The sequence below is a fragment of the Bos javanicus genome, chromosome 20, assembly GCF_032452875.1.
Source record: "Bos javanicus breed banteng chromosome 20, ARS-OSU_banteng_1.0, whole genome shotgun sequence".
NCBI lineage: Eukaryota > Metazoa > Chordata > Mammalia > Artiodactyla > Bovidae > Bos > Bos javanicus.
This window is the reverse complement of record NC_083887.1, coordinates 35,742,146-35,856,657: the sequence shown is the minus strand read 5'-3', so window position 1 is coordinate 35,856,657 and position 114,512 is coordinate 35,742,146. Positions and strand designations below refer to the sequence as shown.

General features: G+C 40.8%; 1 protein-coding gene across 2 annotated transcripts; it reads right to left on the bottom strand.

Annotated features, from left to right (window-relative positions):
• Window positions 1–3,993: 3,993 nt before the first annotated feature.
• Window positions 3,994–83,382, bottom strand: LIFR (LIF receptor subunit alpha). 2 transcript variants are annotated; one of them, XM_061393683.1, is made up of 20 exons: window positions 83,293–83,382; window positions 59,710–59,870; window positions 57,652–57,766; window positions 55,089–55,225; window positions 47,817–47,980; window positions 41,469–41,643; window positions 39,159–39,413; window positions 35,108–35,237; window positions 34,502–34,671; window positions 32,495–32,640; window positions 31,117–31,279; window positions 28,110–28,180; window positions 25,607–25,820; window positions 21,654–21,833; window positions 19,645–19,746; window positions 18,882–19,049; window positions 14,519–14,680; window positions 13,513–13,606; window positions 11,742–11,820; window positions 3,994–11,357 (listed from the first exon to the last, which is right to left on the bottom strand). In XM_061393683.1, exons 2-20 carry the CDS (start codon window positions 59,849–59,851, stop codon window positions 10,737–10,739), a joined length of 3,288 nt encoding a protein of 1,095 aa, XP_061249667.1. In that variant the 5' UTR covers window positions 59,852–59,870; window positions 83,293–83,382; the 3' UTR covers window positions 3,994–10,736. The 2 variants fall into 2 exon arrangements, with proteins under 2 accessions (XP_061249667.1, XP_061249668.1); XM_061393684.1 differs by lacking the exon at window positions 83,293–83,382 and adding an exon at window positions 81,391–83,025.
• Between the last annotated feature and the right edge of the window lie 31,130 nt (window positions 83,383–114,512).

Genomic DNA, 114,512 nt, shown 5'->3' with positions numbered 1-114,512 from the left:
CAAGAACTTGACTGAGAGAGTGAAATACGTTTCCAAACAGGAGGAGGTGGGCGATGGGCATTAGGTGGGAGGACTGTAATGGTGGTCACTTCACATAAAGCCCATTTACCTGCTTTTGTCAGATAACAGCACAAGGGCAAACTTCCTTTGAGGGAGACTAAACGGTAACTGCATGTCACAAATACAGGAGAATCTACCACAAACAACAGAGCTTCCCCCAGCTGACCTGGGGAGCCTCTTCCTCTTCTAAGGGATTCCCAGCTCCAGAAGGACTGCCCTGGCTTCTCCTCCTCCCCTTAGCCCCAGAGACTCTCCCACAGGTGGTCACCTCTCTGTAAGATAATACCTAATATCTAGGAAAACACATTAAACTGCTTTCGCTTTCAAGGCACAATTATTTCAAGAATATTCATCAAGCATTTGTGATGCGGCAGACACTATGCTAATCTCTGTGGACACAGCTGTTCAATTCCTGTTATCAAATGAAGCCTTAGGATTGTGCTAGAACCTGAGAGGTGGGGGTGCTGGGAAGGCAGATGATGGGTTTCCCAGGGTGCTAAAAGACTTCTCTGAGCAGCACCATGTAAACTGAGACCTGGAAGAAGTTACCCAAGTGGAGAAAGGTGAAGACTACAGCATCGACCCCTGAGAAGAGGCTTTACTTAGCAGGACTCTGGCTGGTTAGCCCCCTCTGGGAGATGTCACTAACCTGGGTGCACCTTAAGCCAGCTTTAAGGCACTGACGTCTTTAAGCGCTGGTCAGAAAGTCTTGAGTTGTATCCCAGGTTTCTCAAAGGACAGAGACATGAGTCACATAGTGAAATGTTCTCTTGGGGGCACTGTGGACATTACCTGGAATCCTCACAACCGGTCAAAGGTAGGTAAGACCCACAGCTCAGAGCTGAGAAGAGTGATATGAGAGGTGGAGAAAATTCTCCAGGGTCACCATGGGAGTCAGAGGTGAAACTGGCGGGGAGCCAGGACAGCTGCTGCCTGGGGTGTGACACCTGCATCGATCACAGGAAAAAATGGAGCCTAAGATGGTGATTGAGAAAATCAGACCCCCGGTACATCTCTGAAGAAGGTGCATCGTCTGCTCTGTCCTTGGGCAATCTGGGACCAGGAAAGGCCATGTGTCCTTAAAATTCGGCTCCTCAAGTCTTCCTGCCTCTCCATCGACTCAAGGAAAATGTGGGTGGGGATGTGTGCAAGGCCTTTAATGCCCGGAAGACACCCAGACTCGCTCTGCTTCTGAAGGCTGAGTCCAAGTGAAGAACCAGCTCTGCAGCCAAGATTCAGTTAGCTGAGGAAGGGAGGGGAAAAAGGTTTAAAGTAATGCTCAAAATTCTCCAAGTCAGGCTTCAGCAATACGTGAACCGCGAACTTCCTGATGTTCAAGCTGGATTTAGAAAAGGCAGAGGAACCAGAGATCAAATTGCCAACATCTGCTGGATCATGGAAAAAGCAAGAGAGTTCCAGAAAAACATCTACTTCTGCTTTATTGACTATGGCAAAGTCTTTGACTGTGTGGACCATAACAAACTGTGGAAAACTCTTCAAGAGATGGGAATACCAGACCACCTGACCTGCCTCCTGAGAAATCTGTATGCAGGTCAGGAAGCAACCGTTAGAACTGGACATGGAACAACAGACTGGTTCCAAATTGGGAAAGGAGTACATCAAGGCTGTATATTGTCACCCTGCTTATTTAACTTCTATGCAGAGTACACCATGAGAAACGCTGGGCTGGAAGAAGCACAAGCTGGAATCAAGATTTCCGGGAGAAATATCAATAACTTCAGATATGCAGATGACACCAACCTTGTGGCAGAAAGTAAAAAAGAACTAAAGAGTCTCTTGATCAAAGTGAAAGAGGAGAGTTAAAAAGTTGGCTTAAATCTCAACATTCACAAAACTAAGATCATGGCATCTGGCCCCATCAGTTCATGGCAAATAGATGGGGAAACAGTGGAAACAGTGACAGACTATTTTTTTGGGCTGCAAGATCACTGCAGATGGTGACTGCATCCATGAAGTTAAAAGACATTTGCTCCTTGGAAGAAAAGTTATGACAAACCTAGACAGCATATTAAAAAGCAGAGACATTTTGCCAATAAAGGTCCATCTAGTCAAAACTATGGTTTTTCCAGTAGCCATGTATGGATGTGAGAGTTGGACTATAAAGAAAGCTGAGTGCCAAAGAATTGATGCTTTTGAACTGTGGTGTTGGAGAAGATTCTTGAGAGTCCCTTGGACTGCAAGGAGATCCAACCAATTCATCCTAAAGGAAATCAGTCCTGAATATTCATTAAAAGGACTGATGCTGAAGCTGAAACTCCAATACTTTCGCCATCTAACGCGAAGAACTGACTCATTTGAAAAGACCCTGATGCTGGGAAAGATAGAAGGTGGGAGAAGGGGACGACAGAAGACGAGATGGTTGGATGGCATCACTGACTCAATGGACAGGAGTTTGAGTAAACTCCAGGAGTTGGTGATGGACAGGGAGGCCTGGTGTGCTGTGGTCCGTGGGGTCGCAGCGAGTCAGACATGACAGAGCGACTGAATTGAGACTTGAAATTCTTTCTCATCTTTCAAACATTTAGGGACATAATTTTGAGCTCCATTCAGGGCATGTGTGTGTGTTCAGTTGTGTTTGACTCTTCGCAATCCCATGGACTGTGTCTGCCCGGCTCCTCTGTCCATGGGATTCTCCAGGCAAAAATACGGGAGCGGATTGCTATTTCCTCCTCCAGGGGACCTTTCAGACCCAGGAATCGAATCTGCAGCTCTTGCATCTCCTGCATTGGCAGGCGAATTCTTTACCACTGTGCCCCCTGGGAAGCCCCCCATACTTGGCAATTGTACTCATTTTAACATAATTCCCACTTAACAGTTTCTATCACAATCATCCTTAACAACTTTTGTTTCTTTAACCTGAAAGTAATCACTCTGGGATAAAAATCATCGAGTTTAATCCCAGATCAGTGCAAGATATCTCTTGTTCCTTCAGCATCACTGGTTCTTACAGACTGAATAATACTTTTAATTCAATTTTACTGTTAGTCATTCCAGGGGAAGGGTAATAGATCAAATTTACAGGCCGTTGAAAACTTAATTCTTACACAGGCCCTTTGTAATGAATGTGAGTTTGTAAGCTAACATTTTAGTATGATGCTGAATGCTATGTATTAAAATAATGATTATTCATACATCTGTATTTTGTTTTCCCCTAATAATGACATCATTCCACTCTTTTTGACCCTTTTAAAAGTTCCCGGGGTTGATTGCACTATACATTTTGGCTCAAGAACTCACCATCTGGGAAACCAGATATGCAGCGAGGTCTCCCTAAAGGACAGACCACATGTACGAGCTCTTCTAGTACTTAAACACTAACATGTGTTTCACAGTTAATTTAAAATTGGTCAACAGTTTCTTCGGGTTAAATACAGACCCATTCATAATACATCAGTTGTTACTCTGGGTGAGCAGAGGCGGCATAATGCTAAAGACTTCATATCACCCCCTTTTGAAATTCCATTTAAGATCACTTCATACTTCAAAATTATTGGGGTTTTGCTGAATCAATGACTATATTTCCAAATTCAAAAACTTGACAATAAAATTTTGATATATTTTTACAATCTCTAGAAATGTTTAGGTTATCCTCAGAGGAAATAAATGAAAAGCCATACTTTAAGGACCAGTATTTATTATTTGTTTTAAAATGCTGGTTCCCCACTACTTGTTTTTATAGTTAACTTCTTTGGTAAATAGAATGTAGATGTAGTGGAATATATGGAAGGTTTTATCAATGACATAGCAATATATTAAAATACTAAAAATTTAGTCATAGCCCTGTGTGATTACTTCACAGCCACTGTAATTTTTGAGACAGAACCAAAAGTGTTAACAAAGCAGAAACCGCTTCTCCCAAGTGCTTAAAATAGGAGGAAACCATCCCCCCATCCTAAATAATGCCCAAATCTGTCAGTGTAAGAAAATATATTTATTTTTTCCATGACAATACTATGATAAAATTGTTAAATACATGCATGTTTTAAAAACAGACATAAGTAACATCTTTAGAGTTAACAGCCAAGCATACTAGTTTTATATTTAAGTGTCTTAGTAATAGGTTACTTATAATTCTATGTTCTTGCTATGACCATGTTTCCCAAAAGATACGGACACTACATTCTGAAATTATACAATGATATAAAATGTCCAAATTTTTCCTTTTAACAGCAACATAATTTCCAAATTTTCATTAAGGCAGAAAATACTTCAGTTGTTATCTCTGTACGTGGAGTTATTTTATTCCCTGTTAAACCTGAAATTCTGTGAACCAGACTGCAACACGCAAATATACTGCGATCTATACAGTTTGCTTCCCGCATGTGTGTATTTAACTGCTTCCGGACATGATTAAGCGCAATTTTTAGGTGCCGAACATCACAACTGATCATTCAGGATTAAAAAAAAAAGTCTGTAGTGGTAACATTTCAAGAAATTAAAGAGTTTTGGATTTGCAGTTTCTCCCTATCTTTCAGCTACATTGGCACACACCTGACCAAACAAAAATTAGTAAACAGTTAACTAGTATTTATAAAAAAACTGAAAATATTTAACATATAACATCCCCTTTAAAAAAACACTCATTCTACAAACAACCTTATAAAAGACAAAAACTTATATCTGTTCACAGTATGTGTATTTTGTAAACAGTAATTCACTGTAATGCAATTTTGAAAGTAAAAAATGGTGACTGTCTAGCATTTGTAAGGACCTCTGACTTGTAGCTGGCTGACAAAAGAGAAGGAAAGGGAACACACTTCTATGAGCAAAGCTGAGTGCTTTAAAACGACTCTACCTTTGGACATACTTTAGGGTGGCACCATCTCAAGCCTGGTGGCTCAGAAGTTATAGCGTCTGCCTGCAATGTGGGAGACCTTGGTTCGATCCCTGGGTCGGGAAGATCCCCTGGAGAAGGAGATGGCAACCCACTCCAGTATTCTTGCCTGGAGAATCCCATGGATGGAGGAGCCTGGGAGCCTGGTAGACTACCTGGTAGACTCCCTGGTAACCCATGGGGTCGCAAAGAGTCGGACACGACTGTGCGACTTCACTTTCTATCTCAAACTGAGGATGTCTCTCTATCCAGGCCAAATTTTTTTCAAGCAATTTCTTAATTGAAATGTAAAAAAAAAGCCTTTTCCCTTTTGGAGGAAATAATTGGATAAATCCCAATCCCAGGAATATCTACCCTTCCACAACTATGAGTGGAAGAGAGTTTCTTTTTTGTGTGTTTTATTCATAACAGTCATTTTTCTGAAACATTATGCTGGAGGGAATAATCGGAATTGAAGGATATATCATAAATAATAGGGAAAATTACTGAAAATCAAACTGTGGAGATTTGAAAAAAAATTTTATGAGAATTATTCAGTATTGTTTTCCATAATCAACTACAAAAATACTAATGCTAAGGTTAAACCTAACAGTTAACTTGTCCATGTTTCGTAAATAAAATTGCTTTACCACCTAGAAATCTTTTGATCTTTTATAATATACCACTAGAATGCTTAGGAAAAAATAGTAAGTTCAGAAACTGAAAGCTACCTATTTAAAATGGGATAATTCTAAAGGGAAGTACATTTTAAATGTATAAAGAAATTCAATACACTTAAGTGAAATTCAATCAGGTTTACAAATTATTTTGGGATTCTGTGCAGTGTAAGGTCTATATTGTTAGAAAATTTTTTGTTTTAAAGTTCTGATTGGCTACTGCAAAGGCAATTTTAGATGATATATGCATTAATAAATGTAATAAAAATTAATTCCTTATCACTTAAGCATTCATTTTTTCCCCAATGCATCTTTTAGGTTTTTGGGTATTCAGTTATAGCAACCAAAAAGTAATATTTATTACTTTTTGTATTTGGTTAATATTCAATCAGTTACAGTTTACTTATTTAAAAGCTTTTGAATTTATTGTTTCTGTATTTCTTCAACTAGGCACTTGCACATTAAAAAAACATTCAGAGGGTTTCTCTCTAAAAACACTACTTTTAATTTTCATAAAAATGTCCCACAGTTAGAATTTGTCTCACACGTGTAAGTTCTCTTGATAACATGATTTATAATCCAAAATATTAACATTCTTAATGTAGGGAGAAAGAAATGCTATTCATGATTAAAAATAATAGAATTCCATCATAATCCAGGATCATAATTATAAGGATTTGGATATATTCAAATCACATCCCATGAAACTTTACCATATACAACAAAGTCTGACATCTCAATTAACAGAATGTTGTTCTTTAATCTATTACCAGCATTAAAGATAGTTCATCTGTGTTAAAATCAGCATGAGTATGATCATGTAATAGTTAAAAGACAAAAAGTACTAACTGAAAAGGAATAAAAATCTCACCACCTAATTGAAGTAAGAGGTTTAAATATTAATAGCCTTGGCACATAATCCACGGAGGTATAAATAGACCAAATTCAAAACAAGTCATTTCCAATGATATTCTAAGGTCATGTCTAAAAGCTACACTGCCAGTAAGTTTAGCCACAGATCGTTTTCTTTTGTCAAAGATTTTCTTCTGGATATAAAAAATAAAATGGCCATGGTATCACGAAACTTTGTTTTAGCAGGAAGTATCAGTTTAAAATAAAAGCTTTTAAGAGTTTATCAGGAGAATGAATGTTCATTCTAATCAGTAAAACTCACACATCAATGTGTTGATTTGCTAGAACAAACTTAATTGGTTGGTACAAACATGTCCCACATTGTAAACCCATCATATAAAAGTTACTGTGAATATTTAAAATTAGATTAGAATAAGATATCTGTGTAAGACCCAAGTTTCCACTCAACCTGTGGAGTCACTTCTACAGTAGATCTGAGTCTGTGAGCCAGTGGTCTCAGATCTATACAAGCTAGATCTTGGCATGCACCATCCTGCAGGAGAACTCTATTGAATCAACACATTCTGGGATGGGACTCAGTCAATAAAAAACCTGACTGAATTTCCATTATGTGCCTAGTCTTAGTGATTAACTAATGATCCCACATTTGACTTTTGAGATGCCCAATTTTATACTTTCAAAATAAGGGGGGAAATCTATGTTATAAAAGATATACAAATTTTAACATGGTTCAGAACAGAAAACAGTAAAAACTACCTTAAACAGAAAAAAAAAAAAAGTTTTATCAGATTATGTGCCTCAGCAGTAGAAAAATTTGAGATAATATTTTCTGCATATTAACAGGTTAGGGAGCACTTTTATTTCAAACTCGTTAAAACTGATTCCAAATTCCTTTTGGAAGAAAACATTCACATGTCTCCTTCACTAAACTACATCTAATTATTCAAGTACAAAAAAGGACTGTGATGTTCTTTAAATATGGCCAGTATGAAGACAACTAAGAAATCACAGGACTAATTTCCAACAAGAATACAAGTTGCATGAAGGTTTAAGAATATGACTTTTCCCACAGTTTCTGAGAGTGCAATAGGACTAGATGTTCTCAATGCAATCCTTCAGATCCATGAGCCGTGAAAGCAATGCTGGTATGGAAAATGAGGCTGAAACTCCTGCCTGTAAATTTTTCTGGGAATCGCTGCCACTCTGTGTAAACTGCAGGGATGGAGCACCTCTATCACTGAAGCACATAAACACCCAACTATTCAGATATTTGGGCCACAGTGTCAAACCCAGGCTCCTACAGGTTTAGCACACTGAAGACTTCAATTGTATACGGATGCTAGTCCATGCAATACGCAGTTAATAAGGTCTATCTAGTGTCAAAAGCCTGGCTAAGTCTTCCAAGAATATTTTTATGTTAAGTATTATTTCAGATGGCCACTCATAAGAGAAAGGTAGTCACAATGACCATCAGAATCTCCATTCCTCACAAGGAAGTTTGGTTTGCTGGCTTGGAAGAGATGTGAAAATGTATCCTTTAATGGCACTAATCAAGACATACTGGGATATATTTCAGACATTTAGAATTTTCTAACCAATGACTGGGCTTTAACTGGAAACTTTGGCAGGAAAGGTGGGTTTCCCAATAATTCTTCCAATCAGGAAGGGCTGGAGGGAGGCCCTCCCTCAGAAGAGAAGCTAATCTGACTGCACAGAGCAAGGCCCTATTAGACCAGCTCTCACCCATATATGCAGGGTCCTGGCACTGAGTATTTACCAGGGTCTGCAGTGACACAGACAACTGGATATGGGTCAGAGGGTGTCTTCTTCCCCTCTCCCTGTCCCCAGGTGCCCAGGGGCTGGGTGGTAATCACTTTCCACCTGCAGCTGAGGTCTGGCAGTCTTCAACAGGGGAAATATAGAGAAATCTGTTCTGACCTCAGACCTAAGCCACACTCTTCTAAGCCTGTCACAAGTAATAAGGAGCCTGCCCAGACTTAGAGAGACATTCTGCTGCTCATTAACCCAGCAATCCTGTGTGTAGATCCCCAGGGGCAGGGGAGAGGTGAGCTGCACTCTGAATCTTCATACAGAACAAGCTATGAAGCCTTGGACGGAGTGAGAGGACTTGAGAGCCCCGGTGAAATGCACCATGAGCCGAACAAAGGAGTCGCTATGTAGGTAGATGGTAGGAGCTACGACACATATAATGGAAATCAAAACAATCTCTTCCGGCCTTTTTCCATTATCTCAGGTTAGTGGAGTGAAGATCAATAAACTTCTACCTTGGCCTAAAGGGACACTTTAGAGGACTAAACACTTATCCTAAAGAGATGAGGTATAGGACTGGTGAGTTTTGACGGGAAAAGAGGCATGAATTGGGGGAAAGAAGGGTGTGGTAAAAACAAGCTTCTGCAGGGAAAGAAGGCAGCCCCAGGGCTCAGTGTCTGGGGTGAAAGCTAAGGGAAGGAGCCCAACAGGAGAAATAACAGGACAGAGCAAACTGTTTAGAGGTGGCTCTGGTTTGATACAACTTTCATTGTTGAAAATATCTATGAGCTATTATGTGGTTTTACTGTATACTATGTGCATACATAATTAACTGTATTTCACTCCACATGTTCATCTACCAGGAAGCTCTGGGATTTAATTGAATCCTAGCAATTAAAATCAGGATTCATAAAATAGAGTACTACCTAAGTAGATTTTTGTCCCTTGTTGAACCTTTTTTCTACAACATGTTTTTTATAATGATACATCATGGGCTAGAAAAGAAAAAAAACCTGATCCATTATGTGCACATACACTACAGAATCTCGAATGATAAATAAAAAGGGGCTTATCGTGACTTCTTCAGATCTTCCAAATTTTCAAGTACTCTGGCCTTAACTCTCAAAAGATAAAATACACAGACAACCTGAGGGCAGGGAAAATATAAGATACAGTTTTTAGCTCTTCAATATGCTTCTCCAAGAACAACACTCATTTCAGACATCATGTGTGAAGATCAGGGGTGGACAGAGAATGCTGTGAGGACCCCCCTCTGGACATCTCCCAGAGCACCTTTAATACAGGTACGCCCATGGATTCAAATCCGCTGTAGTAACATTCTCTATGAAAGAGCCCTTGAGCAACTGTCCCTGTTAGGAAGCATTATCTTTTTTAGTTTTATATTGAAAAGTTTGAGGACTGAAACAACTAGCTTGGACTGATGAAGAGGAAGAAACTGCTAAGATGTGCGATGAGAAAGAACACCCGTTAGCAGGTGTCAAGAGATGCTCACGCTGCCCGGGCAACCAGGGCTCAAAGCGTGGTCTTCTCAGGAGGAACTGAGGCCAATCCCACCTATACAGACAGCTGATGCTGCCAGATATTGCTTAGTAGTCGTCTCAAATAGTAAGTCACTGGAATCCTGTGTTTATGAATAATATTGAATTTGCTCATATATTTATAAAACTGACACTGTCATAAAAAAACACAATTAAAAAAAAAAACTTAAAATCTACAGTCTTAGAAATTTACTTTTAAATATTAGGGCAACCTAATAAGGGAAGCTAGCACAAACACTAAAAAATAATGGAACAACATAAAACGCCTACCAAAGCAAGGAGACATGATTCTGATTTGGGCTGGTCAGTTTCACGCTCGTTTTCCAAGTTTGTACCCCTGAGAAAACTGTTTGATAACCATTATACAGTAGGCACAGAAATCAGCATACTTTATCAAACAAAACACTAAATAGCTGCTGCTACATTAAAAATTATATTAATTTTCTTAAATGCTGTGGATAAAGAATAATGTCAAAAGTTTCCAAATCTGTGCTTGGTTTTCATCTGGAATGGAGCAAATGTCAGGCAAGTAACGTCACCTGTTACTTTGACATTTTACCCCCCTGCCTGCAAATCTGTGTGCAATTCCATAAATTATAAGTGTGAGAAAACCCAATGAACAACAGAACAGAATATAGCTGCTGCAGGGTTTGTTTTGCACGAATGGGCCTGGCACTGCTTGTTCTTGAAAAGCTTCTTGAAGGCAGAGTAATGTGAGAATTCTTTGGCTCGAATCCCAAATAGCTCCAAATTGTGAGTTGTGTGGATCCAATTTCTGAGTTACTGTACTTTGGCTTTGAGACTGCATGAAAAGCACATTAACACTTCTTAGTGTAACTTGTGAGAGTGAAGTCCACCCCACTAGCAACACTTCACAGGATCCCTCCAAGGTGCCTTGTGTTGATGTGGCAGCTCTAGCAATGGGGGCTTATTGAGATGGTGGACTGAAGTGACGGGGGACACTTAATCATTCGGTTTGTTCTGAAAAAAGTTTGTAAAGGACCATCCGCCTCCACTTGATTTAGGAGAATCTTCATCTTTAGGCGGAATCAAAAATTGTCGGGAGTTAATGGAGCACGGACTTCCAAAAGACACAATCTCACTATTGCTGTCTGTGGACCGAGGTGAGTCTGGAGATACCAAGTTCCAAGTGTTTACATTTGCCTGAGGTCTGTAACCTGCAGTTTTATCTAAGTCATCATCTGCATCCAGATCGTCTACAGTGGAAGTAACGGGGAGGTGCATCTGCGGCTTATAGCCTGCTCCCCCTACAGGGTCACTGTCCAGCTCCCCCTCTGGTTTCGCCTGAGGCTGGTACATGGACTGGACGTCAATGTAGATGACTTGTGAGGCCCCGCCGCCTTCTGCTCCCGGGTTCGCTAGCTCTTCCTCGATGACGGGTGGGCAATAGGACACAACCACATGGTTCTCCGGTTCTGCGTCAGAGCGATCTTCTGGACGCTCAGCCACCGGAGAAATTATCTCTGTATCTTCTATTTTGAGAGCCACTGACCGAGTTTCCAGAACCTCGACATTATTTGGGGTACAAGGATTCATTTCCAATGTTTTAAGAGCACTGTTTCCCTAGAAATAAATTTTAAAACAGGGATTAGGGATACCATGAAAAGCTGCTGCGATGCTCCACCTACAAAAAGAAGCATTATTTTATATATTTTTCGCAGATGCTTATAAAATTGCATCTCTACTATTCTTTAGCTCATACTAGAGCAAAGCTACTTTTTTCTACATATCAGTATTCTCCTTGCTCTTAATAGCAGTGAAAAGAAAAAAGAGCATGCACCAACAATTTAAAATTAATAATTTTACAAGTTCAGCAGATGCTCAAGCACTGCTATTTTCTTAGTACATTTTACTGCGCATGACACTGGCATGTTAAAAACTTTTCACAAAAGACTAAAAAAAGGAAGTCAGTACTTCAAAGGTAAATGTAAGAAAATAAAGGATTACCTCACAGACACTCTTTTGAAACTGTAAAGCTTTACAATTTTCTGGATTTGGAATATCAGGATAGAAGGTTTCTTTAATCCTTTAAATAAAGATGATTAAATACATTTAATAACTATAGGATTATCAGTTAGACAACGAGTTAGTAAGTTACCAGGTTTATTTTGACGTTTCATATGAATATGCTAATGAACACCTGAGATAAAAAGGGAAAATCATTTTCAGTGTGATCGGTCGCTAGAGCTTTCAGACAATGCATTCAGAGGTTCCTATCTGAAAACTACAAACAGTGCTTCTATTTCTAGAACTATAATATCTTACGTATCTTATGAAAACGGAAAGAAAAGAGTTAAGATGCTGACTGTGCTATCCAGTCAAAAGATACAGGCATTACTCATATAACCAAAATGTTCATGCTGCAGACTGGATTCAGTACCATTAACTACTTGGGAACATATTTGCATTTTCAGTTCTCTACTACTCAAAACAGACTTTTCCTGCACTATCAGAAAAAGGAAGGCTATCAATCTTAAGCAAAAACTAAACACAAAAACGAGATTTGCTCAGTGCCCTATCATAGTTACAGCTGTTAATTTTTTTTATCGTTTGAAATTCCTATAGGAAAAAAAAAAAAAAACGTTGTCAATGTATGTCCAAAATGCTCTTCCACTCTATCTCCTTATTTTATATTTTTTCTGAATGGAAATTGCCTTAAAAATGTGGTTTTTGGCAATGAGAATGTGGTTACCAAACAGGGTATTCTATCGTTTTAAACTGTTACTATACTGATTTATAAGCCAGGATTGCTAGAACATATTCTCTTCTTTACCATGAATGACGGCATTTTGAAGGCCAGTAAGGACCAAATGAAGACAGCCATTTGCCTGAAGCCCAGCCCAGGACAGCTCCTGTTGGCTGAGCACGAGGCGCGATTTCCTCAGCCCGCTCACCTCAGCTCACGCCACTCACGTGGTCACTGCACCCAAACACACGCTGCTTTCTCCAGAAGATCAAGCTCTTTCCAATTTGCAGGCCCTCAGAGAAGTCTTTCCCTCTGCCTGGCACATGCTCTCCTCTTCCCCTGTTCCAGGGACCTCCACGGGGGAACCTGACCGCCCACAGAGACATGTTTCCCCACTGTTCTCTCTCGCGCCTGCGCTCTTTCCAGCACCCACTCACACGTCTCCGCGTGTATTTATTAAATGATTATGGGTTCAAGTCCATCCTCCCCACTATTCTACATGTCTAAGGATCATACTTATTTAGTCTACCACTGTACCTCCCTTCACATGGGAGGGCCATTCACATTTGTTAAATAAATGACCAGACTCTCTAAATAGATCACCAGGACAAGTGAGAGCTCAATCATTAAACTACATTCAACCCTGCATATAGCTACTGACGTATGTATGCCTTTAAATATTTTTTTTAGTACAATGGCTACTACTTTAATTAGTAAATATGCTTTTGTGCATGCTCAGTCATGTCTTACTTTCTGTGACCTCATGGACTGCAGCCTGCCAGACCTCCCTGTCCATAGTAGGGAAAATTTACACTTTTCCTTTGTTAAGTTTTAAAACCTGTAAATAATATGCCATGTTCTTGTCTAATATTATCTCCAACATTAATTCTGACCAGTATAAATATTTATTACCTAGTTTCCACCAAAAAGGTGGACTTGTTATTTTGTTCAGTCGCAAGTTGTGTCAGACTCTCAACACATGAACTAATCAATCATGCCCTTAAGAACAAAACAGTGAGAGTAAATCATTACCATTCTCGTTTCCGATAGCAAAGGATACTTGTTACCACTCCAATGATGACAGCCACTGCCACTGGGATGAGAATGGCAATAATCAAACCCTCAGCTGAAGAGAGAACATTGCAGATGTTAAAGTCATCATTTTAATATATGACCTCAATAAATTCATATCATAAGACATTTAAGTCAGTAGATTATTTGAAGAAAAAACCCTAACTGCTCCAGAGAAACTGAAAAATTATTAAAACATAACCTTAAAAAGTACTGTAATGATTTTTATACTAACACATAACTTCTTTAGGGCAGGGTTTCCCTACTTTGGCACTCCTAACATTTTAGGGTAGATATTTCTTTGACATGTGCTGGTGGGGAAGAGGCTGTTCCATGTACTGGAAGAAGATTAACAGCATCCTTCAGCCTCTAACCACCAGATACCAGTAGCACAATCAAAACGGCACCATACAATGCCAAGTGTCCCCAGGAGGCAAAATCACCCCCAGGTGAGAGCTATCTCCACATGGCCCTCCTTTATTTAAAGGCATGTATGACCTTCAAGCCAGGGCTAGGGAACAAGCCTGTGACCAATGAAAGTTCTTTGCTGTTGACCAACTAATCAAGTCCATCTCCTCTACTTTCCATCTCAAATTTATAAGTGTTATGCTTTACACTCTTTTAAGGCTGTTTCTTACATTCTTCCCTGGATATGTTAAAAATCTCAGAATATTTCAGGCAAAAAATTTTAAACCACTTGACCATAAGTTCAACATGAATTTAGAACTCTGAACTTCAGATATCCTCAAGCCCTTAACTTCTCAAGTATGCATTAGACAGTAGGTTCAGATAACTGGTAAGAATAAATATGAAGTCATTCAGGCCTTTCAACACTGCCCTCCACCTACTTTAAAAGTATAACAAAATGTGAAATTTAAAGAAGGGGGGTTTTCTATATAAACAAAAATCACTAGAAACCCAATGCATTTGAGTATGGAAAGCAACTCAATCACAACATTTAACTCACAGTTTTCCTTTGTCACCACAAACATGCTCCTCTCTGGGCCCATTCCTCCACCTGTGTAGGCTCGCAAGACCAGGTGGTAACTTGTTTTACCTTGAAGATCAGCAATCCTCAGTGTCTTCTGGGATATGTCAGTAATATTCTTAACCTTTGTGTCAAAACGACCTGTTTTTCAAGTGAAGAAGATTATTACTGATCTCTATACTATTTTTAAACACCTGGTTACTCAAACCTGTCACATATCATTTTTAAGTGAGTCTGAATGCTAGTCGCCTCCAGGGCCAAGGCCTGTAGTGCCAGTCAGCACCATGTTCACTTCCGCCTCTACCAATTAGTAGCTGGGTTATCTGGATCTATTATTTGAACCACTCTGAACCTGAGTTTCTCTAACTGTGAAATCCCATATCATGACTCAGCTCTCAGAGCTGTTTCGAAGCTCTCAGAAATTTCCATGCACATTCTCTAGAATAATGCCTGGCATATGGCAGGCAATCAATAAAAGTCTCTTTTCTTTCTGTTACTAAGAGCATGAAAACCCACTGCAACCCAAACCCATGGGGGCAGGGATGCTGTCACTTGAGCTGACCATCTGTCTGTGAGTCAAGTGAGAAACTCAAGGGAGTACAAGCAAGAATCAATGGAGATCACTCCAAATTACTCAGGAAACCAAGGTCTCAAGTAAGACACCAGTGAGGATGCCTTGGAACTGTTTTAAAAGGAAATGAGAAGAATTGTTTAAACTATTGTTTTTTAAAATTTTAACCAAAATAGTGCAGTTCAATAGCTTAAAAACTAAATTACACTATACGGCTAATAAAAAGCAGCAGTTGCCTGCCTGCATCTCCCTCCCCCCAACCAATCACTTCAAAAGCAAGTTATCAGTTTCTGTGGGTATTCACTTCCATTTTTGAAATAAACTTAGATTGGTGGTGGTTTAGTCACTACATCATGTCTGACTCTTGCAATCCCATGGACTACAGCCCATGAAACTCTTCTATGGGATTTCCCAGGCAAGAACACTGGAGTGGGTTGCCATTTCCTTCTCAGGGAATCTTTCTGACCCAGGGATTGAACCTGGGTCTACTGTACTGCAAGGCAGTCTCCTGCATTGCAGGCATCTTCTTTACTGACTGAGCCACCAGGGAAACCTAAACTGGTAGTGCTTGACTTTAAATTTTAGATGTTAGCTCTAACACACAAGCACTACCCCTTCTCCCCTCAACCCCACATTACTGGCAGAAAAACAAAAAAATTTGGTAAATTCAGTGTTTATATTATCATGATTATATAAACATGAAGTATTGCTAAGACAAACTGCTAGATATGATGTTTCCTTTCTTATTTTTCTGTTGTTTTAACTGCCTTTCTTCCTTATTTGTTTGATGTACCAGTTACTAATTCTTCCCACATCCTTCAATGAATATTCAACACAATTTTCCATGTGATCCAACACAACTAAGTCCCAGTGCTGTGGCTTCCCCAGCCCCTGTCCGGTTTTCGTCAGGTTGCTTCCCAGGGCGTCTTCTATGGACTGAAAGCCTTCCACGGGCCCTTGTCCCGGGACTCCCCACCCCACTTATTTCCTTGTGTTGAGGCCCACTCTTCTAGTAGCTTTTGGAGAAGGGATAGCTGGGGGAAGTAATATGTGCAGCCTCACCTGTCTAAAAATGTCTTCTTCTATTCTCACAGAAGTAGTACAGATACTACCGTATCTGTAGATAAATTGGCTTGACTACAGTATTATTTTAGGTTGAAAACAATTTTTCACTCAGTATTTTAGCTGTAATATCTTCTAGTATCCGGTATGTTGTTGAGAACTGCCATTCTTATTCCTGATCCGGGCACCATAACTGCTTTTCTTTTGTTTCTAGGACTTTTTCTTTATGTATTAGGTGCTCTGAAAATTCACCATGACGTATTCAGCATAGATCTATTTCTCCATTTTACTGGTGTATTTAATGGCACCTTTTACTGCATACACTGAGGTCTTTTGATTTTGGGAAATTTTCTCGGGCTATTTCTTTGGAAATTTCCTTCCCTCCATTCCACTCTTCTAACAGAACTCTTATAAAGGAGAACAGGGCAGGTCTTGACTCAAGCTGCAACTTTCTTTTACCTCCAAGGCTCTTTTGCCTCTGTCTCATTTTCAGAAGAATTTCCCCATTTTCCCTTTAATATTTCTACTTCTATTTAATTCCTTAAAAATTTCCTCGATCACAGTTTTAATTCTGAGGAATTCATAACTGTCTTCTGTTTGTTCCTTTTTATAACATCATGTCTTTTCAACAGTACCTCAATTATCCAAGAATAGTTTTGTTTTTTTTACTTCTGTTTCCCACATAACATTTGTTTCCTCTGATTTCTCCTGGTGTCTGTCTTGCAGGTTAGAAGCTTTCTCAATCATCTGGTTAACCCTGGATACTCCTCATGTTTCAGAGTGAGCTACTAAATGGCTCACTGGAAGCCTGGTGAGCACAGGTGGGGTTTATTGGTGGGTGGGCTTCATGTCTGTTACTGATAGGAAATGACCAGCTGGGTTCCTGGCTTTTCATTGGGGTAACCCCCTGAATCTCACCATGTTTTATGTTTTTTCTCAGGAACCATTTAATCCTCTCACCTCTTGTCTGGGAAACATGCCTAGCTGAAGATATATTAACCTTGTGGAAAGGAGGAAGAAGGAAAGTCACACTGTCTGTTGTGGTCTCCCCTGCCTGGAGGCTCTCTGGTTCGGAATAAATCTGTTCTCATTCAGGGGAGAGGGCACTCATGTGAGCTACATGACACTCTGTAGGACTTGGGGGTTCTAACTGATGCTTACACACCTTCAGTCAACTCCCGATGTTCAGCCCAGATTCATCCTTACCATTGGCCTCCACTGCTGGCCCTTCAGGATAAACCAAACTACTTCTAACTGATGCCCGCCCGACTGTCCACCTAGACTATCCCACCATCTACTCCTCTAGTTCACTCAGCCCACTTCCATGTTCTAAAGTTTCAATATCCTCTTTTTTTGCCTCTCTGGTTCTGTCTTTATTGGCTTTATGGTTTTTTCTTTTTTTCCCTTCTGTTTTACTCTAATTTTAGGGACCAATCCACTCTAGAAGTCTACATGCTATAGTTTTAACTGATTCAAGTGCAAAATTTCTGAGAACCTTTGGTTCAAGTGCAAAATTTCTGAGCTCCTGAGGGAAATTACACCAGACTCTGGTGTAATGTCTGGGCTTCCCTGGTGGCTCAGATGGTAAAGAATCATCTGCAACGCAGGAGACGTGGGTTCAATCCCTGGGTTGGGAAGATCCCCTGGAGAAGGGAATGGAAACCCACTCCAGTACTCTTGCCTGGAGAATCCCATGGACAGGGGGGTCTGGTGGGCTACAGTCCATGGGGTCGCAAAGAGTTGGACATGACTGAGCACTTTTTTTTTCTGGATATTTGCAGCATCTGATAGTTAGGGTTTGCCTCAACTCTGAAAGTTTAGGCAATGCAGAACTCTGTGATTTGGGGAGGCACATGTTTATGCTGCTGTTCTCCAGAGGTGACTAAACTAATGCCCAGGTGGGCAGCGTGTCCCTGTGGCATTGCTTGTTCTCTACTTGTCAGACAGTCATTAAATAGTTACAACAGTTTCTTTCCAAGAAAAGGTCATTAAGGAAAACAAAAGCTCTCAAATTGAAGAGATGATACATGCTTGTGTTATTCAGTCATAAATAAGAAGCATCTGACTTTGAACAGAAATGTCATTGAGGATTTAAAGCAAAAGTCTGCATAAACATTTCTGTATTTGTAAATTTCAGGATTCTCAACGGTCTCCTCCGTGCATACACTTACTAATTGTCACGACTGACTCTAAGTTTTGAAGATATAAGGGACACACACATGCTCTATCAAGCCAATTAAGTTTCCCAGCTCATTAAGGCCTTGCCTAACTGTGGGGATAGCTCTTTGTCAAGTAAAAGGAGGCTCTGAAGCCATTCTTTCGGTTCCTGAGTTTTCGCCTCCATCCGCATAAATGCAGGAAGACTTCTTTTTCTTAAGGTAACCTTCATAAGATGCTTTGTTATGAGTCATGCAAGATTAGTAAGAGGTGTTCTCAGTCCCGTGGGGATCATAATCAAAGGCCTCAGAATAAATGATTTAAATGATTTCTTAAAGACCACATGCCATTTATCACATACTAAAATCTGGAAAAATCTCATATGCATCAAATGACTTCATTTTCACTTCCTTATTGTTCAGTTTTGGGAGACCAGTTGAAACTATTCAGTAGCATTTTGTTTTACCTTTTCTTTCTTCTTTCTCTCCATTTTTTGTAATTAATATAGAACTTCTAAGAAACAGTATATACTTATTCTAGTAATTTACTCACCTGGTTCCAAACCCATTATCTTAGATGTGTCTCTCTCTCCTTTTTCAAAGTAAAATAAATATCCTCTTAAAAATCCTCTAAGCTCTTCCACAGGAATTTCTTCCCATTTCACTAATATAGAATCTGCAGATGTATCCTCAACAGTAAAATTTGGAGCAACAGCTGGAGCTGTAAAAGAAAAGAAGCCCACACTTAAAGGCGAGTTTACTAATACAGAGCAAGACATTAAGGTTTAATGAGATTTCTAGCCTCAAAAACAGCTGAGCCTGGAATTAGAACATTATTCTTTATTTAATCATAAACTTTCACATATATTATCATATCACTTTTACTATGAATATACAAAGGTAGAATTTACAACTTTCAGGTATAAAACATATGGGGGGGGTGGGGTTTGCAAAACCTATGCAAAATCTTTAAGTGGCTATTCCAATAGACTATTTCTATTTCCCCTTTTAGTGATAGTCTTAAATAAACAGTTTTTAAAATTTGTAAAAGCACATGGTAAGTCTTTTTGACATCCAAAATAAGACTTAGTTTTCTCTATGACAAGAGTAAAACTGTCAAATGTAAACATTAAACAAATGAAGTAAGGATAAGTAATTATCAATAATTTTACAGTTATCATCTAACTTATTTTTCTTCCTTGAACTAATACACATCTCAATTCAATCTATTTTTAGAATTCAATCTTAAAATTGATGTCTACTTATAATTTCTCATGTTATCTTCAACTCTAAGAAAACTTACCCATTTAACTTACCCAATTCTTCTACATATCCAATTACAGAACGTAATAATTGATATCCTTGATTTCTGCACCCATACACCGAAAAATTATATCTTACACCTGGTCGAAACTGATCTACAGGATGAACACAATCAGTAAGCTTTCCTAAGTACATATGACTATGAATATCTATTTTAGAAATCTCAAACTGAAAATAACTCACTTTGAAATTTCCAAAGCTAATTTTACAAAGGTTACAGAAAATATATTTGCGTTTCCAAAACTAGTAAACATTCAGAGTGAAAACTGACTTGACAAAAATTAAATTCACATCTGTTGCAATGAAAAATTTAGTATTATAACATGACATCATCTTGAAGGGAAAAAAAATAGTAATCAAGGTTTTCATTTTGTTCCTTCAAACTAAGCAATGACAGCTTCTTCCTAGATTTGGTCCTGGGTCAGTTTCTGAAATGGTCCCAGGTCTGTAGCACACCTCTGAAAAGCCCTTCCCTAACTAGGGTTATTTGTGGGTTGGAAGAACCCATTGCTCTCCCCTTGTTCCAAGAAGCAGATACTAAAATTTCCACTCTACACGACACCTCGGGGTTAAAGGAAATGGGACTTAAGAGTCTATTCCTCTTTATAGCATCAGCATTTAGTGCTATTAACTCCACAAGACATACAAGAAAAGCATTTTAACTTTGATCCAAGTTAATCACTTTCAAATGTCTCCTCAATACAATGCAAAGCAGGATGGATGTAACAGGACCCCTGGCCTGGAGCAGCTGGCAGGACAGATGTGAAGAGCTAACAATAAGATGCTATGCGGGGCCTCTGCATCGAAGGTCCTCCTTCTCACCCTACAGGTTTCAACTTCATCTTATATCCCAGATATTCCAGCTAAAGATACATTTCTCACCTCTCCGCATCATTCCACCCTGCCCCAGTCCATTCTGATCATTCTCAAGGCCAAAGTGAGAAAGGAGGGAAGAGGGGTCATAATTTGTACAGAGCACACTATGGCTGTGTAAGATTGGGCTGTACTTCGCTGGTAAGGGATGACATACTCGGCAAGGAAAAAGAAAGGCAACCATCGAGGCCTTGGCCAATTATGCACATGAAAGAATCTGGCTGTATTCCAAGTAGAACTGGAAAAAAAACCTGAAGCTCCATGTAGGAATCCAACGCATGGGGCTCACCCTGACCATCTGACAGTGAACAAAGTAAACAAGCAGAGCGTGATTCCTGGGAGAGAAGGCTCAGCAGCTGCTCGCGCTCCTGAACTTCACTCACACGTGAGGGAGAACGGGCCCGGGCTGGGGGGTGGTGACGTCAGAAGCTTCACTGCCAAGAGGTTCCACAGTTCCCACAGGCAGAGGCACACTCACTCATGCCAGGGACTCAGAAGAACAGTGACAGTGCAGAGGGGGCTAGAGTTCCCAAGGACAAGGCTGGCTCGGCCTGCAGGTAACCACACACCCCTCTTGGCTGCATCATCTTAGGCTTGCAGCTCCTGAGCTGCCCCCCGCCCCTCACTGCACCCCTGACCTGCATCAGGGGAAGTGGTATTGGGTGCAAGTCCTTTGTGCTCAGTAACCTGGCTTGTGGGCAAACATGGGCAAAAAGATGGCAAATGAGGTCATTATAATTATAAACAATGCTGTGCTGAACATTCTTAGATGTACATCTGTGCTGCTCTTGGATTTTCTTCCTTAGAATACATTCCTAGGCAAGTAACAACGAGATCAAAGTCTATGAACTGTTTCACACACATACTGCCACAAACTGCTTTCCAAAAAAGTTAAACCAATCCATGTCCAGCCCAGTGGTGAGGGGGAACAGTCACTGCACTGCAACCAGTCACTCCATGTGCTGCTCTTAAAATAAAGGTTTTTTTGGTGGTTAGCCGCTGCAGTGTAACCGAAATAGAAACATAATGGTGTACACATGAAACCTGCATGATGTTATTATAAACCAATGTCACCCCAATAAAAAGTAAATTTAAAAAATATCTTTAAAGAACTCTGAGAGACACTTACCAGATTCTATTACAGTTTCAGTACTGTTTGGAGGGACTTTTTTCCAGTCCATGAGGCAGGGTCCAGACTGAGATGAGTTACACCACTTAATTACATAGTCGCAGGTCATGTTGGGGTCGTAATTCCAAGTGAGGAGGATCCTATTTCCCATTCCAAGAGCCTGCTCTATTTTGAGATCATCTTCAAGAAAGAAGGATTTTTACTAGTGTTAAAAATAATGTTTTAAGGTAAACCTCATGAAAATGAGCCAGAGTTATACAAATCATTTCATTGTACATACAATGCAAAATGGTGCTAACCTAGATAAACCTTCAGCCAAGTTTAGAAATGCTGCTCTACGGCAGTTACCTGGTCATACAGATCAACTCTGCAGCTGGGAAAAAAACAAAACAAAAAAGAACCAAGGATCAGGTAGTGCCATAGCTGGGCAGGGACATGAAGCTCAAGAGCCATGATGAATGGGGCAGAAGGAATGAGCAATGGAGGGTCACGGCACAGCAGCACAGGGACGGGAGGCCGGAGAAGAGCAGGCACGGGTGGCCAGGACCTCCTTTCATCATCCACTATGGATGTGAGCGCCACGAGTGCAGGCAGGGCCTGTGCCTGCAGCTCCACTCTGCACACAGACCACGCCAAGCAGGAGCATAACCTCACGCAGTCAGTGAATGAATGGGTGTGCCAGCCCCTTGCTTCCCTTCAAGGGAGACTGCTGTCCCATGGGTGGGTGGAAGGGATTCTGGAGACAGGACAGGGATGGGATGGCCAGTGTGGGCAGAGAGCAGTACGGATGAGTGAGGTGCAGAAGCTGACAGAGGGCGCGGGGGGCCATGGTGAGGTTTGATTTTACCACCTGCCAGATCTCAGCCTCAGTGATAGGGGAGGCCCAAGGTTGGGACTAAGTAATTAGTGTGGGTTAGGACAGCGTGGCCAAGAGGGACATTTTCCAGAGAAACAGGGCAAAAAAGTAATTTCTCTAACTGATGCATATTTAAGGGCTCAGTAAAAAGCCATGGAAACGTTTTTTTGAACAAAATTTGCATTCATAAGCAACTACTACTGGATACAAGACAACAATTCGGCTTGGAATATAGAAGACTCTGGATACAACAGCTTCTTGGCTCAATGTGACTAAAAACTCCACACTGTCAGCCTGTGTTGAGGCAGTAAGGCCTCCAACTGGGGAAATCCTCAAGGAACCATGATTTGTTCTGAGTTGCAGTAACTGTCTGAAAGCTGATAGCCAGACCATTGTTAGTTCGGTAAATTACTACCTCCTTAGAGCTATACCTCATGCGAAGAGTTGACTCATTGGAAAAGACTCTGATGCTGGGAGGGATTGGAGGCAGGAGGAGAAGGGGACGACAGAGGATGAGATGGCTGGATGGCATCATCGACTCGATGGACGTGAGTTTGGGTGAACTCTGGGAGTTGGTGATGGACAGGGAGGCCTGGCGTGCTGCGATTCATGGGGTCGCAAAGAGTTGGACACGACTGAGCGACTGAACTGAACTGAACTGAGAGACACACAGAAAAGGCAGGAATATAGCTTCTGAATTAAAAGATAACATAGGTATTGCCTATTATTCTGAGAGCCATGAAATACCTAACCTAAATCGGCAGCTTATCTTGCCACGGGTGTTCATACGTCTTTCCCTTGTCTTGTTTTTGCCCCCACGGCACTGCCTGCAGACCTCTCCTCTCTAGCATGCACTGCTCTCTGGGCTCTGGCTGCTGCTGTGTGTCTTGAAACATACTGTGTGTCCCTATTTCTTCCTCCTAATGTGTCCACAACTGAGTGGAACAAAGAAACAGTTATGTAACAAGAAGTCAGATGCTGCCCAGTGCCCTCAAACAAGAACTGAAAAGGTACTGAGGACCCAAACTGGACTAGTTTTTCTTCCTTCAGGAGTGGGTGATCATAGAAAGGTGACCCCATACTAGGGTGGGATAGCAAGTCGGGGGGATCACAGAATGACTCAGAAGAGGAGCTAACTGGGCAAGGGGGCAGGAGTGACCACTGAGAACTTGTGACTCAAAGAGTTGTCAAGGCAGCTGAGGAAGAATGGACAGTCGCTGTTCAGTTCAGTCACTCAGTCATGTCCAACTCTCTTGACCCCATGGACTGCAGCACACCAGGCTTCCAGGTCCATCACCAACTCCGAGTTTACTCAAACTCATGTCCATTGAGTCAGTGTGTGATGCCATCCAATCATCTCATCTTCTGTCATCCCCTTCTCCCGCCTTCAATCATTCCCAGCATCAGGGTCTTTTCAAATGAGTCAGTTCTTCACAACAGGTAGCCAAAGTATTGGAGTTTCAGCTTCAGCATCAGTCCTTCTAATGAATATTCAGGACTGATTTCCTTTAGGATGGACTGGTTGGATCTCCTTGCTGTCCAAGGGACTCTCAAGAGTCTTCTCCAACACCACAGTTCAAAAGCATCAATTCTTTGGTGCTCAGCTTTCTTTATAGTCCAACTCTCACATCCATACATGATTACTGGAAAAACCATAGCCTTGACTAGACAGACCTTTGTTGGCAAAGTAATGTCTTTGTTTTTTAATATGCTGTCTAGGTTGGTCATAGTTTTTCTTCCAAGGAGCAAGCATCTTTTAATTTCATGGCTGCAGTCACCATCTGCAGTGATTGTGGAGCCCCCAAAAATAAAGTCTGCCACTGTTTCCACTGTTTCCCCATCTGCCATGAAGTGATGGAACCAGAAGCCATTATCTTAGTTTTCTGAATGTTGAGTTTTAAGCCAGCTTTTAAACTCTCCTCTTTCACTTTCATCAAGAGGCTCTTTAGTTCTTTTTTGCTTTCTGTCATAAGGGTGGTGTTATCTGCATATCTGAAGTTATTGATATTTCTCCTGGCAATCTTGATTCCAACTTGTGCTTCCTCCAGCCCAGCGTTTCTCATGATGTACTCTGCATATAAGTTAAATAAGCAGGGTGACAATATATAGCCTTGATGTACTCCTTTCCCAATCTGGAACCAGTCTGTTATTCCATGTCCAGTTCCAACTGTTGCTTCTTGACCTGCATACAGATTTCTCAGGAGGCAGGTCAGGTGGTCTGGTGTTCCTATCTCTTGAATAATTCTCCAGTTTGTTGTGATCCACACAGTCAAAGGCTTTGGCATAGTCAATAAAGCAGAAGTAGATGTTTTTCTGGAACTCTCTTGCTTTTTCGATGACCCAGGGCATGTTGGCAATTTGATCTCTGGTTCCTCTGCCTTTTCTAAATCCAGCTTGAACATCTGGAAATTCATGGTTCACATACTGTTGAAGCCTGGCTTGGAGAAGTTTGAGCATTACTTTGCTAGTGTGTGAGATGAATGCAATTGTGCAGTAGTTTGAGCATTCTTTGGCATTGCCTTTCTCTGGGATTGGAATGAAAACTGACAGTCACTGTAACTCATCAAATTTAAAGGGGGCAATGAGGAATTTTAAAATTACATCAAAATTCTTTTCTAAAGCTTATACTGAAGATGAAATTTAGACTTTAAGAAGAATTTCTTATCAGTAAAGGATTCCTATTAATAAAGAATTATCTTATCAATGAAGCTCTCATTTAAAATGAGTATTTCTTCCTAACTGTTTAAAAATAGCCTAGCTGATGTGTCAACTGTCATGGTCTCGGGAAGATGTGTGAAAGCAGTTCTGAGTAAACTGTTAAAATATTTCTTCCTAAGAGTAGTATCTACCGCCATAACTCTACAACATTATGTGTTAAAGTAATTGGGTTTTATTCATCAGTGTAGATGCTTCCAGTCATACTGAAGGCTACTGCCTCTCCACGAATATTTGACAGTAAACTGCCTGTTCCTCCTTACTCATTAGCAGCAGCGGAGGGTATGAGAAGAAAGCTGACATTATGAGAGCAAGCAACACCACCAAAATGTTTCACCTCGGTTCCCTGTCCTTATATATTACTTCTACCTTAAGTACTCACCATTGGGAATTTCCATACTAGCTATTTTAGAAGGTGGTGATGAGCCGGCAGAATTTTTTGCCACCACACTGATGATGTAGTCATTTTTATCAAGTTGTAATTCTGCCCTGTGTTGAGTATCAGGAATCTCAGAAAGGGATTTTGTTTCCTCATCTGATGAATATGATACATTATAAGAAAGTATTTTTCCATAAGCTTCATTAATGGGTAAAGGCTATTAAAAAAAGAAAAATAAATTCTGTTATAAAAATTGGCAAAGGTGATGTGACAAGGCAAGGCCACTGAGTCTAAACCGGATACTTCACTAATCCTGACAAAGTAACATTAGGAAACATGAGTCGTTAACAGTACACAGCACAGACTTTAAATCCACTGAGATCTGGATACATCAGGGAAGCAGTGCTGAACAAAAACTACGCTTGCTGTAAGCAGTCGAGTACATAAAAATATAAAAATTAAGTAACAAATCAATATCTAGCTTCATATTTTTCAGAAGGAAACCAAAAGAAGATGAGAAGCAGTGCTCTACTTAAATAAAATATTAAAAGTATGGCATCATGTTTTTAAAACAGTTATTGTTTTTTCATTTTAAAGTAGTACTTGCTCATTACAGAAAATGTGGAAAATATTAAAAAGTTGGAAGAAAAATCTCCCATATTCCCATTTCTTAAATATTCTTACATTCTGGTATTTCCTTCAAGCTGTTTTTCTTGATGGAGACTTTTATTAAAATTGTTTCAATCATATTATACAATTGTCTTTTTTTTTTTCACTTTTCTACAATACACTCTTTTTTTGGATAATACAGTTATATATATTTCTAACAGCTTCATATTTCATATAGCATTTTTATTAGTTTACCTGAATATTTCTTTAAAAAGTAGAATTTAAGTTGTTGCCATTTTTTTTCACAATAAAATAAACCTTTTGGTGCCACAGTTTTTTCCCCAGTTAGGATTAATTCCTTAATGTGGGGTCCCAAATCTGGACTTACAGGAAAGGAAATAAACATTCAAATGTCTTTATTTATATATCTAAACTGCTTTTCCAAACAATCCCTCCAATTTATGTAGCAGTGCATAGGACCCTCTGATCCAGCCACTAATACTCTGCTGAAGACACAGAGGTCCCGGACAGCTCTCTGATGGCCTGGTCCAGTGAACACGCTACCATCCCAAGAATTGTGGATTTCATTTGATACTGTCCATTCCTTCACCTATCACCCCCATTCCCTTGGTTTCTGCACACTATTTTCTTCTGGTCTTCCTGCCCTTCTAACCTTCCCAACCTCCTCTGCTGGATCCTCCTCCTCTGCTGGTTCTTCAGATGCCGCCACCACCCACAATTCTACACCTGGCCTCCTTCTACACTGTGTGCTGAGTGATCAATTTACATGCTACTTAAAGCTATGTCTTTAGCTCAGACCTCTCTGGAGCTCCAGAGCCTTACACCAAACTACTGCCTACTGAACTATACTCGATCATCCTATGGTCATGTTGTGTATAATCAACATGTCCAAAACAACTGAATTTTCCACCCAAATATGGCAGAACCATAAACTAGTCACTGAAGTTAGAATCTGAATTGCTTCAATATTTTTAATCCTTGGTTAAACATTCATCTAGTCTGAAAAATATCCTAAACTCTCTACATTGAAGTCATCTGTACAATCATTCCTATATTACTGCACAATCTGACAGACAAGTGAGAGTAGCTAAGGGATTTTTCCAATTAAGAATAAGAGGGGATGCACAGTCATATACAGACGACCTCCAAGTGATGGAATGTGTACACGACATCCTCACAGACTTCAAAGACTCACTTTAATCAAAGCCATACTGATGTCAAGTATTTGTAAAAGTTTACTTTAAATAACAAAATGCACTATTTAAAAGAATCTGGTTATAACTATTCCTATGAAATCTGATGTAGAAAACAACTGTTTGTGGTTTTGATTTTCATAAATCAGCAATGAAAACATTTGCTCCAGTAAGGTTTATGCTTTAGCAAAACATAATGCAATTCATACTTTAGCTGAAATTTTAGAAAACTTTGTAAAACTTTATAATTGCTATACTGTAACACAATTTATTTAGGGGACAACAAATTATGCTGACTGATAAGATATAAAAAATTGGTTTCCTATTCACTGAATAGAAAATACAACATAAATACTTAGGATTCTAACTTGTGGTTTCTGGCTGCATTTCTGACTAAAGTGAGATAGATGGAATTCATGAAATCCTCGGTCCTTTATAAGTCTCATAAAATCAAACTGAAGAATGCTTAGACCTGAGACAGACATCCTCACTACAAAGACTGTGGTACGTCTGCAGTGATGAGGAATCTGCGAGTTTTAGAAGCCAGGCTACATTCTCAGCAATACTGTAACTAAGCCAGTCTGGGAAATCCTGGCTCCCTAATAACCCAAGAACCATATGTAATTTAAGTAGTTTAGCATACTAAAGTTATTTAAATATTCAAGGAAAAATAAGACATTTACCTTCCAATATATTATTAGATTTCTTCCATCAGAACTCCACTCCCTCCAAATATCTGGTCCCTTTGAAGGAACTAGAAAAGAGATTTAAAAGTCAATATTTGAAGATGCATACTATGTCAGTTGATAAGATCAGTAATTGGGATGGCAGGGTTTAAAATTGAAATTCTCAATAAAAATGTGAAGCAGTTAGTGCTTCTAAGTCATTTTCCACTTAGAAAATGGAGCAATGGAAAAGCTGAGCTCTGAACATCTGCAAAGCACAAGGTCCCTTACAATGGGTTAAAATCACCCTCACATCCCTCAGACGGATTGGGGCGGCCTCTCCATCTCACATCCTCCTGCTGCTGCTGCTGCTAAGTCATTTTAGTCGTGTCTGACTCTGTGCGACCCAATAGACGGCAGCCCACCAGGCTTCCCATCCCTGGGATTCTCCAGGCAAGAACACTGGAGTGGGTTGCCATGTCCTTCTCCAATGCATGAAAGTGAAAGTGAAGTCGCTCAGTCGTGCCCGACTCTTGGTGACCCCATGGACTGTAGCCTACCAGGCCCCTCCATCCATGGGATTTTTCAGGCAAGAGTACTGGAGTGGGGTGCCATTGCCTTCTCTGTCACATCCTCCAACCTCCCTTTATTCAAGCCTGCTCTGGCTACAGGTCAGCTTCCTGACTGTTCCTACAACATGCAGAGGACACCTACTCTAGTCTTTCTGCACTTTCTGTGTTCTCTCTTCCTCTGACTACAACTTTCCTCCTCTGAATTAACTATGTAGCTTCCTTCCCCACCTCCTTTGTATCTCAGATCAAGTGTTACCTTATTAGTGAAGTCTTTCCCAGCTACCTTATTTAAAATTGCACCCCCTCTCCCCAACCACTTGGCCTTCATTCCCTAGCCCTCTCTCTAGTTTTTATTTTTTTCCATGGCACTCATTGCCACCCAAAATACACTATTATATATGTAGTTTAAAAACTCATTTCTAATACTCTATCCTCTACACTCCATGGGCAGAGTGCTGTTTTATTCACTGCTATATTCCTAGTAACCAGATGATTCCTGACACATGGTGGATAATTATAAGTATTTCTTAAGTGAATTAAATGCCTTTATTCAATGAGGTATAAATAAAGTGTTTCCTCTTGGCAAGAACAGGTCATCAACTAAGGCAAAAGCTCCTGTGGTAACTAGTTTCCAAAAGGACCAATGATGCTGGTCACGGCCCCTGACATTCAGTGTGGTGGTCCCTCCTCCAGTGTATCAGGGTTGGCCTGTGCGGCCAGTAGGGTAGAGTAGACGTGATGTATGTTCCTTCTGAGACTAGGACATAAAGACATTGTGGAAACTGCCTTGTTTTCTCTTTGATCACCAAATCTGGGTGCTGCTGGCTGCCATGTGAGGACACCCCAGCAGCCCTATGGAGAGGCCCGCACGGTGAGGAATGCAGACCTCATGCCAACAGCCATGTGAGTGAATCATCCTGAAAGCCAATCCTCCAGACCCAGTCAAGCCCGCAGCCCCCACTCACACCCTGATTGTAGCCTCCTAACAAACTCTAAGTCGGAGCCACTCAGCTAAGCTGCTCCTGAATTTCCGAACCAAAGACACTGTGAGATAACAAATGCCTGCAGTTTTAAGCCACTGAGCTCTGGGTAATTTGTCACAGCAACAGATAACTAGTATATCCTCTCTCGGGACTCAAGCAGGATCCAAGTAATTCTTGAATGTGTTGTAAAGATCCTCTCATCTCGCTCGTCTTCATGTGAAGAGACAAAATCTGGGTTAATACCTATCAGTTTTTGTCTCACTGTTTCTCTGCTTATCGCTTCCCCCATGGTTCAAACAATAAAGAATCTGCCTGCCATGCCAGGGACCTGGGTTCAACCCTGGGTCAGGAAGATCCCCTGGGGAAGGGAATGACAACCCACTCCAGTACTCCTGCCTGGGAATATGGACAGAGGAGCCTGGCCAGCTATAGTCCATGGGGCTGCAAAGACTTGGACACGACTGAGCGACTAACACACATTACATTTTTTGGAAGAAGTTTGATATTCCCTATATTATACAGTGCAAATAAATCTTTTGCTATCTTTTATTGAATAATTTCTGAAAATTACACCTATTTCTAAATTTTTGCTGTTTGTTTGAAAGTTGATATCTGGATTAATCAAGAATAGAATCTCATTCTGTCTTTAGAAATTATCATACTCGGAAAACCAGTTACCTGATTTTATTGATATTTTGATCTGGGTGTACCACAGAAACTAAAGTTCAAGAACTTGTAGTCCCGACCATCCTTAGGCCTAAGTCACAATATTTTACCAAATTAGCTTTATTAATAATTGCTTTCAATAAAGAAACACTATAAATAGATTATTATAATTAAAATACCAGGAATAGGAGGAAAAAGTGTGAGAAAAACCACCCCATAATCTTACTAAATTTCAAGTTTGGTTTCCTATGTATCATCCTAATATCGTTATAATCATATTGTGGATAAGGTAGCTTAGCCGTTTCACATAACATAAGCCAAATATTTTTTCGTATTATCATGAAACTAAAACTCATCATTTAAAATCTTTGTATGGTATTTTACTGCTGCTGCTACTGCTGCTGCTAAGTCACTTCAGTCGTGTCCGACTCTGTGCGACCCCATAGACGGCAGCCCACCAGGCTCTCCCGTCCCTGGGATTCTCCAGGCAAGAACACTGGAGTGGGTTGCCATTTCCTTCTCCAATGCATGAAAGTGAAAAGTGAAAGCGAAGTTGCTCAGTCCTGTCTGACCCTCAGCGACCCCACGGACTGCAGCCCACCAGGCTCCTCTGTCCATGGGATTTTCTAGGCAGGAGTACTGGAGTGGGGTGCCATTGCCTTGGTATTAAATAATTACACCATTTATCTAAACATTCTCCTACTTTTAGCCACTCTGGTGACATTTTTGTTAAAAAAAAAAAAAAAAGTACAAAATTTCAGGATCTATAGTAATAATTAGTCATAAATCATTCAGTTAACTTACTGGCTTCTGTGGTTAAACACTGTTTTTCATTGCTCCATTTGCTCCATTTCCAGAAAGGGTCAGTAGAACAACGAATCCGAAAAGTATATATGGTATATGGATTTAACTTGTCCACAGTAGTAAGATAATTTGAACTTTCTACCCCCTTCATTGTGACATTCCGCTATCAGAAAACAAACATATATATTACATATGTAATATCATGTGTATATGAATAAATATACATATACATATATTTTTTAAAAGAAAGCCTCCCAAATTTGCAACATAAATTGACTGAATGTCCTAAGACTTTACTTCTATAAAACCAAAGACAGTTCATCTACTATATTTTAATTCTTACATAAAATTCAAAATCAGTGAAATTATGTTCTGCAATAGCAAAAAAATTAAAGTATATTTTTAATCCAAATGTTGAATCTAAGTAATAATGGTCAATTAAATTATGCAGAGATGATGATATTCTGTCTATGTTAATGGTGATGCAATACACCTTAATATAATTTAGTAATCTAAGATGACCTTGAGTATTAAATACATTATTCAGACATTTGGAAGCTTATTGGAGTCCAGCATCATTTATGCATTATTTTTTACATGGCATTTACAACCTCTAGTGCAGTGTTAAACATGTAGAATATCCAACAAATATTTAAACCAAATAAAATTAAGATGAAGCAATCTGAAACAAATTTGAGGATTTGCATGCCTCTGGAAAGTCTCTGAGTTCCCAATTACTTATTGCAAAGGAACTTTCTGTGTTACATTTTGCAGTCTGACTGATTTTTTAGAAATTATCAGTACATTTCCAAATAACTATTTAAGTAGAATGTCATTTATTTTAGATCTACCCCAAATTACAAGATGGTGCAGCATAAAAGTCAACTTAAGTATTTAAAATGTATTAAAAAGTCATGTTTTGACTTATAATGACCAATTATAACTTGCTCCCATTGCTGCACTTAGCAGTTTTAAATACCACATCATCTCTCTGCTGCTGATTAGTCCATTAACTAACACAAAGGCTACAGCAAAATCTACTCATTCATTCACAAATTTTTTGAGTGCCAGTTACATGCCAGGGACTATACTAGATCTGGACACATTCTGAGTAGCCGAAGTCATACTTATATTCTATAACACCTAGTACTACAATTGTTTTTAAGTGCTAAATGCAATACTGTTATGACACGTGTATGTATACACACACACATACACACACACACACACACACATATATATTTATAATGGCTCTTAGGAAACCTCTATAATAAGTAATCTGAGAGCTTATACATGTGAATTTACTTAATTCTTTCTGAAAACTACGTATTTTATCCAAAATAATGTCAAAGGAAGTTTAGAGGAGAATCTTACTCACCAATTCATGCTCTGAGTTAGTTTTATTAATTTCAATTTGACATAACAGTTTAACTTTTGTAAAGTTGCCCGGTAAATGCCAGGAAAGTATCACAGCTGTTGAATTAATATCCTTCGCTTTGAGTGAAGTAGGAATACGGGGATGAACTGTAAATATAATTTTCAAAAATTACTTTAAAAGTTCTTTTCTAATATGACAAATGAGAGCCAAAGAAAACAAAAAACAGGAGGTGTGTTATTAGTGCTGATCAACAATGTTCCACCCAGTGTTTGTGGAAGACAAACCTCACATTTATGGCCTGACACCAGGCCAGCATTGCTTAAGAACCATTCATGCTCAAGGTTGCTCAGTTAGCCCCAGAAATACTAAAAGGTAGTCTCTACCTTTAAGGAACCCCTCCTTTACTTGAGGAATGACAAACAGAAAGAAAGAAAATCAACAAGAGTATATACAGTAAGTCCAACGTGTGGTACAGATATTAACAGATACTGGAATTTGGCTGTAAGTAAGTGCAGATGTACAGTGAAGATGGGACTTAAGATGAGCCTTAGAGGATAAACCAAAGGAAACTGGCTAAACTACTGCAGAAAAGCATTTCAGGCTGGAGTCCTGGCAAGAACAAAGGCACAGTGAAGCAAACACACGCTATATTGGTTATACTGCATACACCAATTTGAGTGATAGGAAAGAACCATGGGAAAGACAGGGCTGAAATGGCAGAGGGCAGATAAATACATACAAAACGGCCACTCAAATATAAAATGTAGCCTTTCTGATCTTAGGGGAAAAAATCAAGAAACAATGAAGTAAGGCAACAGGACCATCTACTAATCACTTGTACTCTGTCTTCTAAGAGAAGTCTTGTATGCTACTGCTCCATATATTGCAGAGCTGGTCTCAGTTGATACACGTGGAAAGACCATAGGAATGAATGCCAAAAAGACTGACCTCTTTTACTTCTATTTTGATCTATATATTACTAGGGTTGGTAAAAATTCAGAAATCATCAGTAGTAAAATGGAACAAACTATTTACTGATACATAAAACTATGTGGATGGATATCAAAGACATCATCCTTAGTAAAAATGCCAACTTCCTGTGGGCAGTAGTAAAGAATATATCTGCCAATGCAGGGGATGCAAAAGACACAGTTTGATCCCTGGGTGAGGAAGATCCCCTGGAGGAGGAAATGGCAACCCACTCCAGTATTCTTGCTTGGAGAATCCCATGGACAGAGGAGCCTGGCAGGCTAGAGTTCATGGGGTTGCAAACAGTCAGAAACAAGCACAAAGGAACCCACAGTGTATGACTCCATTTACACACATTCCCCTATGACAAAACAATAGACATGAAGAACTGATTAGCTGTTTTCCAGGGACAGAGATTCATGTGTGTGTGTGTGTGTTGGTGGGGCTGCTAAAGTGACAGCAAGAGGCAGTTCCTTTGGGGTGATAGAACAGTTCTGTCTCTTAACTGTACTGGTGGGTTACACGAATCTATACACGGATCTGACTGCACAAAGCTACACACATACCACACACAATCAAACGCACAACAACTGGTGAAAACGGAGCAAGGTCAGTAGTCAGGCTCAGTATTGAACCAGGAGGGTCAACTGCCTAACTGAAGTACAGTTCCAGAAGATGATACTACTGAGAAAGTTGGAAGGGGGGACTCCATTATTTTTGCAACCACCCCTGAGTCTACAATTATTTCAAAATAAAAAGTTTTTAAAAAATATTTTCAGAAATCAAAAATTATTAGATAAAGCCACTTACAATTTCTATGAAACTAATTCAAATTTTTATTTGAATTCAATAAAATAGTGAAACTTGAAATTTAAATTTTAAAGATTTTTAAATGAAATTTAAAAAATGAATACTAAGTAACTATAAAGGAAATAATCAGTTAAAAAAACAAATCCCTAGAAGCACTTTTCATTAACCTCGAGACATTTTACCACTTCTAAAGTTATTTTTAAGACACTGGTTTATGTAGCGACTTACCTTTTTCAGTTATGTTAACTAAAAGTGTTGATTCTGTCTGACCCAGAATATTTTGAGCATTCAATGTAAAATTGTGTATTTCTTGATTTGAAAGTATTTGAAAGAATAACTGGTAGTTTTCATTTGCGGACACTTCATCTCCGTTAAATCTAACATATTTTCCTGAAAAACTGAAAAAGAGAATATTAAGGAATATTAAAACAATTTCAAAATGGCAAGAGATATATTACAGAAAAAAATGGATGAGTAAATTTCAAGTAGTTTTTCCAAAAAGGCTTATATTTCCAAGTGTAGATATATTACCTACTCAGGGAAGAAAATACATACAATGCAAAAAACAGAAGAAAATAATCAGCCATATTCCCACTACTCAGATAGTCTCTGTTCATATTTGAGGGTTCTTCTTTCTAGGCTTTTTAAAAAAAGACGACAAGAATATTGAGTCTGCAATATGCTTAAATTACAGTGTTTATAATATACCCAATTTTCTACAGCACATTTTGTTTTATATCTTTTGTATAAATGAAATAGAACATCTCCTTATGTCATTTAACATCCTTCCAGTGTGCTCCTTGCTGTCTGACAACCTCTCCCAAAGACCTTCACCTTTCAAATAAAGTGTAACTTGTACTGCGTGGGCCCTCCAAGGACGTTGGTCTTCCTGGATTCCACGTGCAAATGATTTCTTTTAAATCATATGTCTCACAGTTCAGTTTTTGAGGAATGTCTGGTGGATCTAATTAAAAAATGAGAAAAAAAATAAAGCAGTTACTTTCGTTACATATACCTTCCCTAAAAAATGTTGCATTTTATAAATGTTAATTACATTTTGGGCAATTTTCTTAAAAAATAAAATAATTTGCTTATTACATTTTGAATGATGCAGCAATTACCATTCTTTGTATAGCATGTTGTGTCAGAGTTCATATTACATTAGGAATGATGGATTAAAATATATCTAAGAGTGACTATTAGCTCATTCGGAAACTTCCTCCTAGCAACCTTAAGAGATCAACTATCATGTTTTTCCCTTAATCCCATTTCAGAGTCCATCAAATCTCTCAAAGGAACCTGTGTGCAACTAGTTCAATCAGAAAAATCTACAGGTTAAAAGTATTATCATCTATCATCTTTATATTGTGACTTGAAAAGAAGTACCAAATCATAAGTCAATGTAAGTCATGTTACAAATTTCAGAGTTCTTAAATAAATTACAAGAACTATTATTTACAAAGTAATTCTTGGTAAAATTCTGCATCTCCCTATATTCAAAGTGACTACTGCTCTTTTGTTTTTTAATGAAACTATTCTGTTTTTGTAGGGGTAAGACAAAAAAAAGAAAAACAGTTGTCTTTGTTTTGACAGACCTTAGCGTGATAAATTAAAATTCTACAGTGTGACAATGATTACAGAAAGTGATATTTCTATCTTACCTAACCAAGCATACACAGAAACTGGTATTTCCTACTGTCATTTTTTTTTAAGAATTAAAAAAAATTTATTTATTTTTGGCTGCACTGGGTCTTTGTTGCTGCGTGGGCTTCCTCTACCTGCGGCTGTCTTCACTTGCAGTACACAGGCTTCTCGCGTCAACGGCCTCTCCCACTGGGGAGCAGAGGCTCTAGGCCCATGGGCTTCAGTAGTCACAGCACATGGGCTCAGGGGCTGTGGCGCAGGGGGCCTAGCTGCTCCTTGGCATGTGGAATCTTCCCAGACCAGGGATCAAACCCGCGTCCCCTGAACTGGCAGACTGATTCTTATTCTCTTCTCTTATCCACCAGAGAAGTCCCTTACTGTCATATTTATCTAAACTATCTTCCAAGGAGCTTAACTTTTTGTTAAACAATTATCTACTTGTTGAAAAACTCTAAAAGGTAAATTTATTTTTAAAAACTTGTAATTTTAAAGATTTAGAAAATTTCACATACTTTCCCCAGAGATAAGCATTACATCCTTCAAAGTACTTGGGGTAACATTAAGAGAAGTAATGAGTATTTATATGAAAGTTTAACAACTGGTAAATAAAACTAACATTGACTTATTTATTTTGAAAACCATTTTAAACTTAAGGCCAAACTTTCAGTCATTTTATTTAACTCAAATACCCACAATTTTGAGGATATTTAAAATGCTGATTATTTTAGGATTTGGCAGATTTTTTTAAGTTGAAATACTTAAAATCCAAAATAACAGGAGTAAACTAGACAGAAGTGGAAGGAAAAATTGAAGGAGAAAAATATGAAAGGGCAGTATTTAAAATGTAATGCTTTTCAAAAAAACCAACTGAAGCTAGGTAAAAGCTTGGTATAAATCAACTTTTTCTATATAGCAGCATATAGAAAATGCAATTTAAAAATCAATTTTTAATAGCACCAGAAAACATCAAACACCTAGAAATAAATTTGCAAAAAGATATGAAAGACCTCATCTCACTAAAATAAATGAGACAAAATCTAAATAAATGGAAGGCTATACCATGTTCATGGATTGGAAGACTCAATATTGTAACAATAAAAATCTTCCTAAATTGACAGATTTAATATCAATCAAAATCCTGGCAGGTTTGAATCTGTATGTGTGTGTAAGGGAAAATTAACAAGCTGATTCTAAAATTCTTTCCAGCTTTTTCAGTAAATAATGGGTTAGCAGGATACCCATATGGGATAGAAAAGTGAATCTTGATCCCTAACTCACACCATAGCCCTTGTTACAGGTTTCTAAAGACTCTCTCTGAAGTGAAGGTTACTGCTGCTCCTGAACTAACAAGTATTGATCAATATTTCAACCTCCAAATGTTAAAAATGAAAGCTAAATTATGAATTAAGTAGGTTTTCCCTAGCACTGTAATAAAAATTAGAAAATTGTCAGAAATAATAGTGAATATTACCATCTTTTAAGTTTTAATTTTTATCTCATTCTTTTACATGAATATTTCACTGTTTGGTATCACTTATCAAGTAGTTTCCCTTCACTGGTTCTTAACTTTAGACTTCATGATCATTTATGAGGAATGTTGCAAATCATTTCCTAAAATTCCATTTAGGAAAGAAAATTTAATTTTTTAAATTTGTAAAATTTAAATTTGAATGTATCCTCACTCTCATTTGAATTCCAAAATGTTTACTGCGAAAGCAAGAAGTAATTAAGGTTACAGCCATCAATCTGAGAAGGGCACCTAATGCTGGTTATTCCCTTGGAAATCTATCAGCGCCTGAATGTAATTCATCGTAAGTTTCTATGGAACTGTAAAAAATGGCTGAAAGCACCACTGAGAATCATTAAAAAAAAAAAGGCATAAGAAAAACCATTCTGTGCCGCCAGGGAAGCCCAAGTGATCAAAAGAAAATCACAAAATCTATTCACTACATTTTATACACTTTACTCACGAGATCCTTGGACCACTCAGAACTTTTAAGTTCAGAATGTGAGGTGGAAGAGAAGCACTGCTGGAGGCAAAACCATCAGTGCTCCTAACATTACAGTTACCACAAGGGAGGGGAGAGAAAAACTCTACACACAAAATTATCTGTGGATGGGTAACACAAGCCATCTAGGTAGGGCAGTCCACCGACAACTTTTGGAAGCGTCATGGGACAGAGGTATAATCGTGTTAAAAGATGCTCCTGCATTCCAGAGAGTCCACTGTACATAGAGCACTGTGAGGGGGGACTCTTCCTCCCACATGTCCTCCAGCCACACTTCTCTCATCAGAGAAGTGCAGGTTATGCTTTTGAAAGATTTTGTGCAAAATCCTTACAATTTCTTTAATTTAGGTACCTTAAATAAAAAGGCATACTAGGTGGGAAATTAATTTATATGAAAAAATTCCTAAACAATGGAAGATTAAGAAATATTACATACTAACTGCCCCTGACTCAACAAAGCTGTTAACTAAGAATTTATTTTTAAACTAAGAATTTAAATTAAGAATTAGCAGTTGAATGTCTCAAATCTTATTATAAAATCTACAAATAATATATATATATATTCTTATGGGGCTTCCTTTGTAGTTCAGTCAGTAAAGAATCTGCCTACAATGCAGGAGATCCAGGTTCGATCCCTAGGTCAGGAAGATCCACAGGAGAAGGAAATGGCAACCCATTCCAGTATTCTTGCCTGGAGAACCCCAAGGACAGAGGATCCTGGAAGGCTATAGTCCATGGGGTCACAAGAATCGGACATGACTTAGCGACTAAACCACTACCACATATATTCTTATATGGGGTTTCCCTGGTGGCTCAGATGGTAAAGAATCTTCCTGCAATGTGGGAGACCTGGGTTCAGTCCCTGGGTTGGGCAGATCCCCTGGAGAAGGGTACTGCTACCTACTCCAGTATTCTGGCCTGTAGAATTCTATGGACAGAGAGGCCTAGCAGGCTATAGTCCATGGGGTTGCAAAGAGTTGGACACAACTGAGCAATTTTCACTTTCACAAATTATACAGATACAATTATGTAAAAAACAAGCTTAGAACTCACCTGAACTTGCTTGAAAACAAGCAAAAATGCTGGTACCTTCTTATGTTATTTATCAAAGAATTAAAAAAAAAACAAGAAAGAAAGAAAATCATCCCCCAGAAAAAACATTAAGGCTTTCCAAGAAGACCCAAAAAACATTAATAGGAACTCTTAAAAAAAAAAAAAAGTAATATACTTACATCCCGCAAAAACAACTGTTCCAAATATGTTATCTTCTACTGAGAAAACCACATTTGTTCCACTACTTGCAGAAGCAGAAATATTGCGAATCCTGATTGCAACATTTTCCCCATCAAGATGGATAAGGGGACAATGTGTACTGCCAATCTGTGCTGATAACACTTTTTCTTGAGTCACACAACATACTGTTATATCTGAGCCTGCAAGTATCACTTTGTCTTGAGGAAAAACCTTAGTCTGAGAATCAGGAGGCACTAGAAAGAGCAAAAGGAATTATAAATACTTTAGAAGTCTTTTACATAAATTAGCCCAGTGTACATAAACCACAGTTAGGTACTTTGAAATAATGGTGACTCAAAGAAAAAGAACACCCTCCAGGTTTCAAAGGAGCAAGACATACACAAGAAATAAAAATGTGTGTGGTTTTATTTATTTATGATGGGGTGATAGTGGGGGAGTGGAAGGGATTGCAGATCAATGTATATGGTTACAGGTTAATATTAATATCTAAGAAGTCCAAAGGTTGATATTAAGCAGGTTTATATCCACCATGTGAAAAATCCACACCAAAAAAAGCTGTATGTTAAATAATTCCACTTCTTTGAAATTACTCTATGTGTTTAGATCAGATGTCTTACTTTCCACTAGCCTACATATATGGTTAAGTATTCCACATCCTAAAAAGCACTTAAAAAAAAAAAAAGCCCAACTCACTATATGTTAATGGAAGCACCCCTTTGTTTTTATTTTCCTAAGTAGCCAATTTAAAAAAAGTATCTCTAGTCTTCTTTCTACCTACTCACTCTTTAATCTCCTGCAATCTGGCTTGTACTCTGACACTTAATAAAATGGTTCCGTGGCCCAACTGCTCAATCATATGGCCACTTCTTAGTAATCCTTCCTTCAACTTCCAGAGCATCTGGTATGTCACCTAAAGTCTTCCTTTTCAAAATTCCCCTCTCTCTTGGGGTGTAGACTACTGACTTTTGCTACTCTTAACCCTCTGGCTGCTATTCGTTTTGCTGGCCTCTTTTTTCCATCATCCCTCCTCATACCAGCTTCTAAGGGATCTGTCCTTGGTCTTCATGGCTCTTTCCTTGAGTTATGTTAGCTTCCAAGATTTAAACAATTTCACATCACGTATGTTAATGATCCTCAAATACACAGTTGACCCTTGAACAATACAAGTTTGAACTGCCTGGGTTCACTTATACATGGATTTTTTTCAATAGTAAATATGACAGGATTTGTGGTTGGTTGAATCTTTGGGTGTGAAACCACAGATATGGGGGTTCCACGGGTGCAGAGGCCAACTGTAAATTATATATGGACTTTCCATTACACGGAGGGTCAGAGCCCCTAACCCCCAGTTGTTCAGGGATTAACTAGATAACTCCAGTGTCAACTAATCACCTGGAAGCTGAACTTGTATTCCCAACTGACAATAAGAAGTTGCTCCCAGCCACTTCACAGCTACCTCAAACTTAACACTCAACACATTAAAATGAAATTTATCTTTCCTACCCAGTTTGTTCATGTTGTTCTGTCTCATTGGGCAGAATCACAAGATACCAAGATGCCCAAACCAACAGCCTTTTTTGACTCTATTTCTCCCCTACCAAATACACAGTCACTAATTCTGTCTTTTCAGTGTTTTCATACTTCTCCCCCTTTTTATTTCTAAACCCAGCTGTCCTACTTTATACTTGTCTTTCACTGAACTACAAGATTCTTATTAATCTGCTTGCTCCTAGTCCCTCCTTCCTCTGGCCATTTCTGCATATTGTCACTAGAGTGAATAATCCACAATGATCACCAGCCTTTTTAAGGACTTCATTTTACTGTCAACAGTATTCCAGGCCCTTTCTCACACTGCCAACATTATACCTGCATATGAGTTTTGGTCAATGTACAGATGATTTGGGGTAAACTTGCAGATTCCCATGTTCTCTGCAATAACTCTGCAGCTCACAGGGGTCTGCTCTATGGGTAAGAAATTGGGAGCTAATTTTTAAAAATATGGACTTGATATCATTACATAAAAATCTTAAATGTTCTTTAATGCTGATTCAAACTGATTTTTAAACCTGGACATTTATCCAATCCCTCAGAATGTTCTTTTAAAAAAACAGATTTCTGAAGCCTCAGAGTTTTGAATCAAAATGTTCTGGGATAGAAGACTTGGAAGATCCCTAGGTGACCCTCATGCATCCAAATGGGGTTGAGAACTAAAAGCTTAAACTCAGCCCTACCCTTAAGCAAGACTAATCTAATTCATCTGAAACAAAAATTTTTAAATATGCACTTACAGGAGATGTTCTTCAGTAGGCTCCAGTCACTCCATTCTTTGTGACCAGAGAACTGAGGATCGTCAATGTAGCATCTAATCCCCACATAGTGAATGGCACACTCCAAGGGCATGTCTGAAGTCCAGTTCCAATGATGAATTGTATCTCTGCCATTCAGAGTTGTGCTGTAGGTCACCTACAAAGTAAACACAAACAAAAACTCTATTTTCAAATAGTATGTTCTGCTTTCCTTAGGGTTAAAAAACAGACTGTATACAATTACCAGCAAAGTAAGTAAAACTTTTTCTATAACATATTAAGGAGAGTTGGAGTAACAGTATTCACTTATGTTTACTTCTTCAACTTTAGGGCCTACTTCTTTTTATACTGATGTTAATATTATAAAACACCCACTCCAGTACTCTTGCCTGGAAAATCCCATGGACAGAGGAACCTGGTAGGCTGCAGTCCATGGGGTCGCTAGGAGTCAGACACGACCGAGGGACTTCACTTTCACTTTTCACTTTCATGCATTGGAGAAGGAAATGGCAACCCACTCCAGTGTTCTTGCCTGGAGAATCCCAGAGACGGGGAGCCTGGTGGGCTGCCGTCTATGGGGTCGAACAGAGTCGGACACGACTGAAGCGACTTAGCAGCAGCAGCAGTAGCAGCAGCAGCAATACACTTCATGAGAAAATACACCAATGCCTAAAATGGTCTCCATTTCTCATAGAAAAAAATTGTTAATAGATTTTTATCTCCAAGAGTTAAAATCAGAAAGAGAAGAGCATTTCTACAAAATAAACTATTACTTTAGATATATTTTTTATAAAAGCACCATACATTTCAAATTTTACTTTTAAATATGCAATTTATAATAATATAAAAATTTTAATTTCAGTTGTGGAAAATGGGGAAGATTTTAATCAAATACATGAAGATATACTAAAAGTGACCTTGGGACTTCTGGTTTAAAATAACAGATTAAATAAATGTATTTCCTTCTCTTTATTTCATGAAATTCCTCTAACAACAGTATAAGATTAAAAAAAAAAAAAAGGCACAGATGCACATGGGCAAAAAAATTGAAAAACCACCACCAGTAAGATTTTGGACACTGGAAAACAGATGGGCAAAGGTAACTGACTCAGAAGACTTGAGAAGAGCGAATCTTAAGCTTCCAGTGAGAAAGTCAGAAACAACATGATTTCAATCATAAAAAGGTCACAGGGCTCAGGAACTGGTTGTACTAGGTTATCCTGGAAATGCACAGTGCAGGTAAGGTGCCAAACTGGTAGCCTGACTAAAAGTTATTTGAAGATATATTTGGCACTCAAATCCCCTTCCACATTTTGTTCTACCAAAGGACTATTCTTAACCGTGGCTAAAGAATGGAGATTAACCCTTTGTAAAAGTGAAATAAAATTCCTCTGAATTTAATAACCCTAGGAAGAACAAACAATGGGGAATACCATACTAAAAACAGGGAGACTGCTCACTATGCATTCTAAAGGCTGGGGCATTCCTCCCTTCCTCCCCTACTCAGCACCCAGGATTCTGACAGCCAAGTACATATTCACTAGGTTAAGAGTCTAAACAAACTTTTCTAAGGAGTATATGAACAGGTCAAGATAAAAACCTAAAATAATATTAAGATTTTTACAGCCTGACAGTCCATCCTAAACAAGTATAATGAAGCACTAGTCAACAAGTCCCACCCAGGCAAAAAGAAGTTCCAGTTAGACTTGCTTTATTTTTTAAGACTCTCATTTAAATAAGAGCAGCAATCAGAACGACCAGAAAGTGAGAAAAAGTTATAATATGAAAGTCAAAGTTCAAAATAAATAAAAAAGTAGCTTGAAAAAACAGACTGCATAGAAAAGAAAAATAAAAAATTGAAATCTGATATCCTCAAAGAAAAGATACTGCATCTATGAAAGAACATGATAAAAAAATTTTTTTAATGACTAAAAATAAAAATGGGATCTCTTGTATATTAAAAAGTGCATTAATAAAAACTTCAAAAGCACAAGATAAAGTTTAGGAAAAATTGCTCAGAAAATAAGATACTGATGCTAAGGATGCTAAGAAGTCTTAATACTGATGTAAGAATACTAAGAGAATTAGAGAAAAGGTTAGAAAGGTCCAGTCTCTAAAGAACAGAAATTCTAAGGAAAAAAAGAGAAAACAGAGGAAATTAAAGACATAAAATATGAAAATATCCCAAGCTGACAGGCATGTGTTTTCAGACTGAAAGGGGCCTAATGAATGTCCACTGCAACAGATGAAGATAAATCCATAATAAGAAACAAATAGTAGAACAATGGCTTCAAAATCTTGAGAAAATTTCCCAACCTAGAATTCCATACCCTGCTAAACTAGCAATCATGAGTGAACGTAGAATAAAGACATTGTCAGAAATGTCCAGTCTCAATGTTTTTACCAAGTAGCATTTTACATTCCTACCAGAAGGGTATGAAAACTTTGATTGTTCTGGATCTTTTCAACATTTGGAATTGACAGTCTTTTAATTTTGTTGAAAACTAATTAAAATTTTTTGAATAAAATATACTTGCAAGCTACCTGCAGTTAGCAGGGTATCAACAATAAACAGCAAATAAATTTAAGCTTCTACCAAAATGAGAAAGATGAAGACAAGGAATTCAGGAAAAAGAGAGTCCATCATAAGAAAAATAAAAAAGGAATCCTCGGGATGAGGATGAACCATAGCTTTCTAACAAATGTGTTGAAACACATAGAGGTTTGTCCTGAGTAGGTTACAGGCACGCTCAGGTATTAATCTCTTCAAACCAAGGGTTGGCTACTACAAGTGGAGGCTTCTGGAGCTTCTGAGAAACCTCTGGCCATGAGAATACTTAGCTAGTTATCACACTCTGTGCTTTACAAATATTGGCAGCATCCATGTGAACTCTTATACGACAAAGGTTGGGAAGTAAGTCTCAGAAGGCCATCAGAGAGATTTATTCACAAAGGCAAAACCGATAAAATATTAATGTGCTTGAACATTTCGACAGATTTATACAACCCAGAAAGAATTTAGAATTGATGAAGCAGACAAGTAAAACTAAAAGCATAAGACAATATGAAAAGATGTACCCTCTCCCAAAAAGGAAAAGTAAGAACAGTATACAGTACTTGGTTCAGTTATGAATAGTGTTTATATAATCATAACACAAATAATGATTACTGGCCTACCAAAAATTATAACAGAATCATATTGGAAAAACAGGAAGTGGAAAGAGCATGAGCACATGTATAAGTGCATGTGCATGGGAGAGTGTGTCTGTGGCTGGGAAGTGAGAAGTGATTAAATTCTTATCTTTCATTGTGGGAAGTTAATAAAACAGTGCTTAAAACTTAAAATGAGAAATTCTGGGCTGGAAGAAGCACAAGCTGGAATCAAGATTGCCGGGAGAAATATCAATAACCTCAGATATGCAGATGACACCACCCTTATGGCAGAAAGTGAAGAGGAACTAAAGAGCCTCTTGATGAAAGTGAAAGAGGAGAGTGAAAAAGTTGGCTTAAAGCTCAACATTCAGAAAACTAAGGTCATGACATCTGGTCCCATCACTTCATGGGAAATAGATGGGGAAACAGTGGAAACAGTGTCAGACTTTTATTTTTGGGGGCTCCAAAATCACTGCAGATGGTGAATGCAGCCATGAAATTAAAAGACGCTTATTCCTTGGAAGGAAAGTTATGACCAACCTAGATAGCATATTAAAAAGCAGAGACATTACTTTGCCAACAAAGGTCCATCTAGTCAAGGCTATGGTTTTTCCAGTAGTCATGTATAGATGTGAGAATTGGACTGTGAAGAAAGCTGAGTGCCGAAGAATTGATGCTTTTGAACTGTGGTGTTGGAGAAGACTCTTAAGAGTCCCTTGGACTGCAAGGAGATCCAACCAGTCCATTCTAAAGGAGATCAGTCCTGGGTGTTCTTTGGAAGGAATGATGCTAAAGCTGAAACTCCAGTACTTTGGCCACCTCATGCGAAGAGTTGACTCATTGGAAAAGACTCTGATGCTGGGAGGGATTGGGGGCAGGAGGAGAAGGGGACGACACAGGATGAGATGGCTGGATGGCATCACCGACTTGATGAACGTGAGTCTAAGTGAACTCTGGGAGTTGGTGATGGACAGGGAGGCCTGGTGTGCTGCGATTCATGGGGTCACAAAGAGTTGGACATGACTGAGCGACTGAATGAACTGAACTGAAAACTTAGAAAAAAAAAAAAAGGAAGAGTAACATAAGTGTGTTAACTGGAAAAAATGGAGACAATAAATAATCAGCTAAAAGAACTTAAATGCATTGTTTATAGGCAGGAAAAACAAGAGGAGTAAAGGGGCCTGCATAACTCCCAGGTGTCACGCACATTCTGGTCTGTGCAGAGCACAGCTTCCACAGCTGTTTGTGAGGCTGTGGGCAGAAATCTTCAAGTTGTAAGTGAAACACTATAAAAGAAACTTATAAATGAAACATTTATATTAGTAGTGTTTTATGATCTTTAGTGATCTTTAAACTATTACAAAATAATAGCATTATAATCTGTCATAGGATGACTGATTACAAGCAATTCTGTCTTAAATACTAATCCTAACAATATAATAACAAATAAAAATGTCACATTTTACTATGCAAAGGAATAACGTTTTAAAATTAATTTGTTCTATTGCTATTTTTCTTGCTTCTTGTGATTCTTCTTCAAAGATCATATTCCCCAAAGTAGGGAATTACTATTTTGACATTGCTATCTTGTTATGCATCTTGTGGCAGTGAGGTACACAACCTAGAATAATATCTCCATTCATTTCTGCCTGATTTCACTTACATATCAAACAGTATCCCTCTTATTCTAGCATCCTTAAGTCAGGGGGAAAAATACCTATTCCCCAAAGGAAGTAATGACAATGAAGTGCTGTTAAGAAGCTTTATAAGTATCACATCATTTACTTCAGCAAATATTAGCACTACTTTACAAATAAGAAAAAGATTTTGAGAAGTCATCCTAAGCTGGTAATTAGTAACCCAAAATACAAATGTTAGACCATAATAAAAAGCTACACAATAGAATTTTCAAGAAGTCATAGTTCTAAGACAACAATGCTAGATGATATCAAAGGCTGCAAATCAGACTGACATTATAATTGAAGAAAAGAGAGAGCATTTTAGATTGAGGTAATTAGAATGGGCTTCAAAATAAGGATTTGACCTGGCTCATGAAATAGGTATTCAGTTTACACAGGTGAAAAGGAGAGGGAGGGCAGCATAGATGGAGATAACAATGCTGATTATGTAATATAAACTTTACTGGTTAAGGGAGAGCACAGACTCTGCAATCAACTGTCAGCTGGGGTCTGAGTCCTGGCTCCTTCACTTAATATCTTCCTGAGACTCTATATCTGAATCTGTAACATGGGGATAATACTAACAGTGCCTCCCCTAGAGGCCTGTTGTGAAGATGCAAATTATTAACATATAGAGAGCTTTCACATCAATGTCAATAACACCAGAAGCACTGGATACATGATAACCACAGTTATGGCTGCTGTTGCTTCAAGGTTGTAATATATAGGGTGTCTATAAGGAAAAATAAGATTGTAACTATGAAATACAGAATAACCCTATTTATTATCTGTACTATCTTACCTATAAACTTTGGCAAAAAAATTGTAAAATCATGTTCTTCTAATTCTTAAGTCTATAACTAGGCATAAGTCAAGTGCATTAAAGAGTAAAAGAATAAAGAGGGAATTCCCACATACTAGCTGTCAACCCGTCTTACTACTACTATGTCTCATTATTCCTCAGACAAAGAACAAACTGAAGACAGACCATAAAGTAACTATTAATAAACAGTATAAAAAAAAAGCGGTACTACTAATATAAGAATGTTATTTTGGATTGAGATAAATTCAAACTTACAGATTTATGCAAAATTTCGCAACAATTACTATGCCTAAATATGTTTCAAAACATTTATGTTTATATTTATAATGTTAGATATCTATAATAAGTAAATGAAATTATATGTATATTTTTATGCCATTTATGCAAAAACATGCATATAAAAAGGCTAGACAGGAATACACAAATATATTGTTTATTATATTCAAGTGGCAGAATCATGGATTACACATCCCTTAATTTCCTAAACTTTCTATAATTGTTACATTATTTCATTAATTTAGTGATTTTTTATAGTCATAGCATACAGTTTTTAATGAATTCCACAGGGATATCTGATCTACTTCTTTAATAATCAAAAGGTTCACTTTAAAATTAAAAAAAATTATTCAGTTTCTTTAGTGTCATAGGAGAAAATCTATTTTTGTTTAAACTTACTAATTTTACAATTTCCATATTCTTTTTATGTAGAACTTTAATTTCCCAGATGACATTTGAGTAATGTGGAAAAACAGAACCTTTGTCATTCCACTTTAGGTGTAATGTAGAAGTTGAGAAATCAGCAGACAAATTCAAGATCTCTGGAGTTTCTGGAATTAAGGCTTAAAAAAGGAGACAAAAGATAAAATTTAGTAAAAGAAGTAATGGTCTTCATATTGTAATTCCATTAATCAACTAATTTTAAGCTCTATTCCTTCTTGATCTAAAAATAATTAAGGAGTAAAGCAAATTCTTATACCTAGTACTGAAAAGAGAATAAATATATGTATTTATTTGTACAAGCAGCTCCCAGTGATTCATCAGCCAAATCTGAGGAAATTATTTACCAGCCAGCTGTTTCAAATCCATAACACAAACAGTGACTGGGTTCCCACAACACTCTGGTGTCACTGGGTCTGGGATCTCCAAACAGGCAACATCAGAGGGAAGTGACAGAGCTTCCAGTGTGTGGATTATGTAAAGCTGGCCTTGGCAAAGCTTTCCCTCTGCGTCCTCGGCTCCCTCCCCACTCGTCTTCAATGTCACAGTCTCCACACTAGGGAAAGTCACCCACTTCCGGACGCAGTCAACTACAACTGGCATTGAACGCTGGTGTCACTCAGTTGTGTCTGTTAGCAACCCCACAGCCCACCAGGCTCCTCTGTCCATGGCATTTCCCAGGCAAGAACACAGGAGTGGGTTCCCATTTCCTTCTCCAGGCGATCTTCCCAATCCAGGGATCGAACCCAAGTCTCTTGCATTGGTAGGCAGATTCTTTACCACTGAGACACCAGAGAAGCCCACAACTGGCATAGGCAGCAGTAAATAGCAGCAAGATGGTGGTAATGAGATGAGGAAGCCAATGGGATTCCATGCAGATCGAAGAAGCACTTGGCAGGATGTGGGAAGTCTTTCAGAAAGGTTAGTTTGCAGTGGTGGGCAAAAGGCCTGTAGGGAACTGAGAAAGACATAACGTGACCCAGCAGGAGACAGCCAGGCTATGGTAAAAAGGATACGGCTCAGGATGCCATATATGGAAAAGAAAGGAAAAATCTAATGGACATTTCAAAGAAATGAAGGATTAGTATTAATAAAACATGGAAACATCTAAGATTTCTTCAAGTCACCAGCCCAGAAACGCAAAAGGAACCAGGGACCATTGTGAAGAAAGGTGGGAACCAGGCCATGGCTAAGCATCAAGGAAGAACAGACCATCACTGAAGCAGGGAGCAGACACTAAGAATAGGGACCAGTGAGAGCATGCACACAGACTCAAGAGGAACTCCCCGAGTGCGGCTAAAGAAATGAACCTAATACACAGATACAAAACAGCCAAAGCTTGAGAGCTAGTGACCCACAGTCACACTTTCAAGAAACCAGAGAACCCAGCAAGAATCCTGAGAGCAAAAGATGTGGAAGCAGCAAAAGGCAGAGAAAATCTGGGATCACTAAGATCAAAAGAAATGGGCTGTCATCCGGGGCCAGGAAAACAGAGTTCAGAAGGTCTGAGAAAAGACCACTGATGGTGGTGAGGGTGCCATCAATTCTTAAGAAACAATGCTGGCAGGGCAAATGGCTCTGTAGCTGCATTACAAAAGATAAAGAGAAAAACCATGCTCAAGGATAGGGCCTCTCACAGAGAGAAAACTGGTAAACTAAAAAAGAAAAAAAAAAAGCAGAAAGAGTTAAGGAATTCTTAAAAATCTTCAAGTTTTTGTAAGGGATGAGTACGGTATGGAAAAACTTAGGGGGTCAGTCAGTGGAAAACACGCACAGTATGAGCCCGTTCTATAAAATTCAGGCTTTCTAGTAGGTAGGGCTCTTTCTTGCCTGTTCTCTCCTCAAATGACAGTTAAGGTGAAGGTAAGTTCAAAATCACTGCAGACAGTGACTGTGGCCATGAAATTAAAAGATACTTGCTTGCTGGAAGAAAAGCTATGACAAAGCTAGACAGCATATATATTAAAAAACAGAGACATCACTTTGCTGACAAAGGTCTGTATAGTCAAAGCTATGGTTTTTCCAGTAGTCATGTACAGATGAGAGCTGGACCATTAGAAAGGCAAGTGCAAAAGAACTGACGCTTTCAAACCGTGGTGCTGGAGAAGACTCGTGAAGAGTCCCTTGGACTGCAAGGAGATCAAACCAGTTGATCCTAAAGGAAATCAACCCTGAATATTCACTGGAAGCACCAATGCTGAGGCTGAAGTTACAACACTTTGGCCACCTCATGTGAAGAGCCGACTCACTGCAAAAGACTCTGATGCTGCAAAAGATTGAGGGCAAGAAGAGAAAGGGGCAACAGAGGATGAGATGGTTGGGTGGCATCACCAACTCAATGGACATGAATCTGAGTGAAACCTCAGATAGTAAAGGACAGGGAAGCCTGGCGTGCTGCAGTCCATGGGATCGAAGAGAGTTGGACATGACTTAGTAACTGAACTACAACCATTATATAGCTACCTAAGGACAATGGAAGATTCTTTATAGAAGTTTAAGTGGGAAACTGCTTTTAAAAAAAGAAGGAGCAAATGAGGAGCAACAAACTGATTCAGAGCCAGAAGGGGTAAGTTCAAGGTGGCAGGGCAAGCACAGAGAGCAGAGGCTGCCAAGAACTTGGATCCTTCAAATGTTTCAAGAAGTCACAATATAGTAACTTAAAATTATGCAACATCAGAGTATTTTATTAAGGCAACACTCATCTATTAAAATGCTTCCCTCTCTGAAAAGTACACACAATTAACATTTTATCGAAAACAACAGTAGTCTATTCTTCAAAACCCAAGTCATAGCTAATATTTCAAGCTAAAAACAGAAGCAGTCATAATTACAAGTGAAAAGATTAAACATACTTCTTTTCACAATTTCATAGTAAACTGCTTTCATGTACCTGGGAAGCTCCCCTAAACGCCCATGAACTGTCATCTGCCTTTCTCTCCAGCTAAAATGCACTTGAGGACAATGTTAACTTGCTTTCTAGAAACTTTTCAGCTAGAAAAAAATATTATCAGTCTTATTTGTGAAGCTGATATATCTTTGCCCATAATCTCCATGTCCCTTCCTCCTTAGGACATCAGAAGATGGGAGCTTTCCCAGGTCTTTCTAAAAGGATCCACAGTATTTATTCTGCCTCAGACAAATTCTGCCTCAGATCCAAATTTTAAGAAACTTAAGAGATTAAAAATCTTACAAAGACTTATTTTTGTCCTTGTCCTTGTCAATTAGAAGTTTATTGTACGTGCTAAGTCACTTCAATTGTGTCCAACTCTTTGTGACCCTATGGACTGTAGACTGCCAGGTTCCCTGTCCATGTGGATTCTCCAGGCAAGTATATTGGAGTGGGTTGCCATGCCCTCCTCCAGGGGATCTTCCTAACCCAGGGATCGAACACGCATCTCTTCTGTCTCCTGCATTGGCAGGCAGGCTTTTTACTACTGGTGCCACTTGGGAAGCCCAGAAGTTTATTAGATATATGTATATACTTTAAATCTCTTCTTTGCTCTGTATGTATAGTTTTGAAAGGATCTTAAGATCTGGAAAAAACTTAATTTCTCATAGTTTTACTTAGCAGCAAATTGCCAAAGTACCCAAATCTTCTGATGTACAGCTCCATACCATTTCACAGCATCTCTTGCACATGATAAATGTTCAAAGGTTTACTGATGGACCTGCCTCCCTCTCTTATATTCATGTAATTTGATGTTTGTTTTCTTGGGTAGTGGTAGTAATAACTTAGCACTGGGATACTGTTTATCTAATATTCTAATCATGATCAGAACCATTATTTAAAAATGTTATCTGGCTCAATGGTAAAGAACACGCTTGCCAATGTAGGAAATGTAGGTTTGTTCCCTGGGTCAGGAAGGTCCCCTGGAGGAGGAAATGGCAACCCATTCCAGTATTCTTGCCTGGGAAATCCCAGGGACAGTGGAGCTGGCAGACTGCAGGGTACAAAGAGTCAGACATGACTGAAACGACTTAGCATGCACAATAAACTTCTAACTGACAATGACAAGCACAAAAATAAGTCTTTGCAAGATTTTTAATCTCTTAATAACTCTTTGTAAGATTCGGTCTATTAATCAAATGTTACCTAGAGTCCGTCCTGATTTGCCTTTCTAACACTGTTATCTTCAAGTAGTTTTCCAGATGGAATGTTCTTACTCCCTACTAAAAAAGCAGACAACACAAACTGGCTCTTTGACGGAGTCCTGGGGAAATTTTTTAAAATCTGGAATAAAATTAAGTTAGATTCCTCATACCTCACTACAAAATAATTCCAGATGGATAAAAGATTTAAGCATGATAACAAAACCAAAATCCCCCAAATATCATGAGATTCTATTATATAAAAATGAAAACTTGTGGTGTGAAAAACACCACAAAGTTTAAATTTAGGAAAATATTTATGGGAAAAGATTTATAACAAATAGGACATAATTGATAATCATATTATACAGAGAGTGCTTGTGAACTGAGAAGGAAATATGAAATTTCAACATGAGAGAAAATTTACAAAGGACACAAATAGCTCAGAAAAAGAATAAAAATGACAGATAATTTTTAAAAAGTAAACACAGAAATATAAAAACAACAATGCTGTAATTTGGGGGGCCATCAGATTGCAGTGGCCAAATTAAGAGAGGAGGACAATATGCGTAGTCCTGGCCAGGATGCAGCCAAGCAGGCGTGCTCTAATATGATGTCTGCGAGCATGCAAAAAGATTCAAAATTTTGGAGGAACAAGTGGTAATGGACGTCAAGAGTCATAAAAAGGGAATGTTTCCAACACAGCATTTCCAATTCTATGAATTTAGCTTAAGAAAATCATCACACAAATTCAGCAACGTAGATGTGCAAAAAATGTTCATTAAAGCATTGGATATAATACTGAAAAACTAGAAGTAAAAATCTCAATGATAATAATCACTGACAATCCCAAACTCCCTAACTATCCCTTCCTGCTACCCTTCCCACCTGGTCTGGAACTGGTATGCACAGAGTACTATATTTCAAATGGATAACTAATAAGGACCTACTGTCCATATAATCAAAGCTATGGTTTTTCCAGTAGCCATGTATGAATGTGACAGTTGGACTATAAAGAAGACTGAGTGCCAAAGAATTGATGCTTTCGAACTGTGGTGATGGAGAAGACTCTTCAGAGTCCCCTTGCACAGCAAGGAGATCAAACCAGTCAATCCTAAAGGAAATCAACCCTGAATATTCATTCATTCGAAGGACTGAGGCTGAAGTTGAAACTCCAATACTTTGGCCACCTGATGGGAAGAGCTGACTCACTGGAAAAGACCCTGATGCTAGGAAAGATTGAGGATGCAAGAGGAGAAGGGGTGGCAGAGGATGAGATGGCTGGATGGCATCACCAACTCAATAGACCTGAGTTTGAGCAAACTCTGGGAGATAGTGAAGGACAAGGAAGCCTGGTGTTCTGGAGTCTATGGGGTCATGAAGAGTTGGATAGGACTTAAGTGACTGAACAATAATAGCAACTGTATAGAACAGGGAACTCTGCTCAGTATTATGTAACAACCTACAAGGGAAAAGAATCTGAAAGGCACAGATACATGTATATGTATAAATGGAAAAAAAAAAGACATCAATCTAGTTCAGCTTTACAAGCCCTCTACTTAAAATGAGAAAATGAGGCTTCCCTAATGGCTCAGATGGTAAAGAATCTGCCAGCAACGCAGGGGATCTGGGTTCAATCTCTGGGTCAGGAAGATTCCCTGGAGAAGGGAATGTCTACCCATTCCAGTATTTTTGCCTAGAGAATTCCATGGACAGAGGATCCTGGTGGTCTTCGGTCCATGGGGTTGCAGAGTCAGATGCAAGTGACAAACACACATACACACACATTTGATTATAATAAGTAGTATAATAAGCTAAAAAATAAAATTTAACTTGCTAAAAATAAAATACAATTTGCTAAAAAAAATAAATCAATGACAAAGTAATTATGGTACCTCCATTCAATGGAATACTATGCAACCTATAAAAATGGAGATTTACATAATGACTTGAAACTCAATATAGTCTGGTAAGCCTATTATAAAGTAATATAAACTTCACTGTTTATATATATATACACACACACACAGAAAATACATGTAATTAACACTATTTAACAAAATACAAGAATTAACAATATTTCTCTGCAGGTACTGGCATCGTGGCTGATCTATACAAAATAATCTCACATGGATCTCACGTACAACTACAGAAAGAAAATAACACACATGGCTCTTCTCTCCTTTATCTTGAAGACAGCCTTAAACAGCATTTTCCCCACACCAGCCAGAAAATGAGAGGAAATGAGACAGGTTCTAAATTCCTGGACAGCATGCTTGTTATTATCCTTTCAAAATCTGTGCCATCTCAGACACAGACCATTCCAAACATGCATTCTGTCTGTAAAACTGGAAAGATCACTTATATTTTCTTTCCCTTGCTTCAGCATAAGTCATCCTTGTAAGACTCACTATCATATCATTATAACACCATCCCATAATAGTTGTCAGAAGGCAATACACGTATTTAGCCAATCATTAAAAGAGTCAAGACAACTAGGGTTTTTAAGATCTCACTACACAGAAAAATTTCCATTTCCACCAGCCTGGGTTTATTCACACTTCCAGCTCGAAGCATTATATCCTAGGTATTCGGTCAACACATCTGTAAAAGATACTGGCGAAGTGCAAGGCACTGGACTAGACACTAGCGGCAGGAGACAGAGTCTCTGCCCTTGGGGAGCCTATTTTCTTGTAAGGGAAACACACAGGGAGCACCTACTTACATAATAAATTATTTATGCAATTGTGAGAAATGCCACAAAAGAGAAATACAGACTGCCAAAAGGAATGGGGTCTCCTCTGGGCAGGGATGGTCAAAGACTAGTTCCTTGAGACGGCTAAACAATTCTGAAGGGCGTGCAGGAATCAACAAAGTAGACAGGGAGGCGAAAAGTTTCCAACTGCAGGAAGGACCTTAGCCTCTGCAGCATCTATTTGCTTGACCAGAGGAAGAGTCTGCTTTCATTGTGCTCTTGCCTGTGCTCCACAGTTGGAAGTGTGATCACTGGGTACATGGGAGTATTAGTATAACAACAGATATCAAAGAATGGTACATTTCTGTCAACTATAAAGCATTACAATATTAACAAAGGCACCATTCTGAGATATTTTCAAATCAATTTTCTTTTCAAATACTTACAAATGTTTTTTTCATTTAGTATGAATTTACTTTTGGAACTTCCAAACTCATATAATGGGTGTACTGTTATTTCATAATGACCAGGTAAAAGAGGTGGGATTGTAGTATTTTTCTCCAATAGATAACAAGTACGGGACCTGAAATATAAGAAATCAAAATTCAATTAGCAGATAAAATTGAGTGCAATTTTCATAAAAACTTGATTGACAAAAGATGCACTGAAAAATACTTTATGTTCTTTTGTATACAAAAATATGACAGGTCATATTGTGTTTCAAGACTGAAAAAAGAGAGGAAAGTGGTAAGTCCATCAATGTAGTGGTAGTAAAACTAACCAGATTGGATCAGAAAGTAAACAGAGTAAGCAGAGATGATTCTCTCCAGAAACTCAGGATTTCAGCATGCCCTTCAAGCCCCACCCCAACTCTCTCTGGGCAGGCTTGTCCCCCACCTCACACACCTGCCCCCAACTTGTGGACCCCATCATCACAGGGTTCCCATCACTGGGACTTCAACTCAGCCTGTCTGCTCCTCTGTCTTGGCCCATGGTTCAGTCATACAAACGTTCTCATCAGCTCTGCTTTCAAAGAGCTTCTAGTTCCCACCCATTACCTCTCAGACAAAAGTCAGTTTTTCCTCTGTGGTTCCATGGGCTTTTGTATCTTCACAGGGCATGTTTATACGCTCTGTTATTCACATACATTTTTAACTTTCCATAAAAACTTTAATTCAAGCAAAAGGACTTTGGGTGCCTCCTGCATCCCCGCCCTGTTCCACACAGGCTTCCTCACATTACTCACTTAGGACTGAGGACTTGAAAGGGTCGGCTTGCCTCCTCTCAACCTCACCTGTGAGGTTTCTTTATGTGCCAGCAACACAAGACCACCTGAATTCTATAAATCAGGCGTTTCACACATTAATACCATTGTACCCAATATCCTCCCTGGCTGGAATGGCTTTTTGTCCTATTTCTGCTGAGCAAATTGAGTATTCCTACTCCACAACCATGCTTCTGACAGCCTCTCTGGACCTCATACTCCTTAGTCAGTGCTCCCTCAGACCGTCACAGACAATTTCCATCAGCACTTAATCCACAGCATCGTTATGATCTGCTTCTTGTGAACTCCTGCGGCCAGGATAACTTCCTCTCTGTGGGGCCTGCGGTGGTTATTAGTGTGATTTAACAGATTTTTCGGATTCTCCCCTTCTGGGTTCAAAGGAGGATGGCCCTTCCCTGCTCCTCTGAAGCAAGGCACGGCCATGTGACACTGTTCATGGAGAAACTGAGTGGAAGTCACATCTCTCATGTCAGGAAGGAAGCTCTGAAAGGCCGTACTCCCCTTCTGCCTCGTCCCAGTGCATTAAAAGATAAGGGTCCCCTGGCCTGGGTCCCTGAGAGCAGGACGAGGGGCAGAGATGCCAGATGACCCCACGATAGACACAAGACACAAGCAAGTGTAATCCTTTATTTTCACTGCAGAAAGCAACGATATAAAACCTGAGGGTTGTCTCTGCAATAAAACCAAGCTCAACTTGGCTGATAAACGAGCACAACACTTAGACTAATGCTCGATAAATCTACATGCACTGGGGAAAAACCCGAGTGTACTTATATCCACATTTATGTCATTTCCAGGAGGACCACTCATCAGCACACTGGTGCCGGGAGCGCTGCACTGAACTTCTCTGGCCTTGCTAAACAGCTCTGAGGCCTGCTGGGGTCAGGGAGGAGCACGCAGAGTGTTCCGGCCTGCAGACACCCTGAGGGCTTCCACTGCAGGCCCCGGGACTTGCAGCTACTGCAAGATCACCTGAGGGGGTACGGTGGTGTGACAGAACCTGCCACCTGCCTCCTAGCACCCACCTCCCCTGAGTGACATTACCCCAGGTTCACTCAGGCGCTTGCCATCAGCTCTGAGAACACATCACCCAGCCTCTCACGCAAATAGGTTTGGCCACTGGTGAAGTTCTGCCAATGAGATGGAGGCAGATATCTCTTCAAGGAGTCTCTGAAGAAAATCATCCTTCCTGTCCTTCCTGCTTCCTGGAATGCAGACATGACAGCCACGCCGGAGCATCATCTTGAACCAGGAGATTACACACTCAAGATGGCAGAGTACCACGGGAAACAGGAAATGGGGTCTCTCGTGGCCACGTCAGCCCTGAACTGCTCACTCCGGACCTTTTACGTGAAAGTAAATGCCTGTCTACTAAACTGCTACTACTGACGTTTTCTATTGGAATCTAAACTTGAACCTCACTGATACAGGCAGGCATTGGTTTAGGACAGATCAGTAAAACTTCCCCACAGCTTATCAGAACCCACAGCCCATGAGAAGTGTGTCCCATACTCAAAATTCCCATGACAAAAGAATCAAAGTCATGGCCAAGAGAAGGATTTGTTTCCACCCTGACTGAAGTTAAGAGTCACCTTTTTAGGAAATAGAGAGCTAGGATTTAAAATTTCTTTTAAAAACTTCCAGAATAAAATCTTTATATTCTAAGATTAAAGACAAGGAACCTTTAGGTTATAACTGTAAATTAACCAAAGTATTTCCGTTACCGCTTTTCAATGCAAACTTCATAAGAAGCAGCACGACCTGCTCCAAAAAGTGCTCTCCAAGAACAGTCCCACACTTTTAAATTGTTAGTTACACACTTCAAATCATGAGGAGTACCTGGAGAAGGAAAAACAACACACACACACACAATGATATTAATTTAACTGCACTGGAAAGGTCAACAAGTCAAACCATCCCCAGATGTAAGTACAAGCTACGCGTCTGCAGAGGGCCCAGGTTCTCTACGCAGAGATGAGCCTGCAGTCCCAGGACGTGACTGGCTTTCTATTTCTTTTTTGTAGCTTTGGTTTAAAGAAGCTGGTGAGTAAACTGATGACAGTGGGCCAACCACTCAGGGGTTAGGCCTCTCTCAAAAATTCCACTTCCAGGCAACTCATATAAATAGAGGGAGTGACTGTACCGATTCGATGAAGGGACCAAGAAAGGGCCTGGGAGAATTTTAATCTACAGTGACCCCATTTGCAAAAAAACAAAAAAAAATTTTTTCAAGTAACTCTAAGACTCTAAGTAAAAATAAAAACTATGTATCTCTTATACCACAAACATAGCTTCTGCTGCTGCTGCTAAGTCACTTCAGTTGTGTCCGACTCTGTGTGATCCCAGAGATGGCAGCCCACCAGGATCCCCTGTCCCTGGGATTCTCCAGGCAAGAACACTAGAGTGGGTTGCCATTTCCTTCTCCAATGCATGAAAGTGAAAAGTGAAAGTGAAGTCGCTCAGTCGTGTCCGAAACATAGCTTCTGAGTACTCCTAATTACTACTGCTTCACAGCTTGTTACCAGACTGCCACCCATACAGAAATCCCATAGCCAATCTTTAGGTTTTATGAAGCATATCATATACGTGGTAATAAACTCACATGAGTCTTTGGAAAATAGATATTTTGTGTAGGCCTAAACACTTTTCACTTTCATGCATTGGAGAAGGAAATGGCAACCCACTCCAGATCCCAGAGATGGGGGAGCCTGGTGGGCTGCCATCTTTGGGGTCGCACAGAGTCAGACACGACTGAAACGACTTAGCAGCAAACAACTAAAAGGTGACAAGCAGTTCAGAAGATTATAGTCCTAATAGTACTGACTGACACAACACTGGCTCATGGAGTACATAAACACCATACAATGAAGAACTGTCATTCTAAAAAGACAATGGAAAAGAAAGAAAGGAGAGGCCAGAAAGAAGGAATAGGGAGGAAAAATGGAAGAAGGGAGAAAAGAGAAGGAGGGAAAGCAACCAGAGTGTGAAAAGAGGTATTCTATCTCAGAGTCTCCATATAAATATCTATTAAAAAGGCTTCTTCCTTAATTTTTACACATTATTGGTATGATATTCACTATAGCAATAAATTATAAAGCTATAAGATAGAAAACAAAAACATCAGAAACATATTATAAATCATTAGTAACATAACAATGTTATTTAATAGTAATTTGGGGGAAAAAAGGTATGTTTAATTATGAAAATAATATAAAAACTAAGCTCAGAGGCAGAGGATGAAAATGTTCTTTGTACAGTAAGCTAGGTAACACCTACAAACATTCTTAATGCTTTTAAATAAGATGAAAATGAATAATATAAAATTTAAAGTAGATATTTGGATTTCACTTATGTGACATTCTGAAAGGCAAAATTACAGACAGAAAATAGACCAGTGTCGGCTGGAGGTGGGGAAGGGAGGGGCTCGCAGCAGAGGAGCAGGGGCATTTTCTGGAATGATGGATCTGCCCTAAGTCTTGATTGCGCAGGTGGTTACATGACTGTATGCATTTGTCAAAACTAATAGAACTTTATCTTAAAAGGCTGAATTTTATTTCATTCTAACAGGAAGTCATACCTTACTTTTTTAAAGAAGAAAGACTACTTAGATCTATCTCTTTATGGGCCTTTTTAAAAGAAATCAAAAGTATGTTTTAAAACATGACAAAGAAATGAAGTTTAACCACAACCTGAAGGGTTCAATATAGACTCAAGATCACTTCCTAATCCAAACAGTAATAACACTGCAATCAGTTCATCTTCTCTGACTCTGATGCACTTACTTTTTTTCTGGCTGTTTACTTGATTTGTTAAATACAGAAGCACAGCTGTTAATAAGAGCCACTGGGAATTTGAAGCCATCCTCATTCTTTTGCGGTCCACCAGCCAGGATGGTCGTTTCACACATAAAGAAATGTCCATCATCTGTGCGCTGCAATCAGTTCTGCATAAGGAGAAGAATTTCAAATGGTGTTCAAACTGGTTCAAGACACTCCTTATCCTGTGCACATCAACACTGAAAATGCATACTGACAAATACCAAAACCTGATGCGCATTAAAGCCATGGAGCGACAACTAGACTCAGCTGGCCTGGCTTTGGGGGACGTGCCAGTCGGACACAGCTGCTGCTCCGGGAGCTGTTACAGGGCCAATTTTCAAATGATAGGCTTCAAGTTCAAGATTACAACAGAGCACGTATTTATCAACCCTCAGTACTGCTAGAATAGAGAAAAGCAGTGCCTAAAACCGAGGTCTTGACAATTTTAAGTGATACATGAAATGGCATTTTTAATTAGTATATATTAACTTTTACAGTCATTTATTTACGAGAGTACTGGTTTTCTTTTCCATGTACACTGTGATGTTAAGTTTCTATTTCACGTACTTTTAAACAGTTTAAGGAAAACAGCAGGGTCAGTAGTCACATATGGGGGACTGCAGATGTGACAAAAACACTGCCAGTGACACACAAATGACTGAAACGCAATGACCGCTCCAACAGCTCCAGCCGGGAAGGGACCATTGGTAAACGAGATTTCAACCCTTATCTGCTGAAAACTGAAAGCACAGGACGAACAGTGACGCCCTGGTGAGCAGCAGGGAGGAGCTGCCTCAGAGGGAGGCGCTGTCCAACCCGAGAGCTCCCAGAGGTGCCTGTCAGCCCAGCCAGCACCAGGTCCCCCTCTAGACACCAGAAACTGAGCCAGACAAAGTCCCTGCCATCGAGGACCTTAGATGCTAGTTCTGGAGATACACAAGTAAACAAGGAAGAAATTTAAGGCCCTGATACAAGCTCTAAAAACCAGAGTAAGTCGATGTGCATGGAAGTGTGTGAGTGATGGTCTCTTCTCTGGGCTGGGATGTGACTGACCAGAAGCGTGCCATGATAAGATCAGGGAAAGAAGGCAAGAGCAAATACAAGGACCCTAAGATGAGGACAGCTCACCAGGTTCAAAGGTCAGGAAGAGGGGCTGAGAGGACATGGGCTGGTCAGGCCACAGAGAGCCTGAGGTCATCTAAAGGACACGAGCTTTTATGGGGTCGAGATATAAGCCACTAGAGTGTTTTCATCAGGGGAGATCCATGATTCGATGTGCACTTTGGGACGATTTCTCTCACTTCTACATGGAGCACAGACTCTAGGGGAGAACAGAGGCTGGGGAACCAACGTCCAAATATGATAATCAGTGGTGAGGACCAGGGTTCTAAAAGGAGGTGGTGAGAGGCCGTCAGATTCAGGATCTGTTCTAGAGATGGGGGACCTTACAAGCCATTATAGGCAGGGCAGGGTGGTCATTAAAAACAGACAGGTTCTGAATCGCAGCTTCTGTACCTACTGTGTAACCTGAACCACTCTATGCTTCAGTTTCCCCATCGGTAAAGTGGGGATGATAACCGTATCTTTCTTTTAAGTCTGTTGTGAAGATTAAATTGCAAATGTATGCAAATCACTTGGAATAGTGCCAACGACATATAAGTGCTATAAGTGTATTTTGTATATTATGTAAGGTGAAGAGGGAAGTCAAAAATGACTACTATATTTGGTGGAAAAATAACACTGGATGGATAGTGCATGCTCAGTCACTCAGTCATGTGTGATTCTTTGTGACCCCATGGACTGCAGCCTGCCAGGCTCCTCCATCCATGGGACTTTCCAGGCAAGAACTCTGGAGTGCGTGCAATGTTCTACTCCAGGGGATCTTTCCAGCCCAGGGATCGAACCCATGTCTCCTGCACTGGCAGGCAAATTCTCTACCACTGAGCCACCTCAAGTCCCTGGATGGATGTGCTGTGCTTAGTTGCTCAGTCGTGTCTGACTCTTCATGACCCCATGACTGTAGCCTGCCAGGCTCCCCTGTCCATGGGGATTTTCCAAGCAAGAATACTGAAGTGGGTTACCATGTCCTACTCCAGGGGAACTCCCCGACCCAGGGATTGAACCCAGGTCTCCCACACTGAAGGGAGATTCTTTACCAACTGAGCTACCTAGGAAGCCTAAGAATACTGGAGTGGGTAGCCTATCACTTCTCCAGGGAATCTTCCCAACCCAGGAATTGAACCGGGGTCTCCTGTATTACAGGTGGATTCTTTACCAGCTGAAAATACCAGGGAAGCCCTCTTGGATGGACAGTGGTACCATTTAAGTTCTCTCTGCCTGCATGAAGATGGAGGCAGTGATTCATGGAGCCGGAGCTCAAGGATTCCAAGATCTGTTACAGAAGTCAACTTTGACATGCTCCTATGCCCCACTCCTAACAGAAGTGTCCTCCCTGCAGAACATCAAAGAAATGTTGAGGACACAGAGCACTAACAAAGACATGGCTGTCAGAGGAAAGCCTTTCACAACTGACCCTGATGCATCCTCTGAGTAATGATGTTCCCATCCACTGTTACTGAATGAAACTTGCCAGCCAACAAGTCCTCAAAGTGTGCTGAAAATTCCTTGTCAGACCTAATATTACCTCATTTGTATATTGGGATGGACAACTAAGGATCATAAAACATATAAGCAAAGACTAAATCATTAATGAGAAATTCAGGATAAAAAATATCGCCAAAAGGAAAATAAAAATTACTCCCAGAGGAAATACAGATAATATGAGAAACAGGAAAACTAAACACACATACACACACAAAACAAACAGAAAACCACCTCTAACTAGTATTCTCTATGTAGGCATGGCACAGTCATAAAAACAAGAGGAGGATGCAATAAAAAAGGAATAATCAGAAACAAAAATAGCTCTTACACATTACATACACTGGCTGATATTAAAAGACTTCTAATGAAAGATAAAACATTGAGTGATCTTTCAGAATAAACAAGACAGAAAAATGTGAGAAGAGATATGAGCAACAGGAAATTGGGGGGCAAAAACACAGTGATTGAACATCTGAAAAACTGGAGCCTACTAACGAGAGAATTCAAGAAACACATTTCTCAGTGAAAGCAAATGACAAGATGCCGCCTGTTAACTGCTGAGCACTGTCACACAGAGTCTTAACCAAACAAATACGAGGGACAAGCATACAATTCAAGAGTTTGCCATTAGTTTCTGGGTGAATAACTTCCTAATCAATCACAGGGTTGCTGAGTTTACTTATTAGAATGAAAATGTATTCATGGAATGTCTAAAATGCCAATTGCTAAAGTTAGGTGGCGTGTACAGGAATAGCTGAATAAAGAGACCCAACATGACCATACCATGACTAAAACAATCACAACTCATATTCACAGAGTGTCTATACATTATCTTGAAATAAAACAATCCCTCACTACAAGATTACATTTGTTCTAGAAAAGAGGAGAGTGTCCCATGAAGTGGCAGGTGGGGGATGGAGGCGGCTGAGGACAGCTCTGGATGGGGGTGCTGTGGACTTAAGACTTTCATCCTGGCTCCGTTACTAATGATGGCGTGACTAAGTGCAAATCACTTAATCCCTCCTGGCTTCAGCCTCAACCAGGGTGCATGGAAGCAAGCTCTGCCCAGGGTCTCCATGAGAGATTCCCCTCCTGGCTTCAGCCTCAACCAGGGTGCATGGAGGCAAGCTCTGCCCAGGGTCTCCATGAGAGATTCCCCTCCTGGCTTCAGCCTCAACCAGGGTGCATGGAGGCAAGCTCTGCCCAGGGTCTCCGTGAGAGGTTCCCCAAGTCAGGCGGGGACACTCCGCTCCTGTGAGCTGGCACAAGCACACTGTGCCAACAGTCCCATTAGGGACTCTGCTAAGCAGGTCTGAGAGCGTCAGGGTTGGGGTGCTCAGGAACAGAAGAATCAAAGTCACTGTCACCAAGGCTGGCTTAACTGAAAATAGCCAAGATGATAAAAAGGACTTTCTTGTTACAACATTTACACAGAAAACCTTGAGTAAGACATTTAGGCCATACAGTATCAATATGCTCATAAAGTATCTGACTTCTCTACCAAAGGGACTGACTGGAGGCTGGAGCAACACATGAACAGAGCTTTCCAGTGAACAGGAAAATGAGGACACAGGAAACTTGTCTCGACTCCGTCCTGACAGATACACTGTCAGAACTTACTTTTTTCCACCAATGCCTTATTCCTTAGAGGAAAGCATACCTTTTATTGAATTTCAGGAGCTAATTTTCAAAACTAGGCAAGCTGTCTCTTGACACATAGAAGAACACAAATGTAAATGCCAAAGGGGTAAGAGGGAAGAAATCACACAGGCAGGTGCCAACTAGAGCCCTGTGTCCTTGCATGGGGGAGAGCCACCTGCTTGAAAAGTGGCAGCTATGGGACTTGTTTTGCCAGATTTTCTTCTTTTTAAAGAGTAGGTAGAAATCTGGGTTTTACATGAAATACTCAAATTTTTAAGCATAAGCAGCTCATTCATATTTTTCAAACATCCTAAAGGCCAAACAGTGGACTCGTCAGAAAAGGCCCTGATGCTAGGAAAGATTGAGGGCAGCAGGAGAAGGGGGCGACAGAAGATGAGATGGCTAGATGGCATCACCAACTCAATGCACATAGGTTTGAGCAAACTGGGAGAAGTGAAGGACAGGGAAGCCTGGAGTGCTGCAGTCCATGGGGTTGCAAAGAGTCGGATACAACTTACTGACTGAACAATAATGAAAGGCCAAACGAGCTATGTCTTTGGGCTGCCCAAGGGCTACCAGAGTGTCTCTTGAGTGATGTAATTACCTTAAAGGATTCCAAAATGTCAATAAATCCTTCTGTTTAGGAAAACTGATCACACAGAATCAATTTATAAAACTGCTGACCTAAAAAAAAAAAAAAAAACCAGATCTATCCTTTGCTTGTTTGTTTCCATGTCTTGGAATATATCGGCCCTGAGTGTATATCCTGAGAGCCGGGGTGCAGAGCTCGGCCCCTCCCCCGAAAGCTCCGCACAGGTGCTGTTTTCATTCTCCTAGGCTCTGAGAGCTCTGCCTCCAGGATGTGTGAGGTCCCAGATCTTTCTGCTGAGGACAGTTAGAGAAAAAAATGGAGAAAAGCAAAGATAAAGGCAAAAGAGCACCAGGAACTGCAGTCCTGGTAAACTCTGTTTAGTTGTGACAGCTTTTTTTTTTTTCTTTTCAGGGGGTGAAGGGGAGACAGGAGGGCAGAGAGGGGGTGGGGATGTGACAGAGAGTGACTGAGTGCATTTGGCTGATGCAAGTCTATCCTGCCCTGAGACAGCTGCTTAGGTGGGGGGAGGTGAGTAAAAACCCAAAGCATCTTTACCCTGAGCCCCTATCCTTGTCATCACAGTGAGATAACTCCCCTGTCATTAACTCATCAAGCATGAGACACTTGAAGGAGAAAGCCGCTTAACCGTAAGACAGCGAAACACATGTGCAGGCAGGTGGCTGAGTCTGCAGGAGAGGCGGTGTCTGCATGGTCACCCCGAGCAAGGGAAACTGGGTGGAAAGCAGTGTCCTACTGCTGGCTCCCATCCTCCCAATGTCTCTTTTCTTACTGTTATCTATTAGGGAAGATAAAAATCATTAAAAAAAAAAAAAAACCAAAACCCTCTGATCATCATCCACTTTCCTAATTCCACTTCTCACTTGTACCCCCTACTCACAAGGTCTCAAGTTCCTCAAGCTCAGCCCTCTGGAGAAGGCTCCCCAGGAACACAAACTGCAGGTAGTTAGACTCTACTGTATTAGTAAAGTCAAGTGCAGGGATTTAAGTAAAACGAGATGCACCCATGGGAAACCCCAATCTGGCTGAACTGGGAAGGGGGGAGCAGTGAGGAGAGGAAAACACAGACTTCTCAACACTGAGAGCTTAGAGGCCGTGTTCCAAAAGCTGACTGAAAATTATTTCCACACTTGAATTCTATACTCAAATACTAACTGAGAGAATAAAATACATTTTAGAAAGACATACCAGATCTCAGAAGATACTTCTTCCTTGCGACCGTTCTTTGGAGGCTATTAGAGGATGCTGTCTATTGTTTAGTCACTAAGTCGTGTCTGACTCTTTGCCACCCTATGGATTGCAGCCCATCAGGCTCGTCTGTCTATGGCATTCTCCAGGCAAGAATACTGGAGTGGGTTGCCATTCCCCTCCACAGGGGAATCTTCCCCTCCCAGGGATCGAACCAATGTCTCCTGCATTAGCAGGTGAATTTACCCTCTGATCTCTTTCCAGGTCACACTAAGATGGACTGCGTTCCCCTAGCTGCCCAGACCCCTTCATGACGCTGTCTATTTGTGCGTTTTCCCTTCTGCCTGGTGTTCCCTCTGTACTCCTCTCTGCCACCCTCTGCTCAGTTCACCTGGGAGCCTCCTGCTGGGCAGCAGGATGAGCTCACCATCACCTCCGTGACCCCTCCCAGGATTCCCTGAAGGCCTGCTGCTCCTTCTTCTGCTTCCATGACACCGTGATTCCATCTCTACAACAGGGGCTGCACAAACTCTGGCCTCTGGGCCACACAGGACCCACCTTGGCTTTCAGAAATAAAGTTTCACTATACAGAGCCAAGCCCATTTGTGTACACAGCGCCCATCACATCACATCACTGCACTGGGACTGAACGGCTCCCACAGAGACTGCGTGGCCAAGCCTAAAATAATGACCACCTGGCCCCTTCTAGAAAGTCTGCTGACCCCTTCTCCATTCTGTAATTCTTCCCACAGACTACAAGCTCCCTGAGAGAAAACACTGTCTCTGTCTTCACTGTAAGCCACGGCCCCCTACTCCCGCCTTGGCAGAGCACACTGCCGGCATTGAGCAGACACTCAAAATTCCAGCCGGCCGACTGGTGAAGGAACACCAAGGGGTGCATGAACACGTGTACGTCTGCACACTATGCTCCGGCTGCTGGCTCCATACTAACTCATGTACTACCAACACTGGGGACATAAGCTGGAGCTGTAGTTCCCACACCGTGCACTCAGGTGCCCCAAGAACTGGGGTATGACGTTATAGTTTAAATTTTCAGAGGTAACAAAGTGACATCTGTCCAACACTGTGAGGACCTTCAGTTCAGTGTAGTTTGGTCTGAACACTTGGTCATGCCACAGTCCTCTCAATGGCATCCTATCTTTGTAGAGCCGGAGGGAAGGCTTGTTGGATGCTGTGATGAAGCTTAAGCACCACCCAAAGATCAATGGAGAGGCGTGGAAACGAGGCTGGCAGTGCCCAATCTATTCCCAAGTTTTGAGAAGTTATGGAGTACACAGCAGATTCATACACATGACTTTTAAAGAATAAAAATATTATTTCTTTTAGGTTGATATGCATAATTTTTTCAAACTGCTACTTCAAGTGTCAGGTCATACACACTTGCTAAGTTGTCAGGACCTACCAAATTCATAAAAAGAACTGTAAGGTATTTCTTTTGACCTGGGGGCACTATAAAAACATCAGTGTAACACTAAGGACACTATAGACCAAGAAAATTTGGAATTTGCATTACAGGACAGCTGAAGTGCTCAGGAAATTCCAGTATCTTATTTTAGCCTGCCTTCTGCGTGCGGGATGATATGCATTATCCCGGATGATATTCATCCCGATGCTGAAATTCAAGCTTTGCTATGTTGTATACGAATCTAGCTGCTGTTTTTCTGAATTTCCTAGGAATTTTTTATACACTCTCATCCTGATGTTTCGTTTCTTTGGATCCTGACATTCCTGTCACTTTTGGTCATCTTCATTCCAGCAAGAACTTACCTGTTAATTCAACAGCCTGTTCCTTATCAACTTCAGCACAACAAATTTGAGCATGTTGTTCCAGTGCCTAAAATGCTTTGAAGGTTCCCACTGCTCCAGCATCAGGCAGGGCCTTGTTCTGCCTGGCAGAATGAACCTCCACACTTCCATAGGCCTCAGGTCTTCTCCCAAACTGTGACTCTAGGGAATGGCCCCTTCCACCCACCGACATTCTCCACACCCCAACGATTCTCAAGCTTCAGAGGCCCCTGGAAACTCCACCCCGCTGAAGAGAGACATTCATCCACTCAAATCTCACCTCAGCTCAGCCATAACAGGAGTGACTTCAACAGCCTTCAAGAAATGTCAACGAGCATCTATCAGACAAATAAACTTGTTCTCCCCTGAAACACTCTACTACTGCAGTAAAGAAACAACCCGAAGAACATTCCTTCTTGTTCAAAAACATGTCAAGAGATCTTCAACATGCAAGAAAGCATGATACTAGCTCACCTTCAGAAAGAACCAGGAGCAGCCCCATTTCCCAGTCCACGCTTGCCCACACTCTTGCTGTATCAAGGGTTCTCTCTTCTTTTTTAAAAAATTTTAATCTCTTCCAACTCTTAGCCAAAAATCTCATTTCCTTGCTTATGTAATCACAATACATTTTCCTATGTTTTCTGGTGATTTAAAATGCTTTATTTGCAAACTGCTTGTTCTATGTTTTGCCTCTCTTTTTAATTAGGCATTATTCCTTACTGCTCAATTAGAAAGAAATATCACAATATGCACATTAACTGTGTTATATACATTGCAAATATATATCCCAGTTTGCTTTCTTACTTTTCAGTGAAGTTTCTGTTTGACTTTCAGACTTCTCAATTTTGTTCTTTATAGTTTTTGATTGTAAACTTCTTTCTCATGCAAAGATTCTATAAATCATCACCTTTGAGAAGTCTGTGAAATATCTAATCTTTGTCACTGTCTTCAAGTACAATTAAGACTTTTAACATTTTAGACTTGAATCCATATGAAATTAACTGTGGTGAACAGTAAGGGCCAGGAACCCAGCTCTCCCCTCTCCCCATCGAGGTTACTACTTGTCCCAATGCTGGTTATTAAATAACACAATCCTTCCTCCACTGACTTGAGATGCAATTAGGAATCCATTCCTTCTCAACTTCCTTCGTGGAACTCCTTTAACCCGCTGCTCCTTCATCACACATCATTTCACTGACCAGCATACTCTATTCTTGTGGCTTTAACCATCACTCATAACTAATGTGCTAATGGTAAAGAACCCACCTGCCCGTGCAGGAGACATGAGAGATGTGGGTTCTATTCTTGGGTCAGGAAGATCCCCTGAAGGAGGGCATAACAACCCACTCCAGTATTCTTGCCTGGGAAATGCCATGGACAGAAGGAGCTTGGCGGGCTATGGTCCACAGGGTGGCAGAGGTGGACACAACTGAAGCACCCTGGCATGACATGGCATAACTAACGACTTTTAAATAGGTATTTCCAGAATTGTTATCTTCCCAGTTACAGATTAAGCATCGACTGGACAACTTCTTCAGAGAAGGCAATGGCACCCCCTTCCAGTACTCTTGCCTGGAAAATCCCATGGACGGAGGAGCCTGGTGGGCTGCAGTCCATAGGGTCGATAAGTCAGACACGACTGAGCGACTTCACTTTCGCTTTTCACTTTCATGCACTGGAGAAGGAAATGGCAACCCACTCCAGTGTTCTTGCCTGGAGAATCCCAGGGACAGGGGAGCCTGGTGGGCTGCCATCTACGGGGTCGCACAGAGTCAGACACGACTGAAGCGACTTAGCAGCAGCAGCAGGACAACTTCTTACCTGCAGAAACCCATGCAAATGAGGTCTTTGAGGAATGACAAAATATTTTGATGTTACATACCCCCTTAGATATTTCACAGATTCCTCAAAAACTCCACATGTGCAGAATTAAACTCATTTCCCCTTCCAAACCTATCCCCCTGCCAAGCCCTATTCCCATGCACAGCAGCAGCCTCTCCTGGGTCACACTCAACTTCTCCCCACACCTTCCACCTATTCACCAGTTCTACCTCCAAAACATGCCTTGACTCTTTGCCCTAGAACCTACCCCTATTTCCACCCCCACTGCTCTGGCAGGCCCTCATCAGAATCTCTGCCACAGGTCACCCACATCACTACCTGACTAATCCCATGGTCTTGGGCAGGAGCTTCCCACAGTCCATCTTCCACAGTGTATCACCTAGCTCTGAACAGCACGACCATCTAAGTTTCATCATTCATCCAAACTTTAGGCTGAATGCCTGGAGGCTGTCACATCTACCGCCCTTCTACTCCTGTCCCTGGGGCATCTCTGCTTCCTGGCTCTTTCCAAGACACTGATGGTCTCCTGATGTTCCTGCTGTATCATGTCGCATTTCTACTTTGGTCATTTATCACATCGTACCAGTATCTCAAAGAGTATTCCTGCCCTCCTTCCCACCCCCATTAAAAGCTACCTAAGAGCAGAGATTCATCTGAACAACACTCCTGCATCCAACAGAGCTTTATATGCAATACACACTTTATTTAGTGGACTGAACAAATCCACCCAAATGGCATCTTGGGTAAAGACTTACAATATTTTGATGATACCCAATTATTTCTTTACTTTCTGAAGAGAAAGCTGAATACTATGCTTTTGAATGGATCCATCTGCTATAGATAAATTTATGAATTAAAAAAACAATATTGGCTCATACTGCTAGAGGATTTTTTAAAAAACAGATGAAATAAAACTATCCTTAAAGCTCTTTCTAAACTCTAAAATGAAAAAATTGATAATTATATCATAGTTTTGAGCTGGTGAAATGGTGGATTTAGCTGAGTCAACCTTAATATGTAATTCATAACCACTATTTTTCAGATATCATGCATTGTTTATGTATTATTTATAATAGGCAAGGCACTGTTTTAAGTTCTTCAAATCCAAAAGTGGATTTAATCCCCATAACAACATTATGGAGGTCGTATCATGATTGTCCTTCTTTGTGTAACAAGAAAAATGAGGCACAGAGAGGTTTCTGACATTTGCTCAAGGTCACACAGCTAGTCAGGAGCGGAACTTGGATTTAGATCCAGGTCTGATTACAAATCTCATGTCTAGACCATTACACTAAATGTGGAGCAGAAGTCACAGAAGTGGGGCAGTGGGTCCAGGGCTCCAGTCCCCATTCCACTCACTAGGCAGCAGGCATGGGGCCTTGGACAAAGCCCTTCATATCTCTAAAATCACACAGCTATGACCCAGGGCCCTACAGCTGTTTTCCTCATGGGATACCTTCCCTGTCCCATCTGTGAACTGGGAGATCAAGAATGTGAACAGCAATGCTGCTCCCCAACCCTGGACAGCTGAGCGCTGTTCCTGGTAGAAATACCCCTCACTCTACCAAGCCCTTCCAACCATCACAGCAGGCCAAAGGTCGGGCAACACAGCAAACAGTTACCATCTTACTATTCTCCTTCCAGCTCAAAGTACATTTCCAATTGGTCAGCTACACCTCAGCAGGGGCTGAGACATACCACAAGGGCCAACCTGATGAAGGGGGCGACGATGGCCCCGAGTGCAGTGAGGATGGGAAAGCTGTGGTGGGCAGCCCCCAGTCAGCACCTTACTTCCACATTACCACCAGGCAGGAGAGTCTGGTGGAGTCACAGATCTTCAAGGTTTTCACAAAGAGGCAGAAATGCAGGGGTTTTGGTGTCCACCCCCCCTTTAATGTGAAATCTTTATTTTTAAATGTTGGCAACTAATTCCTTCTTCAAAAATCAGTAGGTAAGCCAAACAAAACACATTTGCAGGCCAACTACAATTCTTAAGGCACCAGTTAGCAACCTGTTTCAGAATGCATCAGCATGAAAAAAATTCTTGTCTTGCTGTGGAATAACCCTAAAATATATACTGAAGACATATATTTCAGGGCACAGATATTGACCAAAACGTGCCTACATGTTTTCTTAACATTCTTCAGAGTTGGAATTTGAAGACTCCCTTCTCCAAAAGAATTCAAATACCTTTTCAATTGGTTGTATTCTTTAATTCCAGATCTTAATATCCTAGGCATCATTTTAGAATACGAATGCTTATCAAAAAAACAAATGAAAACTGAAATAAAACCTTGAGCATCTGACCAGGGTTATAAGGTCTTCTAAGCATGAGGAAACACAGCACTTACCTAACATTACACTTGAGTCTTCTACATAAGGTGGAACAGAGCATGACAAACAGATCCTGAAATAATTGGCATTTGTCAAAACTATCCTGGAAAGGGGCATTCAATCAGGACAGCAGATACTATCAGCCAGAGACACCTAAGCTTGACGTTGATCCTGGCTAAGATTACAAAACGCATTAGGCAAGGAGCCCTAATTCAATGCAATCCAGCCCTACCTAACCCCTTACTTGATGAGGCCAATGAGTTGGAAAAGCCAGTGTCAGAATCAGACACAAAGGGTTTGGCTCTGAAAAGACCTTTCCTGATATCTGAAAGGTGTTTATGAGCAAGACGGAGGGATACAGGTTGTATATAAAGAGGGATGAGGGCTCTTTCCCAACGTGATCAATCCTACCCAAGGGGTGCTAATTAATCTATGCTGCCAAGCTAGATGAAGATTATGGAAAGATGTGGCAGAGTTCTGTTTTCCTTGACATTTTCATTAAAGAAATGGAAGATGATACAGGAATCATATTCATCAAATTTGTGGACCAAAAATTGGGCAAAATAACAAATATACTGGATGCAATAATGAAGATTCTTATAATTAATTTAACAAACTAATTCAATAAGATAAATTTAGCATTAATAATTTCAGGGTCTCAAATACAATGATGGTGATGACAACAGTAACACATAAAAATTGTACATTTTGGAGGAGATGTGACTTAACAGCAACATGTGGAAAAAACAAAACCAAAACACCAATGGTTGATGAAGTGGGCCAATAATGTAATAGAAATGCCAAAATAACAAGAAGAGGGACAACTCTACCATCTGCTTATTTTATCATAATGTCTGAAATCTTGTCCTCTTGTGGTATTAAAATTGAGGGATTTATTTTTAGTCTAAAAAATAAGTAGATAAACTAACATTAAAGTATTATTAATATAAAACATAAGCTATTACTGTTATCTTTATTACTGTCCAAATTATTATAAATTCTTACTTCAATATAAACCATACTCTAAGTATTCGTATCTTTTCTCTTCACAGATGCAATCTACTCCCTATTTTTCCCCCAGCTTTACTGGGATATAATTTGACAAACAAAACTGTATGGATGTGAAGTACACAATGTGATGATTCGATATGTATATGTGTACAATGTGAAATGATTACCACAACCAAGCTCATGTCACCTCAGAGCAGTCTTCTCTTCTGGGTGTAGCAAAAATGCTTAGGATTTACTCTCATAACAAATTTCAGGTATACAAGGCTATGGTTTTTCCTGTGGTCATGTATGGATGTGAGAGTTGGACTGTGAGGAAGGCTGAGTGCCGAAAAATTGATGCTTTTGAACTGTGGTGTTGGAGAAGACTCTTGAGAGTCCCTCGGACTGCAAGGAGATCCAACCAGTCCATTCTGAAGGAGATCAGCCCTGGGATTTCTTTGGAAGGAATGATGCTAAAGCTGAAACTCAAGTACTTTGGCCACTTTATGCGAAGAGTTGACTCATTGGAAAAGACTCTGATGCTGGGAGGGATTGGCGGCAGGAGGAGAAGGGGACAACAGAGGATGAGATGGCTGGATGGCATCACTGACTCAATGGACGTGAGTCTGGGTGAACTCCAGGAGTTGGTGATGGACAGGGAGGCCTGGCGTGCTGCGATTCATGGGGTGGCAAAGAGTCAGACATGACTGAGCAACTGATCTGATCTGATCTGATACTGTACAGTAGTATTAACTATCAATTCCCAGACTTCATCCTATAACTGAAAGTTTTTGCCTTTTCACCAACACCTTTAGCTTAAGTAGAGACCTCCTCACTTCCACTTCACCTACTCCATTTTCTAACCACCCACACTGAGGATCACTTGAGCTTTTAAACTTGTAAGGGTAAGGCATCAGCAGATTAAACACACTGAGCGCCTTCACTGACGAGCAAACTCTGGGAGAGAGTGAAGGACAGGGAAACCTGGCGTGCTGCACTCCCCGGGGTCGCCAAGAGTCAGACACGACTTAGTCACTGAATAGAAGTTTAAGAGAAGGGTGTGATGGATTGAGCCTGGGGAGAACAGAGTCATTACTGCTGCGCATTTCATTATTAGGAAACACTGCCTCAACATTATTAGGAAAATAAAGACAAATTTCTAGGGCCAGGCCTGGCTGGGGCCCTGTTGGGGCATCTTCCCTTTGGTCTACACTCCTGCCAGGTTGCTGGATTCCTGGATTCCAGGTTGATGGATTCCCAGGCCTCCCTGACACCACCTGGAGTCACCCTCTGAACCACTGGTCTCACATCCCTGAAATCTCCCCTGGCTCTCCCTGGCCTATGGAGAAGGTGCCAGCTGTCATCATGGCAGGAGGCTCTCTGCTGTTCCAAGCTAACTTCAGGCCTTTGCCCGCAATGGCCCTATATTCAAGTTCCAACAAAAGCACCAGGCTCTGCTGTCCTCTGTGTCATTGAACACCTTACCCTCTACCCAGAATGTCTTTCCCACTCCACTCTTCCTTATCCACTTAACAAACACCAACTTGTCCTTCAAAACTCAGCTCACACTACTCCTGATCCAACCCTCCTCAGTGTCTTTCCTTATGGATTCCCCAAACTGAGACAAATTTCAGTTGCCAAGCATCCAGTGTTGTCTACCATGCAGCAGAATTAAGAAGAAAGTAAAAATATCAAATATTTCTTATGGCTTTTATCAAAAGCATAAAGACAAAAGGCAGATCACACCCACTCAGCAACATCTGTGACCTCTTCTGTCGCTGTAAGCATTAGAGTTTGATCCCAGCAATGCAGCCCATGGAATGAGTGAGTACAGCAATCAAAACTTTGACGATTTGTGAACTGAAAAGTTCCAAAACACAGTTGTAATTTATTGAAGCTGGCATTTGAGAAAACAGTGAGTTGGCTAAACTCTACACCCAGCCAACAGAGCCAACAGTCTAATGTCTACAGGTCAACACAGGTTTGTTGCTCTCCATTTACTATTACATATTCAGTATATCTCAAGACAGGTAAAGAGTATTTGTGACAAGGGAACCCCCCACCCGAATAAAAACAAGAAAGCCAATCGCTGGTTCCAGCAGAGGCCAGGAGAGCAGAGTGGGCCATGGAAAGCAGAGGTATAGATGGAAAAAAAATGTGAGATAAAGAAGGAATAAAATGTCAGCTTTGCGAGTGGCGCCAATCTGTGACATGACTTCTACATGCATTCTCCACAGGATTAAGAAAAAAGTGATTTATGATACCATCTTATCTTATTAGGCTATATGAGAAAAATAAAATGCAAGGTCAGTATTTTGTCATAAAGGTCCTGAGACATTTTTCATGAACACTGAGGGTTTATTTTATATCAAAATATTTACAGCTGCTACCAACTTTAAAAGAACTGTCTCGACTCAAAAAACAAATTACAAAATTAATGTATTTTGATATAACTGTCAAATGGTAACCTCACTTTAAACCGCCGGTTTTATTGCCTCATCCTCAGTGAGACCATGTGCTAGAATTTTTCAAATGGTATATCCATGGATATCCATCCATCCTAAATTCATGAGTAGGAACCTATTTCAGTAATTTTACATAAAATAATCTCAAAAAGGCATGTCCTTCACAGAAGATACACAGTAGCAATTTTAAGACTGTTAGCCCAGGATATTCTAACAGATGTGTAACACAAGTCATCACTAAATCATCAGAGACTGTCAAGGTGAAATAACCCAGTCAGCACCTCATGTACCTGGTGGATCAAGCAGGAGGCCATGGCTGTGTTCACTGAAAAGTAACACAACAGTTTCTTTCAAAATTGCAGGAGAGGAAATGAGGCCCACTTGACTGTCAGCCGTGGTAACACAGGTTTACTGAGTAGGTATGCCTCCTGGCCTTGGACTGCCCTGGTCACTTTCCATGGCATCCAAGTAGTGAGGGCGTGTCTGCCCTGGGCACTGCTGCCTATTTGATGCCTACCCACTGACTGGGGGGAAAAAGCCCTCAACAGTTGCTGAATGAATGAATCACATTTCATTTTAAAAACTCTATGAGTAAAAGAGATTGGACCCTGACATTCAAGAACTTATCATACAGGATTGTTAAAGTCAGTAACAAAAGGGGAAAAAAAAGCTTTTGACTCAAAATAAAATCTCTTGGCAATGGAAAGCACTGCAGTTTTAAAGTAAATAATAACTCAACAAAGTATTTCCCAGTGACCGGAAGCAATGAAATATTTCATCAGAATGCCTTAAAATGCTTCTTACAAGAGTTGATATAAGTTATTCTGCTTAGAAATCTGTCTTAGTAGGAATACTGGCCTTAACCATAACAGAATTGTGAAGCCAAGGTAGCATTTACCTAACACATACTAGCTGTGGGCACCATGAGCTGGATATTATTATTCCCTTTTACAGGTAAGAAATCAGACACAGAAAGTGCTCAAGTTCATACAACCAGTAGGTCAAAAAGGGAATCTGTTCTCATTCCCTTCACTACAAAATATGCTTTAAATGTTGGATATCCAGGAAACCAAAAATGGTTGTTGTTTAGTCGTTAAGTCTTGTCTGACTCTTTGGCGACCCCTATGGACTGTAGCCCGCTAGACTCTAAAAATAGTAGTCACCTGTACTTTCAACACAAAACACAAAGCATTTGGTGTATAGTCTCCCTGGCATCTTCCTACATAACAGGTAGAAAACTGAGGCTCTGATTCGCTTGCTTGAGCTCTCTCTCTGCCTCTTTCTCCAAGACCAAAAAAACCACTCCTAGATCAAGTTTCACATACTGTTTTGCAAGTTTGCTTTTTCAGTTTACAAACTCAGAATATGTTTCTACATCAATAAATACTTCCCTACCTCAGTGTCAATGAAGAAAGGGTTTTCCATTATAGGTGTATGTCACAATTTATGTAATCAATATCCCTATTATTGAGCGTTTAAGTTGTTTCTAGTTTATAACTATCATAAACAAAGCTGCAAAAATCATTTTTGCAAATTCGAGGTTGGGTTTTTCGGTGTACTTTTCATGGAGGTCACCAGAATTTGGAGATGAGGTTTTTTCCTAATTTGGGAGAGAACTCCCCTGCCCAATTTTGAGATACCCCACGACGTGGGCTTCCCATCAAGGGAAGAATCACTGTGCCAGGAGAAAGCGGCTGACAGCAACACGGGGCCCACATGCCTATGTAGGCGAGAACCACTGCTATAGATTGGTCTCCATACACAGGCTTTATTTTTTTTTCCCTTAGTTTAAATTCCTAGTGGTGGAAATGCCTGACTAAGGGACATGGCACATTTTTGAGGCTTTCGATGAGTAATGCAAAATTACCCTCCTGGAAAGTTGTAACAATTGAAAATACCCACCAGCAGCATTCGAAAGTGACAATCCCCCAAACCTAATAGTTAGCAAGATTTGTTTTTGAACAGTCAAATCTCTATACGGCTCTAAGTTTTAAAAACAGTGAAACTATTGATAAAACATATCGAGAAAAATAGCAAACAATGTGGAAAATAAATGTTGGATTTTACAGTATACATGTTTTCAAATACAAAATACAAAACTTTGACAGCAGATCCCAGCAGAATGAACAGAATGAATGGTAAAAAAAATCTAGTGACACTGGGCTCTGAAAAGTGCCAAGCTAGTAGGACTCCACATCTTTGTCTGCCCACCTGGTTAATATCAGGCTTCACTGTTGGGCTCTAATAGTAACATGCTCTAATGTTTACAAGAAAAGAAACTCACAATTACTGCATATTCTCTCAAATTTTATAAGTACTATCTTATAGTTAAGGTGCAATCTTAAGTTCTCAAAATTCCTACATATTCACTTAGTCAATAAATATCTGAATGTCTACTGTGGGCTGGGTACTGTTCTATGGAGACACAGCTGTGAACCCCACAGATCCCCTGCTGTTCCAGAGTGGAGCACAGAGCCCTGCAGTTAGGAATTAGCAAATCATAGTTACAATGCCAGTCTGGAACTACTGGATTCTTAGGCAAATGAAAACACCTCTGCGGCTTGGTTTCTTTAGTAGTAAACTTACAGTTGACCAGAAGATCCAAGGCCCTTTCTGGCTCTTAAATTCTGTACCTTCTTTGGTTTTGTTTGAATGCTTAAGCTCCTACTGCTGTCAGTACTCTGCATTTTAAGCTATATATAGGACTACATATAGTTCTTCCTTAGAAATCCGAACCAGGCTCTCAGTCCCTTCCTCCCAAATTTTACATCTAGAGTAAAACTCTGGTGATCCAGGTAACTTCAAGGGATAATACAGGATCAGGTTTCACTCAGATGAAGATTTATGCTCCCAATTTAACTGTTTCTCTGAAAAGGATCCTAAAACGTTCTTGTGTCCTTCGCTTTTGCACTGCACTATAAATACTACACCGTGAAACGTGAAACAGGAGACAGTGGTGTGGCGGCTGGTCTCCAGGCCTGTGGCTGGGAAGGCTGGCACCCACCTTTAAGGTGGCGTGCTGGCAGCTGCAGCACTGGGGTTGTGGTGGTGGAGTCTCACCTCGCTCCAGCTTACTCTCACCCCCAAGTCACAGGCACATTCTGTCTACAGAATGTCTGCAACTCATGGCCCCTCCAGCATTTCTAACAGGAGAAATGGGGGCATGCCTTCTGCCACCACTTGATATTTTCCACCACATGCTCCCACCACCACCATTTCAACTGTCCTCCAATCCAGGGTCTCCTTGGAGAAGCCTGTTTCTGTGAGCTGTGAGAGGAAGGCAAGGGGCCTCAGTATCCCAAGTCACCCTTAGAGAAGAACCACATACTTTCTATAAGCATTAGCACCTTTCTGTAGTCTTTCAGGATACTACCACTTAATAATATAGGTGCAGATTCTCAGCTTTGGGTATGTGATTTCAAGTCTTCCTCTGTACCTGCCCTACAAACCAGAAGAATGTGTAGAGGCAAGGTTTTCTCACATTTCTGCAAAAGTACGTGAAAAACTCACCTACTAAAAGGTTTTCTTCAACTTCCAACATAAAAGCATAAAACAGTAACTGATATACACAACGTCTGCCCGCAGAAGCAAACAGGAGCAGCCAGGACGGTAAGAATGTATGTGTTGTCAGTTGTGGGCAATGTAAAGTCAACCTCAAGTCCTGCATCTCTAAAGTCCACAAAGGAAATGTAAAGGTGACTGCACTTTGACTCGAGCACCTAGGCCTGTACGTGTTCCAGTGACCTATAAAACAGATGCTTACGGGCGTCTGTTAGTTTGCCTGAAGGGTTTTTGCTGCAAGGAGACTGACAAAAGACAAAAGGAACTTGATTTAAGATTTCAGAGTCACAGAATCCATCCTTCACATAGCATGTGCCCAGAGCTTATGAGAGAATGCTGGAAGATACAATTATCTTACATGGGAGCAGCTTATTGGGTTCAGGTATCAACCAAATAGAACAGGAAATAAAAATATCAAATCCCCTCATTCTGCAAGATCCCAGCTCCTGATGTTGGACAGGACCTCAAAAGTCACAGTTAAGAAAAAGACAACAGATTCTAATTAGGCGCCTACAACAATTGCTTGGCACAACACTCAATTCCCAAGATTTCAATTAATCTAAAGGAACATATATTTAGAATGACAAACAGATTAGAAGTTGGGAAGAGGAAATACCACAGTTCCTGATACTCCCTAAAATAGAACAGGCACACATTCTTCCTGTGAGAATAAAAGTACCTGCATAAAGCACATATATTTTATGGGCTCATTAGTCTGTAATCTGCCCCCAAAGAATTCAAACATTCACTATACTAAAAAAGGCCTCTCTGAAATTTTTACACTTAAGCAAAGGGCTAATACACTGAAATCAAAGATGGAACTTCTGTCTCAAGTACTCAGAAATCACTATAATGTCCTGGAAAATTAGGCACATTTTTAAGGCTTCATAATTTAATTTCAGGGAACAGAAACAAAATGCAACTCACTTAAAGCAACAATCTGAGAAGATGCTTTAACAGTGGGATGGATCTGGTAATGTCAAGGGCCACAGCCAAGACAGAGAAAACTCAGCTCAAAGACTCCCAAATCTAAGTATTTTGAGAAAAACCAGACAAGATTATTTTTTAAACTGATTATTAGTTAATTCTCTAAATATTCACAGCACATTATGACCCAGGCTAAGCAATGAAGCAGCAGCAGATCCACAATTGCCCTCCTGGAGCTTCCAGCAGGTGGAGGAACCCCACCATCCAAGGTCTCCCTCCCACGTCATTGAACCTTCCTTGCCATTTGCAAATGCCCAGGACACCCATCCCAGCACCTGCTCTCTCCAGCCACTTTTTGATCAGAAACTCCAGCCACACTGGCGGCCGTCTGTTCCTCTGGTGTGCGAGGCTCGGTCCTACCGCCTGGCCTTTGCACAAGCCATGCCCTCTGCGTATGTCATGCCCTCTGCCTGAGCCACCATTCCTCCAGATCTCCAAGAACACACTCAACTCTCAGTTTAAATTTCTTCACCTCAGAGAGGCTTCCAGAGCTGCTCAGTCTAAAACAGCAGCCCCACCCTGCCTCTCTTTATCCCAGCAACCCTATTTTATCACTTCTCCAGCATGTCTCACTCTGACCTTATTGTCTTTATTGCTTCTCTGGTTTTTATCCATCTCCCTCACTAAGAGGTGAACTCATTAGAATGGGGTCTCTGTCCTGTGCATTGCTACATTCTTAGTCTCTAGAAAGTTGCCTGGGATGTAACACATGCTCAGTAAATACTTATTTAAGAAGAGCAAATACAGCCAATATTAGCAGTTTTGTACAATGACAGGTACTAAATAACAAAGGAAAAACAAAACACCTTAAACATGAAAAGGTTTCCTTGGTCATTTAAAAAAAGGATTATTATAGTTTCTTACATTAGCTCTAAAAACACTTTCAAAAATAAGCATAATGGAAATATAAAGCTCAACACTGAATAATACTCAAATTTTATAATGTATTTGGCTCAACTGCTAGCTAGCATTAGTCTTACTTCTACAATTTATTGTTTTAAAAGCACTCTAAAAGACCTCAATTTTTAATTTAAAAGGGCCAAATACTTTCTAAAAGCATACTCCTCCTTAGGAGTAATGAGTAACCTTCTCCCAAAGTGTACAATCTATAAACATATTATAGCAACAGAGATACCAGTGATCACTTGCAGAAGGCAGGGGTGTCGGTGCCTAATGGCACACCGGCAAACAAGTTTTACGAAACACAACCTGCCTTTATCTCCAACCTAACCAAAGGTATGAGTCTCTTCTCTATGTTCAAAATATTTAAACTCCTAAGAATTTTTCTTACAGATTATTCTTAAAATTTTATATCTGTTCTCCTATTTCTTTTGTTGAGACAAAGAGCTAAGGTGTTAATCAAGGAATACCACCTTAGTAACTGGCCCTGGTGTCTCATGCTTCACCACAAAGACACCAGAGACCCTTATGGATCACTTTGAAATTATATAAAAGGAAAGAGTGTACACTGGAGAGAAGGGGCATTCATTTCCTGGAACATGATGCAAAGAAATAAGTTACCACTGCCTTTGGGAATAATTGAAATTCACTTAAAAACCTCAGAAACTAATGTTTTACAACAGTTCTATAGCAAAATAGTAGAAATACTACACATACCTCAATAAAGAAGAGGTTAAATAAATGATGGCTCATCGTTAATGGAGTACTCTGCAGCTGTTGGAGAATGAGACAGCTCTTAGGTACTGATGTAGAGACTGCCAAGATTTAGTACTGTGCCGGGAGGGAAGGGGAGGGCGGGGAGCTGGTGCAGAACAGAATATACAATGTGTCCTCAATTGTGGAAAGACAAATAAAAAGAACACATACAAAATGTTTATACTAGCATACGCTTTATCTGGAAAGATATACACAGGGTCCTGGGGAGAACAGGGTGCAGTGGGGGGTGGGGGGTGGGGAGAGGAGATACACTTTTCACTCCATAGCTTTTTATACATGCTGAATCTTCTAGAGGGTGCATAGGCAGCTGGTCCCACAAATAATGCTGATAAATTTTAATGTTATAATAATTTATATCATTGCCAACATATTATTGAACAATGACCATCAATAAGCGGAAGGTTTCAAAAATCACATAAGTTTGTTCTCTTTGACATCAAAGTTCCTGATCCTTATTTCCCAGAAAAGAATCCAAGTCACCAGCAATTAGAGAGGCAAGCTTGTGATCTCACCTATTACAAAGCAAATAAACCTCAATTCAATTCTTGGAAGGGAAATTTAAATCGAGCTTGTAACTACCTAATGAAGTCTCCAAATCAACAGTTTCCCCTTGGCTATAAAACAGAAAGTCAACCTATGAAACAAGTAAGAAGACAGTGTTTTTAAAAACATACTCTATACTTAGGTTTCCTTTCCCCTGCCAGGCTAAGACAAGGAACCCTCTGATATTAGTGAAATGTGATTTCAGATCTGTGGCAAAATCAGCATTTAAGGGAAGGGACAAGCATCATTTGCACTAAACAAATGCTTTCACTTTTCTAGGAAGGGGAATTTGCTTCAAATTTAATTTAGGAATCATTTTTGGACCCCTGACTAAATAATACTACTAAGTCACTTCATTTTACTCCAAGCAAATTTTTTTTAATTAAATACAAATCTGACACTGAAAACAAACAAATCAGAAGGCAAACTTTAAACTGAAACGTTTCTGTCAAAAAACGTATCTTAAATGAACACATTAAAAAATGCAGAGAAATTCATTTCCATACAAATGCTATTCAGTAGCAGCATATATGCTATATCAATATTTGAGTGCAATAACACACCATACAAAAAGGAGCACAGAGGCACCCAACCGCAAATAAAACACCTCATATATTTTTGGTAGCCAAAGGTGGGGATGCAGAAGGTGGAGACCAGAATCACATTATTCAAGGTGTAAATTCAAAACATGTGAAGTGCAGAATTTTCTGTCGGTCAGAACTTATGATTCGAGCTCTGTCTTTTGAAACGATGCATTTAAAACTGGAATCTATTATGAAGCCTAAGTTTGATGGTCAACTCCTTAAACTCTGGATTCAATCAGTATAGCACCTTCGGATACAAGCACATAAAATAAAGGTAAATCAAATACAGCATGAATACAGAAGGGACAGCGAACTAGCTTTAATGAAGACATGAGGCACGGGGGTCACTTGGCTGATTACATCACTGAAGAAAAATAAAAATTAAAGCTCCTTCCCATCCCCCAGGTAGCCTGTGGCCTCAGAACTTACTGCCCTACGTGCGGCAGAAGTTCGCGGCCGGGGAGTCGGCGTCCTCCGGGAGCCCGGGTGGCCCAAGGGCGCGGAGAGCGGCGAGACCTGGTGCGCCCCATCCCCCGCCCGGGTCACTCCTCTCAGGCGCTCCCGGACCCCGGGGCCAAAGCCGGCCGGAGCGCTGCCCCCAGCCCCGCGCCGGCCGCCCGGCGCCGGCGACGATGCGCCCAGGGGACCCGGCTCCGGGGTCCGCGGCTCCCACTCCCCACGCCTCGCGCCGCGCCCACCCGCTCCCAGTACTCACGGGCCGCTTGCGCGCCGCTATCTAGCCATCCTCGGCCGCCGCCCGGGGGCTGCCCGGAGTTCGCAGTCGCCCGTGGGCTGGAGGCGTAGAGGAGGGGGGCCGGGCACCACCCGCCGCCTCCGCCGTCTCGCCTCCCCCAGTCCCAGAGCAGGGCTGCTGCAGGCGGCCGCGGACGAGGGGCGGCCCGCTGCCCTCCGCGAGCTCCGGGAGAAGCCGCCGCCGCCACAGACGCGCGGAGGCAACAGTAACGGCCACCACTACTGGCGAGACGCTCCAGCCCCGACTGCGGCGCGCGGGGGCGGTGCCTGCACGCCGCTCGGCGGGGGGCGCCGCTACCCGGGTCCCGGCCCCGCCCCCGGCCCCGCCCCGCGCACCCCCGCCGGAAGCCGCCCGCGCGCCCCCGCCGTCGCCCCTCGGCGGGGCCGCGCGCGTCCGGCGCTTTTCGCGGGGCCGCCCCCTGGAGCCGGAGGAGAGCGGCCGCGCGCGGGGCTCCAGCGCCGAGGGTGGTGCTTCCGCGGAGAGTCCCGTCGCGAGGCCCATCTCGGAAGGTCACGGAAGAGTCGGGGAGAGGAGCGGCCTGGCCTGTGCAAATGGTCGGGAAGGCCGGCCTAGCGCGCGGCGGCCCTGCAAGGAGAGAGGCTCCCGAGACGCTGTCAAAGCGCATTGCAAACATTGCGTGGAGGAGAGGACGACCTGCGGCCGTGTTTTAGCTTCTTCTGTAAATACACTCGAAAACTAGCCTCTATGCCGGGGCGCGAATGGTTGGGGGCGGGCGGGAACGACACGGGGAGCGATTGCTTAGATTGTATGAATAACTTATAATGCTCCCTGGGCTGGGGCGCTGCCACTCCGGGCACTTTCCTCCTGCCCACGCAGGGCTCGCTCAGCCGGAGAGGGCCTGCGGGGGCATTCGGAGTCATCTAGTCTTGCCTCCAAGGCGTGGTGGGCTTATTTGTGCGGAGAAAAAACGGATCTCTTAATGGGGTGAGATTTTTCCTCCTTGCATTGTTCCCATTTCCGCAGTTTCACTTGGCCTCGGTTTTCGTCCAGAGTAGAGCACCAAATGTAATTAGCTGGAGAGCGTTTGATGGCGCAGAATCATGGTTTGAAGATGTTTACCCTCTATGCCGGACACGTTTGATGATGTTCTCTTCAGCACAGTTAATTTGCAAAGTTCAGAAATGTGCCAGATGGAGCCCCTGGCACGCAGAGTCCCAGGACTCTGCAGACACACCTTCATAGGAAGCCAGCTTGTTTGTTTCATTTGTGATTTATTTGATGCACCAGCACAAAGGCCGACGTGTTTTTATAAGAGACCTTTGGGATGAAATTCCAAAGCAATTTCTAAATTGGCAAAATGAACCTTATTTTCTGAGGCAATATTTCCCTGTTGATAATGTAACTAGAATGGGCACAAAAACACCATCAGGTACACGGAAATGTAGTCTCCCTAAATGAAAGTGTGTGTTTCACGGTAAGACATGGACCCCACTTGTGTTCTAACGGCCAGCTTCATTCATATGTATTTTAAACGCCAAAACTAATGCTTCCTATTATCTCTGAGACCTTGTTTGCAAAACAGGCTTCCAGTATGTGTACCTGAACCCCTGTTTAAGATGCTGCTTTTTGTGTTACCCTGGTTCTTGAGTCCTTGGTGGTTTGGGACATTTATCTCATTTAAAAAGAGTTTAATGGCTGAAGGGGTTCAACAAAGAGGCTCAAGTGCCTAGAGTCTAAGAAAATTGTGATGTAGCCCCTACATGAGTTGGAGAAATTCCTTTTGTGGGAAAAAATCATAGTTTTTAAGCATATTACGTAGAATGCTTACTTCTATTACTTAGACTTTGAAACTCTTGGGGGAATAATAATGCCTAGCAACTATTGGATACACTCTGTGCCTGGCGCCATCCGTCAGCTCTTTTAACCTGCACAACATACCTGTAAAACAGGTACTATATCACACATAGGGGTGTGTTGATGCAGATTTTATGAGAAATTTATGCAATTTGGGTGGTCCTCCCAAAGGAAAAGGAAAAACAAAACAATACAGCACACCCAAGCTGCTCCAGCACCACCCAACCCGAGGGAAAGTGACAAAGGGAAAACTGAAAGGAAAAGAGATCTCAGTCTCAGCTGATGGTGGTTAAAATATCTTACTTTTGCCAATTGTACAAAAACACGGCCATGTGAATGTATTGCCTTGTCTCCTGCCAGGGACTTGGATGTGGGGCTGGAACAATGCCTTAAAGATTTAATTAGATTCAGAAACTTGCCTCCAGTGCACACTCCCCTATCACAAGTTGGGGAGCTCAGGAACTTGCCACAGTTTTCAAGGAGCACCCAAGGACCCACACCATACTGAGGTCTGGTTTGAAGAGCCATGTTACACACACTTTTCATGAGAAAAAGTAGATTTTATATTTCCATAGGAAAGCAGGGGCTTTAAAAATATCTTAGCAATTTTCTGATTACGACCAGAAACTCAGTTTTTGCAGCACTTGATCTGGTCCTGCTGAGTTGATAGTAGGAAATTTTCCTTAATGATTGTATAAAAGGTGGATTAACCTCTTTCGATTCTTAAAGGAATTTAACTTAATTTAAAGTGCCACGGATTGACACTGTTATTTCCCTTGTCATGACAAGTCTGTTCTGTAAATACTATTTTATATAATAATAAAGTTTGTAAACAAAAAAACAGATATTGCAAAATAGATATCAAAACATAAAATTTGTTTTTTTGATGCTTATGTTGTATAATATGAAGAGTCTGACAGTAGTTCCTATTTAATGTTTGTGTTGAACAAATAAAGAAGGAGATGGAAATGACTACATAATTAGAAGCAAGAAGGCAAGGTATATAATAAGCTAAAATTGAAAGGGCATAAAGCAGCAAAATGTTGAACATAAAGTACTTCTTGGGTAGCTATAATTAATTTCCTTGTTAATTATTTTATGCCCAAGATTTATGTTCTTTCTAGCTATTCTCCCGGCTTTTCTATTTTGTTCATTTCTTTCTTTTTTTTTCATAAATAAGATTTCATTTGAAATGTTTAAACATAAAAATAATCTTTAAGTGAAATAAAAATCATCACCACACCTGTAATGAAAATTTTGGAAATGAAAGGCATTGTTCTTTGAAGGGATCCATCACTCACAAAAGCAGCAAATGTGAGATGATGGGGTTTTGTTATTAAATTACTCATATCTTGGCTCACATGCAGGCTTCTTGGGATGTGTGATCTAACACGTGTGCTGTTATCAATCAGTGGGACAAGATATGGCTTTCTTTCTGGAAGAAATTTTGGAACCAAATAAAACTACAAATTAAGCATAGTTATTAGCCAGAGAATAGTTGAAATGAGTGAAGCCATTCTTCATTTTAAGCCTGACTGATAAATGTAGACTTAAATTGGTTTATTTTAGAAAGTAGTTTTGGACAAGGTACAAAACTTTAATTAGATATATGACAAGAAGATACATTAGAATAGTCAGCTAATTTTCTCTCCATGTTATGTTCTGAGTAACCAAAGTAGTTTGAAATGTGGTGTGAGGGGCATGAAAAATGCAATAAACACCATGAAAGATATTATCTTCCTGGGATTCTGTTTAAAATATTCTCTTTCAAATAGATTTTGGGGGTGTTATGTAAACTATTTTAGTTTATATCCTCAGTATGGCCCCAACAAGACTGTATGTTGTCTTTGCTTATTTTTACCAAAGCCTTCTTCCAAGGAGACTTCAGGTGGTTTACAATGAAAAACAAAAAATTTTTTTTTTTAAAGAAAAAAAAAAACTTCTGGCTAACACAAACAATAGCATTTGAGCACAAAATTTAGCTCCAGGCTTCCTCACAGCCAAATGAAGTAAGGAAATGAAGATTTTTGTAACTCTTATTGTTAAGTGCAAGGAATGGCAAAGTAGAGTTTATTTTGGAGAAAGTCTTTCCTGGCTCACGCTGGGAGAGAAATTTGTCATAAGGGTCCTTATATGATGGATATTCCAGAATCTTAAGTTAACAGGACACTTCAATCCACTTCAATGGTTTCAGCCATCCTTTGATGGCAGGCAGAGCCGATATATATATATATTTTTTTTTTTTCCTGGTAGAAACCTTTGAAATTGCTGTTGTCATAAGTGGAGAGACTCATACAGGGTTATTTTCTTGTTTTTTAATACTGCCCCGTGAAGCAAACCAAGGACATAATATCAAATGTTGGTTTCCCCAGTTTCTTTATGAAAAGGGCTTATTTAACATACCTATCAGAAGGTGGCAGAGAAGACGAATGAATTTCTATAAAGCCTCTTATTGCACTGTGTTGAACACACTGCAGTTTTCCTCAGACAAGGTGTGTGTGTATAATTTTTCCTGCTCTCTTATAATGTCTATTATGGTAAATCACCTCAGATCCCTTTTGGAAGACTGCATGGAGTATACTACTGACACAAAGTAAGCAATGAATATTAGCTACAAACTGTATCCTTATAACCACATCTACCATCACTTTTAAATCAATCAAAGCAAGTAGATGAGTCTCTTTGGGACTACCTGTGGTAGTTGGGTGGTTATAAATGCTGTTATCCTCAGTGAGTAAAGCTTAGAAATTGATTTGAGGGTCCTTTCCACCAACAGACTAACATTTAGTTAATTCCCTGGTAAACCCAGGCTTCCCAGATGGCTCAGTGGTAAAGATTCTGCCTGCAGCGCAGGACCCCCAAGAGCCACAGGTTCAATCCCTACATAGGGATGATCCCCTGGAGGAGGGCATGGCACCCCACTCCAGTATTATTGCTTGGAGAATCCCATGGTCAGAGAAGCCTGGTGGGCCCCAGTCAGTGGGGTCAAAAAGAGTCGGACACCACTGAAGCGACTGAGCACAAGATCTGTCATCTCAAGAATCCTATTAAAACTCATACTTCTGAGAGGTTAAGCGTCTTAAGTTGTTGAGGTTACCCTGAACCAGAGCCTAGGGCTGGGGTACCAGGAATGTAGAAGGAGCCACTGAAGACAGCACCAGCAGCAAAGCCTCACCTGGAATGAACCCTGCCCCACTGCCGTGCTCTGCTCTGCTGCAATCTCCTTACCTCCGGCCAGGTACCAATTTCAGAACTACTGTCTGAAACTTAACTTCAAAGCCTTGCCTTCATCGCCCTCATTTTCTTGTTTTTGTCCCTGCCTCTTCCGTCTTCTCATTTCTGCTTCTGTCTCCAATCACACCACGCATCTTATCTTTTGGTCCTCCATCCCTTCAACTTGTAGCTCTTCTTTTTGACTTACCAAGCTCTCTCCTCTGTCCTTGCTTGTCTCTTTCTTTCCCAATATTCTTTATCTGTTGTCTAGAGTCATTGAGGGGCAAAGCAGGACATTTCAAATTGACTCGATGCTATTCCGTATAGTCCATCATAGACCCAGAATCCTGTGCTGTTACTCTCAGTTGAGCTAATGGATCCAGCAAAAGAGCTATTTACTCCAATCCTGGTGGTAATATTAAGCCCATTATTTAATTTGTTCCTACAGTTACTGCACTCAGTGTGTTGCCAGAGGCATCTTGCACAGATGGAGAAAGAAGCCAAAAGATTAAGGAATTGAGCTGAGGTCAAGCCAGAGGTAGTGGAGTGGTTCGAAATTGGACCCAAATTCCTTAAATCCTTGGATATATTATTCTAACTAATGCACTTAATCCACAGCCTTCAATGTTCTGTACAAGACCAAAAAAATCTAAAACCAAAAGAGAGTGAGTTTTTGTTTCCAGTTTCTGACTGTGGAGAATTTTTAATGGTTACACATTTGCCAGCGGAGCTAACTCAAGGTCTCTAACACATCAGGTAGCCGAAAAATAATGAGTCAGTTATATAATTAATTTTAATAACTGCAGTGTCCCTGGGGTTTCCTTTGGGCACCTCACCTGGTACACCGCCTGGGTCTCACATCGGAAAACAAAAGTGGCCATCACTATGGAAGCTCCGGCCGATAGGGACGTTGCTGTTGATGATTTCCGTGAGGACAACACTCTCAAAGGAGAAGTCCACAACTCTCAGATTCTCTTCTGTGACATGTCCAAGAAATCTGAAGTTTCTGACTATTTTGTTTCATTACAGAATCTTACATTTAAAGAGCTGACAGAAACCTTAAAACTGCCGAAATTAAGATATCATCCAAATCAAACTCAAGTGCATTTAGAATTTTGTTCTACCCACCTTGATAGGCCTAACATGGACTACATCAATTAATCTAGTCTCACTAGATGTTTTTTTCTTAACTCTAGGAAAGAGAAACAGGTGTACATGTGACCCTCAAGTTGGGAGATGAGTATTAATTAGTTGTTAGCATGAATAGTCTCAGCGCAGGGCACTTTCTTTGTGTTATATATATTAGTCCCACTGACAGATGACGAAACCAAAGCTCAATAGCAAAAGAAGGAAAATAACAAAGGTCTGAATTCCAGGCTAATTCAAAAGCTTCATTATTCTAAATTAAAAGACATTAACTAAAAGTATGGTTCAGAACACTTACTTGATAGATACCAGGAATGAACATTTATTGAGCACTTACAGAGTTTCAGGTTATACCGAGTTGCTCCATGCTCCCTGCAACCTAGTGAGTTTCAAGGAGGGCTGTCATTCACATTTACAAACGAGGCTGCATGGATGTTGACAACAGTTTATTTCAAACCACTGCAGTGTGCCTCCAAAACCCACACCTGATTACTGGGCTCTGCATTCCGCTGTCAGTGCCAGCCTGGCTGCTCACCCCTGCACTGCTTCCAGTTTGTTGCTGCTGCCGTCGTTTTGAACCAGTGCTTTGCAAAGCCCTTCTCAGTCCGAAGCCACACTCTGAGTGTTCTCCCATCTCTCCTGAGTCCAGTTTGCTCCTCTCCTTTGCCTCTGTTGGCACGGACCTCTTTCTCTCATATACCCGTTTCAGATTTTCTTACTCAGTGAGAGAGATGAATTGCTATTTCTTCTGGGTATTGTTTGCATTCTGCCATCTCATGCAGGACTGTGTCTACAGGGCCCAGCCCATCCCACCATCCCCAAGTTTCTCCCCTCTGCATTGCAATAGACCTCATGATCAGATTTTCACACTAGCATCTACCTCTGTGGGGTTACTACTTCCTCAAAGTGAAAGTGTCTCTATACTCAGAACCCCAATGGCCAGGAGCACCCCAGATACTTCCAATGGATTTAGAGAGAGTGTTGCTTTCGCCTATACCTGCCAACGGTATTTTTACTTCACATAGAGCAGTTTGTTAGGAGTTTCTTAGAATTACCATATAATTATATGTGTTGAATCCTGAATTTTCAATACATGTTTCCATCTTTAGAAAATAAGAAATTTCAGTTAAAGAACAAAGATCAGTAATTCACAGATACAGTTTTAAGTATAATAGACATCCATGAAGAGAGAATGAGATGATTGGATGGCTTCACTGACTCGACGGACATCAGTTTGAGCAAGCTCCCGGAGTTGGTGATGGACAGGCAAGCCTGGCATGCTGCAGTCCATGGGGTAGCAAAATTCGGACACGACTGAACAACTCAACTGATTGTCATTTTTAGATTTTTAAATTCAATATTCAACACTTACTCACTGAACGCTTACTACATACAAATGTGAAGGGTACAACAGTGAGCGAAACAAAGCCCTTATCCTCATGAAATTTGCATTGTAAGACTCTTTCAAAACACAGAATGTAATTAATTTCCTATTAGTTAAGTATTAACTAATAGAAATTACTTTGCTGGTAGTTCAGCTGGTTAAGAATCCACCTGCATTGCAGGAGCTAAGTTCAATTCCTGGGTATGGAAGATCTGCTGGAGAAGGGATAGGCTACCCATTCCAGTATTCTTGGGCTTCCCCTGGTGGCTCAGCTAGTAAAGAATCTACCCACAATGCGGGAGACCTGGGTCTGGTCCCTGGGTTGGGAAGATCTGCTAGAGGAGCCTGGCGGGCTATAGTCCATGGGGTCGCAAAGAGTCGGACATGACTGAGCAACTCAGCATCGCAGTTTTCTGTTTCTTTGTTTGGGCTTTCCAGGTGATGCTAGTGGTAAAGAACCCGCCTGCCAATGCAGGAGATGTAAGAGATGTGGGTTCTATCCCTGGGTCGGGAAGATCCCTTAGAGGAAGTTATGGCAACCCACTCCAGTATTCTTGCCTGGGAAATCCCGTGGACAGAGGAGCATGGTGGGCTACAGTCCAAGGGTCGAAAAGAGTGAGACATAACTGAAAACCTGAGCACAGAGTATATTACATAACTAGACTGAGGTTCATATCTAAATGCTTAAAGCCTTAACATTTGATTTCTCAAAGGCCCAAGGTTAATTACAGCTCATAAAAGTACTAAAAATTAACATACACTCTCTAGCCTAAAATATATATAGGGAATTTGTTATTCCTTTGATTTTAAACCTTTTTTTATTGGCTAAAATTTAAAATATGCATACATCTCAGTTGGCATAAAGTCAACATTTTATTCACTTTAGATATTTTCTAGTTTCTGTTCAAGAGACAGTGAACCAGAAAATAATTGTGGACTTTTCACTCCCAGCCACTAACACGCAATAGGTCTACATATTGTTTTTCTTCTTAGTTCTCTTAAGTTCTATCTCTAAAGTCTGGTTCACTAGTTTGCAAAGATGTTAGGAAGTTAATTAGAGCTTCGTGAAAACAAGGGACTCCTGAATCACAGAAGTTTGGGTGCAAGGAGTTATATAATGTGATATGATGTGATGTGATAATACAATATAACATAATATGCAGTGTAGAGGACACTGCCCAACATTTGTTCTCTCATCTTTCAGTAACAGTATCCTGATTTCTGGTTAGGGAGCCACTCCCCCACCATTCTTACTCTTTCAGTTCTGGGGGTCCATTTTCCATTCCTTGGCTTTACAAATGATCATAAGACAAGTGAGGTGTTCCTGGGTATTTAACAACTCATTCTCCAAAGAAAAGGAGCCTTGATTTATAGTACTTGCCAGTTTCCATGGCATAAATACTCCCACCATGGCCAATGTCAGGCTACCAAGTGAAATCACTGAATGTGGAGTTGGAAAGAGAGGCACGGAGCAGTTGAGTTGTGGAAGCCTCTAGCATACCATATCAGATACACTGAGACTCAGAATCAGAACGCTTAGCCCTCCGGGCCCATGACTTGAGCCAGATCAGCCCCTTAGGCCCAGTTCCTTGAAAGTTTTTGGTGGGGGAAAATTGTTGTGGAAGGCATACTGTCTTTAGCTAGGTTTGCTGACTGAAGAGACTGGAACTGATTCTGGTATCTGCATGCCATGTGGTCCATTTCAAAGGAGGCTAGCTGAGAGCAGTCAATGCAGAGAAGAGAAGGGCAGAGAGGTAAAGAGAGACCAAGTTCTAGTATCACTCTTTGAGTCCCTGGATCTGTACCAGCCTGAGCCTCTGGACTTTGCAATCACATGAGTCAACAAATCCCCCTTCCCGGCCTTCCTTTCTTTGTCTCTCTGTCTCCCTCTCTCTCTCTCTTTGCTTATTTTTCTTTTAATACATCTGTTTGCACTGGGCTTCCCATGTGGCTCAGCTGGTAAAGAATCTGCCTGCAATGCGGGAGACCTGGGTTCGATACCTGGATTGGGAAGATCCCCTAGAGAAGGGAAAGGCTACCCACTGCAGTATTCTGGCCTGGAGAATTCCATGGACTGTATAGTCCATGGGGTCACAAGGAGTTGGACATGACTGAGCGGCTTTCACTTTCACTTTTCTGAATTGGGTTCTATTCTTATTTTCAAAAAGAGACTCATTAGTCTCTCCTGAGATTAACATTTCCCAGAGCAACCTAGGAACTGCTCTTCAGGTTCATCCCCCACCCTCCATTCACTTTACAGGGTACTGGACACTCTGAGGAACTTCCTTGTCTCTGTCTTTACCTAGAAACCTAAATTGGTAACTGTCTTCTAAACTTCTGGTGTAACTGTTCTAAACATTGTTCAGACTCGACATATTCAAAATGAAACTCATGTTTTCTACTGAAAGTGCACTCCTTATATGTCCCTGATTTTCACTAACTTCTGCACAAATTATGTTCCTTACTAGGGATACAACAGAGAAGAACACAGTGTTCTTGTCCTTACAGAGCACTCATGCTAGAGAGAAAAAAACAGACCAACAAACAGGTTAAATAATATAAAGTCAATGTCAACTGGAAATAACTGCTTTGGGGGGAAAAAATGAGTTTCAGGGATAGAAAATGACAGAGGTTGATATTCTAAATGGGGTAATTGGGCTGCCTCCCAGAGAAGGAGCTTTTGAGGAAAGAGGTATAAATGAGGAATAAATGAGAGATGTAACCTTGGGAATATCTAGGGACAGTGGGGTATGGTTGCCATGTTCCAGAAATGAACAGAGGCCAGGCTGGTAGGAGAGGTTGGAGAAGCAAGGAGAGGTTGGAGTAGCATGGTGAGGTTGGAGAAGCATCAGGGGGTCAGATTAGGTAGAACACTGTAGAAAGGATAAGGAATTTTCATTTTCTTATGTATATGATCCCTCTGGTGTATGCACGAAGAGGGGACCATTTGTATGATGGTCAAGAAGAGAAATAAGGAGGTCATTAAGGGGAATTTTACAGTTGTCCAAGGAAGGCATCAGGCTTCCCAGGTGGCCCTAGTGGTAAAGAATCCCATGGACAGAGGAGCCTGGTGGGCTACAGTCCATGGGACCACAAAGAGTCAGACATGACTGGAGTGACTTAGTACACGGGGGGACAGCATGCTAGCTTAGACCATCAAACTTCTAGCTACCTTGTTTGGGCATCTTCTTTGACTTGCCTTCTCTTTCACTTGCTACATGCCCACCTGTGGGTTTTATTCCTACAGAGCACCTGCAGTCATTGGAAGCAGGTGGAGTTTCCCAGAATGCAGACTTTAAGGTATGAAGGAGGAGGTGAATTAGGGACAGCTCTTGGAATAATGACCTTTGAAAGAGAAAAGGAAGGGGATGGGACTGGGCAGAAAAGAATTTCAACAGCAGAGTAAGGAGTTCTGACGCTGGGATGATCCTTCAGAGCTGTTCCCAGCTGGAGTGAGAGATGAGGGCCTTTATACCCCTACAAGAGTCAGTCATTGGATGCCAGTCATTCCAAGAGGAAGGCATGACCCTAGGTAAAGGGGCTTCACAGCTGAGGGCTCTCTGATGACATCATTCCCAGTGACTAGGAGAGTAAGACTTTTATTCCTGAAAGGGGCTCTGCATACCATATCACAATATCCACCAACCCATCCCTTTTTACATTTGTCACTAAAACTTCCCTGAATTAATTCCTCATTCCTCCTGCTTAGGATAGAGCCCACCATGCTATCTCCAGAATTATACTCCAAGTAAAAGTCACACTGGGCTTCCCTGGTGGCTCAGCAGTAAAGAATCCACCTGCTATGCAGGAGACCTGTGGGAGACGCTGGCAATTAAACAACAGCAAAATCCACCTAGGTGACTCAGTGGTAAAGAATCTGTCTGCCAATGCAGGAGATGCAGGTTCAATCCCTGGGTCAGAAAGATCCCCTGGAGGAAGAAATGGCAACCCTGCTCCGGTATTCTCGCCTGGGAAATCCGGTGGACAGAGGAGCCTGGGGGCTATAGTCCACAGAGTCCCAAGAGTTGATCAGGACTTAGTGACTAAACAACACAACAACAACAACAAAGTCCTCACTGTTGCTTGAACCTGCAATGCTCTCCTCCCACTTCATCTGTTAAAATCCATCCCTCAGGGCTCACTCAAATTTCACTTCCTCTTTCCCCAGAATTTCTAATCTAGTCATCATTCCATTCTGCTTATAGCTGGGTAAGCAGAGCAATGAAGTCCTCATCCTTTCACCTCTCCTCCACCCCCAGCAGCACTAGCACAGGGGGCTCCTCATAAATGTGGACTGACTTGTCTATTTCAGCTTTCATCAGTGGCTAAACGATACCCTGAACAGAGGGCAGCAGAACAAAAGGTCAAGCAGAACTTCTGGATCTCTACCACTTGGGTTCAAATTTACCTCCATCACTTACTAGGTCCATAATCCTGGGCAAATTTATCCTTTTATGCCCCAGTTTGGGCTTCCCTGGTGGCTCAGAGGCAAAGAATATGCCTGTAACGCAGGAGACGTGGGTTCAATCCCTGGGTTGGGAAGATCTCCTGGAGGAGAGCATGGCAACCACTCCAGTATTCTTGCCTGAAGAATCCCATGAACAGAGGAGCCTGGTGGGCTATAGTCGTACATGACTGAGGCGACTGATCATGCATACATACCCCAGGTTATCCATCAGTGAAATCCTCATTTTCATAATCATAACACCTACTTCATATGATTGTTGTCAGGAATAAACTAGTATAACTAGAGCATTTGGAACAGTGGCTCCTACTTAATAAGCACATGTAAGTGTTGGCCCCTCTTAGGGCCTGTGCCACACCAGTCCCCTTGTTGACCCATGCTCACCTGTGGTCATCAAGATGGGCACAGAAGAGACCACTGCCCTCTCTAAGCAATATATATTCAGGGAAAAGGCCTTCACACAGCTCTTCTGCAGGGAAATCTGTTAACAGAGCTCTTGTTTTTCTCTTATGAACATTCCTTTAATGAGTGAAGAAATTCTTGCAAAATGTCCTGGAATTCTCTGCTTTCCTGGGGCCTTTTCAGTCTGGACTCTGACCTGATTTTATAATGAAGATTATGCACTTTTCCAATGTTGCAAGGGGAAAAAAAAAAGCAACAAAGCATCACATTTATAAGTGAATAGATTCACTTATATTCACTTTTGACCTGAGAAGAACTTTAGAGATCACCTACTCCTGAAGTCAAGAAAACAAGGAAATTATGTGACTTGTCTAATTCATACAAACTTATCCAAGTTATTAAAGGACAGAGTTACTCAATAACATTATCCAGTTTCTGCCTAAAGATGCTATTTTCTTTAGTATGTATAATTCAAACAAATGTAGATCTAACTTGCTAATTCTCCAAAGAACAAAAAAAGAAATCTCATTTATTTCTCAGACTTACTGTTTAATTAAAAATTTTTGCTTGATTTGGTGCAATACGTAGTGGTTTCGTAATTAGCTTTTCTTGTGAGAACAAATAGTAACCATTATCATTTTTTCAGTTATGTATTCATTCATTTACTCAAAAGTTATTTGTGAAGTGTCTTTTATGTACCAGGCAGTCAACTGAAAGTTGGAAACTTTTAAAATGAATGAGCCTTAGTGTTCTGTGACTGGCCCACTTCTGCGGGATCAGTGTGTCTGCTGGGTCATTCAGATTCAAGCAACTTCAGAACATGTGTTCAGGCTCGGAACTGATTGTCATCAGCCAAAGATTAACTATTGTCAGTCACAAAGCCAGTGATTGGACTCAGAGCAAAGTTGCCATATATACAACCAATTCTCATTAAGTAAGAATTGTTCTCTTAAAAAAAAACAAATACTATGGACTGGTCTCTGCCTACCTCTCTCCCTCTCTTTTTCTCACTGATGGAGCTCCACAAACACCAGAACCAAAAAAGATGGCATTCTAAATTTTGTAGTACAGCATCATGTTATTATAACACAATTATCAATGCAGATATTATCATGTTCCTATGATAATGTTAGGTGAAAAAAAGTTCCATGGTCACCTCAACTTGGAAAATTCTGGGTGCATAAAATTAAAGAGGTTCCTTGTAGTGTGCTTTATTTCCTGAACCTTTAACATGTTGATATGCATTATGGATCTCTACGAGGAGAATAAAGGATTTGACCTAAGTCGAACTAACTTGCTCGTGGAATCCAGTGTTTGCAGTCCATTGTCCATGAATATGTCCAGGCCCAAGGTCAGCTGAGTCAGTTTCTACAATCCACCGTCCATCAGGTAATTGCTTTTTTCTAATTAAAAATATCCTTGTATAGTTTAAGCCTACTTTTATATTCTGTATTTCATGCTGCATTTTAATATTTTTGTAGAGAAAAATGACTCAAAGTCATCTGTGTGAGAATCTTATCTGTACTTGAAGATCATTATGAAAGCACCCCTCGGCATTGTGTTAACTAGCTGCTGATGCAGCTCCCATGGCAGACATCTCCAATCCATCACAGAACTCTTCACCCAAGTGAAGTTCCCCTTGGGTCTGAAAGAAGGCTCAGAATCTTTCTCAAAGCCATGCTTTAGACAACAGTTTCCAGTCCATGAAATTTAGGCTGCTGGATTGAATTGATCTTGCCTTCTTTGTTAAGAATATCCACTCATGACAAGGTACCTACTATGTGCCAAGTATTTTGCAAGTTTTCCTACTGAGAATCTCTCACTTCGCCTCCATTTGGACTGGTAGCATCTCACACCCAAACTATTTCAATCACCTCCTAACCAATCATATTGCTTCCTTCTGCACTAAGAGGATGATCTGAACTACTTCCATGGTCTCCAAGGCCTGCAGGATTTGGAACCCTGCCTACTGCCCCCAACCCCTGTCTCTACTTCGATCACTCTCCTGAGATGTCGTCATGGAACCACAGCTGGACTGGCAGGTCTGGAAGCTCAGCCCTCTCAGTACACTATTAGGAAATCGAATCATGCTAAGCCACTCACTAGAGGTGAATGTGCACCACACACGCTCATTGATTAATTTACAGTGAGACGTGGAGCAACCCGACCAACCGGAAGATTGTGTGGGCATGTTTGTCACCTCTTTCTGGAGGCTATAAAGAGTAGTCCCTGAGAGCTTGTGGGCTAGAATCAGACTGCCTGAGCATGAAGCCTGCCTCTGTGCTTACTACTGGTGATTTCAGGCAAGTGAGTCAGTGTGTCTGCAGAGTCTGTCTTCCTATCAGTAAAATGAGCATAATAATAACAAATGTACCTGCCTGGACTGTTATGATGAGGATTGAATGAGATTATATACTTGCTGGGCTTCCCAGGTGGTGCAGTGGGAAAGGATCTGCCTACCAGTGTAGAGACGCAGGTTGGATCCTTGGGTCAGAAGAACCCCCTGGAGGAGAAAATGACCACTGGAGTTCCAGTATTCTTGCCTGGAGAGTCCCATGGACAGAGGACACTGGTGAGCTACAGTCCCTGAGGTTGCAAACAGTCAGACAAGAATGAGCACAGGCACACATACACTTGTTACATTCCACTCAGAACAGAGAGGTTGTAGCCTAGTAACATAATAAATGTTTGTTGTTCCTACACTTTCATGCATTGGAGAAGGAAATGGCAACCCACTCCAGTGTTCTTGCTTGGAGAATCCCGCGGACAGGGGAGCCTGGTGGGCTGCTCTCTATGGGGTCGCACAGAGTCGGACACAACTGAAGCGACGTAGCAGCAGCAGCAGCAGCAGAGTGGAGATCTAGCTAAACTAAGTTAATATCATAGCAAAAGGAATGAAATAATGTTAAACAGATTCAAGTTGCATTAACCTTGTATATTGCTATTTCTGTATTTATCCATTTAATAGTTATTGATACCTAAGTAATTTCAGATACTACCAGAATCACCTGGTAGTCCCACATCCCATAAATGTAAATAAATTCTTTGATAGATATGGAGATGCAAATGCACAAATTAATCTATATTTTTTCACTTAACTAATTTTGTCCATTTCCTGACCCCAACTCTCCTTACCTTCTGTTTAAAATTTTTAAAAATCAATTGATGTCAGTTTCATCACTTAAAAACCCTGTCTGCCCCTTCACCCATCTTCCCCCTCCTCCAACGTGCCTTCTGTCTGCACTCTCGCTGTCCCTTTTCCTCACATGTGCCAAGCTCCTTCCCTCAGAATTCTGTCATGCTGTTTCCTCTGCCTGGAATTTCTCACCTCCAACTCTTGTCCTGGCTCATGTCTTCTTGGCCCCAGAAAAGCCTCCCTGGTGCCCAGACTAGGTTAGATCCCTTCATTGCACTTAACCATGATTGTAATTAACTGATCATTGTTCACTGTATTATTCCCAGTAAAATCAATGAGGACAGGACCATTTTCTATTGTTCACCACTGAGTCCCCAATATCCTGAACAGAGGTAGATAGTCAATCAATAGGTGTCGAATGAATGAATTTAGTCTTCTCAACAATCTATTTCCTGCAATGGAAAAGTCAAAGACTGGAGCTGCCAAGTGATACACCCAAGTCACACAGTCAGGTCTTTCTGATTTCTATCTAAGCTCCTTATTACCCCACATGACTGCCACTTGATTTCTGCACACTACCTGCCTATCTGCACGCAATTATTCTCCACAGCTTTAACTCCACTCTACTTTGCATCCTTTCTGTTGCAATGTTTTCCATCCTGGGATCTGGACTTTTACTTTCATCCTTGAACCAATTCAGATCTTCCCTGACATATTTATAGAACTTACTGCTCTAGCATATGCTACATTTCATTTTACTCAGACCTCTTTTCTCTCCGACAACCTTGCAATTCCATTCTTAGATGTATACCGACCAGAAATGTGTGTGTCACCAAAAGTCATGCACGGTAATTTTCATAAAGCACTACTCATAATAATCCCAAACAAGAAGTTATCCAAATGCCCATCCAAGTAGAATAGACCAACTCTTTTGTATCCACATAATGGCATATAATATAATGTCATATAATGTGACAATGAGAATGAATGATTTACAACTTTACATGACAACGTGGGTGAGTCTTACAAACGTAATGTTGAGGGGGAAAATGTCAAGTACATGTTATTAATATATAATTCTATTTATAAAAAGTTCAAAGGCTTCCCGGGCAGTTCAGTGGTAAAGAGTCTACCTCCCAGCTCAGGAGACATGAGTTTGATCCCTGGTCTGGGAAGATCGCACATGCTGCAGAGCAACTGAGCCTGGGCGCCACACCCATTAAGCCTGTACTCTAGAGGCTGGGAGCCACAGCTACTGAGCCTTCGTGCCCCAACTAGTGAGGGCCATGTTCCCTAGAGCCTGTGCTCTGCAACGAGGGAAGCCACTGCAATGAGAAGTCTGTGCACCGCAACTAGAGTATAGCTCCTGCTCGTCGCAATTAGAGAAAAGCCCACGTAGCAATGAAGACCCGGGACAGCCAAAAATAAATAAATAAATTCAATACTTAAAAAGTTCAAAAATTGGCAAACTATAATATCACAAGTCAGGATAGTGGCTACTCTTGGAAGAATAGCAATTAGAGGAGATGATAAAGATTTTCATGGCACTGATGATCTGTTTCTTGATCTATATGCTACCTAGGCATCAGTGTTTTGCTTGCAAAGATACATCAATATGTGCATTCATAGTGTGTATACTGTTCTTTATGTATATTAGAGTTTGATAATAGGTTTTATGAAATGACTTCATATCTGTTTGTTTCTGACAACCTCAATTTACAGAGGCCAGTTTGAAATCTAATGCTAGTGTCCAACATGCTGCCTGCTTTTTTCCCAAGTGGGAGCTTCCTGTGCACGCAAAGAGCCTCCTTTGAATTGCTCAAAATCTCACTTGAAAAAAAAAACTGCTAATGGTGACAACAAAAATGTTCCCAGGAAACAAACTGACCCCAGTTGAGAACCACTGGCCTAACAGGGCTTAACTGATTTCCCCACCTGTATCCCTTACCAGCTTCCTCCCTCACCCACTTTCTGCCCCTGACCTGTCAAATCTAGCCACCTGGCCTCCTTGGTGTCCTCCTTGGTGTCCAGACACGTTCTCGCCTCACTTCTTCACCAGCTGTTTCCTCTGCCTGTAACATTCCCCTCCAGGTATCTGGGGTCTCACCCCCTCACCTCCTTCAAGGATATGCCCAGAGGTTACCTTCTCAGTGAGGCTTTCCCTGGCCTTCTTACGTAAACACTGAATCCTCTGTACTCTCTATCTAGCTTGCTTTATTTCTATCCAGAGCACTTATAACCTGATCATCTAGCATAAAACTTATTTTGTTTGATATCTGTCTCCCTTAAGAAAATATAAGATCCAAAGGGGCAAGAATTTTGTTTTCTTCACTGTTCTGTCCCCTGTGCCCAGAACAGTGCTTGACACATAGTAGATGCTCAATTAAAATTTGTTGACTAAATGAATGAATACAGTCGCAAGCCCAGTTCAGTGTCTGACACGCATATGACATCCAGATTAATTTAGGATTTAACCACTGTCTCACTGTTCTTCTTGTAACCTCCATCCCCCCAAGATTAGGGTCTACCCCTCACCTCCACATGGCGCCGTGACTTTGGTCGACTAGCACTTTTGATTGTGACCACTTCCTTCCTCCCCACCTCCTCTGGTCGTGCTTAGCCCACCTGCCAGGATGTTCACCTGTCCCTCCCTCGCCTCCACCGTCCTAATGCAGGTGACCTGTCTGGACCACCACCTTCCTGTCCCTAGAGTCTCCCAGTGCTGTGACCCTCTGGTTTCTCTCCTTCCCTGCCCTGCCCCTGCACACTGTCCCCATCCCTCCTCTTGTCCCAGCAAACCCTCACCCTGGTACCACCTTCCCAGAGGTGGACGTGGTTCTGATCTCTGGCTCTAACACAACTACTTACGTCCCCAACTCTGTAACTTCCATGTGCCAAAATCTTGGAAAAGTCAAGACATGACGTCTCTCTTTTTCCTCTGTTCATTTACCATGAAACCTGAAGTTGTGGCAGGCCTGTCTTTCCATGAAAGGCTGCCTGAGTTTTCTTGCTTCCACTTGACTATAATATGAGCCTGTGTTCAGAGCCACAGAAACCTGACACTGTTCAATAAGCAAGCAGCTGTAAATGCCAAGAGTCAAGATGCCTCAAGTGAAGGGGAACTTGGAATCAAGGTTGGTCATCATTTTTGTTGCATTAATGTGACAATAGACAGTTTCTTTAGCAGACATCACAATAATGTCAGCAGGGACTTCTTGAGATATGGTAGTTAGTTGCCTGTGATAAGTAAGAATCAAATAACCAGACACAGGATCTTTCTACATAAGGTTTGTTTGTATGCCTGTTGTGGGAAGGCGTTTGGGCCAAAATCCAGATACACCCAAAGCACAAACCTAGAAAAATTGGCAAAGCAACACTTTAAATTTTTACCTAGAAATAGATCTGTGGACATAATCCCGAAGTCCTCAATAAACAAAACAACTGATTGAACCATAATGCATTTGCCTGTGTTAAAACCGAAGATCATTTATCAAACTGTCCACAGAATCCGTGATTTGAACTGACACTGATGACATAAACAGATAATCAAGATTTTGAGAAGTTCATGGCTAGCTCAAGGAATTCAAGGACACTGGTTGAAAAGATGATTATGATTTGGTTTCTGGACATCTGGCCTACCAAGGAAGGAACTGACAGATAAGTCCTCCATGCCCTTGAACTTTTCAATGCCTGAGTGCTATGTGGGAAGACAGCCATTTGTCACCTTCACAGTGGCCAGGAGGCTGCAGGGGCAGGACAGGAGTCTGGTTTCCTGGTTGGGTCTCTGTTTTCTACAATGGTCTGAAAATGATAAATACACTTGTTATCATATCAGCCCTGCCGAGGAGGAAATGTGACATGGGAAAGGGCAGAAACAGCTCAGTCTGCGTGATCACACAAGTTATGTATGGATTATATGCATCATATGTATATTTCTCTATAGTCAGATGTTGAAACATTGAGTGCCAAGGTTGTCAAGATCTGCATAGAGTTTAATAGTCTTCCTAAATATACCTCATGTTATTAATTGTACTCCCTTTACATTTGAACTTTAAGAAATAAAAGTGACAGTTACATTTTTTCTTTTTCTAAAAAAAGGAAGCCATATTTTTAAAAAATCTCATGTTTGGAATTTCCCAAGTCTCTGGTAAAATGCCCAAATATCTAGATCTTGAAAGAGTTCCAAGTCATCTCAGAAATTACTCCACAGTGCTTCAGTGAATGGTGGCATAATGCAAAACATGTTGAGCTTGTGTTGAGTCATTAATTAGTGACATTTATTGAACACTTGTTGTATGCAAGGCGTCATATTAATGCAATATACAAACAAAAATACAAGAAAGGGAGTCTAATTATACTAAGGCAATAAGTAAAGGATGCCTTTTTTTTAGATAAAAGGAATAGGATAATGGAGAAACAACTTTATTTATGAACCTCCTTACCTTAACATTGTTCCCTGATAATAAATAAGTGAAAATATGAACTATAAATAGAGAGACACAGCAAACTCCAAACCTGTTTTTGTCAAGAAACTTGATGTGAAGCCTCTGGGTTAACACTCATAAGCGAGTCAGTAAAGGTCATAATGAAGACCAAATTGCTTTTCTCTGTGATATTTTGAGAACTCTGTAGCAAACAGCTCCGATTTCAGCCTTTTAATAATTGACTTAAGGGACAAAAGGTTGCCAGCACTTTTTTACCCTTAACTTTATGCATCTATAGAAAATCTGGCCCCCATGGAAACTAAATAATTATGAATTTCAAGCAAGATTAATAGGTATGCAGGCTCAACATATCTAATGGGAAAAAAATTCATTAACATGCAACCTTGAAGCAGAAAACACAAGTTCCTATGACTGCAATTAGACCTAACAAACCTATAACATTGGGTTCCTTGCAGATATTTTCCAAGAAGGAATAGGCAGTTTGCTTAATTCAAACACTTTGGAATATAATTGCTTGCTTTGTTCATTTTAGAAAAAAAAAAAAATCTCTTTTCGGGAAAGAAGAATCCAGTGTGTGAATTTCCTTCCCTGTCAGATTGCTGATCCAGAGCAGAAGTGTCATCAGCTACAGTAGACAGATTGAATTTTCCCTGCCCTGTCTTCATTGCCCCCTTCCTGCTGGGAATAACATGAACCTTTTTCCTTTTGGGAAACCTTTGTGATTCAGTAGCTGTAACCCGTTCTTGTCTCCAGAGATGAACGCAGGGCTCAAAAGGTCAATCTCTGGCCTCAGTGATTGTGTCAAAGATTGGCCTTGACCCAAGCCAGACCGATGATGCCTGCCCAGTTGGGGGATAACTAAATTGGTGGCCACCATCTTGCTTCTCATGGGAGAATCTTCCTGAGAGTGAAGCTAACACAGAAGAAAGCAGAGCTGAGAGATGGGGGGAAAAAAACGCAACAAAATACACTTGAAAGCATCTTTTAGAAAATATTTTGGCCATGCTATGTGACATGTGGGATATAATTTCCCAGACCAGAGATCGAATCCGCACGCCCTGCATTGGAAGCCTGGACCTCTAACTACTGGACCACCAGGGAAGTCCCCTGAAGTTGTCTTCTGAGCATCTAGACCCAGCTATAGGTGAAGCCTTGATTCCGGCTGACTGACGTTCTTAACTCTGCTCCTTACCTGCTCAGGTTTGGGACTTCTACTTGATCACATCCTGCCAAACTGCTTTGGTACAAATTACCTGCCTAGACTCTACTCCCAGTCCCCAGTACTCCAGGTAGTGCCCTGGAGAACCCCCTCCAGAGTCTTCCTCCCATGAGAACCTGCACACCACCCTCATTTTGCCCTCTTGCGTACAACCTCCCCCACTCCCAACCATCCCATAGATAGGTATAGCCTCCAGTTTTAACATGTCCAGCTTGTTCAACCAGCAACTAAACTTCGTTCCCTCAAAACCATGCACATTTAGTTCTGTAACCAATAAATCTATTTTGCTTTGGGTGGTTCAAATTCAGTTTCTGTCACTTGCAACTGAATGCCCTTAATCATCATAGATGGCAGATAATTTTTTTCAAGCATGTTGATTATTTTGGAAGAGTCAAGGGTCACCCAGAATCAGGTTTTTTTAATGTGATAGGCATTCAAGCAGAGAGTACCATTGTGTGCATGAAATATTTTGCAGTCAAATATAATGAAATATAATTAATATGAACTAAAATGTGAAACTAATTATACATGCTTCTAGTAATTCCAAAGAGGAGTCTCCATGGTGCCTCTTTAAATTGATATGGCATTTAAATACATGTTATCATAAGATTGGTAAATAAGTGAATAGCTTTAGAGTAACACACTCAAGTATGGCTGACAGGCCACCTACACTGGTAATTTCTCCGGAGGATGGTTTAAAATTCAGATTCCTTGGACCCATTCCAAGCTCACTGAATCAGCATCTCTGGGAACTGGACATGAGAATGTTCATTTTGGATAAAATTCCAGGGTACTGTCTAGGCATACAAGAGTTTGAGCACAATTTGCTTCTAAGTCCTGCTTTGTGTATGTATTTTTAGTAAACCTTCAAGTGTTACTGTCTGAATCTAATGAGTAATTCTAAGAACATCTCATTATTGATAAGAGTGAAGCTGAATTGGCACACCTATAAAAAGCAGTAAGGTTCAGGTAATCTATAAAGGCCTAGAGGCAGGATGCAGTCAGCTCAGGCTAAGTTCTCTGTGGTAGTTCAGTTCAGTTCAGTCGCTCAGTCGTGTCTGACTCTTTGTGACCCAATGAACCACGGCATGCCAGGCCTCCCTGTCCGTCACCAACTCCCGGAGTTTACCCTAACTCATGTCCGTTGAGTTGGTGATGCCATCCAACTCTCTCATCCTCGGTTGTCCCCTTCTCCTCCTGCCCTCAATCTTTCCCAGCATCAGAGTCTTTTCAAATGAGTCCGCTCTTCGCATCAGGTGGCCAAAGTATTGGAGATTTAGCTTCAACATCGTCCTTTCAATGAAAACCCAGGACTGATCTCCCTTAGGATGGACTGGTTGGATCTCCTTGCAGTCCAGGGGACTCTCAAGAGTCTTCTCCAACACCACAGTTCAAAAGCACCGATTTTTCAGCACTTAGCCTTCTTCTATACATGACTACTGGAAAAAACCATAGCCTTGCCTAGACTGAACTTTGTTGACAAAGTAATGCCTCTGCTTTTTAATATGCTGCCCAGGTTGGTCATAACTTTCCTTCTAAGTAGTAGGTGTCTTTTAATTTCATGGCTGCAATCACCATCTGCAGTGATTTTGCAACCCAGAAAAATAAAGTCAGCCACTGTTTCCACTGTTTCCCTATCTATTTGCCATGAAGTGATAGGACCAGATGCCATGATCTTCGTTTTCTTAATGTTGAACTTAAAGCCAACTTTTTCACTCTTCTCTTTTGCTTTCCCCAAGGGGCTCTTTAGTTCTTCTTCACTTTCTGCCATAAGGGTGGTGTCATCTGCATATCTGACGTTATTGATATTTCTCCCGGCAATCTTGATTCCAGCTTGTACTTCTTCCAGCCCAGTGTTTCTCATGATGTACTCTGCATATAAGTTAAATATGCAGGGTGACAATATACAGCCTTGACATACTCCTTTTCTTATTTGGAAGCAGTCTGTTGTTCCATGTCCAGTTCTAACTGTTGCTTCCTGACCTGCATACAGGTTTCTCAAGAGACAGGTCAGGTGGTCTGATATTCCCATCTCTTTCAGAATTTTCCACAATTTATTGTGATTCACACAGTCATAGGCTTTGGCATAGTCAATAAAGCAGAAATAGATGTTTTTCTGGAACTCTCTTGCTTTTTCCATGATCCAGCAGATGTTGGCAATTTGATCTCTGGTTCCTCTGCCTTTTCTACAACCAGCTTGAACATCTGGATGTTCATGGTTCACATATTGCTGAAGCCTGGTTTGGAGAATTTTGAGCATCACTTTACTAGCATGTGAGATGAGTGCAATTGTGTGGTAGTTTGAGCATTCTTTGGCATTGCCTTTCTTTGGGATTGGAATGAAAACTGACCTTTTCCAGTCCTGTGGCCACTGCTGAGTTTTCCAAATTTGCTGGCATATTGAGTGCGGCACTTTCACAGCATCATCTTTTAGGATTTGAAAAAGCTCAACTGGAATTCCATCACCTCCACTAGCTTTGTTCGTAGTGATACTTCTAAGGCCCACTTCACATTCCTAAGGACTCCACTCCAATTCCTAAGGACTTCACATTCCAGGATGTCTTACTCTAGGTGAGTGATCACACCATCGTGTTTATCTGGGTCGTGAAGATCTTTTTTGTATAGGTCTTCTGTGTATTCTTGCCACCTCTTGTTAATATCTTCTGCTTCTGTTAGGTCCATACCATTTCTGTCCTTTATCGAGCCCATCTTTGCATGAAATGTTCCCTTGGTATCTCTAATTTTCTTTAAGAGATCTCTAGTCTTTCCCATTCTATTATTTTCCTCTATTTATTTGCATTGATCGCTGAGGAAGGCTTTCTTATTTCTCCTTGCTATTCTTTGGAATGCCACATTCAAATGGCTGTATCTTTCCTTTTCTCCTTTGCTTTTCGCTTCTCTTCTTTTCACAGCTATTTGTAAGGCCTCCTCAGACAGCCATTTTGCTTTTTTGCATTTCTTTTTCTTGGATATGGTCTTGCTCCCTGTCTCCTGTACAATGTCACAAACCTCTGTCCACAGTTCATCAGGTGCTCTGTCTATCAGATCTAGTCCCTTAAATCTATTTCTCACTTCCACTGTATAATCAGAAGGGATTTGATTTAGGTCATACCTGAATGGTCTAGTGGTTTTCCCCAGTTTCTTCAATTTAAGTCTGAATTTGGCAATAAGGAATTCATCATCTGAGCCACAGTCAGCTCCCGGTCTTGTTTTTGCTGACTGTATAGAGCTTCTCCATCTTTGGCTGCAAAGAATATAATCAATCTGATTTTGGTGTTGACTATCTGGTGATGTCCATGTGTAGAGTCTTCTCTTGTGTTATTGGAAGAGGGTGTTTGCTATGACCAGTGTGTTCTCTTGGCAAAACTCTATTAGCCTTTGCCTTGCTTCATTCTGTACTCCAAGGCCAAATTTGTCTGTTATTCCAGGTGTTTCTTGACTTTTACTTTGGTATTCCAGTTCCCAAAATGAAAAGGACATCTTTTTTGGGGTGTTAGTTCTAAAAGGTCTTGTAGGTCTTCATAGAACTGTTTAACTTCAGCTTCTTCAGTGTTACTAGTCGGGGCATAGACTTGGATTACTGTGATATTGAATGGTTTGCCTTGGAAACAAACAGAGATCATTCTGTCGTTCTTGAGAATCTCTGTGGTAACAAGGGCCTAAAATATTAATGGCTTACAACATCAAAGGTTGACTTTTTATGCATTTACATATCCATCACAGAACACTCCATAACTCACGGCTATTGGAACCATCTTTCTCTGGGACATAGCTGGTCCTCTAATGGAGGGTAAAGGGAATAGGGGGACCTCAGGCTGGCTCTTAAAGTCTCTGCTCAGAAGTGATACATGTTACTTGCAGCCATATTCCATTGACCAAAGCAGGTCACATCACTGTTCTTGTGTTCAGTGGAGTAGGGAAGGATAATCCTATAGAAAAGGATACTAAAGGGAAGAGCAGCAAACATTTTGAATGTAAATGTAATCTACTGCATAGGAAATTCAACAAGATTATGTGCTCTTGAAAAACATGGGGGAGCCTATGGTCAGATAAGTTTGGGGACTGCTGCTTACTCTAGCCACTTCTGGAGCTGCACAATGTAACCCAGCATATTAAAGGCTCTCAGAAGTCCTGCAATAGAAAACAACTAATATTATTAACCCCTAGTTTCCAAGCTTTGTTTCCATGGTGTTTTCAAACATCATCTCAACACATGTCAACAATTTGACATTGGAAAAAGACATCATTTGTGCTGTAGACAAAACAATATTTTCTTCTTCTATGACTGCAAAGCAGGCATGTGGGATGTTCCTAGTAGAATATTGCATAATAAATTTCATGTAGCTTCAAGCTATTCATGTGTTTTAAAAAATTCTGATATTCTACTAAGTCATCGGAAAAGCCTGGGGAACTCTATGCAAATATCTGTCTTGTTATTCTAACTAGTTAAAGTCTGTTGAAATTTAGTAGCATTATTAGAGAGCACTTAAGAAGTAAATCTAATAAACCCGGTTCTTCCAGGTATGATGAGAGTATTCCAGAAAAGATTTTACTTTAAAATCTTCCTCATTACCATGTTTGGGATTAGGCAATTCCTGTAAATTGAAGCAATGCACTTTTTTTCCCCATTTATGGGAACTTGTCATTTTACAAGTTGATCAGCAGTTCTGTAGTTACAAATAAACACAAAAGTACTCAAATCTATCAGCATCATGATGGGGGAGGTCATTTCCTACTTTTTCTCTACCTCCACCCAACACATCCTTGTATCCCTGCTGGGATGCTGGTGATGCACAGTGTTTTTGCTGCTGTGTAAGTGGAGGGTGTTGTTTCTCAAGTTACTATGTGGCTAGAGCATTCCACAAACAGAGGTGGTTGTGGTCATTGCCCAATTTTTCCCCGGTTAAGTCACTGGTGGTGAACACCATTTTTGAAAACCCATGCTCTATTCTCTGATGCTGTCCTCTGCTCTATCACTGCCTCTCAGTCTTTCCCTGGCTCCTCTTCCTGATCTATTCATCACATAATGGAGTTCTTCTGATTAGTCCCTTGACCTTTTCTCAACTCACTCTGCATATGCCTGCCAATGTGAATGAGTCCACTTTCTAGGCTTGGGCCCCACCTAGATCTATCTCCAGCTTGCTCCTGAGGTTTAGTGTGTGTGTGTATGTGTGTGTGTTAGTTTCTCAGTCGTGTCTGATTCTTTGCAATCCATGGACTATACTCACCAGGCTCCTCTGTCCATGGAATTCTCCAAGCAAGAATACTGGAGTGGGTTGCTATTTCCTCCTCTAGAGGATCTTCCTGACCCAGGGATTGAACCTGGGTCTCCTACATTGGCAGGCAGGTTCTTTGCCATCTGAACGACTGGAGATACCTCCCTCCCTGAGCTTTGGTATCATATTCTAATCGCCAAGAGATGGTCTCCACTTGGTGCTGGATATCTGACTCAAAGTGAATGTATCCCAAACAAAACTCTTCATTTTCCTCCCAAACTTGTAATATTCTGTTTCCCATTCATTGTTTTACCACTTATTTAGTCTCCTGATTAAGAATGGGACATTATCTCTGACCCCTCCATTTCTTCTACCCAAGACTCCAACTCATGCCCATATTCAATACAATAACAGAAGTATGAGACTTGAGACTTCCTCTCTATCTCCATGTCCTGTCTTGATTCAGATGCCGATTCCATCTGCTTGGATACTGAGAGTGTGGAATTGTGGTGAAAAGTATGGGTTCTGGCATCCAGACAGCTTGGGATGGAATTCTGACTCTAACCACTTCTTATAGACTGATGAAGCCAAGTTATTTAACCTCCCTGGGCTTGAGTTTCCTCTTCTACAAAGAAGGATCATTACGTCATGCTGTGCTCAGCCCCTCAGTCATGTCTGACTCTTTGTGACCTCATGGACTATAACTCGCTAGGCTCCTCTGTCCATGGAATTTTCTAGGCAAGAATATTAGATCCGTTGCCATTTCCTACTCCAGGGGATCTTCCCTACTCAGGGATCAAACCTGCATCTCCTGCATCGGCAGGCAGATTCTTTACCACTGTGCCACTGGGAAGCATAAGGATCCTTCTAGTCACTAAATGGGGCTGTTGTGAGGATTACTTTGGTAAATATATATGCAATGCCTAGCACATTATAAATGCACATTGGGTGTTAGTTACTAGTATCATAACAACATCTTGGCTCATTTCACTGGTACTAGTGTTTTTCCGTTCTCATTAGAATCACCTTCCTAAGAGATAAATCTTATCATGTCACTCCTTACCTTCTACTGACTTTCTACCATTTAAAGGATAAACTTAACTTTCCTAGCAGGACATGTAAGATCCTTCAAAAATCTCTTCCTAACTGCCCTTTCGGGTTTATTTCTGGCCACATGAGGCTTTAAATACCGGGTCAGCGCTAAACTTCTCACCATTTCCCAGACACTCTATATCCACTGATTGGAGAAGGCAATGGCACCCCATTTCAGTACTCTTGCCTGGAAAATCCCATGGACAGAAGAGCCTGGTAGGCTGCTGTCCATGGGGTCGCTAAGAGGTGGACACGACTGAGCGACTTCACTTTCACTTTCATGCATTGGAGAAGGAAATGGCAACCCACTCCAGTGTTCTTGCCTGGAGAATCCCAGGGATGGGGGAGCCTGGTGGGCTGCTGTCTATGGGGTGGCACAGAGTTGGACACGACTGAAGCGACTTAGCAGCAGCAGCTATATCCACTGATACTTCGGCACCTTTGCATGAACTACTTCCATGCTTGTCAGCTTTCCTAAGTTGTGCTGCTTTAACGACCATCCCCAGGTCTCAGTGGTTTTCAACAACATAAGTTTACTTCTTACTTAAATTACAGGCTGTCTGCAGGGCAGCTTCAACTCTACTCCAGAAGTCTCCTTTACTCCGAGATCTACACTGAATAAGCAGTCCCTTTCTGCAAATGGCTCTTCATGTGGCAGAGGGGAAAGAGTGACCTTGGAATGTTATGATAGATCTTAAAGGTTTTGTTCAGAAATGGCACAAAACACTTCTATGCAGATTTGATTGGCCAAAGAAAGTAAATTGGCTAAGCCTGACTTTAATTAGGGTGGGGAGATACAACCTCTCCTGTCACTACATATCTCTCCCTATATTAGGAAGAAGAAACTAACAGAAGCAATAATATAGTCTCCCATCATTCCCTATATTTGAAACACCCTCACATGTCCCTGCTTTCCCCATTTTTCAAAATCTTCTAAGCCTTCTTATCACTTCCCTTATGGAATTTTTCTGTTGGCACCAGACAGCTCATTTCTCATCATTCTTTCAGGACTCCAGCCCCATTTTTAATAAAGTGCTTGTCAAGCTGTTATTAAAAGTATGTGTTTACATCCCCTTTTCTCTCATGGGCAAAGGCTACAACTTCTCGATTTCTCTATCCCTGGCTCTAAGCATCCTAGGGCTCAGAACATGTCAACAGAATGAATGAATGAGACAGTTTGTTGCTTGGCCATTTATAGGCAAGGTTGGTTAAGCTTTTCTGCTAATACTCAGTGGGAGGTGGCCAAGTAACTAAGTAACTCCTTTATGCAGGCAGAAAGGAGACTTAAAGACCAGTGAAAAACACATGTGCTTTTTTCCCTCCATGCCCACCAAATATTATGTCATTTTCTTATTTTGCCCTTAGTCCATGGCTGTGTACCAAGACAAAATGGTTTGGAAATATACTATCTGTGCATGTAGCCTTGGGAATTTATATACATGCCATATTCAAAAGAAAGCAGATGGTGCCTATATAGTTTGTTAAAACTTTGTTTCAAATCCAGTTATCTACTGAAAAGACTGTACCAGTAAAATTGTCTTGATGAACTATCAATAAGTCTTATCTTCGGCAGCTTTTTGGGAAGATACTAAATCAAATTGATAAAGTATTCAGTTTTACCTCCTAAGTATTGCAGACTCATTCTCTGTCATCTCTCTCTGGCACCGTCTTAGTTCAGGTTCTTATCACTTCTTGCACACATGCGTGCTAAGTTGCATCAGTCATGTCTGACTCTTTGCAACCCTATGGACTATATATAGCCCATCAGGCTCCTCTGTCTATGGGATTCTCCAAGCAAGAATACTGGAGTGGGTTGCCATTTCCCCTTCCAGGGAATCTTCCCAGCCCAGGGATTGAACTGGCATCTTGTATGTCTCCTGCATCGACAGGCAGGTTCTTTACCACTGAGCCACCTGGGAAGCCCTCGTCACTCCTTACCTGCACTTTTACTACAAACTCCTTCTTGGTTTCTCTCTGCCCAGAATACCCTCCTCTAATCAAGCATGACTTAATTGATGAAGGATGCATTTTCGTTAGGCATCACCTTCCTTCTACACTCTCTCCAATGCCCTCTCTTTCAGTTCAGTTTAGTTCAGTCGCTCAGTCATGTCTGACTCTTTGTGATCCCATGAACTGCAGCACGCCAGGCCTCCCTGTCCATCACCAACTCCCAGAATTTACCCAAACTCATGTCCGTTGAGTTGGTGATGCCATCCAACCATCTCATCCTTTGCCGTCCCTTTCTCCTCCTGCCCTCAATCTTTCCCAGCATCAGGGTCTTTTCAAATGAGTCAGCCCTTCGCATGAGGTGGCCAAAGTATTGGAGTTTCAGCTTCAACATCAGCCCTCTGTTTACATGTCCTCCGATAGGGTTAAGTCTTCTCCCTGTATATCTTTTTATCATCATGTTTCATCACATCACATTGTACTTGTTTGTTTATATGTCTGTTTCCTCTTAATGGAATAAGAGTTTTCTGAGAGTAAGTATTGTGGTATAAGATTCATCTCTTAATCAGAGCAAAGTGCCTTTGAACACACATAACGTGCTCAATTAATGTTTGGTACATTGAGGTCCTGTTGAACTGAAGGCAAAAATTACAGCTTACACATTTTGTGCTAAATAATACAGTACAATTGAAAGGAGATTTTGATCTGGGCTTTTAATGTGTGATTTTCATGATTCATGAAGAATGCAGTGCTTATGTTTTGATTTAATTTATATGAATTTTAACCTTTATATATAAGCTCTCTGCAAAACTTTTTGGAAATGAACTAATTCTCATGTGAATTTTAGTAGACTAAGAAAAAAGTCTATAAAAATTACCCCTTCATAAAACCTTGTATGGTTAAAGAAAATTTAGAAGATACAATGCCTCTTTATTATCCTTGCCACTGAAAACAAAAATGAAATTTTTACTGAGATATAAAAACTAAAGACAGAAAGAGAATTTAAGTTATGTGTGCCTTAGAAAAACAGTATGACATGCTAATTTGGCCAAATCTCTTGAAAGAAAAGAAGCCAAGTGCAAATTACGTTTATCTAATTTAGCTCGAGAATGAAATTTTCAGTTTTGGTAACTCTAACACATGTTATGTAAGAGATCATGAGTACAAGAGGGAGAGGAAAAAAAGGCGAAAGAAGTTGTAATTAAAGTAAATCTTCCCAGAACCCTGGATTGCACCAGGAACGTGGCCAGAATAAGCAAGGCTACTGACTTCTGCCAGGGTCATGTTTAGAGGTTACTTTATCATAGCCCTTGCTCGAAAAACATAATTTGAGCAAAGAAGGGTTCCCAATGTTCAGTGATCTCCATGTGCTTCCCATTAGGGTCGGAAGAAGAAATGCTGTGGTGTCTTCCGCAAACGGAATGGAATGGGAGTTTTCAGATCTCTTTCCGACTTGGCAAGAGATGCCAGTCTGGACATCAGGAAGGCCCGGCTATTTCTAGAGTTCAGGGGCACACAGCCATAGCGACACCTAGGAACCGCTGCAAATAGTTACTTATTTACTCCTCTTCCAGACAGGAAAGCATCTAGTTCAACTCAGAATCGCTGTCTACCTTAATCTAAACAACAGTATGATTTTTGAAGTCTAAGTTAAGAGCAAAATATTATTAGTGATTTCCTTTGCTAGCTAAGCTCAGATTT

Bases quoted from the DNA above. Each gene is read 5' to 3' on its own strand.
- LIFR (XM_061393683.1), bottom strand. From the start codon at position 59,851: ATGATGGACATTTCTTTATGTGTGAAACGACCATCCTGGCTGGTGGAC. The intron at 47,981-55,088 runs GTAAGTATTTGA...TCCTTTTTTAAG, and splicing joins ACTAAATGAAAAAAACATTT to CCTTAATTCCAGAAACTCCA. The intron at 25,821-28,109 runs GTAAATGTCTTA...TTTTTTTAATAG, and splicing joins ATCTAATAATATATTGGAAG to CCTTTACCCATTAATGAAGC.